This window comes from Crinia signifera, chromosome 6 (assembly GCF_055691185.1).
Source record: "Crinia signifera chromosome 6, ASM5569118v1, whole genome shotgun sequence".
Classification (NCBI taxonomy): domain Eukaryota; kingdom Metazoa; phylum Chordata; class Amphibia; order Anura; family Myobatrachidae; genus Crinia; species Crinia signifera.
In genome coordinates, this window is record NC_139222.1 from 215,134,040 (window position 1) to 215,278,218 (window position 144,179).

Sequence of the window (144,179 nt, forward strand, 5' to 3'; positions counted from 1 at the left end):
ATCAAGTCAATGTAATAGCAGCACTGTTCCAATAGGTAGGGCTTTTCCAACGGAGATCCTCTGAGGTGAAGGGGGTGAGTCCCCTGCTTAGATGGGACCAACGTGAGTCCCCACGGGGCTGCAGGTGCCCAGGGGCTAACCTCACCCTGTTCAGGTGCCCCTAGGTGTCTAATACTCCTGGGGCTCCGCTGCGCTGGTAGCCCTACCCCCACTGGGGCTTCCTAGTGGGGTGCTGATATCTGTAAGGTAGTCACTGGCCAGTTAAGGGGCTAGAGGTTTCCTGGGTAGGTAAGCAGGTGGTGCCCGTGTAGGGGTGTTGTGTTGGTGGCAGGGAGTGGGCACTGGGAGGCAGGCCTGGGGCTAACCACATGACATGCGATACCTGGAGTCAGGAGCAAGGTGCAGGCTCCTGCCCTTCGCGGTGGGGTCCCCCTGGCGTCTTGACGGCTGGTGCTGGGCCCCTCTTCTGCAGGAGGGCATGCTAGTGTGGGCGCTGCGACTGCTGCGTTGCCACACTCAACTGCGCCTCTCCTGACACGCTGCACTCCGCGTCAGGCTTCTCTCTTCAGGCGTTGGGGGATTCCTCCCTCTTCAGCCCCCTAAGTGCGTGGCCGGCCCGGCTGACAGGCAGGGAGGTCAGCGGGGGTTACCAGCCTCTCCGCGCTCCCTCCTCGGCTGTGTGCGGCAGTCTCTCCCGGCGTCTGGCTGGGGGTCAGCGGGGGTCGCGCGCTTCATGCGCCGCGTCACTGCTCCCGGCGTGTGGCTGGGGATCAGCGGGGGTCACCCTGACATCACCGCTCCGCCGCTCAGTCTCCCCCTGCGGCTTGCGGTATTCTCTCCACCCTCCGTTTCCCCCTCCTGCGCCGTCCTCTCACTTCCGCACCCGCTCTCCTTCTCATTGGCTCCTGCCTCCTGTCCCTCAAACCGAGGGCTCCTTTTCGCGCCCTCCGCTGCCCCTGTCATTAACCCCTTGAGTGCTGCGTCGGGGTTTCTTCTGCGCTGCGGTTGCCTAGCAACCCAGCGTACACTGCGGGTGCCCCATCACCATTAACTTCGGCAGGACCGGGTCTCCCCACACTTCAGCAGCGCTGGGACTTCCCGCAGGTCAGTGGGGCAGGGTCTCCCGGCACTTCAGCACAGCAGCGCCAGGACTTCCTGCAGGTCAGTGGCACCTGGATATTCCAGAGCAGCATGGCAGCACCAGAAAGCATTAGGAGAGGTGGGATCAGCGGGTCCTCCTCTTCCACATTATGTAAACCAGTGCAATATTCATTATTAAAAATGTGGTGGCCGGCGAAGGGGCGCGATAATGGCCTGCCCAATGATTGTATCAATTAAAAGTTTGATTAAACATACAGTGAAATCTAAATATCTCATCAGCACTGGATTTAGAAGGATTCACTGGGCCTAATTTTAAGGGTGCAAAAGCTACAAATTGTACTTTTACATTTATTCAATGCACAGGGTTTTTTTTTGTCTTACCAATAGATACATATAAACTGAAGGAATGTAAAAACAAGATGCAAGTTTAATGTCACATATTAGATTAGTGGATGAGAACCCCACCCATAAAAATTTAGAAATATTTTTGGATGGAGTTCAAAGAGTTAAAAGAAAACATAATTGTACCTTACATGCAAGCACCGTTCTCCAAAACACCCAGTGTCCCTGAGGGCTGTTATGTTCCCTCTCTTCTCTCCTCTTACCACATTTATACCACATTTGTCACCGACCAGATTAGATGTCATCAGTTTATTAAGATTATGGTTGGCAAGGTTATAATTGTCAGATATCATACTTGCCAACTGCCCTCTGGGAATTTCCGGGTGCCAATGGGAACTACCAGCAATTGTTGTCCCCCAGACACATGAGGGCAGTGGATAAGTATGTAATAAATACTGAATAAGCAATTCCAACTTTCCTAGGACAGGCCCAATTTTTGGCTATTAATAAAATGTGTTTAATGAGGACCAACTTTATTTTGCATTAAAAAGCAATGCTTTCCATGTAGCTAAGTCTGCACGCTTACTTATGTGAAGCTATTACAGTTAGCTGATTTTGGGGGAGCCATAGAGTGGGTACTTTTTACCCAGGCCCGGGTGCTGCTCCCCCCTCCCCCGTTGCAGGGAGCAGGGCAACGGGGAGAGAGAGAGGACAGGCTGCTGCCACAGCCTCTCTCCCTAGCCCAGCACACACTGCTCAGTGCTGAGCTGGGGAGAGAGAGGCAGGTGTGCGATCACACTTTTTTTTTCTCACGGGCGTGGCCACACCCCCTTCCAGTAGCTATACACCTCCGGATAGAAACGCCCCCTATATTTTGGCCCGGCCAATCTATCAGCGCCCCTGGCTATTGGGCCTGCCTGATTCGCTTTGTTAACATAGCAATATAGTACTAATATGGGCAAAACCATGCAATGAAGGTGGGGCAGATCTAAAATGTGCAGATAGGTTTGGGTTGGGGTGTGTTCAAACTCAAAGCTAAACTGCAGTTAAAAAAAACCCTAACATCTGTTAGCTGCATTCAAAAGCAGACAGCATTTACCCTGCAGAGAACAAATATAAATGGGTTTGCTCCACTTGCAGAACAACATGGTTTGTTCCAGACACAAAATACTTGCTTTTTTTACTTTACTGAAGGTGGCCCATAGTTAGCAACTGTTGGGACTATCGGCCATTACAGCTGGTGTGATGCGGTGTCCTGGTTGCCTAGGAATGACTGGGACCTGCTGGGCCTCCTACAACATTGTAAAGAGTTCTCAAGTAAGATTTAAGTGTGTGTAAATTGCATTGCTTGCATGGTAAGCATTTTTGGTTATTTTTTTAAATGCAATAACAAAATGTGGGTGTAAAACAATGCATACTGGCTCCTACACAGGGTCGTATTAAGAAGGGAGAGGGCCTGTGTGCGGACTCCGTTTGGGCCCCCTCCTCTCTAGCCAGTACTGCAGTAGATTTTGGGGTATTCAATTCCAGACTAATTTTTCACCAGCACTATTTTGCATTGGCGGAAACCACATGAATTGGGGAATTGTAATAGAGCCCAGGGCAGGCCGCGAGGTGAGGGAGAGCATCAGTGTGATAGAGCCAAGGCCACGGGGTGAGGGAGTGCGTCAGTGTAATAGAGCGCAGACCACGAGGTGAGGGAGTGCGTCAGTGTGAAAGAGCCCAGGACACAGAGTGAGGTAGTGCATCAGTGTAATAAAGCCCAGGGCAGGCCGCGAGATGAGGGAGAGCATCAGTGTGATAGAGCCAAGGCCACGGGGTGAGGGAGTGCATCAGTGTGATAGAGCCCAGACCACGGGGTGAGGGAGTGCATCAGTGTAATAGAGCCCAGGGCAGGCCGCGAGGTGAGGGAGAGCATCAGTGTGATAGAGCCCAGGACACGGGGTGAGGTAGTGCGTCAGTGTAATAGAGCCCAGGGCAGGCCGCAAGGTGAGGGAGAGCATCAATGTGATAGAGCCCCGGACAAAACCCCAGAATGGGGGGGGGGGGGTCTTTTCCGGGGGGGATGTGTGTGATGGCTTTCACCAGGGACATGGGGAAGGGGAGACTACAGCCCTTGTGGTCTGGATTGTTCCCGTTTTTATTACATCCCCGGACCATGCAGGGAGGCTGTATTCTCCCCTTCTCCTCTCCCTGGTGACAGGTGTCACAGCAACCCCACCGGGCAGGCACCCTCTGGACCGGACACTACAAGCTCCAGAATTACAGATATTGATGAATGGAGCCTGTCCTGTCCGGCGTTCCGACGTCCGGTCTGGTTTTTACCCATACCCGGCAGGCCGCAGGGTGAGGGTCAGTGTGACAGAGTGCAGGCCACAGGGTGGGGGAGTGCGTCCAGTTTATCTTCCAGCATGGGAAGTGGTTGATAGTGTTGGATGGGGTGGAGGGCCCCGAGATAACAGTGCATGGGGCACCAAGATTTCTGTGCTGATCCTGTCTGCATAGATGCCTCTGGCTGTATTACAGAACAGTGCTATGTAGCAAATCCAACCACAGCTGAATGACCGTATGCCAGCAGTATGGCTTTACCTGCAGGGAACGTGTTTGTAATGCTTTAGAAATAAATGAAAATACTTCATAATCCTGTTGCCATTGTTATTGACTTGATAAATGTGTGTGTAATATGCCCATTTCAGCACACTGATGTATTGTGCCCCTCTCTGGAGCAGCAGAGGACAGCAGAAACATAAAGCTGGAACCACGCATTTCATTAGTAGACGGCGACAGTTTTAGTACCAGGACTGAATTGTATAAAAGTAGACAGACTGGGACATGCCATGCATTACATGATGAGATTGTCCTTTTTAAGTACCAGGATGGGGCAAAAGGAGCCCAGATCTTGTCATGCACTATGGGACAAGATAGTCTCAGGTTCTCACGCCCTTTCTATGGAATATAAAACCCTCTGAGAGCCTTTCTCTGCATTGCCCCACTGCACTGTGCTCCTTCACCCACTAAAACTGATGTGCTACATTAATCACACTGCCTTTGATCTCTAATTGGCTTATCTGTGTAAACAGGAGGGGACAGGAATCTTTTAACTTATTAACCCTTCCATAATCACGTAGGAGAAACTTCTCAACAATCTGCGACTATGAAAGATTAACCTGTCATATAAAAGTGTATCTGCTTCAATGAGTGAGATTATGAGGACTCCAGTAGTTGTATAGTGCTTAGCTTCCATGAAGAGGTACTCTGCTATGTCAGCCAAACCCAAGGTTCCCTTTAAACAACATATTGCCATTTATGTTAAATTAATCTGGATTGAATTAAAGGAGAGTTCCAGCAAGGAGGTTTATTTAGTAAATAACACCCCCCACCCCCACCCCCAACAAAAATGTGTACATGCAGGGAAAAAAAGTTTTGGGAGAAGAAATGCATATTTTTCATGAATGTATCCACAGCTCATCTTGATGGCAGTGTGTGGTACATACAATTTTACCCGAACCAGAGGCATCAAATTAGCTTCATATTACTCAATTTTATTATTGTTACAGCCTTGGATAGAAGAAGGGCAGAACCTTTGGCCAGACCTGATGTAATCATGGAATCAGGGGCTGGCTGGCAGCATTTAGCCTGGGGTGGGGGTAAATGCTATCAATTGCCCCAGCATATATCCCTGATTGCCCCTCCATAGCTGTCTCTCACTGCCATTTCCTTTTGATTAAATACTAAGTAATTATGGACGCAGGGGGCAGATTGCGTTGCGCAGTACCGGCAATGGCAGCCCAATTCACACCCTTCACCTTGCTACAGAATACTCAATTCACCTATAGAGCTCAGCATTAACTAAGGCCTAAGCACCTCGAGGCACACATTTACCACCCTGCCCCCTCGGAGTGCTTACTGACCCCCTCAGAGAACTCACTACCCCTTGCAATCACCTCACAGCACCCCCAGATCCTTCAATAACCACCTCATCGCACAACCCATCTTCAATAACCACCTCACTATACTTCCCAACCTCTACCCCATCAATGTGCACTTTCCAGCACTTCACTAGCCCCTTCAATTCTACCTCTCACACCAATTCATCTCTCAATCCATTTCAAGCAGCACTCCCCCTTCAATATCATCTTCTGCAGCACTCTTTCCCATTCAATGTCCATCTCCCACAGCACTGCCCCCATTCCATGTCCACCTCCCACAGCACCCCCTATTTAATGGCTACCTCTCACAGCACCCCCTCTTTTCACCTCTCACAGCACTACCCCACTTCAATGTCCCCCTCACCTCCCCCCTCCCCCTACATTTCCCATAAAATCACCCCCCCCCCCAGCCTTTAGTAAACACTTCACAGCACCCCTGGCATTTTCATTAATTCCCCCCTCTCCTTTCAATAAACACTTCACAGCACACAAACTCTTTCCCATGGAATCTTTAATTACCACCCCACAGATTTCCCCTTGGCCCAGACAAAACGAGAAGAAGACCCTTGCTAAATTGTGAGAAAATTGCAAATGGATCCCTTACTTATTTATTTAGTAACAGTTTCTTATATAGCACACACATATTCCGCAGCACTTTACAGAGAATATTTGAACATTCACATCAGTCCCTGCCCCAGTGGAGCTTACAATCTATATTCCCTACCACATGTACACGCACACACAGACATTATAGGGTTAATTTGATGGGAGCCAATTAGCCTACCAGTATATTTTTGGATTGTGGGAGGAAACCGGAGTACCCGGAGGAAACCCACACAAGTACGGGGAGAATATGCAAACTCCGCACAGTTAGAGCCATGGTGGGAATCAAACCCATGACCTCAGTTGTATGAGGCAGTAATGCTAACCATTACACCATCCATACTGCCCATCCACTCGAAAATCCATACACAATTCCCGAACCATCACATAGTATTTGCCGTTTGAGCAATTGTGAGTTATAGGGCCTACACCAATGCTGATATTATGGCAATTTCTAAGCGACTTTGCTTAGTTTGGCAAAGTTGCTTAGAAAATGCCCCTACATCGGTGTGTGTGTGTGTAGGGGCTATAGCGACAGCAATGTGCGTCCCCGCAGAGTCCATCAATCTCACAGACCGCCAGTGTTCTCCACCGGAGCTTCCCACACTCCCAATGACCAGGCCCGTCTCCATTTTTCACCAGCACTCCCAGAAATGCTGGGGTGCTGCCCACAAACACCGGCCAGCTGTCTATCAGTCTGTGTATGGTCTGCTGTTGCTGGCTGTGACTGCATAAAGGGCTCATGCATGCGCACTGTGAAACATGCGCATGCGTGAGCCTCCAATAATTGTCAGGGCTACACATTTGCATTAGGTCGACATGGTCAAGGTCAACGGTCAAAAGGTCGACATGGTTTTTTCTTTACAGTTTTTTTACCCGAATGTCGTCACTGTCGAAATGGACACAGTTTCAAGAACTTCATGTCGACCTTTTGACTGTCGACCTTGCCCATGTCAACCTACTGCTTGTGTCGACCTAATGTCCTGTCAACCTAGACCCATGTTGACCTAAACCCATGTCGACCTTACTGCCTGTCGACCTAGTGGTGTCAACCCAATGCTTGTTGTCCTAGTTGCTGTAGACCCAATGACCGTCCCCAGGCCCAGCCCTTAAGGGAAGCACAGAGGCTGTGATATGCATTCACAATAATCAGTGCACTGTCTACCAAACTGGACTTATCTGGAAATGTAGAAACAGTGACTAGGCTATGGATCAATGTACACACTTGTGAATCATCCCAAATTAAACAAGGCCCCGATTTACATATCACTTTGCATCACTTACGGTATAAGAGTTCAAAGATGGCAATTTACTCTCCAAACTGGCAAGATTTAACCTGTTTACTAATTAAGGAGTCAAACCATTAAGGAAGTGATTTCACACAGCCTGCAGCATTGACACATCAGCATAGAACGCTATGATGTTAAGAAATAATATGAATATCCACCCTAGTGACCTGCATATATGGTAATACTTTTCTGCAATTAAAATCAGCCATAGTGCTTGTCAAATGTAAACAGCTACACATGTGAATACCTATGTTTTACTGGGCCTGCAGTACACTAACAACTCGGCCAAATCAGTATTTAGGGCCTTATTCTAGTATTTGGGGCCTTATTCTAGTTCACTCTTTCTGACAAAATCCTTCTTATGGACAAAACCATGTACACTGCAGGGGGGCAGATGTAAAATGTGCAGAGAGAATTAGATTTGGGTGAGTTATTTTGTTTCTGTGCAGGGTAAATACTGGCTGCTTTATTTTTACACTGCAATATAGATCTTACTTTGAAGTAAAACCCCACCCAAATCTAATTCTCTCTGCACAAGTTACATCTGCCCCACCTGCAGTGCACATGGTTTTGTCCATCTAAGAAGGATTTTGTCAGAAAGAGTGAACTAGAATAAGGCCCTTGACCATAGCAACTAGTCATCTTGGCCCTTATTCTGATCGGTGCGGTCGGAACCGATTATGCGGCCAGGACCGTGCGTGCGAAACCCCGCCTTCCATACGGATCGCCAACTCCGTCCGTATGCGGTAAGAAGCTGTCCGAACGGACCGCACATGTATTTTTCACGGAATTCGCCTCCTCCATCTAAGGGAACCTCCCCCATCATTCGATGGTCGCAGACCATCGAATGCAGGACCGAGTGCTCCACCAGCACCCGCAACCTCAGACCACACGGACATTTTTCCGTGCAAAAGCAGAGATCTGGGCGGGCAGCTGACATCCGGCGATGTCATATGTCCGCCCCCTACACGTGCGTCACGGCCGCATTACCATACGTACGCCCAGCGTTTTCATGGGAACTCCCATGAAACGCGGGGCGTATGCATATGGTAATGAGCCCAAATAGCCCTTCACACCCCTCTCCACCCCCTGTTCGGAGTGTTCACATATCATGCGGAATTTCGCCGTACGCCCCGCTCGCACATGCGCAGAGACGCCTCTGCACATGCGCAGACACAAAACATCGGCGGGCCGAACGCACGCGGATATATCCGCACCGATCAGAATAAGGGCCCTTGTGCCAATCATTTTATAGATTGTACTTGATATATGCTACCTGGAAGCTGATTGGGCACCATCTACATTGGTCCATATCTCTTTTTTTCACTGCTTGATTCATGAACCCCATAGCCATAGACCCTGATCCTTCAAGTCCAGGGGGTCTATTTATCATTTATTCATTAACATTTTTACCTACTTTTGTAGAAATGAAGCTCAAGGTTCCATTCATTATAAAGGCAATGAGATTTGTATATTTAGAACTTGATTAATTTAGGTCCCCTTATATACAACCTGTCAACCTTGATATAAGTCTCAATCGGTGTTCCAACATCGGTATCTGTCATCATCAGTTGACCTCCCCTTGCCTGTGTAAAGTCCCCATACACTACTATGATTTGTCCCGATTCGGTTCAAATCCATACCTCCCAACATGACCCACAATGCTCTGTTTCTGGACTCCCCTTTCTTATCAATGACCTAGCTCACCACAAGTGATGGCAATCATACATTAAGAGGAAGGTCCAGGAACAGAGCATTTTGTCCCTCCTGGAGAGGGTCATGTTGGGAGGTATGCAAATCGGGTTCATGTGATGTCCCATCAGGTCCAATGCGCGGTCCTGTGGGCATCGGACCTGAGACAGAGGTCGGACTAGCATGTAGGTAAGACCTCTGATCTTGGCACCTCCTCCCAGTGGCGGGGAACAGGGGTCACATGCGATCCAACACATGTGAACGGACCGTATGTGATGTATTGCATGCGACCCTGCCACCCGGGAAGGTCCCAGGCAGCTTGCAGGGGATTGGCTGGCCATACAATGCTACAAGAGATTGCAGTAGTGTATGGCCAGCTTTAGTGATATCAGCCTGAGCTATTCATACTTAACCTGCAGTGCTCCTTTGTTGTCTCTGACACACAATCGATGGTCATCATCAGTCAGATCTAACCGCATCTCCTTGGTTCCAGCCGACTTGTTTCTCCTGCTCCAGTTGTCTCCAGTGTCCTCTGTTTCCAGTCCGGTACGTCTACTTTTGATAAATATTCCACACAGCCTGTAACATTAGTTAGGAACTGATTGACATGTACTTTATTTTCTTAAACTTTATCTCTCTCCAAGGCTTAGTAAAAAGACCCCTGTGTTTGTATTATGAAAGGAGCTGATTTGGTATTTTATCTCCACCTTATCTCTTTGATACATCTCCCCTCGGTAAAATCCTTTTTAGTCGCCTTGCTACCTAATTTATCATTATGGACCATTAATGCCAGTACGTTCATGATGGCTGTGACTGAGACCTGCGCTCTATCTCACATCGGGGCCCAGATAGGGACACATATCCATGGGACGTCAGAGCTTGGACAGCAGGTGGCCGAATTTTCTTCTTTTGTACCAACGGGTATTAGCTAAAATGTATGACCTGAAGAAAAGCTCTTTCCTAATAATTATCGACTGTTTGGCCTTCATCAATTCTACAAGATTCCCGCTTTTTGGAGCTGATTCAGACCTGATTGCTGGGCTGCGAGCCATGTCTGTGATTGCAAGACAGCTTGTGCATGTGCACTGCGTACTGGGTGCATGCGTGGCCGTTTGATAATCGCTCGGCCTGACATCGATTGTATGTGAATCATGCCCTTTGTACTTTTACAGTATCTGACTAACCTGTTGTTTGATCAGTGGCGTAACAATAGCTCTGCAGACCCCGTGGTTGCTTGGTGGTGCAAGGTAACTTTGGGCGCTAAAGGGTCTGCGGAAGCTATTGTTAATGGGGCCGTCGCCGCATCTCTGCCGAGTCCCGGTGCTTCTGCTGCTCCTCCTGTAATCTGTAAAATGGCCGCCCCTTCTAAGCAGACAGTTATTAAGGATGCTAGAGGAGACGGAGACCTCCTCTTGCATCCTAAAGAATGGTCTGCTGTAAGGTGGCGTACATTTTGTGTGGGACATTCTGACAAGAGGAGCAGGAGCCCTGGGACTGACAGCAGGTCCAGGTAGCCGGGATCGTCAGCGCGGTGGAAGAAGAGGCAGCAGTGAGGGGGTGAGTAGGTTGAAGGTGGGGAGTGGGGGAGTGGGAGGAGGAAGGGCGGGAGGGGGGTGTGGAGGTGGGGACGCAGAATTTTTAGTGGCGGGGCGGCGCCCCAATTCTAGTTACGCCATTGTGTTGGATGTTTTGATGGTGCTGAAGCACCTAGAAAGAGAACGGGTGGGTACTCCTTATACACCTAACAGTATGAAACCACGGATGTTAATAGAGCTAGAATAAACCTACCACCATCTACTTGTAACAGGTGCCGGCTGCATTGCTTTATCTGACCTGGTTACGTTTCTTTAAAAGGATGTTACCCCGGCATTTGATGGCAAAGCAAATCTCCAAGAAGAACCATAGAGGGTGGCTAATTTACCATAAAGAAGAACCCCTTCTCTCTCTTTATAAATGTACCTGAGATTTCTCCTACCACTTTTCCTGCTCTTTTGATCATATTTATTTAGATCTCCTGACTGCACTCATTGTGGATTCCTATGTTACACTGTTGTCTTGTTATACCCCACACTGATGTTCTAGGCTTTACATAAATATCTTTTTGTATTTTTATAGTTTGCCTTAAATTGATGACACAGTTATAGTTTAATTGTCCTGCCATTATTAGTGATGACTAGAGACAGGATTATATGCAACAAAAAAAGCTTGAAATATGCATGCAAATATGCATGAAACATACTTAAAACATGCATGAAAAGTGTTAAAATATGCTACATTAAATAATAAAAAACAGTCATTTTGAACTTATTTGTTTAAAAATCAGCATACAATTAGTTGCAAATAAACCTCAAAAATAGGCCCACAGCATCTGCAGATGTCAGTATGCTGGCTGCTACAGCATACTGAAGCATCCAAAGCTCTTCTTGCATCAACTGCACAGACCCTCATCTCCAGCACAGATGGATCAAATGTCAGCATAGCGTGTGAGGGCGGCGCGGTGGAAGGCTTCCTCCCTGCACCGCATACTCACTGTGACAGCATTTCTTCTGCGTCGTGTGATGTCACAACCCTTCTGCCCTCCTCCTCTGCTGCAGAAGTCTGTCTTTTGGTGTAAAGTCACAGGCCAGGGGCAGGCAAAGCTTCGTGAGCTTCGTAATGGCATCCGCCCTGACTGACTTTTATCAACATGGATTGGCAGCCTAGAGCAGTGTCAGACATAGCGTACATCCAAGGTTCCCTACTCTGCGCACATATTGCCCCAGGCTGCACACTCTACCACTACCTGGCTAGCAGCAACAGGGCAAAGCAGTGCTGTGACTCACGGGTGGGAAGAGGGCGGGGCCTAAAATATGCACCATCACTAGATTTTAGGTAAAATATGCAATAACCAGTGAGAATGGGCAAAATATGCAAATGCATATGCAAATATGCAAAGGCATATAATCCTGTCTCTAGTGATAAACAACCAGCCAATCAACTCCTACCTGTCATGTCACAAACTGTATTTGAAAAATGTCAGGCAGGAGCTGATTGGTTGTTTATCACTCTCCATTTTATCACTTTTTGAAGCTTAGTGCTTATGGCCTCATTCTTCATTCATAAAATTTAGCAGAGATCATAGATATTTCCTGGTTACAGTTCCCCCCTGTATAATTTCCACAGTCCAGACACGGCAAACAGCATCCGTTCACAGCATCCGTTCACAGCATCCGTTCACCCGCCTCCTCTGCTGCTGTGTTCTCTCTGACTCCAGAAGGCAAGGGAGGCAGTAACTCTGAACAGGTTGGTGGGATTGTTGGCAGTGGTGATGACTGTAGGTGTATGAGTGTAGAACAATGCTCCAGCTTTCTGACTGCTGCTACTTCCCAAGGGTTGGGATCATTTGGTCTACAGCAAGTTGGTCGACAAGCATCTGGTTGTCATCGTTAGGTCGACATGGGGAAAGGTTGCCAGGTCAATAGGTCGACACAAGCAATAAGTCGACAGTCAAAAGGTCGACATGGGGATTTTCACAGTTTTTTTTACCCGAATGTCGACACAGTCCACATGTACACAGTTTCCAGTGCACCGCATTCACTTGCGATGCTTTGGGCACGGTGCCTCGCTGTGCTCGACACACTATTTTGTTCTCCCACCACCCTATAGTGGACGGTAGGGCATGAAATGTCGGCTCAAAAAACAGTGAAAAACCCCATGTCAACCTTTTGACTGTCGACCTAGACCCTGTCGACCTAATGCTTGTGTTGACCTAATGTCCTGTCGACCTAAACCCATGTCGACCTAGACTCATGTCAACCTTGAACCATGTTGACCTATCCCCATGTTGACCTATCCCCATGTCGACCTAACGGTGTCGACCCAATGCTTGTCGACTAACTTGCTGTAGACCGAGTGATGGTATTCCCTTCCCAACAGAGCAGTCTTTTCCATTTGGCTCAATGGGCAGTTGCCCAAGGGTCCATTGTTAGTAAGGTGCACTCAGCACCTGTCTCCTATGGCCAGTAGCAGCATCAGCCTCCACAACTGTGTCCCCTTGCACTCCCCATCCCTGCATGTGGGCATCCCCCTTGTCCTGTGAGTAACAACGTGCCCAGTGGGTAATGCAGCACCGCTGCTGTGTGTGCACAATACTAAGCGTTGCTGCTGCTGGGATGTGCCAGGCTGCTGGTGACTGAGCGCTCCCCACGGCTGCCATCTCCTTCTCCACGGCAGGTTGTGCTACTGCTTCGGGACCATTCAGGGTTGCATCTTCCTGTCCATCCCCGCTCTGCCGCTCTGTAAGTACCTCTGTCCTGGCGCTGCGCTGCTTCTGCTCCTCCCGCTGTCCCAGACTCCTGGCACTGTGCTGCTTCCAGCTAATGCTGGGTACACACCAGGACGACTAGGGCCCGATTCTGTCAATTTAGATCCAATTCCGACCGGTTGTATGCAGATTGTATGTACTATCGTGTGTTTTTGACATTTATTTGATCTGATTCCGATCCAATGCGCGTACACGCCACTCGTTTGGTCGCATCTTTGGTCCTACGTGCTGCAGGTAGGATCCGTCAATCCCAGGCCGACCGACCGTCAATCGTATGCAGATCGTGAGTGTTTTTTGCCGCCTCCGTCGTCCGTCCGTCCGTCCGTCGGTGCGTCCGTCGTTTGATCCAGCCTATTTGAGTGGCATTTCCTAAACACTCCCCAGGCGCCATGTTTTTCCACATAGCAAACAGTGCTGGCGCAGCAGTTGGACTCTCCTTCTTGTCTCATCTCCCAGAACAACAACCTGGTATGTTTGCACTCCCAATGCTCTCCTATGCATGCCCACTGTTGCCACCAATGTATATAGTGTGTATAGAGCACTGGTTTGTCAACCGTGCACCCGACCATGTCACTGTTTGCTCGGGTGGGCCCCATGTGTGTATATATACATATAACCATTGTCCACCATTGCAGTATTCCATGCACTCCTCTCTGCTAGGCCCCATTCACCTGTGTGTGTGTTTGTTTGTTTATATATACATATAACCATTGTCCACCATTGCAGTATTCCATGCACTCCTCTCTGCTAGGCCCCATTCACCTGTGTGTGTGTGTGTGTGTGTGTGTGTGTGTGTTTGTGTATATATAGATATATACATATAACCATTGTCCACCATTGCAGTTTTCCATGCACTCCTCTCTGCTAGGCCCCATTCACCTGTGTGTGTGAATAGCAATCTGCACAATAAAATGTATAGTGGTTTTCATAAAAGTTTATTAACATTTTAAATACTTAAAACATAAGAACTAGGTAAACTGGTAACTATAACTATAAAAATTTAAATATGAAACAAAACATGGATATAACTATAACAACTAAAATGGTTTTATCTTTTTACAGTCCCAATGTCCAACGCAAAGGAACAAGAGTTTTTAGAAGGGTTTATTGAGAAATATCGTTCCCATGAATGCCTGTGGCGAACAAAATCAAAAGAGTTTTCGAACAAAATGAAAAGAAACCAAGCCTTGGAGGACTTGGCTCGCTACAGTCTCCCATTTCACCCAGAGGCCAATGTTGAATGGGTGCGGAAACGCATCCAGAATCTGCGCACGGTGTTCTTAAAGGAACACAAGAAGGTGGAGGCTGCAAAGAAGTCTGGTGCTGGAGTCGACGAGATGTATCAAACATCTCTCTGGTACTATGATAGGTTGACGTTCACCCTCAGCCAGGAGTCGATGAGGACAGGAGTAGTCCTGATGGTCGAACAGGAAAACCAAGAAGTCACGGCGCAGGAGGAGGAGAATTCGCAGTCTGCATCGGTGAGTCTATTTTTTTGGCTATCTAATTGATTCCTCCTGCCAATCCACAGCCCCCTCCCCATTAAAGTAGGCCATGTACTCTTCCCTCACCTGTTTGGCTCGTGCACTCCCTGTGTAGTGTTGTGTTGGGGTTTGCAAGGAGAATATCTGCACTACCTCCTCTGGCAGATCTTGGTCTTCTTGGAGTGCTGTGCCTGTAGCCCTTTGCTGTGTGGCTTTTCTGCGGAGCAAATTGTGCAGGACACAGCACGCCGTGACAACCCAGTCAATTTTGTCCACCCTCAGGTTAATGGCAGTGTGGAAAATGCGAAACCGGCTAGCCAGGATGCCAAAAGCATTTTCCACAACACGCCGTGCCCTGGATAGCCTGTAGTTAAAGATCCTTTTGTCATGAGTCAGACCCCTTTGCGCATATGGCTTCATGACATGCTTGTGCAGGCCAAAAGCCTCGTCTGCCACAAACACAAAGTTAAGCCCCTGTTTAGTTTCCTGGACAGATGGCAAGTGAAGGGTGTTCGCTATGAGTCTTTCGTAGAACTTTGTGTCCTTGAAAGTGCCACCATCCGATGCACGGCCATTCCTTCCTACATCCAGGAAGATAAACTCATAGTTCGCATTCACCACAGCCATTAGTACAATGCTAAAATAGCCCTTGTAATTAAAGTAGTATGAACCACTATTGATAGGCTGGGCTATGCGGACATGTTTGCCATCAATGGCTCCACCGCAATTTGGAAAGTTCCATCGCTGTTCAAACTCCTCTGCGATGACTTTCCATTCATTCACGCTGGTAGGGAACTGAAATTAGAAGTAAATAGAATTGATTAGTAAACATGTTCAATTTTTTTACAGCTTGGTGACTACCCACCTGCAACCCCAGACCTATCTGTCCTATCTGATAATGCATGCACATCGAGCGAAGCTCCTACTCCGGCACGCACTCCGCCACCCACCCTGGAACCCACTCCACCACTCCCCCGTGCCAAAAAAATGCGTGGCAAAGGAAAAAAAGGAGAAGCAGCAGCACATGAAGAATTTATGATGCGGGCACAGCGAGTCCCGCAAAGAAACCCGGACAAACATGACAACTACTTCACTTATGTGGCAGTGTGTGTTTGCAACATGGCTCCGGACCAGCAACTTTCTTTTGAAAAGTTATGCATGGAGTTGGTGTATAATGGCAGTTTAGGGTATCTCAACAGTGGCACTAAAATAGTTGGCAAGGGTAGTGCACCAGACACACCACTGTCATTAGAATCACCAGTGCCTACTCCGCCTGCCACCGTACCAGGCCAGTCGAGCACAATTCCAACACATACCCAGTCAACACCTACACAGCCTTCTCAACCCCCCCAGTACCGTCAATTTTACAGTTCTTTACTGATAGAAGATCCAGAGTCTCCTGTTTTTGAGGATCTGTCTTAAAAAATAGGCTATTTTATCATTTACCATCGACATGGTTTCAGCTGCAGGTATGTGATGGCCACTGCTCACATGGCGTATGGCGCACATCAATGGGACCGGGACCATTGCATCTGCGCCATGCGCCATGTGGGCCGCAGCCTTTACATATCTGCAGCAGACATCCTCTGCCACACAGTACCTTATCCCTACTGTTGTAAGGGCCTGTTTCAGAAGTTACCAGAGTGTCTTTTTTTTTCTTTTTATATGCTGCTACCTGTACCTGCATTACCAGAGGGAGAACAGGATTCTCCTCAATCTGGAGAGCAAACTCCATTTATTGCCCTTTTGTCTTTGCCAATAGTATGGGGTACTGTGCGGCAGACATGGTCTCAGCTGCAGGTATGTGATGGCCACTGCTCACATGTCGTATGGCGCACATCAATGGGGCCGGGGCCATTGCATCTGCGCCATGCGCCATGTGGGCCGCAGCCTTTACATATCTGCAGCAGACATCCTCTGCCACACAGTACCTTATCCCTACTGTTGTAAGGGCCTGTTTCAGAAGTTACCAGAGTGTTTTTTTCTTGGTTTTCTACGTATATGCTGCTACCTGTACCTGCATTACCAGAGGGAGAACAGGATTCTCCTCAATCTGGAGAGCAAACTCCATTTATTGCCCTTTTTTCTTTGCCAATAGTATGGGGTACTGTGCGGCAGACATGGTCTCAGCTGCAGGTATGTGATGGCCACTGCTCACATGTCGTATGGCGCACATCAATGGGGCCGGGACCATTGCATCTGCGCCATGCGCCATGTGGGCCGCAGCCTTTACATATCTGCAGCAGACATCCTCTGCCACACAGTACCTTATCCCTACTGTTGTAAGGGCCTGTTTCAGAAGTTACCAGAGTGTCTTTTTTTTTCTTTTTATATGCTGCTACCTGTACCTGCATTACCAGAGGGAGAACAGGATTCTCCTCAATCTGGAGAGCAAACTCCATTTATTGCCCTTTTTTCTTTGCCAATAGTATGGGGTACTGTGCGTCAGACATGGTCTCAGCTGCAGGTATGTGATGGCCACTGCTCACATGTCGTATGGCGCACATCAATGGGGCCGGGACCATTGCATCTGCGCCATGCACCATGTGGGCCGCAGCCTTTACATATCTGCGGCAGACATCCTCTGCCACACAGTAGCCCATACTTATTGGGAAAGTTTAAACTGGGTCATACATACTTAAATGTTTATATATAGTGTGTGTTTTTGTACGATATCTTTTATATATGGTATTATAATATATTTGTGTTGACACAATAAATCTATTTACTATTTTACATGTTTTACCTATGAAAGGCCTATTTCTGTTTCTGTCCTAGGCCTAAATTATAAATAAAAATATTTTGTTTGCACAATAAAATGTACGGTGTATATTTCATCCTTAGCTTGCAATACTGGTACTGCAGCACCTTCACAATGGCTTTGCAGGTCTCCGGGATGATGAGGCCCAAAGCTTGCGGGGAGATGAGGGATCCAAACTTTAGGTCAGCAAGAGACCGTCCTGTCGCCAGAAACCTCAGGGTCACCACCAGCCGTTCCTCAGCAGGGATAGCCATGCGATACTTGGTATCCTGCTTCTCGATGTGGGGAGTCACCAGACGCAGCAATTCCTGGAATGTGGCATCATCCATCCTCAAGAAGTTACGAAAATCGTCTGGGTTATTTTCCCTGATGTCCCTGAGCAGTGGCATGTGCGAACGAGTCTGACGCTGAAGTAGCCACTGCTTTGTCCAGCATGATCTTTCTCTCCTGCGCTGGGCTCTCTGACGTCTGAGCTTCAACACTGCATAATAGAGCAGGTACTGTTGCTGGTGACTACCCATCACTGCATTCTCCATAGTGCAGGGTTAAAAGACACTTTGTAATGGCAGGCAAAACAAAGTAATGTGTAAATAGCTATGTCCAGCGTTCAGCAGGTATAACCAAGCCTCACTAGTAACAAAGCAGAAATACACTGGTTTAAAATGGCTGCTGCTATTCCTATCCCCCTCTGCTAGTCCAGCCCCTTCATTCAAATTTCAAAGGCCAATCTGACGACGGTCGCATGTGTTCTTGCAAAAAAACAAAAACCAGCGATCCGACCGTCTTAACGACCTTAGCAGGCGCATCGGGATCGGATCTAGATCGTTCCGCAAAAAAACCACAATTTTTGCTAATCGTTTGCTGGGGACTGCCTGGGAGCTCCCGGGAAGTCCAAGGGAAATCTATCCATGGTCGTCTATCGGTCGTATACGACGGTGGTCGTCCTGGTGTGTACCCTACATAAGTTTATCAGGAATTTTGTGCACTTTCCAGACTCTTTAAAGGCATGGTGCATAGGAGGAGGAAACTTTTCTCCTAGTGGACCCTATTATCACAGTTCCCTATATTCTCCGCCTGCCCCCTCCTGCATGTAATGCTGTAGGCTGCCACTATGCAGCTCCACATGTATCTATAATATGTACAGTTTACATACTAATACATAGTGGGGTGGGGGGGAAGTGAATTGTTTTGCCCAGGGGCCTGCGCCGCTGTTATGACGGCCCTGCTCCCAGCATCCTGCAGTTCCTGTGTGTATCACACTTCTGAGAAGCTGGCTCTGTAAAAGGAGCAGATTTTCGTAAGTGATTTTTTTTGTTGTGACAGGTGATGAATTACATATTTTTTTAAAGTCAAATTGCAGATGTTTATTAACCCTTTGAGTGCCAAGTGAATTTGTCAAAATAGGTGTGAAAATGCCAAGCAAACCTTTGTATTCCTCATAATGACCTGTAATGTTCACCTTATATAGGAAACATAATCCTTTTTTGACACAACATTTTGTATGGCTGGATAATTTGAACATCTCTCATAGATGTTGGCACTCAGAGCGTTATTTAACTGGTAGAATGTTTCTTTATAGTTAGAGATGGTAATAATTTAGTGTATGTTTTCCATGCAAACATCTTCACTAGACCTACTAGAATTAGTCATTACTACTGGGTATGCACCACAGTCTCCAATGTGCTCTATTGATACTCCCAGCACCAGTCTTTATTACTGGGTGCTACCCACAGTTTCCAATGTGCTTCATGTCATCAGTCACCTTTGGTGGACACTAACCACAGACTCCAGTCACTTATTGCTGTCTCCTCTGTGCAAACTCCATTGTGTACAATAGTGTTTTTGATTCCTTTGCATTTCTGCATTCCTCACTGTGGTCAGTGCTTCCTGGCTGCACCAGAGTACCTCATATATTGATCTGCAGTGTAAGCTACATACACACAATGTACACATCAGCCTGCACTTTACCTATAGCTTACTTAGCGCACCCTTTTGTAAATGTATGAAGCAGTGAAGTAACATTTATAATTTGCATAATTATAGACAGCGGTGGCCCTTTCCTCTGCGGAGAAGGGGGCTGCCACCTTGCGAGCTTCCTCCTCCGCTGCTGCCGCTGTGCTCATCCCTGCCGTCGTCAAACGCGGTCAAAGGGTCCCAGCCACAGCCGTCGGTCCCACATGCACAGTAGCTTCTTCGGTACTGCACATGCGCCGCCCCCCAGTCTCTATGGGCTGTTTTTGCAGCATCTCCCAGAGGCATATTCCGGTTCCTTGGTCCGGCGCATGCACAGTATCGTCCTTGTACTGCACATGCGCGGAATCCAGTTTTAATGGGCTGCCAATCAGCAGCCCATGTAGAGGCATCCCAAAGGGAGGGAACACCTCCCAATGGGACTGCCTTGGGTGACTGACAGGTCGGACTTCCAATAGGAAGTCACTGTCAGTCACAGTGAAGCCAGTGCAGTCTCAGAGACTGCATATGGGTTCACTTAGGCAGGGAACAGTGGTGGATTTTACCTGGGGGGGGGGGGGGGCCATAGGTAAAAACCGCCACTGCTTATAGAACTATACAGAGCAGCTGAGTGGTTGCCATTCGTAAATTCTCCACTGGCACTTGGATACTTTTCAGTAATTCTCAATAAATACCCGATGTACAGTATACAGGAATAAAACCTAAGATTTACTTATAACAATGTTCAGTACAAACAATAATAAAACATATATTCAGAGTGGGCTAAAAACCAATAAAAAGATTTTTTCACCATGGATAAAGCTGCAAGTTGGCTACTGCTAATGAACATACATGGTCGCGGGCTGAACAGCTGGGCACTACCGCAGAAAGCATGTTGTCCAATATGGGTGAGTAATGGCATCAATGGTATACCCAGTGCAGGCAGTGGGTTCTAAATGTCTGTGCAGTGATTTTACTGCTAATTCACCCCATATTGCTGTATTGTTTGACAGCATATGTCCTTGTTAGTTGGGCATACAGATGTGTCCTCTTATATCTGGGCTTGCAGCAGGGCACTGCATGCAAATTTCCATGTAAGTGTCTGACACTGTGCTCCATTCTGCAGCACCATTCGCACCACACTCTCCTTTTGTTTTCTGTCCCATTTGGAGATGACATATTGCAATGTATTCCTGCATATGTAGAGATTATACAGATGTGTCCTTTTATATATTTGCTTTCACTGTGAAAGGCTGCAGCATGTACATGCCAAAAATGACCCACCGGTGGGCGGGTGCGGAAATTTGGAGCTTACAGCAATGACAAAAGTGGACACATCTAAATTACCAATACAATTATCTTCCCAATGTAAAAAAGTCAAATTGTGTTCACCAATAATCTGTCTCAGCCCCTCCCCTCTCTAGGCTGCTGCTGGCAAAAGAGAACATTGCTAGGTTTGATTGGCTTTCTCACTTTCTCATGGTGCCAATCAGAGCACAGCCATTACCCCTGTGACAGCAACCAGCTATGGAACCACACAGAGACATGTCGCAGTCCCGCACTCAGTCATCTAACTGCATAAGCACTGGCCAAAACAATACGGTACTTGTTTCCTAGCACGGCCACAATCGCGGGCATCGTGTACCTTTAGGTTAAGGTACACAATGCCCGCGATGGACCCGATTTCCTTTGAAATCAGGTCCATTTTGCCGGCAAAGGGAAAATCGCGGGCATCGCGTCGGTCGCGACCATTAACATTGGCCCCGACGCGACCGACGCGATGCCCGCGATTTTGCCATAGGCTTCAATGTTAAAATATTTTTTAACATTGAAATCGGGAGCATCGCGTCGGTCTTGTGCCATTATAATGGCACAAGATGAGATGGACTTGATTAAGTCCATCTCACATAGTAAAAAATGTGAAATGGGCCAATATGACCCATTTCACATTATATATGTCCCCGTCATCACCCCACAATTGACGTGAACCCAAAGCGTGGCGAGCGGCGGCGGTGCGCGTCCTCTGACCTTTTCATTCCCCTACTATCCACGTCAGCGTGGAGTTGAGAATATAAAGTGTGGCGAGTGCAGCGAGCCACCGAGCCCGAAGCGTGGCGAGGGGACGCGTATACCTGTGAAGTTATACCAGTGGCGTAAGTTCGTCCATGTTGCCCGGAGGCAAGAAAAAATTTGGGCCCCCCTATTGATAGATAGCTAGAGAGAGGGAGAATGAGAGTTAAGGGGAGTGAGGGAGAGAAAGAGAATAATGGAGAAAGAGAGAAGGGCAGGGTGTTTTCAGTGGTTTTACGGCATTTTCAAATGTAATAAAATCTGGCTGCCCGTCTTCGCTGGGCAGGGTATCTTCACCTTTGAGTGATAATACCCTATAGAAACCTATGGGCTTCTATCGCCACCCGCCGCAGATGCCGACCCCCATCCCCCCTGGCATACCTTTTTTAGGGTCCAGGAAGCCTAGCAACGCCCCCCAAGGGATGTGACGGAGACCCCACCGCAATGCAAAGCTAGCCGCATATGTTAGTACATATGTGCTAGCATCGCTGCGTTGAGGCGGAGAGAGGCGCCAATGTATTTTAATACATCCCCCCCAAAGAAAGAAATAATGTCAGGGAGAGGGGGGTGTCAGCATAAAGTGAGGAAATTAGAGGTTAGAGCGAGATAGTGTCAGGGAAAGAGAGTGTCAAGTAAAGAAAGAGAGGGGAGAGTGAGAGAGTGTCAAGAGGATGTCAGGGATAGAGAGAGAAGAGGGTGAGTTTATTTAAAGGATAGAAGAGAGGGGGTAAGAGAGAGTTCAGGTACAAAGTGAGAGGGGGTTAGAGGGGAAGTCAGGCAGAGAGAGGGATGGGATGACAGGGGTGTCAGGCATAGAGAGGGGGGTGTCAGGCAGAGAAAGAAAAAAGACAGTGTGGTGGGCACACTGGACCATGCATACAAATCAGGGGCCGCCTGGGTGGGAGGTGATGGGGAGGGATGAGGGGGGGAACAGGTACAGTACCTTCTTCATGTCCTCAGGCTCGCTGACCGGCTGCTGCTTCAAGGGCTTCTCCTGATGGTGCTTGCTGTGCAGGCTTCGATTTGGGCTGTATTCTCGGCCCTCCTCCCCGCAGGCGGTGGCAGATGTACTGCTGGGGGGGGGAGCGGAGGAGGCCGGCGGCAGGCTGCGCAAATTCAATGCCTGCTGGAGGAAGGCGCGGCGGGATGCTTCTCCCTGGAAGCCCTCAACGGCTGCCGGTGACTGGAAGCTGGCTTGAGGGCTGGCTGACACCCAGCCGGTGACGCTTCCCGCGCGGGGCTGTGCTGCCGGGAGCTTGTACAGTGTGTGGCACCTGTAGTGTCCTGCACTGACTGGATGCGAGTCTCCCGGCCGACTCACAGCGCGTACAGCTGCAGCAGCAATCAGCTGACAAGGGGGAGGGGGCGCCGCATGGCACCGATGCCTAAATTCAGGGTACCTTACAAATGAGCGGAACATCAGGGGGCAATGGAGTCATTGCCCCCTTTAAGGCTGGCGCCCGGCGGCAGATGACTCCATTGCCTCCGGGAGTTCCGCCACTGAGTTATACGCGTCCCCTCGCGGGGCTCGCTATGCTCGCCACGCTTCGGGCTCGGTGGCTCGCTGCGCTCGCCACACTTTATATTCTCAACTCCACGCCGACGTGGATAGTAGGGGAATGAAAAGGTCGAAAGACGTGCACCGCCGCCCCTCGCGGGCTCGCTGCGCTCGCTATGCTTCGGGTTGGCGTCAATCGTGGGGTGGGGTTTACGGTGTAAAATTGGGGGTCTAGAGAATATTTTACATTGAATCCAATGTAAAATCGGGTCCCAGGGACCCTATTCACATTTGATTCAATAAAAAAATCGGGTCGGTCGCGTCGGTCGCATCGTATGCGACCAAATCGCATGCGATGCGACCGACGCAATTTTTCCGACACAACCACCCCAATGGAAATCGGTGTGGCCGTGCTAGGAAACAAGTACCAACAATACATATAGAATATACAGTGACCCAAAAATACCCATGAACACTGAATGTCCACAAATGTGTATGCTTACTATTTACGTTGAATTGCATAGACACAATGCAAAAAAAATTAGATGAATATAATCAAAATTCCTACAATTATCTAGAGTATCTGTTTCTTTATTGCCCCAAATTTGTATTATATTATGGTGAAAAAATACACTACTGTTAAAAATTGTTGTTGAATATTTGTCATGTGTGGCAATCAAATGCTCAGAAATTATAAATGTATTGTCTGTAAATAAATTTTAAATTTTGATTATATTGATCAATATAGTTTTAAATATATAAATATATATTCAAACTTTAAAAAGCTTTGCAATTGAGTAACCATTATTTTACTCAAATTAAAGATACACATATGTGCCAATATGTCTGAAGAGGTTAAAGATCTTGAAAAGTTCATTCGTAAACAAAGTATAAATAATAATAATTATCTTTCTCCAATAGGACTCAAGACAATTAACAGATAGAATGAACACAAAACAATACAGGAACAAGGACGTAATAATAATAATAATAATTAGATGGATTACATCAACATTGAAAATTTAAACACCCCAACCAATTATACAATCCATAAACACTGTACTCAACCACCTGGAAGACCCACTATTGCTGGTACAAACAGTAGTACTTTTAAATTATCAGCCATGACAGATTTTTATCTCCAGTCTCTTGTGAATAAAAATGCTTCATATTTAAAAGACACTGGGAGCACAATAAGAAAAATAGAAAAATATTAAATGGAATTCGATTGTATCCTCACAAGTGCCAATGTTAGTTTCCTCTATACAATAATTGAGTGGTCCAAAAAGGTCTATTTTTGATCAAACAGATTCCACTGACCTCAAAGATTTTATTCTAGAAGATATTTATTTTATTTTGAAAAAAAATTATATTTATTTTAATGGTTCCTATTGTATTTCAATTTTAGGTGCAGCTATGGGTACCAGGTTTGCCGCCAGCTACTCCAATTTGTTCATGACTTATTGAGAAAGTCAAATATTAGAACAAACTTGGTTGGATGGTGGTGTTATATCAATGATATAGTTTTTATTTAGAAAGGGAATCTTAAATCATAAGAAGCTTTTTGTCAATTTTTAAACACTAATCTTTTTAACATACATCTAGCTTTTAGCACTAGCACTTTGTGTTTCTATAATTTGTGGATAATATTAATAATGATATAATTTGCACTATGACACATAAAGAGACCTACAGACTCCAATTCTTATATTGACATACCTCCCAACATGATCCTCTCGAGGAGGGACACAAAGCTCTGTTCCTGGACTTCTCTCTTAATTAATGATTGCCATCACCTGTTTTAAGCAGGTTCATTGATGAGAAAGGTGTATCACCACAGGTGATGGTAATCATAAAATAAGAGGAAAGGCCAGGAGCAGAGCATTGTCTCCCTCCTGGAGAGGGTCATGTTGGGAGGTATGTATTGATTTGATTGATTTAGTTTACATCACAGGAGATGGTTGGAGAACATACCACAGGAAAATTTAGAAAAGACTAAAAAGAAACTGTTCTGACAAAAACACTTTTAATAAATGAAATAGTAAATAAATAGTATAATGAATAGAAAATGAAATTTGCAAAAGGTTTGAAACCAACATCTGTCCAAATGAACTGATTTAAGACTACTAATGAAAACGTTAAGAATATCAAAAGGAAAGTTTTACAAGAAGGCAAGGAAAAAAGTAAAAAAACAAACGAAAAAAGTATCAGAGGAGAATTTTCCACAAGGCAACCTAGTCATCTGTCTAGGGCCCAGCAGATCCCAAGGGACCCCATAAAGATATCTTGGCCATCCAAAACATTTCCAGTGGAGCACTGAGCGATTATCGCATGGCATTGAGACATCACATGGACCTGCCTACACTCTCAAAGTCCCTTTAACCCCTTCCTGCCGCAGCCTGTTTTTGCCTTCCTGACAGAGCCCTTTTTTTCAAATCTGACATGTATCACTTAAGTGGGGATAACTTTTTTTTTGCTTTTACTTATCCCAGTGATTTTGAGAATGTTTTCTCGTGACACATTGTACTTCAAATTAGTGGTAAATTTGGGTCGATACAGTCTGTGTTTTTTTGTGAAAAATACCAAAATGTCGTAACAAAATGGAAAATTTAGCAATTTTCAAAATGTTAAATTTTCTGCTTGTGAGACAAATAATCATACCACTCAAAATAGTTAATAACTAAAATAGACCATATGTCTACTTTATGTTTCCATCATTATTTCAACCTCCTTTTAATTTTTTTGGACACTAGGAGGCTTAAAATATGAATAGCAAATTCTCAAATTTTCAAGAAAATTTCAAACACTGATTTTTTTTAGGGACCAGTTCAGTTCTGATGTGACTTTGAGGGACTTGTATGTGAGACACCCCCATAAACTATGCCATTTCAAAAACGGCACCCCTTACAGTATTCAAAACAGCATTTTGGAAGTTTGTTAACCCTTTAGGTGTTTCACAGGAATTAAAACAAAGTGTAGGTGAAATTTCAAAATTTCATTTTTTTTGCAGATTTTCAATTTTTAATACATTTTTCTAAGGAACACAGTAGATTTTACTAGAGAAATGTGATGAAAAATTGATTCCCCCAATTCTTTTGTTTTCATAAATATCCTATATGTGGCCCTAGTGTGCACGTTGATTAAACCACAGGCTTCATAATAGAAGGAGCACCTACTTGATTTTGGAGCCTCCTTTTTATGAGATTATTTTTTAGGCACCATGTAGGTTTCTAGGCACCATAAGATGCTAAAATTTAGGAACCCCCCCACAAGTGATCCCATTTTGCAAACTACACCCCTCAGGGAATTCATCTAGGGGTATAGTGTACATTTCAAACCCCCAGGGGTTTCACCAATTGTGGTACAACTGGGCTGTGAAAATGAAAAATTACATTTTTTACACAAAAATGCAGTTCTGGCTCAAAATTTTTCATTTTCACAAGGAATGAAGGAGACAAAGCACCACAAAATCTGTGCCCCAATTTCTCCCGAGTACGGCAATGCCTCACATGTGACCAAAAAATACCATTTGGGTGCATGGCAGATTCTGGTGGAATGTTGGTGGGTGCTATGTCGCATTAGCAAGACCCCCGAAGCACCAATACAGTGGAACCCCCCCACAAGGGATCCCATTTTGCAAACTACACCCCTCAGGGAATTCATCTAGGGGTATAGTGTACATTTCAAACCCCCAGGGATTTCACCAATTGTGATACAACTGGGCTGTGCAAATGAAAAATTACATTTTTTTACACAAAAATGCAGTTCTGGCTCAAAATTTTTCATTTTCATAAGGTATGAAGGAGAAAAAGCACCCCAAAATCTGTGCCCTAATTTCTTTCGAGTACGGCAATGCCTCACATGTGACCAAAAAATACCATTTGGGTGCATGGCAGGACTCAGAAGGGAAGGAGTGATTTTTGGATTTTGCAGCTCAGATTCTGGTGGAATGTTGGTGGGTGCTATGTCGCATTAGCAAGACCCCCGAAGCACCAATACAGTGGAACCCCCCCACAAGTGACCCCATTTTGCAAACTACACCCCTCAGGGAATTCATCTAGGGGTATAGTGTACATTTCAAACCCCCAGGGGTTTCACCAATTGTGGTACAACTGGGCAGTGAAAATGAAAAATTACATTTTTTACACAAAAATGCAGTTCTGGCTCAAAATTTTTCATTTTCATAAGGTATGAAGGAGAAAAAGCACCCCAAAATCTGTGCCCCATTTTCTCCCGAGTACGGCAATGCCTCACATGTGACCAAAAAATACCATTTGGGTGCATGGCAGGACTCAGAGGGGAAGGAGTGATATTTGGATTTTGCAGCACAGATTCTGGTGGAATGAATGGTGGGTGCTATGTCGCATTAGCAAGACCCCCGAAGCACCAATACAGTGGAACCCCCCCCACAAGTGATCCCATTTTGCAAACTACACCCCTCAGGGAATTCATCTAGGGGTATAGTGTACATTTCAAACCCCCAGGGGTTTCACCAATTGTGGTACAACTGGGCAGTGAAAATGAAAAATTACATTTTTTACACAAAAATGCAGTTCTGGCTCAAAATTTTTCATTTTCACAAGGAATGAAGGAGACAAAGCACCCCAAAATCTGTGCCCCAATTTCTCCCGAGTACGGCAATGCCTCATGTGTGACCAAAAAATGGCAGGACTCAGAAGGGAAGGAGTGATATTTGGATTTTGCAGCACAGATTCTGGTGGAATGTTGGTGGGTGCTATGTCGCATTAGCAAGACCCCCAAAGCACCAATACAGTGGAACCCCCCCACAAGTGACCCCATTTTGCAAACTACACCCCTCAGGGAATTCATCTAGGGGTATAGTGTACATTTCAAACCCCCAGGGGTTTCACCAATTTTGATACAACTGGGCTGTGCAAATGAAAAATTACATTTTTTTACGCAAAAATGCAGTTCTGGCTTCAAATTTTTCATTTTCATAAGGTATGAAGGAGAAAAAGCACCCCAAAATCTGTGCCCCAATTTCTCCCGAGTATGGCAATGCCTCATATGTGACCAAAAAATACCAGTTGGGAGCATGGCAGGACTCAGAAGGGAAGGAGTGATTTTTGGATTTTGCAGCTCAGATTCTGGTGGAATGAATGGTGGGTGCTATGTGGCATTAGCAAGACCCCCGATGCACGGTGAAATGATGAACCTAATAATCCATAGATGTGTGGTATATTTTAAAACACTCCTTTATACATAGGCCGGGTTTGTCGGGGCAAGTTTCACAGTGGAAAATAGTATCCTTTCTTATTCCCTTTTTATTGCAAACTTTGCACCTTTTTTGTGTCCTGCCCTTTTTTGCAGTGGAGGGGATTTCGTTAGGAAAATGCTGACCTGGTACAATACGGGGGCCAGTACTAGAAGTACTGGGGCCCTCTGCCTGCTGGTTCCCAAATATTAGCCCCTTTATGACTTCCTCTTGAAAGTGCATAAATGTCCCCCTCTGGCTGGTAGAACGGAATAGCACGTAAGCGTTATACAGTGCCATCTGGATGATATACACGGCCAGCTTCTTGTACCAGATTTTTGTTTTCCACAGGGGACTGTACGGCTTCAGTACCTGATCTGAAAGATCCACTCCGCCCATGTACTTATTGTAATCTAGGATACAATTAGGTTTTGAGGTGTGGGTACTGGTACCTCGTACAGGGACGGAGGTGGTACTGTCTCCATGAATTGTTGTCAGTATAAGGACATCCCTCTTGTCCTTATATTTGACCAACAACATATTTTCGGTGCATATTCCCCTGCTTTCACCCCTTCTCAGTAATTGGGCAACGTGCGTTTTTGGGAGGCCTCTTTGGTTCTTGCGCACAGTACCGCAAGCTGCTGTACCTCTTGAACCAAGGGCCTTAAACAGGGGGATGCTAGTGTAAAAGTTATCCACATAGAGGTGATAACCTTTATCCAGGAAGGGGTGCACTAAATCCCAGACAATTTTTCCACTAACACCTACGAGGGAGGGGGGGCATTCTGGCGGTTCAATTCTTGAGTCCTTCCCTTCATATACCCTAAACCTGTGGGTGTACCCTGAGGTGCTTTCACACAGCTTATACATTTTTATGCCATACCTTGCCCTCTTATTGGGAAGGTACTGGCGGAATTTAACCCTTCCTTTAAAATGTATAAGGGACTCGTCGATACAAATAAATTTTTCAGGGATGTACATCTCTGCAAATTTGGCACTGAAATGATCAATGACCGGCCTGACTTTGAATAGCCGGTCAAAGGTGGGATCATCTCTGGGTGGGCACTGTGCATTATCGGTGTAATGTAAAAATTTAAGGATTGTCTCAAAACGAGTCCGAGCCATGGCCATACGGTAAAGTGGGGTGCTGTACAGAACATCTGTATTCCAATATTGCCTAATTTCTGGCTTTTTTACTATGCCCATATGTAACACCAGACCCCAAAACGTCATCATCTCTACTGCATCTACAGGGGTCCACCTAGCAAATGATGACGTGGGGTTTTGAGCAATAAACTGCTGGGCATATAAATTACTTTGGTCCACCATTAAATTTATAAAATCATCAGAGAAAAATAATTTGAAAAAGTCAATTTCTCTGAGACCTGTTGAATCAAATTGGATTCCTGGGATGGCCAAAAACTCAGGAACCTGGGGCTCAAAATTGTCTGGTGGTGGGGTCCATACGGGATCAATCATTTTGGGGGGGGGTCTCAGCTGCTCTACGGGGGCGTCTTTGAGGGGGTCCCTCATCACTAGAGGAGGAAGAGGAGCTTAAGACGAATCCTTCAAATTCCCCGCTTGCATCACTGGCTGTGTCAGAGTCAGAGGCAAGCATGGCATATGCCTCCTCCGCTGAATACATTCTTCTGGATGACTGGGATGACATTTGGGATGACATTTGGGATGACATTTGGGATGCCATTTTTATTTTTGTGTTTCTGTAAGTGTAATGTTTCAACACGTGTATAGTGTAGGGGGGGTACAAACTTTATTTCAACACGGGGGTATGTAGTGTGTCGTGTGTATGTAGTGCAGAAAAAAAATACTTTATACAGGAATTTGATCCCAATAAAAAAAAAAAAATTGAAGGGGTTAAAAAATAAAAAATAAAAAAGGTCCTGCGCCAAAAATTGAGCACAGATGTTGGTCAGTAACGTCCGTCACTGAACAGCGCTCAAAGGCAACAGGAATTTGATCCCAAAAAAAAAAAAAAATTATATTTATTTATTTATTTATTAACAGTTTCTTATATAGCGCAGCATATTCCGTTGCGCTTTACAATAGCAGACAGTGAAACAAAACAGGGTATTTACAGACAGTCAAAATGTAGGAGGGCCCTGCTCGCAAGCTTACAATCTATATCAACCCTGTGCCAAAAATGCTGTTCAGTGATGTACGTCACTGATCAGCGCTCAGCGGCCACAGGACACCAACAAAAGCAACGTGGGTGTAAAAACAATTTAAAAAAAAAAAAACTACAGCGCTCTCCAAAAAAGAAACAATTTAAAAAAACTGCAGAAAAAAAATTATATCAACCCTGTGCCAAAAATGCTGTTCAGTGATGTACGTCACTGATCAGCGCTCAGCGGCCACAGGACACCCACAAAAGCAACGTGGGTGTAAAAACAAAACCCCACTGCACTCTCCAAAAAAAACCTGCAGATCAGTGATGCAGTGATGCAACACTGATTAGCAGTGAGGGGCAGCAGGCACACAACTGTGGGTGCAACCTGACAGGGTATATATATAAAAAAAAAAAACCTGGACCCCCAAAAAGTTGCTGATCAGTTAATTTATACTGATCAGCACAAAAGGGGGGGCAGCAGGGGGGCAGCAGTCAGTTGCACAGGCAGCACAAGCTTTGGTGCAACTGACAGGTATATATATAAAAAAAATAACCCCTGCACCCCCAAAAAGTTGCTGATCAGCACAGATATACTGATCAGCACAAAAGGGGGTGCAGCAGACACAAAATATAGCACTCTCTATCCCTCTCTGTCACTATCTCTGACTATCTCTGACTATCTCTCACTATCTGTCACTCTATGACACTGCAGCAGCAGCACACAGGAAGTGACAAGATCCAGTAAGCATCCAGCTGCTGGCAGCACGCTACCAGCGGTGATCAGGTAAGTATCAGGCAAGTATCAGGCAAGGATCAGGTATGTATATCATGACAGATTGGCCGGTGACCGCTCTGCACGCAATTCCAGACCGGAATGGCGTCTGCAGCGCAGTCACCGTTAGTTTAAATAACGCGCTATGGCTGTGATTGGTCCGTCGGTCCGACGGACCAATCACAGCCTTGGGGGCAGGTGGGGTGAGGTGTGGTCATCACCGGTGACCCCCTCACGCCCCCTCCCACCCGGCGGTGATTGACACCTGTGTTACCGAGCGTCATATTCGCCGGTAACACAGGAAAACGCTGCGATTGGCTGTTCACATTGAACAGCCAATCACAGCGATCGCCGACGGGGGGGAGGCATCGTCGCCCCCCCTGGACATGCTGGGACATGTCTGCTGTCAGGGACAGCAGACATGTTTAAACTGTCCCCGCGTCTATAGACGCGGGGACAGTTTAAAGTCATGACGTATATATACGTCATGTGTCGGGAAGTACATCCCGGCCATGACGTATATATACGTCAAATGTCGGGAAGGGGTTAATAATAAAAATGTTTGGCCACACAAAATGCTCTCATCCACTGTATGTGGGCAGTCACTTTAATTTAAATGTGACACAGATATAAAGTCTACTTCAAAAAGACCTAGGATGAAATTTAATAGGAGGAGAGATTTAGAAAGTGAGAGATTTGGTAAGAAATCTCCAGTTGTTTTAAAGCGGCAATCATTGACAATTTCAAATCATACTGGTTTTGCAGTGTAAATGATTGCCACTTTTAAAAAAACAAGAGATTTCTTATGAAATCTCTGACTTTCTGAATCTCTTATCCTATTAATTTTTACCCCTAGAGCCTGATTCAAATTTTTACTCAGATGTTCAAACAGCTGAGCATTTATCGGTAGACTGTGAGTGCATTAACCCCTTCAGTGGTGGCTTTTTTTTTGGGAGCGCTCCCCACTGGGCGAGTTTTTTATGGGGAGCACTCCCTTAAAAAAAAAAACACCACTACCTCCCCAGGTACGGGCAGTGCCACTGCACTGTCAATCAGCGGCTACCCGGACCTGCGTCTCCTGAGCTGCATCACTGTCCCCGGCAGCCGGCTTGTCATAAGCCGGCGCCGGGGACTTCAATAAGAAACCCGGAGGGGAGGGGGGGGGGGGGAAGAGGAGGTGGCGCCGCAGAGGGGAGGGAGCCCGGCTCCAAACAGTGGCAATCCCAAGAATTTTCCGGGCTTGACAGACTGGGCATTGAGGCACAGCGCGGAAAATTCTCGGGATTGCAACTGTTAAAGTATTCTAGTGATCCACCTGCAATCAGCAACAAAAGTATATTCCTAAGGATAGGAGGGAGGAGGGCCCCCAAAGCAGTATCTTGCCTAGGGCCCCATGAGGTCAAAATCCACCTCTGCTAAGTATAAGTTTGCATTTATCACTAAGGATGATGCTCATAGGTAAAACCCATTATAAAAAATTAAAACTTGAACATCCTTAGAGATAACCTAATTTTTTAGAAAACTTTACTAAACAAACATACCTTTATTTACAAAAGGGCAGATTCATTTAAAACATAAGTTGGTGAAAAGTTCACTGGGGATACTATTGAGGACATCACTCAACTGTACCATCACCAGCACCAAAGGCTTTTATCAATGTAGTGATTGTATTATGTGCAAAAGCATGACATCAAAGAAAAATATCAATAAAGAGTGATTTTGAAATCCAGTTCATGGCCACTCAAGAAATGTCATCTATCTGATGAATGTGAATGAAATCTCACTTTTATGGGAAAAACATCTAGAAACTTAAAAGTCCAAATGGCCGAAATATATTTACAATATTATAAATGGACCATGCACTCAGAACCCCCCCCCCCCCCCCCCCCCCCCAAATAAATTGTTATACAAGGAAAATGGAAAAAATAAGAACATGGAAAAACATATTGCACGGTATGGAATTAAATGGACAATTAAACACTTTAATACCCCTTTGGTCTAAATTGTGACTTCACACTATAATAGTTTCTAGATTGATTGTTTATTAATTATTTGCAATGATATGTTCTTTAGCTTTTATTTCACATATCCATGGTATCCACCATAAACTAAGACTCAATAAGAAACTTTGTTAAACAAGAGTGGTGATTTCTCCATTTCTGGTTTGATAGGGACGGGATGCAATACAAAGTATAGTATAGTTATATTTCAAATGGAGGCAATTATCCACTTCAGGAAAAGTTTCTGTTTTAAGTCATTCAAGATAAGAAATCACATGTATATAAGTATTCACAGCCTTTGCCAGGAAGCTCAAAATTGAGCTCAGGTGCATCCGGTTTCCACTGACCATCCTTGAGATGTTCCTACAGCTTAATTGGAGTCCACCTGTGGTAAATTCAGTTGATTGGACATGATCTGAAAAGAAACACACCTGTCTATATAAGGTCCAACACTGCAGTGCATGTCAGAGCACAAACCAAGCATGAAGTCAAAGGAATCATCTGTAGACCTCCGAGACCGGATTGTTTTGAGGCACAAATCTGGGAAAGGGTACAGAAATATCGGCCTAATTCAATAGTGATTGGAATGGGGGAAATTCGGCCCCGTTCCAATGGTTTGGGAGTCTGCACATGGGCACGCGTGTATTATGGAGTGAATAAGGGGGCAGACATCAGGCCGGTCCAGGGAACGCCCAGCATTTTATGGGTGTCCCCATGAAAACTCTGGGTATCTCCCTGGGAATGAGGGGGGCTGATGCAGACACCGAAGGAAATAAGATTCAGTTCTGACTGACATTTAAGGGGAGAGAAATCATTCAATGGTCGGTGACCATCAAATGATTTCTCTGTCCTTCGGCCGCATGTGAGGGGATGTGTTTGTGTAAATCCCCTTGCATGGTACCAAGGTGATTTGGCAGCAGGGGGGCAGATGATTGGCAGGGCTGCTGGTGGCATTTTGGAGCTCGCTAAGCAGAGAATGACCATGGCTCAGTGAACCTTGCTGAATTAGGTCCTATGACTGCTGCTTTAAAGGTCTCAATGAGCAAATGGAAGATGTTTAGAACAACCAGGAACGATCCTTCCAGATGGACAACCATCTTTTCAGCAATCCACAAATCAGGCCTGTATGTTAGAGTGGCCAGACAGAAGCCATTCCTTAGTAAATAGCACATGGCAGCCCGCCGGGAGTTTGACAAAATGCACCTGAAAGACTTTCATCCCATGAGAAAAAAAATTCTCTGATCTGATGAAACAAAGAATGGACTCTGTGACGTGAATGCCGGGCATCATGTTTAAAGGCCACCAGACACTGCTCATCACCAGGCCAATACCAACCCTAGAGTGAACGAGGAGGTCCATATTCACAGTGCAGTGGTTCCCAAACTGTGTGCTTTGGCCCACTGGGGTGCCTTGGGACACTTGGAAGGGTGCCTCGGGTTGACGGTCCAGAAGTGATTTAAATTTAAACTAGTCAGTATAATAGGCAAAACTAGTGATTTGCTTCTGGACAAACATAAGCAAATACTGTCTCTCACCACATAACTAGTCCTAAGAATGACACAATTTACTTAATTTAATGTTTTTCTAAATTTCTCAATAAGAAACTTTTGGCCTTGGTGTGCTGTGAAAACAATTCTGATACTCCAGCTGGAAGCAGGCAGAGCATCAGATGTGGGAAGCACAGCACAGGACAATAAAGGTGGGACCCCGGCGAGCGCGCCTTTACCTTGCTGCCTGCTGCAGTGAGGAGGTGCCGGCAGTCACAGTGAGATGTGTTTGGCGTCCTACCCCTGCTGCTGCAATTGTATATCACCCTGCTCCACAATCACAGTGACTGCAGTGTGTGGGGAGGGGGGCAGCAAGGGGGAAGTTTGCTCCCATAACATGCAGCAGCGGGAGCCCAAGCATCTCTTGTCCTTGCAGTGCCTGCTTTGCCTCTCCTTCCTCTGGCTCACACAAGGGGCTGGGAAACATACAGAGAAGGGAGGGGGCAGAGTGGGGGACATACAGTGAATGGAGGCAGTGATGGCCATTCAGAGAAGGGGGAGCAGGGGCAGGCTGGGGGACATACAGTGAATGGGGGTAGAGTGGGGTACATAGTGAATGGGGGGTCATACAGTGAATGGGAGTCCTACAGTGAAGGAGGTTTAGGCTTGGGGACATACAATGAATGGAGGCATTGATGGACATTTAAGAGAAGGGGAGCAGGCTGTGGAACAGAGTGAATGGGTGCAGAGTGGGGAACATACAGTGAATGGGGGACATACAGTGAAGGAGGGGCAGGCTGGGGGACATACAGTGAATGGGGGCAGGCTGGGGGAAATACAGTGAAGGGGCAGTTTGGGGGATATAGAGTGAATGGGAGCCGAGTGAGGGACCATTCTGATGTGGTTAATGATTCAACGAATGTCAGGCTGAATGGTCGGCCCCCCACATTTTCACCTCACCAAATCTGGCCCTCGTCGCAAAACGTTTGGACACCCCTGCTCTAGGGTGCTGAAATTCAAAAAAGTTTGGGAACCACTGCCCTAGTGTGTATTGGCTGCCTGTATTCCTTCATTTTTGCATCATGACATGTCACCTATTCACTAAAGTTTTAACCAGACCTGCACAGTGAATCAAAACAAATCCATGACCTGACAGACAGTTGGGCAGCATCAGCAAAACCCAAGGGGGGAATTAAACTTGAAAGGAGGCATTGATTTGGACAGGTGAGGTGTCTTAGACGGACTGTAGCTATGAGACTGCCACTCCTCCAGGTGCATTAGGCACAAACAAGCATCACTGTACTGGATATACTGGTGACATGTAACGTAAGTTTGAGTATGACGCGTAAGTCTTTATAAAACCACTTAAAATATAGTAATTCATTGCTGGATATTTGTCAAGTAGTGTCAGATCTCAGAACAAAAACAATGTCAGCCTTACGTAATTCACTGCATGTCAGTTACATTGGTTACCTTGGCACTCTCTAATGCCTACAGGTGTTACAGGTGCTAACATTCATTTCATTCATGCAGCCTGGGATGGGCTGATTGACTCATTGGGATTGGTCTCAGGTGTATTTATAAGACTGTCAGCATTAATTGGTTGCTGGTGATATCCTTTTTTTCCCCTTCAGTTCGTATTTTATTGTACAACACAAAAATAATACAATAAAATACAATGGTAAATCGTAAATTTTTGTACATGAATAACACATTACAAAATTAAGCTCTTAATCAGAAGACGGTCTAAAGGAGAATAAACATCAGATGAAATTGTCAACGATATGCATACCTCCCAACATGACCCTCTCCATGAGGGACACATTGCTCTGCTCCTGGACTTTCCTCTTAATCTATGATTACCCTCATCTGTGTTGAAACAGGTAAATTGCTAAGAAAGGTGCTTCAACACATGTGATGGTAATTATAAATTAAGAGGAAAGTGTCCCTCCTGGAGAGGGTCATGTTGGGAGGTATGCGATCTGCACAATATCGTGTATATTGTCTAGCATGCACAAAGTATTTGCTGTTCATATCTGTTGTCTGTACATGTAGCTCTATCCTGACTATATCGCAAAGGACAGGTTTACTATACCTCCCAACATGACCCTCTCCAGGATTGACACAATGCTCTGTTTCTGGCCTTTCCTCTTAATTTATGATTACCATCACCTGTGCTGGAACACCTTTCTTATCAATTAACCTGTTTAAAACAAATGATGGCAATTATAAGTTAAGATGGAAATCCAGAAACAGAGCATTCTGTCCCTCCTGGAGAGGGTCATGTTGGGAACATACTTGCTCATCTGACCTCTCCTTCAAGGAGAAAATGCTCTGCTCCTGGACTTCCCTGGTAATGTATGATTGCCATCACCTGTGCTGAAACACCTTTCTTATCAATTGCCTAGCTCACAGGTGATGGCAATCATACATTACCCTCCTTCCACTCCCTCATGGAGAGGGTAAGGTAGGCAAGTATGGTTAGGATGTATGGTCTACTGGCTGCTAAAGATATCTTTGAAGATAGCTTTTGTTTAATCTTTCAGTTTTCACAAAACATAAGGCGCATACACATTACCTGGTTTTTTGAAGCTACTGCTCAGAAGGGCCCTGCTGAGAAATATCTTTTTAACTATTTGAGTGCCAACATCTTTATGAGAGATGTGCAAAAATATCCCATAAAAATGCCAACACCTCTGTGAGAGATTTGCAAAATATCAGTTAAAAATTTCAGTGTCGCTTCCATTTGTTATATCATTTTTAAAAAAAAAATTGTATAAAAAAATGATTATATCTCCTATATAAGGTAAACATTACAGGTTATTATGATGAATAAAAATGTTTGCTTGGCAATTTTCCCACCTATTTTGACAAATTCACTTGTTACATAGTTACATAGTAGTTAAGGCTGAATAAAGACTTGCATTCACCAAGTTCAGCCTTCTTTATTAATGTGCATGATCTATTTGCTTCATCCCATATATAACCTGAAATCTGATTTAATTATGTACAGATGATGATTGTTATTTGTACCCCTGGATGTTTTTCCCCAATAGATGATTGTCCAACCTAATTTAAAATGTATTTATTGTCTCTGCCGACACCACTTCTCCAGGACGAGAGTTCTACAGTAAAAAAAGGGGGTAAGAAATCTTCTCGCCTCTAGTCTAAACTCATGCCCACATGTCGTAGAGTCCTTTCTCAAAGTAAAACAGTTGCCTGACGATTCGTTATATTGGCCCCTGATATATTTGTACATGTTAAGCATGTTTCCCCTTGAACATCTCTTTTTTAGCGTAAACAACCCAAATTTTTCCAATTTGGAACTCAAAGGGTTTATAAAAAATTCAATATCATTAACAATGTCCCCTCACTTTATTCTATTCATAATCCGAGGATGGATTTCTGGCAAAGCTTTAGAGGGGAGAATTGTCAAAACCATATCCAATTTAAAAAGGAGTTAGAGGCGTCCAATGGTATAGGCAAGTCTGCATACAAAGTCCTCACAACACTTGAGCAAATAGTGAAATGGTCAAATGAAATTCACATAAGGACTGCAAATTCTGAACCCAAACAAGATGCAACTTTACAGGAGGGTTAATGGAGTTGGTGTTATCTAATGGTGAGTTGAAGGAACATAAATAAATGGGCTATATTTGTTTGTCAACTGTCTAAATTTATTTATTTAGTTACAGTTTCTTATATAGCGCATCAGATTCCGTTGCTCTTTACAATTGTAGACAGTGATAAAACAAACTGGGTAACAACAGACAGACTTGGCGGTAAGAGGGCCCTGCTGCAAGCGTACAATATATAGGGACATAGGAGGGAAACAAAAGGACAGGCACCAGTAATAGCATAGCGGTCCCACCAAGTTGCAAGCCCAGAAGAAATGCTATATAATAAGACATTGCGGAATGGAGGGAAGACATTTATTAAGGGAGGAATGTAAAAGGGCTGAGGGAGCAAAAGGGGAGAAAAGCTCATCCAATTCCTTATTAGTAAAATGGGTATTCTCTACACCAGTAACGAGCATCAGGCAAAAGCTAAATCATGAGTCAATTCAAACCTGCTACATTTATTAAAAAGAAAGGTTGTCCTGCACATCCGGTGGTCTCAACCTGCACCATTCAAAATGCTATTGCCTTTTAGAGACTTGAATGCTCTTCCAGGCAGTGCCACACGAGATCTGAAAGCTTCCCAGCCATTCCGAGAGAGTAGGCAAGTACAGTATGTAATAGATATCCCTGTTGCGTAAGCAAGTTCTATACAAAAGGGGGAGAACCTAGGTTCAGGGTGTCACAAACCATGTCTGCAAACCCCATTTCATGCATCGGTAATGAATCAAGTAACTGATTCATCACTTATTTGTCCCACACATCAGGTTTTCTAGTTGTACTTGTATTGTGAAGCTAGTGCATGGAGGCCACCATTTTGGATCTTGTCAGCTGATCACTTCCATACCTCAGCTGACAGTCTGGCAGCGAATCAGAGAAATGCAGCTCTTATATAAACCATTCCAGTACACTGGCAGATCAATAAGTCACTTTGCTGAATTTCTGTCTTCTAGTCTGCAGCAATTCTGCAGTTTCTACTTGTGATTCCTGTGTTACAGTATTGCTGGGATTCATTTCTGCAACTACCAGCCTCATCTTTACTCTCAAATATCGGGTTACGGTCATAAGGTCAACCCTATAAAGGTCGGCATGCATTGTGTCAACCACTGAAGGTCGACAGTCCTTAGGTCGACACCTGAAATAGGTGGACAGGGTTGGAAGGTCGACACAAGCATCAGAACAACAATGGCAAGGTTGACATGAGTTTATCACGTTTTTCTGAGCCGACGTGCCAGCAAGCAGTATTTCATGCCGTGCCATCCTCTAGGGCAGGCATGTCCAACGTTGGCCCTCCAGATGTTTTGAAACTACACATCCCAGCATGCTTTGCAATAGTTTTAGCATTCTCTAGTAGCAAAACTGTGGCAAAGCATGCTGGGATGTGTAGTTTCACAACATCTGGAGGGCCAACGTTGGGCATGCCTGCTCTAGGGGGTGGAGGGAGAACATAATAGTGTGCCGAGCGCAGCAAGGCACCGTGATCGAAGCAGCGAGCCATGCAAGGGGACGCGGTACACTTTGATGGCATCTATTTAGACAAAAAAAAGTGAAAACTCATGTTGTATTTTTTGACTGTCGACCTTTCCATTGTTGACCTAGTGCTTGTTTCACCTTCCAATCCTGTTGACCTTAGCCATGTGAACCGATTTGAGGTGTTTACCTAAAGCCTGTCGACCCAATGCATGTCAACATAAATTTGGTCGACCTCAAATATCAGCTCTGCTGAGCATTAGCTTTCCATGCTGCAGATTATTTATGATTCCTATGATTTGACATTAGAACTACTGTCAGCTTCGCTGGGGGAAGGGGGGCGTGAGTCCACTCACCCCGGTGGGCGGCGTCTAACCGCTCAGTGAGCAGCGAATGTGCGCTGCATACCGAGCCAATGTGAATCACCCAAAAAAGTTTGGTAAAATGTCTGGGAGCACTATCTCTCCACTCTGAAATGATTGGAAAGGAGCTGACATGTTTGTGGCATTTAATAATAATAATAATAATAATAATAATTTAGTATCGAGCAGAGTAACCACCTAGTCATAATATTCGAACTGATTAACAGGGAAAGAGAGGTCTAAAAAAGCAAACGAAAGGGCATGTTGCATCTCATTATAGCAGGGCTGGGCAACACCGGCCCTCCAGATGTTTATGAACTACACATCCCAGCATGCCTTGCATCAGTTTCAGCATGGCCACATAGCAAAACTAATGCAAAGCATCCTGGGATGTGTAGTTCACTAACATCTGGAGGGCCGGTGTTGCCCAGCCCTGCATTGTAGAGTGCATTCTGATTTTGTGTTTGTTTGAAGCAAGATACATAGGGGAAATTTACTAAGATGTGTATTCTACTTCACATGTGATGTTGCTATGGGCAACCAATCAGATCCTGTCTACTATCTTCTCGAGGGTGCAATGTAAATAAGAAATAGTTTCTGATTGGTTGTCCATAGCAACATCACATGTGAAGTAGAATACACATCTTAGTAAATTTCCCCCATAATGTCACTATGGCCTTTACTGTTGGCCAGAACAAACAAGGGTTATCTATAGTTTCCAAGTTATTGCGGCAAAGGTTTATCCAGGCTGACGCCATTATGGATGTAAATTTTATGGAGGATGCAAATTTAGAAGGGAATTGCCACAGTGAGTGATCCCCTAAGTATAACAACCCCAGAAAACCATTCACAGTGGGGAGTTATCACAAATTGTTATAGGTTATAGTGATACAATGTAAACATTTTGGGGACAAAACATTTTTGGGAGGTATTCAATTAGCGCAGAATACCCTGTGCACCCCCATAGTGGTACTGAACCTTGCAATTCATGGAGCTGCGAGGTACAGTCTGTGTAACAAACACAAAAGCAGGAATCAGTGGTATTCTGCACTTGAATACTGATTTCTTTTTTTGGGTGCGGTAAAAAGGCTATTTAATTGAAAAAACTTTTTCATACGCTGTCAGGATTCTTGCGGGCAATAAGTCACGGGGTAAACAGATTAGTTACTGTATCCATGATTAAGTCTGGGGGTGAAATGTAATAGCGTGAGAAATGTAATTGCCTGCGAGAAGCAGGAAGTGTGGGATTTTGGGCGGGATCTATTAATATACATCGCCGCCCTTCGCCTGTCAGCCGCCGTGATGCTGCCGCATATGTACTAACATATGCGGCTAGCATCGGGTTGCGGTGACGGAGACCCCCGTGACAGCTGTGATGTGGTGTGCGGGGGTCTCCGTCACATCCCGGCGGCTGGCAGTGTCCCGCTGCGTCTTCTCCTCCCCCCTGCAGCCGGATGTCCTCCCGGCTGTGACACCTGCTGGGGGAGGAGGAGATCAAAGGAGGACGGAAGGGGGGGGGGCGCGCAGACGGCGGGCGTCGATAGAAGCCCATAGGCTTCTATAGGTTATTGCCACCCTCTGGGTGGCGATACCCTGCCAGGAGAAAAAGGGGCGGACGGGTAATGGTAAATAGGAAAATGCGGTAAAACCCCGTTTTACCGCATTTTCCCTTTAGTACATCCGAGTCTGGTTTGATTTTTAATGCGGCAATCATTTACATGGCATAACCAGGTTGACTGTGAAACCAGTCAATAGGATTCTAGGGGACAGACATAGAAAAGGTCAAGCCTGCCCTGTGTCCCAAATGCAGCAGCGGCAGCTATGAAACACAGAGTGGCGTGGCTGATCCCTGTGAACAGACCTGAAAGTATGTCTGTCATAGAAATAGGGGGAGGAGATGGTGTCAGAGAACTAGAGAAAGGAGACAGCGCCAGCGAAAGAGGTGGGAGGAGATGTGCCAGAGAAAAAGGGGGGGAGGAGACAGCATCAAAGAAAGAGAGGGAGGAGACAGCGTCCGGGACAGGGAAGAAACAGTCAGAGATGGGAGGAGACAGCATCAAATTGAGGGGGAGGGTACAGCATTAGAAAAAGAGAGAGTGGGGTGTTAGACAGAGGAATCATGCAGCAGCCGGGGGGGCGTGGGGGGGGGGGGTGCCGCCTGCTGATGTAATGGGGGGGGGGGTGTGCCTGTAATGCAGGGGGGGGATCTCACCTGCTGCTATCTGCCGGCTCCGAGTCCACTTGTAGGCCAATTGGGAGGTGCTGTGCTCTTTCACGCATGAGCAGCATCCCGCCCCAATGTCCTCGAATTGCAGGATTGCTGGAAGCCGGCCAGGAGAGCGAGAGGGTGGGGGAGCGCAGCTTCATCCTCTGTGGATGCGCTGCAGCTTGCGGGGGGCCGGACCAAGCTGAGTGGGCTGTAGTAAGGCGGAGCAGGAAGCGCTGACTGCCGCTGATCTTTGGTGCAGTCAGGACTGGGTGCAAGGGGAGCAGTGGGCCCTAGAAACAGCTCGGGCCCCATAGCAGCTGCACCCCCGGCAGCTATGCCACTGATGTGTATGATTAAACATCCATTTTCAGCTGTGCCAAAATGTCCAAAACCCATAGTAACAGGTTCACCATCTAATGATTTTTACACTGACCACAACTCGTCAGACACCGCGTAGCCCAGGTTACTTGGCGGTGCAATGGAAAATGTCATATCCAGGCTGGCACCGACTAGAGATGAGTGCCAGGGCTGAAGATTTGGATTTGAATTCATCTCCAGGATTTGGATTTGGCTTTGTCAAACAGCAGAGAAAGGCTTTGGATTTGTTTTTAAAATGGTCAAAAAATGCCCAATTCGCGTAAATTTTTTTTTTTTGCGGTTTTCTTTTTGTCCCTACAGTAATATTAACCTCAACAACATTAATTTCCAGCCCTTACCAGACAATTTTGTCCACTTTACAGCTCACAATGTTGTTGTTCATTCAATTTAGGCCAAGGTCTGCAGCAAGCTGCCTGGTTATTAGCACACGGAACTTCTGACAGTATCAGTATGGTGTATTGGGGTGCAGTACACACAAACAATAAAGAAGCAAAACATTTTTTTTAATGTGCAGCTTGTATAACACTTGTTGGAGGCCGAACAATCACACACAGACCTTCTGATAGTATACTATGGGTGCAGTACACACAAACAATGAATAAAGAAGAGAAAAATTGATTTGGATTATTAACTTTAATTAATTTGTTTTTAATGCGCAGCTTGTGTAATGCTGCGTGAAGGCCGAACAATCACACACAGACCTTCTGACAGTATACAATTGGTGTGCAGTATACACCAAAAAACAGCAACATTTATTTTAATATTGTATTTTTTTGTATTGATGGGGCCTGTATAACACTGTGTGGACCGTGGAGGCAGAACAATCACACACGAAACTTGTTCTGCTTCTGACAGTAGTATATGGTGTATTGGAATGCAGTGCAGCACACCACAGTGACCATACACCACAATGAAAAATGAACAATGAAAAGCTGACTGACAGCCTGCCTGTGTACTACACTTACTGACAGCCTGCCTAACACACGACTAGTAGTTACTACAATATAATTAAGTATAATATATATATTTATATATTTATATATATATATTATAGGGGTAGAGATCAGCCCGGCACTCTCCCTGAAAGGGTTCAGCTACCCCGGTGCCCTCTCGATATATTTGTAGTCGTCGATCCAAAGAACAGGCAGAGGCACTCGGGGGGAACTTTCAAAGTGGCAAACTTTAGTGAAAATAGATCCCTATGTTTTGGGGTTAGCAAACCCCTTTATCAAGGTGTGAACAGTCAAACATAACAACAGGTATGCGTGACCACACCCCTTCCCCCATGCAATGCATGTGGTCCTTTGTGCATCAGATCGGAGTCGGGAGGTCGGACGGGCTGCACATAAGATTTGCTAAACCTTTATGTGCTGCCCTGAGCCCTGCGGGGAACTGCAGCTGGTGGGGGATGCTTGCTACCAGAACCAGGTGGAGGGGGCAGGGGGGGCAATGTAGGGAGCCGGGCAGGGGAGGAAGACGCTGCCCCAGAGCAGGGGGGGGGCAGCGCAGGGAACCGGGCAGAACAAGATGCTGCAGCAGCAGGCTGGGAGCACTTAAAAAAAAAAAAAATTGATTGGCATTCATTTGTATGGGCTTTTTTTTTTAAAGTGCTCTCTGCTCCCGCTGCTGCCCAGCAGCATCTTCTCCTGCCCGGTTCCCTGCGCCATCCCCCCTGTTCCAGCTGATGGCAGCAGCTTCCTCCCCTGCCCTGGCTCCCTGCACCACCCACCCTGCTCCATCCGCCTGGCTCTCTGGTTGCGGGCATACCGCCGCTAATGTCCCGCGCTCCCTTGTTCCCTCACAGGCGTCGCGTCCGCCACCTGCAGCTCCCCGGGAATTGCATGTGATAAATGGCATGCAAATCTTGCTGGAGTGTAGTGTAACCCAAATGGAATTACTGTATAATAGTATAGTCCAGTGGTTCCCAAACTGTGTGCCATGGCTCCCTGGTGTGCCTCGTGACACATGCAGGGGTGCCCTGGGTTGGTGGTCCAGAATCAACTTAAATTATTCATGGTTAATTATTTATGAGCAAAATCAATGCTTGTGGCTGACAATCATAAAATGTGTACAAACAGAAGCAAATCCTTCTCTTTACCACATAACTGACTCCAAGAATCTTATATAAACCCAATCGAAAAAAAATTCAGGCCTAAGGGTTCTTTGAAAAAATTCAGATACTCTAGGGTGCAATCAAAAAATATTGGGAACCCCTGGTATAGTCTAAAGGAAGGTCTACAGCAGAGTAGACAACCAGGTCTTCAAGGGTCCCTAACAGTTCATGTTTTCTAGACAACCTAGCACAGGTTTTAGTCATTATAACAATCAGATTTTAAAGATGTGGTGTGTGTATAGTACCTAACTGACACATTCTACAGATCCACAGGTGGCCTGGAATATGTAAACTAATAGGGATTATTGAGTATTATTTGGCCACTTCTGTGCTAAAAGATGTCTGCCCCAGCTGCTTACATAAGATGAAAGCTCTTTTGTTAAATCTTAGGTGGTGAAATAATTGCTGTTGGTTAGGTTGTAAACTAGTTCGTAAACCCTAGACAATGGGATATGTGTCAAAGAGTGAAATCCTATTCAAGAATTTGAAGTCATTGGAAAAAGTTATGTGTTTACAGATATTACTTTAACATACTGGGTTCATTATAGTTTCTAGTTTACAACCAGACCCCAAGTCACCAATATTTTAAGTTGGTGATTTGGGGACATAACAAAAGACATTTCCATTGCGGCATACTACTGCATTTTCCACAGAAATGGACTACTGCCATACATCCCAACTTTGGAATCATTCAAGGAGTGACCCTTGCATGTGTGCAACCAAAATTTGGGGCGTGACCTGGTGACAACGGGTGTGGCATAAAAACTGCATCACTCCCGCAAGACTGCTCCGTTGTTTTGGTGCTGTGGGGCCATGGCCAGCATTGTGGGAGCTGATGGCCATGCCTCCAGCCCCGCTATCTGCGGGATTAGATGCTATTCACTACTGCTCTGCCAAGCAGAGAAGCGGGTGACAGGGGGGACTCCCAACTGCCCCCGCCATGGGACACTGACGGCAGTGGCATAACAATAGCCAGCAAAATCCGTGGGCGAGGGAAGGTGCTGAGTAAGTGTGGATGCCGGGGGTCTGCTGGGATATCGATGCGCTGCACTGCTGCCGGGACCAGCCTGCCTTACCTCTCTGCTTGTCGCTGCCGCCGGGACCCACAGATCTACTTGTCTGTGGTCATGGTGTTCCTCCTGGCACCTGCTAATGAAAAATAGCCCACACAAAATGTCCACCCCCTTACAGCAGACACTTTTTGAGGATGCGAGAGGAGGCGGTGGTCTGGTCTAGGGGCAGCCATTTTGTGATGGTCATTTTTATTAGCAGGCGCAAGCCAAGAGGAGCGCTAAGAAGAGAAGATGGGCTTGGTTAAGCTGTCTGAATAGTTACACACTCCGAACGTGTAATGAGAGTTAGAACAACTTTTGAGTCCCCAGTTTCCATGCCCCTTTTTATACATGCTAGAATTCTGTTGGCCTTTTTTGTTTCTATGTGACATTGAGCACTACACCCCAGTTTGTTATCTATTTGGACTCCTAGATCCTTTTCAAGTACTGAATTACCCAATGCCTCCCCGCTTAGGTTATAACTAGCACAATGGTTATGTCTCCCAAGGTGCATGACCTTGCATTTATCCACGTTGAACCTCATTTTCCACTTTTTTGCACACTCATCTAGTTTGTTAAGATCGTTGTGAAGCCCGGAGACATCCTCGGTTGAATTAATAACTCTACTCAGTTTTGTGTCATCAGCAAAGATGGAGACATTGCTGAGGATTCCCAGCCCAATATCGTTAATAAATATGTTAAATAATATGGGCTCTAGTACCAAACCCTGTGACACCCCACTTAGTACAGGTATCATATTTGAAACTGCACTTTTCACAACCACTCTCTGTTCTCTATTACACAACCGGTTCCCTACCCATCTACAAATTCTTACCCCTAATCCCAGGTCTTCAATTTTATTTATCAACCTCTTGTGTGGCACTAAAACAAGACAAATATATTGGCGCTAGACCTCGAACCGTACTATGTCCTTATTTTAACTAGTAGGGTGTAGACCATATACACTACCGTGTGCTAAATCCTTTTTAAAATATATGGGAGTAACACACACAGTAGGTTCCTGCAGCGTAGTTATAGGAAATGCCAATTTCCCGATAGTAAAAGGTACAAAGAAAAAACATATAACGCGCTGGAAACAATATATATCTGAATTAATGCAAATATTTAATAAACACATATAGTATATAACACTGGCCAGTGATAAAAAACACAATTCCATAAAAACACAATTAGTTGCAGACAAAATCCAGTGTGGTGGATTCAACACAAGTTGGGTATAGCTGTTCTTTTTGTCCCATATATAGGTGGGGAGGGTTAGTGGCTCCCTTATATTTTAGGTTTTGCCTGGCCAAACACAATAAAAATGTAGAGAACAAATATAAAAATAAATAAAAATATATATTGTGTGGCACTGTATCAAAAGCTTTAGCAAAATCTAGGAAGACCACATCTTCAGCATTTCCATTATCAAGGTTTTCGTTGACATCCTCATAGAAGCCTAGTAAATTTGTTTGGCATGATCGATTTTTCACGAACCCATGCTGGTTAACACTAAGTAGGCTGTGAAGGTCTAAATCAGGCTGGTCCAACCTGCGGCCCTCCAGATGTGCTAAAACTACACATCCCAGCATGCCTTGCCACAATTTGGCTATTAGGGAATGATGGCAATGCATGCTGGGATGTGTAGTTTTAGCACATCTGGAGGGCCGCAGGTTGGACAAGCCTGGTCTAAATATTCCTGGCTACCATCCCTTAAAAACCTTCAAATATTTTACCCACTATAGATGTTAAGCTCACCAGTCTGTAATTAGCTGGGTCGTTCCTTTTTCCTTTTTTTGAATATTAGCACTACCTCTGCTATTCCCCAGTCTTTTGGTACCTTACCTGATGAAAGAGAGTTATCAAAAATTTAGTGCAGAGGGGTCGCTAATTCCTCCCTTAATTCCATTAGTACCTTAGGATGAATCCCATCTGGCCCTGGTGATTTGTTTGTTTTGATTTTGCTGAGCCGTAGTATTATCTCATCGGTCATGAAAGCAATATTAAGATCTGGCTTGTTGTCCCATTTGAGGTACCTGAGCATTCCACTATCTGTTCTCCCCTAGTAAACACTGATGAGAAGAACTCTTTTAACAGTTCTGCTTTTCCCTTATCCTCTGTAAAACTTTTACCATTGGTATTGGTTAATGAGCCTATGTTCTCTTTAATTATTCGTTTACTATTGATGTACTTGAAAAACTTCTTGGGATTTGTTTTTGCTCTCGGTGGCTATGCGCTCTTCATTTTGCCTTTTAGCTATTTTGATTACCACTTTACAATTTTTGTTTGACTCTTTGTACTTGCTAAACGCCTCCTCATTCACGTTTTCTTTATAGAATTGAAATGCTCTTGTTTTATTGATGATTGCTGTCCCTACTTTTTTGTCCAACCATGATGGCTTTTTTAAATTGAATTTACCCTTATTGACTTTTTGACTATTTTTTTAGTGTTTCCCACATTTCCTCTGCATTCTTCCCCTCAAATACCGCATCTCACTCTAATTCTTTTAGAGATTCCCTTAATAAGTTAGCTTTTCTGATGTTTAGTATTTTAGCTGGTCCTGTATGTTGTAGTTTACAGAACTTGATTTCCAGTGAAACCATGTAGTGGTTACTGTTCCCTAGGTGTTTGAAACTAAATCTATGTTATTTGTTAATACTAGATCCAATAATGCCTCGTTACTAGTTGGGGCTTCTACCATTTGTGTGATAAACTGATCTTTGTGTAAGTTTAGGAACCCACTGCTTTTTGCTGATTTTACATGTCTCATTTATCCAAACAATGTCTGGAAAGTTAAAATCCCCCATAATTAGTACTTGCCCCTGATCTGATGATTTTTTAAGAGTAGAGCCTCATCCCTATCATTCGAGTTCAGCGGTCCATAGCATACCTCTATTAAAATGTTATTATTTTATTTTTGTTATTGTCAGTTATCTCTGTCCACACGGCCTCCATGTTATCTTCATCTGTACCTGAGCTCATTTCCTTCTCACACGGTGTTAAGTTATTTTTTAGATAAATGCACCCCCCCGCCCCTTTTATTATCCCTTTCTTTTCTGTAAAAAGTATATCCCTCCATGTTTAATGCCCAATTGTGTGACTCATTACACCATGTTTCTGTTATACCAATAATATCATAATTGTCCCTTGTGACTACAGTTTCCAGTTCCCCCATTGTTCCTGCTAAGCTTCTTGCATTAGCCAGCAAGCATTTCAGTTTATGTTTATTTTTTTCCGTTAAGGATTGGTTGTGATCTCGATGCTCTATTGATTTCTTACTGACTCTAGTTTTGCTCCCCAACCCCCCTTCTCCAACCTCCAATCTCTTGCTTGTCCGCACCTTACTATTCTGTCTTACATGCCCATAGTTTATATCTGTATACCCCCCTATACCTAGTTTAAAGACTCCTCCAACCTTCTAACAATCCTGCCTCCCAGCACTGTCGCCCCCTTTCCATTCAGGTGCAATCCGTCTCTGCCATATAGATGGCGCCTGTCAGAAAAGTCCTACCAGTGCTCTAGGAACCCAAACACTTGTTTCGTACACCATCCCTTTAGCCACGCATTAAGCTCCATGAGTTCCCTCTGTCTCCATAGACTAGCACATGGCACACGTAATATTTCCGAGAAAATTACCTTGGATGTCCTTGCTTTTAGTTTACGTCCTAAGTCCCTGAAATCGTTTTTAAGGTGTGTGGGGGGGGTACCTGTCCTGCGGCGCTGTGTAGTTAAAGCTGGCAGCGGCGGCAGCGGGGGGTCCCTGCCGTCAATAAGAAAAAATAACCAGCGCTATCCGCCGGGCTATGCGGAAGCGCTTCTGTTGTGAAAACACTGCCCGCACAGCCAATCAGCGTGCGGACAGGGTTTTCACAACAGAAGCGCTTCCGCATAGCCCGGCGGATATCGCTGGTTATTTCTTCTTATTGACGGCAGGGACCCCCCGCTGCCGCCGCCTCCAGCTTTAACTACACAGCGCCGCAGGACAGGTACCCCTGCGGCACGGGGGGGCAAAATGCCTAGTGGTGGCGCCGGCCCTGTTTACAGATGATAGAATCCCCTACCACCACCATCTGTCTTGTGGACCCTGATTCCCTAGCCCCCACTAAACCTGATGTGCCAGTCCTCTGGATGCTAGAGGTGACGGTCACAACCGGCCCCACCAGTATTGAAGTAATATCCACAGTAGTTTCGTCCAGTCTGGGGAATCTACTGGGATTTGTTAAGTCAGCACTGGCCTGCCTCTTCCTCCCCCTACTGCCCCTTCTGACTGTGACCCAGCTGGCTGGCTCACCCTCCTCATCTAATGCTATTACCCCCAGTTCTACAAATAAATAGAAATACAGTGCTGATGCACACTCCACAATAATTATAATAAGCTCTGTAATGCAAAATTGAGCAATATCAAGGTTCCTGGTATATTGGCCAAGAAATACTATTTATTTATTTTATTTATTATTAGTTTCTTATATAGCGCAGCATATTCCATTGCGCTTTACAATAGGATACAATGATACAACAAACTAGGTATTTACAGACAGTAAAAAGGTATGAGGGCCTGCTCGCAAGCTTACAATCTATAGATAGTATACTAGCCCACCAACCAGCGCTAGTTTCTCACTAGTGTGACTGGCTTTTGCCAGCTTTTTTGGGTCCCACACCCTGGATACAAACTTAGTATTAGGGACCCATCGGAGGGATAAGTCCACCTAGATGCCGGTTGGTGGGCTAGTATTTCCTGGCCAATAAATACACAAGAACCTCAATATTGCTCAAAATTAGATAGGCGTGTGCACTGGCCACTTTTCGTGTTGTATGCTTTGGGTCTGTATCTCCGGCTGTATTTTGGATCTGGTTCTGTTCCAAAACACCACCCTTCCATGTTTCGTGTTTTGGATCTGTAATTTTTTTTTTAAACAAAACATAAAAATCACTAAAATCGCAGAATTATTATTTGTTTTGCATCCTACGCTACTATTAACCTCAATAGCATTAATTTGCACTCATTTCCAGTCTATCCTGAATACCTCACAATGTTGTTTTTAGGCCACAAGATTGCATTAAGGTAGCTGCATGACTATACTAAGCGACACAAGTAGAAGGAACAAACACATGGCCCATCTAGGAGTGGCACTGCAGCGGCAGATAGGATGGCAGTTTGAAAAACTAGAGCACATAATGCCCCAAAAAATGAGGTGCAAAATGTAATTGTCCCTGGGACCTCCCACCCACCCTTATGTTGCGTAAATAGGGCATGCACACTTTAACAAACCAATCATTTCAGTGACAGGGTCTGCCACAGGACTGTGGCTGAAAAGATTGGTTTGTTTTGGCCCCCACAAAAAATAAGCAAATCATCTCCCATTTTACAAACTGTTTCTACATAGGGAAGATGTCGTCCTCATCCTCTGATTCCTCACCCCCTTAAGTGTGTACATCCTCATCCTCACAGAATATCAATTCGACCCTGCTGGAATCCATTACAGGTCCCTACTTATTCTCTGAAGGCAATTGCTGGTCTTAAAAGACCAACATACTTTGAGGAATCTCTTTAGCTCCTCCTTCACTTTCTCCAGTTGCTTTTGCAACAGCCTGATCAGATGAATGACCTGACTCAAGCTGGCAGTGTCGGAACTGACTTCAAGTGTGGCAAGTTCAAATGGCTGGAGAACCGTGCGCAACACGGAAATCAATCTCCACTGTGTGTCAGGTGCATCCTACCTCGTTTGCCTAAGTCATAAGTGGCTGTGTAGGATTGAATGGCCTACTGCTTCTCCATCCTCTGCAGCATAAAGGGGGTGGAGTTCCACTGTGTCACAACCTCTTGTTTGAGGTGATGGCAGGGCAGGTTCAGGAGGGATTGATATCACTTCACACTTCAGCAAGCAGTGGCAGAATGGCGAAAGTGTCCCGCAATTTTGCGGGCCACCACAAGCATCTCCTGCACACCCCTGTCACTTTTAAGAAAATGCTGCACCATCAAATTTATTGTGTGGGCAAAACATGGCACAATATTACTGGCGTTGTCCGATATCACAAATCCCCAGTAGAGTCTAAATCACAATGATTTCCCTCTGGTTCTCTAAGAGGTTGTTGGTTTTGTGCCTCTTAGTGAAACCAGTGATACACATCATTGCCTGCCTTGGAATGAGCTGGGATTTCGGAGATGCTGCTACTGGCGCTGCTATGGAAGGTGATGCATCTACCCAGTGGTCTGTCACAGTCATATAGTCCTTAGTTTGCCCTGTACCACTTGTCCACATGTCCGTGGGGCTTTCCTTCTGCCCACTGCACTGCCTATTTGAGCGTTGCCAGACAGTGGGCAGCAGGCAACCCACGGCCTGGCGCTAAGTGAGAAATGAGGCTCCGACACTGGTGGGCTGTGTGTGGTGGGCTGCGAATGGCCTGCAGTTGTTAGTCTAGGGGGCATGTCCAAAGTCCGGCCTGCGGGCCAATTGCGGCCCGTGATGTCACTTTAAGTGGCCCGCAGCCTCCAGCCAGAAGCAGGCAGAGCATTATATGCAGGACGCACAGCGTGGGACTATAGAGGTGGGGCCTCTGGCAAGTGCACATTACCTTGTGTTACTATGCAGTGGTGAGAGGGTGTCGGCAGCCCCTGTTCGGCATCTTCTAGTTAGTAAGTGTCCAACCCCAGTCCCCTGCCCAGGCTCCACTCCATCCTCGGTCTGCAATCTGTAGCGATCACAGTGACAGCAGTATGTCGGGAGGGAGGAGGAGGGATGGCAGCAGCATGCAGAGCAGACTCTGCGGAGGAGGGTGACGGTGGGAGTGGGGAGCTCAGGCATCTGTCTCTTCTCCTTGTGGTATCTGCTTGGCCTCTCCATCATCTGGCTTACAGAAAGGACCATACAGAGGAGGGTCAGGCAGGGGAATATACTGTGAAGGAGCAGGCTGGGGGAAATAGAGTGGGGGACATACAGAGAAGGGGGGAGCAGGTTGGGGAAAATACACTGAATGGGGGCAGAGAGGGGGGCATATAGAGAAGGGAGGAGCAGGCTGGGGGAAATACAGTGAATGGGGGCAGAGTGGGGGACATACAGAGAAGGGGGGAGCAGGTTGGGGGAAATACACTGAATGGGGGCACAGAGGGGGACATGCAGAGAAGCAGTGTGCAGGCTGGAGGAAATAAACTGAATGGGGCAGAGTGGGGGACATACAGTGAAGGAGGGTAAGGCTGGTGGGACAGACAGTGAAGGAGGGTTAGGCTGGGGGAAATACACTGAATGGGAGCAGAGTGGGGGACATACAGTGAAGGGGATTTAGAATCACCCCTATAGTGGCTTCACAGCTCTACTTTCCTAATGTGTCGGCCCCCCACACATTTTCACCACAAATCTGGCCCTCTTTGCAAAAAGTTTGGACACCCCTGATGTACACACTCCCTACATCCATCCTGTTTATTTTTACACCCTCACAGCTCATTACTCCCACTCTCCCTCACTGCTCCCTACACTCAGCCTCACTTGGGCCCTTATTCTGATCTGTGCGGAAATTCCCGCATTCTTACGGAGCGGTCCGCACGCCACGGTGTTTTTCCGCATGCGGCCATCGTCCGTAGAAACGCCCACGTGTCCTCCGCATTCGGACGGACTCACTCTTTAAGAACAGGGCGTGTTTACGGACGACATACAAACCATGCGTGTGCGGGAGAAACACTCCGATTCTGCACGGTATTACAGAGTATTACAGAGTATGCTCGGGAATACCGCATCCGAACGGGAGCCAAGCGGTGCTACCGCACGTAAGCGGAGGATTTCCGCCAAACAACCCACTATGAAGTATCTTCTGCAATACATCACATGACCCACTTATTCAATTACCTACCCTCATAAAAAACAGCTTATTTGGAATTGGAATCAATTAGATTCCAATATATCCTTACAAGCATGCCTAACACATGCATAGCACACATTAACCCTTACAGCAATGTAAGTGCAATGGTTTCTATTAAAGCACTGACAAGCGGCCTATTAGTGAGTAATGAGTAAAGGAGTAGATTCTATTGGGTTCAGGTGTTAATGGTTGTAGTCATTAGGCGTACGTTCGCCTACCGCATGAACGAGTGGTGTCCGCAAAGCAATAGTACACTTGTGGACACCGCACATTTCAGCCCTTTTTGCTCGCGTGCATTCGGAGTGGTTTCCGAATGTACGCCCCCCAACATAAGTGTACTCCCCCGTGTCCGCCCATGTTTCCGCCCCGTTTTGCCCACTTTGAAACTACGCCCATGTGTCATTCCGCATGACGCCCATAATACGCCCCTATTTCCCGACTGATAGCGGTGACCAGTTTTGGACGGTCTTTGTCCGAACTGGTACCGAGTCAAGGCGTGGCACATGCGCGTAGCGTTCTCCACGCATGCGCAGACGCCGTAAAGACGCAATCCGTAAGAACGCGGTAAAGTCCGCATCAATCAGAATAAGGGCCTTGATGCCTCATCTTCTGGACTCCAGCAATGACAAAAACGGGGCTCGGGCCATGAGATCACGCCCACTCCCAATAAGACCACACCCCTCCTGGAAAGGCCACATCCCCTTGTTTTGATGCATTTACTAGTTCCTGCTGCTGCACCAGGTGTCACAGAGGCTAGTGACTCCTTTGGCAGGTGGCCCACTTGTTGTTAGTAGATTTAACATCACACTGCATTATTCCACTGCTTTAAGATGCCTAATGGTAGCCTTGGTATATCCAGAATAGAAACTGTTATTGGGAGGTTTAGGGAGATGGGGTCCATTTTTAATATATAAACATGTTTGCCAACATTTTTCACTAGTACTCATTGTTATTACTATCCTGTGTCTTTCCTTACTGCCTTCGGGTGAGTATAGTTACAATAACGTATGCTCTTCTGAGGCAGGTGCAGATATTTCAGTTAAAGCTGGGAAATAATCTAAATATAATGCTGAGATCTATGAAAAAAATGCAATTATATTCTTAAAAAAATACTTCATGTTGATTTAATGTAATGCAGCTATGATGATAACTTTTTAACTTCAGCATTAGTGATAAGGGGAGATTCTTTCAGCAAATCTAGATGTGTTTGATTTACAACATAAAAATAAACATCTACCCACAATACACCTCTCAGGAATGCTCTCATCTACCCTCTTATGTGGTATTCCATAAACCAGCTACAGCAGTGGTGTTAACACATTGCTGGAAATTTTATCTGCAAATGTCACATCCTTTTGATTTAAGACTACCAGTATGATTCTGATTATAATAGCAGGCTTGTATTCATCCAATTCTCTTTCAGGGTGCTGTCAGTACACTGAGCAATTTATAACATGGTGATGAGGATGGTGCATAAAACAAAGAACATTTGTGGGGAATATTGCCTATATTCAGAACTAAAGCCCTAGCTTCCCCAGGCATTTTCAGTCTGCTCATCCATGCTGTTGATCCTCCATACTACAGACCCTCTCTCCCAAGGGGGGATTCTAGTTTAATCGGACAGGGGGACCCATTCCTTTGTTTGGGGGTCTGCTCATGATGAGCAATTCGCAAGGATCGGGGTGGGCCTGGGGCACATGGCGGCGGTGGTCGCTCATGGGAACACCCAGCATTTTATGTACATCCCCATGAAACCGCTGGGTGTTTCCATTTATATGCAGGCGGCAGTAGCGCAAGCAGGGGGGTTTCTGAGTACCCAAAAACCCCCCAAGGAGTCTAAGGGCCCTAAAAAGCAGAGGGTCCCCTCTTTCCATGGGTACAAGAAATTTAAAAATCGGCCCTTGGGAACCGGAGATATCTGACTTCAAAGCAGTGGTCCCCATCCAAGCTTGTTAATTGCTCTTCCCAGTCAGATCTTTCAGGTTCTGTCTGACTTAGAGTTTTTCTGAGGGTATATTCCAAAATCTGGGACTCTCCCCCTTTGAAGGACACTAGAAGCTTGTCTCTACTTTTACCAGAACCAGAGTTATCAGCCTTCCAGCAGCTGGTTACTGCTCCAGCTCCACACACCTGGTATGTAGTTTTATATTCTCATTGGCGGATTGCTCTGCCTCCTGAACTCTGATCCCCTAGTCCCCAATACCATTTGGTAGGTGGGATTCTCCAGTTTTTAATTCCATTAAAATCTAAGAGATCTATTCCCGGGAACTGGAGATATCTGCAATCAAGTAAGCTGTCCTCCCACCAGAAAGTTATGAATAAAAAGCTCACTCCACTATACACCCCTCCTCTGCATATTAAACATCCTCTACCACCCTGGAAGTTATGTATCAGGGCCCCTTCATTCAGCCCAATGCCCCCTTCTCCCACCCCATCTCCCACCATCTGTACAGTAAAGGGGTAATAAGCTGAAATTACTGATCCAGGCCCTACATGCTGAGCGGTTGATATAATACCCCCTGCCCCCTACCACCCACTTCCCCCACCCCTACCATTGGAGGATCGGTTTGGGGCCACAATACATTGCTTTGCCCAGGGGTCTACACTGCTGTTGACGCCCCTGTATGTATATGTGTGTGTGTGTATATATATATATATATATATATATATATATATATGTTATTGTTATTATTATTTATATATATTTGGTCTATCTATAATACTTTTACTGACCCAGCGTGTACTGGGTCACCTAAGTGTCCATCTCTGTGCTTTGCTCTGCCCGTCTGGAAACCCCCTTCTGAAAATCCTGCGTTTGCCCCTGGCGGGCGGGGGACAATGAGTGCTGCCCAGGACATCAGCCGCCCACCGTGTCTTCGTCCCGGCGCTTGCTAATCAAAGTCAGTTTCCGCTGACTTTTGTTTGCAAAGCTAGGAGAAATCATTTGATGGTCGGCGACTGATTGATTTCTCCTGCAGCGGAGACATGTGCGGGGGTGTGTTTCTTCGTTACACATCCCCTTGCATGTTAATGTGGGGATGCGGCAGTGGGGGGGCAGGTTTTCAGCAGGGCATCAGGCGGTGGCTCTGGTGCTCGGCAAGCTGCGAGCTTCCCAGCTTACAGTGCTAACCAGAAACAGGCCTCTGCTTCATTATTTTATATGGTTAGTTTATACTTTGCCTCAATAATTAATTTATACTCAATAATAATTAGAATTCCGGTACTTGTTTCCTAGCACGGCCACAATCGGGAGTAATCGTGTACCTTAACTTAAGGTACACGATTACCCCCGATGGACCCGATTTCCTTTGAAATCAGGTCCATTTAGCCGGCTAGGCACAATATCGGGGGCATCGCGTCGGTCGGGACCATTAACAATGGTCCCGACGCGACCGACGCGATGCCCCCGATTTCCCCATAGGCTTCAATGTTAAAAAATATTTTAACATTGAAATCGTGTCGGGAAAGGTAAAATATCGGGGGCATCGCGTCGGTCGGGACCATTAACAATGGTCCCGACGCGATGCCCCCGATTTTTCCATAGGCTTCAATGTTAAAACATTTTTTAACATTGAAATCGTGAAAAAATGTGAAAAATGTGAAATGGGCCAATATGACCCATTTCACATTATAGATGTCCCCGTCGTCACCCCACGATAGACGCCAACCCGAAGCGTGGCGAGCGCAGCGAGCCCGCGAGGGGCGGCGGTGCGCGTCCTCCGACCTTTTCATTCCCCTACTATCCACTAGGGCGTGGAGTGAGAATAGAATAGTGTGGCGAGCGCAGCGAGCCACCGAGCCCGAAGCGTGGCGAGCGCAGCGAGCCCCGCGAGGGGACACGGATACCTTCACAGGTAAACGCGTCCCTTCGCGGGCTTCACAGGTATCCGCGTGCGCTCGCCACGCTTCGGGCTCGGTGGCTCGCTGTGCTCGCCACACTATTCTATTCTCACTCCACGCCCTAGTGGATAGTAGGGGAATGAAAAGGTCGGAGGACGCGCACCGCCGCCCCTCGCGGGCTCACTGCGCTCACCACGCTTCGGGTTGGCGTCTATCGTGGGGTGGGGTGTACGACGTTAAATTTGGGGGGGTTGGCAATATTTTACATTGAATTCAATGTAAAATCGGGTCCCAGGGACCCGATTTACATTTCATTAAAAAAAAAAAATCGGGTCCAAAATCGGTCGGTCGCGTCGATCGCATCGCATGCAACCAAATCGCATGCGATGCGATCGACCCGATTTTTCCGACACGACCACCCCGATGTAAATCGGTGTGGCCGTGCTAGGAAACAAGTACCAGAATTCCTTATCACTGCATATTGCGGTGATGCCTTCAGATTTCTTTCTAAACAATATGCCTATTTGTAGTTATTCGTATCCATATATGGTCGTAAATTTGTATTTTTTATTTACAAAGGCTGGTATACAGGCATTCGTATTAAAATCTAGGTGTATTTGTATTCGTATTTCGGAATACGATTTCATACGCCATCGAAAGAATACGTATTCCAAATGTACTAATCTGAAAATACGTCTGTAAAATAGTCCTCCTTTTCCAGGCATATTTGACTGTAGCCTGCACTGATCAGTCAGATTCGTGCAGGCTTCATTGTGTAAAAACAATTTTTTTTTTAAATGGGCATGAGCCATGCGGTCCCCCCCCTATGGCTATAACCAGCCCCGGGCTCAAAGAACCAGTACTGGTGTTAGAGGCCAAAGAGAATTGGGTTTCCCCTTATTTCTTAAACCAGCACCAGGCACAAGGGCCGGTACTGGGTCCCAAAATATGGGAGACTAATGGGGGCTGTCCCCAGTGCCCCAGGGCAGTTGGCACCGGATTGAAGATTTAAGTGTAAAATAAAAGGAAAAAACTATTGTGCCCTGTGCAGGAAGCGGGTGGTAGCTGACATCTGCTGCCCCCCGCCCTCACTGTTGTGTGCGATCTTGTGGCGAATAATCTATTCACCCTATCCCTCTCTCACACAGCGGCTGCACATGTGCATAAATGACTATGCAGTTGCGAAAAAAACGTTCCCCTGCGTGTACATGTAGGGAAGCATGGAAATTAGAATAACCCTCATAGTCTCAGGCAATTGAGCGGCAATTTGAGAAAACTCCTGAGAAGTTAAGGAGAGTTGGATCAAACTTAATTTAATCTTGCATATATCCCAATAATCGGATTGGTTATACAGTAGGAGCAAGTTTCATCTTTGCTCCTTTGGCCATGGCTAGCCATGGCCAGCCATGGCTATACTATTGTTCTCAGCTGCAATACGTATTGTATTGCAGCTGAGAACAATAGAATAGCCATGGCTAGCCATGGCTAGCCACGCCCAAAGGAGCAAAGATGAAACTTGCTCCTACTGTATGATGGTCATTTTTTGTATTTTATATAAATATTTTCCAGTGTAATTTTCACAAATTCTCTATTGAGTTTAAGGTGATTTATTTATATTTTCGTAGTCTGTTTCATTTATTTCATGTTACAGAAGTATTATAAATATTTTAGAGTACATTATTAAGTTAATAAATAGCCACAGTGCAATACTTTTTCTGGGACATAAGAGTGCCCCCAACAGAGTCCTTTTTCACTCTACAATACAGGCCTGATTGGTGGATTGCTTCAGAGATGGTTGTCCTTCTGGAAGGTTCTCCTCTCTCCACAGAGGAATGCTGTAGCTCTGACATAGTGACCATCCGGTTCTCGGTCACCATCCTGACATGGACCCTTCTCCCCAATTGCAAATTTTAGACAGTTTGTTGATTTAGACTGGTTGTTGTGAACTTCTTCCATATACAGATGATGGAGGCCACTGTGCTCATTGGGACCTTCAAAGCAGCAGATATTTTTCTTTACCCTTCCCCAGATTTGGCCGCGAGACAATCCTGTCTCAGAGGTCTATAGACAATTCCTTTGACTTCATGCTTGGTTTGTGCTCTCACATGCACTGTCAAGTGTGGAAACTAATACCCCTTTTACAACAAAAATTCCAGATCCGACCTGGCATTTGGAACAAGGATCCAAGCCGGCATTTACACTGCGGTGCCTACCCGCAGTGTAGTTGGAGGCGGCGCTTGGAGATGACATCATCTCCAAGCGCCAGGACCATGGTCATACCCACCAGGACTGCTGATCGCCTTGCTGGGGGGCAGCGCAGCACCAAGGTGCGCTGCTGGGCTGCCCCCAGCCCCAGTGCACCCCCCCAGCCGTTGTCCATGAGGTGAATGGATGCCACACACAGGCATCCATTCACCTCCTCTGCTGCCGCCGCTACTTTCTGCAGGTTGGACATCCCCCAATCATGTAAACGGGAGCCGGGTCGGATGACCCGGCCTACGCGTCTACACTGCAACTAACACATATGTACAACACAAAATTCTATTTACCCATTACATACCCAGCATGTACTTTTATCCAGCACACCATTACATCACCTCTGTCTACTTTTATCCATAATTTAAACGTTTATCTTAAATTATTATTAATTTATGTATTTTAACTTCATTCATCGAGATTTACGTACAAGAAGTATTTATTACACAATACGTAATAACCTAAATGTCAACTTTTCAAAACTCAGCCAAGTTTCCTTGCACCTCTTAGCATTTTTCACCATTATTTCTAAGTTTATGTACACCACTTCTCTGACTATCCAGAACATTTCTTTCTAGATTTACTTAGCATTGGTCCCTATATTTGTAGTAATACACACACACACACACACACCCACAAGTGAATAAAAAAGAAAAAGGAAAAGGGTGAAGTAGGAAAGATTGAGAGAATAAGTAGAAGAGAGTAAAGAGAGTGAAGAGACAACAATAAAAAAGAAGAGAAATTAAATAGAAAGGTAGAGCTCTTTTGTTGTTACTGAATTGGACATATTTGTACCCATAAAACAGCCTATTGTTATGTCCCATGGCAGTATAAATCTCAGCCAGGTCATATGTAAGACAGCTAAAAAGCGCAAGAGGAAGCTACAACCAGAAGCACAATTTATAAAGTAAATGTTTCCATGGATCATAAGCAACCGAATCAAAAACATCTGAAGGTGCAAACCACAGTTTAATACAGTACATCTAACCCTATACAGCTAACACTGTACATTTTAAATTTTACCTATGAATTCTCCAAATATTAAAAAATAAGTATAATAAGTATAAAAATAATCCTATGGTATTAATCGTTTTAAATAATAGTAACTGCAATACAGAACTTACTGCTCTGTACTTTACAATTATGGTGAGAAAGTATTTTTACCAGAAAGAAATACATTGAGATTCACCTCTAGTCTTTAGATATGGCGTAATATTCAGGTTTTTTTGCTATTTGGTGTAATTTGCTCATTTCTAGAATGAAATAAAGAGCTACATGTTCCCTCTTACAACTTATACAAATAACACACTGAATTGGTATCGCACTGGCACAGACAAAGCATGAACATTGTACCGTATGAACTCTTTATTGGGACTTAATTTACTACCATTTAACCCAGCATGGGATCCCACTTGGATGGCTTTTTTCAGCTTGCTTTTTAGTAACATTTATTAGAAGGTAGAAATTAGGAGCTAGAACTAGTATAAAATAAAGTCTCATATAATTAAAGCCTTGCTGTGTCTTACATGGATTCTCTAACGGGCATATTTATCAAAATGATTTTTACTAAAATAATGTGAAAAGGGTTTACTTTACACCCTTTACACATTCTGTTAGTGTCACCTAATTTTATTGAAGGGCAATTGGGGGAGAACTCTCAACATTCTCCTCCAAGCTTTTAAATAGACATTTAAAAAAAAAAATACTTGCAATGGCAAATGCAATTTGCCTAAATTTACAAAAACAACCAAAAAAAACAATGCAGGAGGAGCCCTGTGATAATAACACTATCCAGGCTTTGCACTTATTTCCCTGCTCCTGCAGAGCGTTCTCTTCTCTGCTCTGATCTGACCCCATCTGTACCCATTAACCAGAGATAGGCAATCTGGTGAGGGCAGCTAGTCATCTGACTGCTGTGTTCCTGGTGTGTTCCTGGTGTGCCTCCTGGTGCACTAAAGTGACGCTGTGTCAGAACAATCTCAGGGTATTTCATGGTAAGAATTGTTGTAAGTGAATTTTGGAGCTCCATTCCTGCATGCAATAATTGAAAAATCCTTGCAATGTTTTAAATTATCGCAATTTGATTTTGTGATGCTGAATTTATCACAACCAATCTGCATCTGTGATAAATAAGCCCATAATAGTGAAAACTTTACAGATTTATTTGCATTTGTGAATCACAGTTCTACTATAGTAAAGGCTTAAATGCTGTGATAAATATGATTTTGTATTATTGGGGTAGATGTATTAAGCCTTAACAAGAGATAAATGCAGGTGTGATAAGGAGAGATAAACGTCCAGCCAATCACCTCCTAACTGCCATGTTGCAGGCTGTGTTTGAAAAAGTCAGTAAGGAGCTGATTGGCTGGACGTTTATCTCTCCTTATCACCCTTGCATTTATCTCTTGTTAAAGCTTAATACATCTGCCCCATTGTTTTATTTTCTCTCTCCAAGATAGGAATGTATCTACAGACACTGATGAGTAGCTGCATATTTCACCCATCTGGGTTGAATAACTCTTTATAATTTCCAGATTTATTTATGTATAATAGTAGCTCATATTGCTATAAGATCATCAACACATCAGTCTTGGGTTTTTACGTAATCTAATCATGGCTAGTTTTATTGTACAGTATATAAAACATAAATATGAATCCAAGCCCATTTGGGCACTAACTAAATATAATAGATTCCCTTTCTCTTGGTGGTAGGGACTAAAGCCCCTACCTCAAACACAGGCATATGCACAGTACATACATTGCCTCATAACAGGCCTGCTGTCTGCATCCATAGGTAGTGAGTCTCTGAGCCAGTCACTGACACAGCTTATAACTCCACAGCCTCCTACAGATGCAGGCACTTATTAGCCTGCTTTTGGCTATAGCCCTCTCTTCTCTCACACTTCCGCACCCCAGGAACTCTTATCCAGCTTTAACAAAAAGACCCAAATATCTTAGCAAAGGAACCACATCTTTCTGGGGTTTTAAAATACACAGTGCATAAACCTGAATCAAACATATCTCACATTTATCACTTTACCAGTGTATATATATATATATATATATATATATATATATATATATATATATATATATATATATATATATAGTACAGAAGATCCCGGCACTCAAACCCTAACGGACAGCGACTTGGGTTGCCTCTCCAATCCAAAAGAGGATGAATGTAGCAAACGGGCAGGATGGCACTCCCAAGATTGAGCAATCAGGTTACAAATAAACAGTCAAACACCAATAACTTGTGTCAACGTTTCGGGCAAAGCCCTTTATCAAGACATGGCAAGTGAACAATACAGTCCTTACATTTATAGGGAAGTGGGGGGTCAGGAGGAACTCGTGCAGCCAACACCAGCGCAGCCCTGGCGGGTAGTCAGTGACGTCAGGAGGCGCACAGGACTGCTAATCGGGGTCACCGGGGGGTGTGTCTGGAACACCCGGAGTGAGGGAGCCATGGCAACGCAGACGCTAAGAGACGCGTCTGGATGTAGCCGGGGAGCAGGCAAGGGTTATATATATATATATATATATATAATCCAAATCACATACAAATGGGACAGTAAACGGCACTCAGAGACATATGATAATTCAAATAGTGTATTGAGGAATAAAGGTAACGTTTCAGGGGACCAACCCCATCCTCAGACCATTTCTACAGCACGTGCGCACCCCATCACCCCACACATTTATACATACTTGACCCCACCAGCTCCCCGGTCTCATTGCGCCGTCCCGCCGCTACCAGAAGTCGCTGCCATCTACTTCCGGTCATAGACACTGCTGGCGTTACTAGGCAATGCTCAGCATGCGTTCCAAAGACCAGGAAGAGATCCTGCATTGACACACTAGCTGCGGGGGAAGCCTGCAGATAAGACTACAGGGAGCTACAGCGGCCAAATAGTACAATATCCCTGGTGGTCCTTACGCAAAACACCATGCCAGAATGGCATGCAGTGATGCACTGCAGTTTAGAGTGCCCACACATAAAGACATAAAAAAACTGTCCACATATACGGGCAATCACCACCGCGTATCACCACTGCTGCCACTGTCTTGGGTAACCTAGTGCGGATCATGGGAAAATTTATTTAAAAACATTAACATAGTTATGAAAACATACAAACATGAAATTCTGCAGACATGAATGCATACTAGATAGGAAAATATGACCATATGCAATTATTATATACCAAGTATCAAAGGATAAATATTACATAAGACTATTCCAGTTTAATTTCTCATTGAGTCCACCTGGATATATGGTGCCCAATTGAAATATCCATCTCGAATCAATGGTTGTTTGTCCCTATTCCCCCCACACATGTACTCTGGTATGTGATCAATCATATAGTATTTCATTGAACCCAAATGGTGGCCCTTCACTTTAAAATGATGAGCCACCGGCTGATCCACTTCTCTGCCACCAATGGACAGATTAATGGCAGACAGGTACAACCCCATTCTTTCGCGAAATTACCTTGTGGTCTGTCCAACATAATGCAATCCACATGGACAAACTATAATGTAGATCAGATGTGTAGATCTACAGTTAAGAACATGTCTAATGTCAAATTGCTTGTCTGAGTGAGGATATTTAAAGGAACAACAGGTCATCATATGGGTACATGTGGTACATGAAAAACAGCTATAACACCATGGGGGTTTGTAACAGGTACTAATTGGTCCTGGTACACCTCTGCCGGTGATATCCGTTTTCATTAGCCTATACTTCAAGTTAGAACCTCTTTTGAAGGCAGCCAAAGGTCTCAAAGACCGCAACCCAGGGAGATCATAGTATGTTTTAATAATGGGCCATAAAGCATTGGCGGCATGACAAATTACCGGACTAGCGGTTGAAAAAGTGCTGGTCCATGGTAAAATGGTTGAGGCCTCCTTACTTTTGGTAGTAAATAATTGTGCCCAAGGTAGATTAAGTACATGCTGCATATTCAAGGTATGAAGGTCATAGCCCCTTTGTTTGAATTTAACAATAAGCTGATCCAGGCGAAGTTCCAACACCTTACAATCACTCATGATATGAGCAATGCGCATCATTTGCGACATTGGGAGTCTGCACTTAAGTGCGGGTGGGTGGTGGCTGGTAGCCATCAAGAAGGTGTTTCGTTCAATATCCTTACAATAAACATAAGTATAGATTCTACCCGCATCAATTGTGATGGACACATCTAATTAGTGTGATACTTCAGAGCTCCATGTGGCCGTGTACCTGATTGTTGATTCTGCTGAATTAATGTAACAATGATTTTCTGAAATTTCTTAACACCACCCGTCCATAGAATAAAAATATCGGCTATGGATTGGGTGTATGCCAGAAGATGTCGGCTCACCTCAGTACAATTCAAAAACATCCTTTCCTCCTCGGCGTACATAAAAATATTTGCAAATGAAAAATATTTGCCACAGCGGACCCCATGGCACACCCCCCGTAATTGCAAATAATATGCTCTGTCGAAGAGGAAATAGTTTCATTTTAATATCAAATTAAGCAATTCACAAAAGAGATTATGATCAAAAAGCAATGGGTCCAAGTATTGTCTAATGAAATTGGATACAGCCTCCAGCCCTCCATCATGGGGAATGGAGGTATAGAGGCTGCAAACGTCCATGCACACCATGAGGGTCCAATCGGGGACAGTCCCTATTTTGTCCACCAATAGCAAAAAGCTAGTTGTATCTTTAAAAAAATATTTCTTTAAAGGTAATAATGGTTTCAAAAGAAAATCGAGAAGTTGAGCAACAGGCTGGTATAGAGAGTCACAAGCCGCGATGATTGGCCTCCCGGGCGGTTATGGACCTTTGGTAGTCAATAGCGTACCGGGACCTTGGGCCATTCAGTACTCATCGCTTTAGAATTTTTCACTGTGATCTTATCATTCTTGACCGCTTCGGATAATAAATTCTTTAGCTCAGTTGATATTGTTTAGTTGGATCCTTTCTCAGTTTACAATAGACATCTGTGTCTGCCAATTGAGAGTAAAAGGATTACTCAAACCCTGTGGAGGATGAAATTTAAAATATTCTTTCAGTCTAATTTTCCGGAGAAGTTTATGTTGATCCAACTTCCACGAAAAAGGATCATAAAAATTCGTGGGCACATATGACAGTCCCTTATTTAGGACTTGGATTTCCGAATCAGTTAGAGTACGGTGAGACAAATATATAAATACATTTTATTTTTTGTAGCTAGTCGCTGCAGATTTTTGAGGTTTTGTTTTGCCTGGCGGGTGACCGGCCTCTGCCTGCCACAATGGTATAGGGTCTGGCCTGGTCTAAAGGGACATCTTGTGAGCTAGAAGCTTAATCTGATTCTGATACTACAAAATCACTGTCACTCGTCACAGCCACAGTATCCTTATGCACCCGTTGTTTGGTGCCTCGTGGCTGCCACGGACATCTCTTTTTATCACCATTATAATATATTTGGTTCCCACCGGATAACCAATTGTACACACGATTCTCATCATAGTCTAAGTCGACCATCCTACGTTTGTTACACTTGAACTTTATTCAATCTTCCTTATATACTTTATATTGTTGCTCTAGTTTTTCAAGCCAATCTGCATTTGATACATCATTCAATAAAACATTGTTCTCTTGCACAAAGGAGCTGATCTTTGTTTTGGTCGTTTGCAATTCACTGCCAGCCTCCTCGATCACGAGAGCCATTAAATCCAATGCACATTGGTTCAATATATATGGAGCTGTCCAGCACTCGTGGATAATAAATGCTCAACTAGATCTGGTGCCCACCTTCCTTTAGCTTTGGTGCCACTCAAAGAGACTTTCATCCAATAAGACATCATACAAGTGTAAGTTTGTAGTCAACGTTTTGGGCTGTTATGCCTTTTGATTTGTCTTGATAAAGGGCATAACAGCAGCCGGAAACATTGACTACAAACTTACACTTGTATAGTGTCTTATTGGATGAAAGTCTCTTTGAGTGCCAGCCAGCAACAACTATATACATAGGTTTTCGGGGCCAGAGCCCCTTCATCAAGACAACTGACAAAACAGTGTAAAGTGCGAAACAAACAGAGAGCTTATCAGAACATACCTTATATAGGAAGTGCACGTGCATTGTGTAAGGGAATGCTGTTTGCCGGGCAGGAAGTCCGTGGGCGGCGCAGGTTGGCCCGGTGATGACATCACCTCATTGCTCCGCAACCCAGTGGCATCTCGCCGGACAGGGGCGAGACTTCCGTGGGAGGCGGTGGTTGGTCTAGTGTCAGCGTCGTGCCGTTATCAGGCAACCCAACGGCATGTGGGCAGGCAATTCAGGGCTCTCTAACAAAGTGAAACAACGAGGAGATACCGTAGTATCAATATGTAAAAGGTGCATAAGTTATAATAAATGGTACAAACAGGAATAGAATAATGACAATTATAGTCTCCTATAGCTTCTTATGAACTTTACTGGAAAAATGCACTCATATTAAAATGCAAATATTATCTATTTTATGCTGCTCTTAGGTATAGATTGTGCTTTCAACATTTTAAATAAACTATGAGGTTACTCTATCACACTTGCAATATACCTATGGTTTTTGTGTAGTATCTAAAAATTTTGATTGACAGTAATTTTACGAGATAAACAAGAAGAGAAGTATAAAACATAACAAATAGCAGTGTCACAGAAAGATGTTCCACAGTGATTTTTTGTTTAAACCTCTAAGTGACACTGTTTCGAGGGTGTAGGTCTAGTACAACTCTCTGTGTAACAGAGTATTTTTCTGCAATCTTTCCCTCTTGCAGGCATGGGTATATGTTCAATGATTTGATACCTAAGGCTAGGTAGTGTATGGTTGTGACTTTTGAAATGGCATGTCACAGGTTGGTTAATTTCTTTGCCAGCAAGGCTGGTCTTTATGGCCAACCTGTGGAGCACCATTTGCTCTCCAAATTGTCTGGATGTTTGGCCCACATAGTATAAGCCGCATGGGCATTTGATGATATAAATAACAAAAGAGGTGGTGCAAGAAACCACCTGTCGGATTTAAACTTAAAGCCCATGCGGGGATGTGTAAAATGGGAGCCAGTAATTAATAAGCTACATGTTGTGCAAGAGGGGCATTTATAACACCCGTCTGGTTTTACTTTTGTCCCCGGTGGTAAAGAAATAGGTAAATTAGTCCTGACTACTAGATCACAGATGTCTTTTCCTCATTTGTTACTGGGCATGATGGTCCTGTTGGTGAAACAAGGTAAATCCTGATCACTTGTTACAATGGGCCAGACAGCTGTTAATGCTCTGGGCATCACTCCACTGGTTGGGGTGAAATCAGTGACAAACTGTATTTTGTTGAACAGTTTTGTCAGTTTAGGTGTTAAGAGGTGTTGCACTTGTTGTTTAAAGTTTGATAACAAACGATAATAATAACCTCGTTAAACAAATTTTAAAACAATGGTAAGCAAAAGATTGTCTTTGGCGCTAGAGACTGAGGTGGTGTAACTTGCCACCCTGCAGCCACCACGTGAGAGGATTGCTAGCCTCTACAAAAACACAAGAAACAGGAAAGAAAACGTGGGGCGCTCAAAGGTAAACAAGATGAATGTACAATTTATTAAAATAGACAAACAACACAAATAACATATACCTAAAACCACATTACATCGATATAAATAAATTCATAAACACTGGATATGTGAGTATATGCACAATTGGCCTTGTATCCTTTGGATTTGAATATGATGATAATGGTGAACAAATTCAAGTCCAATTGCTTTATAACTGTAGATTCACTCTTCTCTTTGAACCATACAGCGTTCAGTTAGATAGCCGGTATGCACACGTACCTCACGGCTGACCCTTCTGACCCTTCTATGTGGATCCAGCTGGCTGTGATGTCCCGACAGTAGCCATCTCCTCACCGCAGCTTGTTAGTGAGCTCCGTACGACGCTCTGCCACAGCGTCTGCAGTGTCGATGTGAATTCCAGCTGGGGGAGACAATGCGGTTTGGGCTCTATGGACAATGGGTCACCAGGTTACGTGCTTTGATAGTCCTTTGGAACACATGACACGGCGGCCTTCACAGTGATGGACAGGGAGGCAGCCAGGCGGGCACAGGTGCCGTATGACTGCAGCTAAAGTTCTGCAAAAAATCGGCCCACAAGGCCATCGGCCCTTCTGGCATTTGCCAGAATTGCCAGATGACCAGTCCGGCCCTGGTTGCTTGTGATTCTTGCCACACATAAGGGGCATACTAGATGGGGCAAGTGGTTCTTATCTGCCATCAAATTCTATGTTTCTATGTTTCTATTTGTGACTTCGGAAGTCCACTTTTGAGAGAGGGAGCATGACAGCTACTGTGATGAAGCAGGGTGTTATGGTCAGTGCTCTTTTGAAACACCATTGTATTAATGAATCTCTCATTGATCCCCATGGTCACATCTAAATACTTAATGGTGGTTGGGTGCCAACTATATGTGAAATTAATGGGATTATTCAATTGGTTGATCTTGTTCAACAATGAATGTAGTTCATCCTCGGTCCCAATCAAGAGCATCAGCAAGTCGTCGATGTAGCAAACATAAAAGCTGATGCTCCTGGTTGTTGATGGGTTCGAGAAGAACAAATAATGTTCTTTTAAGAACATGTAGACATTAGCTAGCGATAAGGCCACATTTAACCCCATCGCACTGCCGGTTAATTGTAGGTAGAACTCCCCTTTCTGGATGAAGTAATTTTTAGTGAGAGTGAGATTTAACAATGTCACAAATAAATCAATGTCAAGTTGATCAAAATTGACAGACAGCAAAAAAAACATTTCATTGCCATAATGGCTGCTTGATGTGGAATAACAAGATATAGGTTGCAAATGTCAAGGGTACATAATACAGTGTCACAAGTGGAGTACCCATTGAAAACCCACGAGGAGAATATGCAAACTCCGCACAGTTAGGCCACGGTGGGAATTGAACCCATGACCTCAGTGCTGTGAGGCAGTAATGCTAGCCATTACACCATCTGTATTGCCACATTTGTTATATAAATTCAAATAAAAAATGTTGTGTAAAAAAAGAATATATTTCCTATATAAGTGAAACATTTCAGGTCATTATAATAAATAAAAATGTTTGCTTAGCAGTTTTCACACCGATTTTGATAAATTCACTTGGCACTCAAAGGGTTAAGGGACAACAATATAGGAAAAGATATCTCAGGTACTATAAAACATTTTCTTCTACAGTTTAAGAACTTGAACAACGTGAGATCTGTGACTGGATAGTTTTCTTATCCATAAACCTCTATAAACACTGGCCAAAAGTATGCTTAGATTGGGAGAAAAGACTCATATTTATAGACCTATTTTTGTTGGCACTTGCCATATGTATTAGTGCGTCAATCTCTACAGAGCGGTTTTTGTAAGTAAAGCTTGCAAGCTAATCACAGATGTCACAATTTGTCCTTAAATTCACAATACACGATCAGAAAGGTGAAACTTCTTTAGTACATTTTTAAAGATGTCACCTCTTAGCAAATATTCCCTGCTGGGTTTAGTAGCCTTTTAGCAGAGAAATTTAAGCAATGCAAATAACACTACCACACAGAACCAGTTACAGAAAGGTTAATCTTTTACAGATTGAGTGTATGCACGTTTGGCTCTGAAAGAGTTAATCGGGTGTGTAATGAGGGATTTGTCAATAACTAATGCATTCATTACTATAGCCCAATAATGCAGAAATTCATCCAAACTGACAGTGGGAATAACAGAGCAGCAGCTCACACTGTGACTTATCCACGTGAATGCCCTGAGGCTGAGTGAGGCTATCTACAGACAAAGGGGCTTTTACTCAATCCTGTCCCATTTTAGTTTAAATTAAATGCCCTTCCCCAAAGGCTGGGTTTATCAGATGGTAAACAAACGCTTTTCTTTATAGTGAAATCCAACAGTGTCAAGACTCCAAAAATGCAAATAAGTGTATTCTATACATCTTCTGTTACTGATTTTTAATCAGACGCCTTTGCAAAGGTAGATCTTTCAAACTTGTTTGGTAAATCTTTCTGAATTGTTCAGTGATTATTTCCAAATCTCTTTTCAACTTATTACTAAATGATGGCACTCCTTATGGCATTGCTTTATGTGACTCAAGGCAGAGCATAGAACAAAACACACTAGATTTATAACCTTATTTATTTAATTTTAAATCAATTAATTTTGTTATTTAGTCAGCTATGAAAAGGCTTGGTGAAGTCACACACATTGTGAGAATCTGTTTGCCGAGTACCTGTTGACAGATTGGTGAACAAAGGATAGAAGTTTTGTACCAGGTAAAACAGAGCTCCAAGATGACAAGAAGCACAGCACGACAAGAAACTAGGAGAGGAAAAAACTAAAAATAAAAAATGAGTTTTACTGTAAATAATTGTGCAGTATTTACTATAATAAGTAATAGGTGGTAGGGTCTCAAACAAAATGTTAAGATGGCCAAGTTATTTATCTGAGAAACTATATTTAACTGGTCTCAAATTGAAATTTAAATAGATATGTAATTAAAACAGATTGTGAAATCAAAACAAATAGTCCATATAAATTCCAATTTACATTTTTTCTAAAGCTGACCGTACAGAACAATTCTAGGGCTGAATGCACAATTTCGACGGATTGTGCGATCGATTGTGTGCACATCTTGAGGTATTTTGGTGCGATGCGTAGTCCAGAGGTTGCTTGCGGTCATAAGCAAGAAGGCTTGCGGTCATAAGCAGATCGTATATGTGTTTTAAAGCACATACAATCGATCACTAGATCAATCATACGACCAGCATATGATCTACATCGTATGCAGGATATTGTAATGTATGACCAGTTTAAGAATGATATGTAGATTATATACAACAAACACTGGTGAATTTAAAGCTTTGTGTAGATCAATGGTTTTTAACCTCCCAAGTTTTCCATGCTTTCCCAACAGATTATGTATTATGAGGAGTTGTTTCTGTCTTAGCAGGTGGAAAATTACCCAGCAAAATAGACTTGCATGCATGATGAAAGAAATGTACCTACTTTACCCCCGTCACACTACTTTTAAAATCCCAGCTTTCTGCTCATGAACATGATGCACCAAACTGGTATTTCAGTAGGTCTGAATGCAAACTACCATGGTACCATGACCTGCTCTTCACCACTATCGGGGCTGAGACACAATAATTTATCCATCAAATTTCCAAATTGCATACACTAGGGCAGATTGACAGAGTGATGTAGTGTGGTGTATAGGGTACATGTAGTCTAGGAATGTAGTTCAGCTAATAGGTGGTATGTAGTGTATCGATGTAATGCGGATTATAGGGGGATGTAGTGTAAGTGATGTAGAGTGGCGTATGGGGTACATGTAGTCTAGGGATGTACTGGCGGTGTACTGTAGCGATTTAGTGGGATGTTGTGTAGTGATGCATATAGGGGTATATACTATAGTAATGTACTGTGGCATAGAAAAAGGAATGCAGTGTATTGATATAGTGCTGCATAGGAGAAGTGCAGCATATAGGGGAGATATAGTGCAGTGATGATCTGGGCTCCTGGGTGATGGGTGCTTTGCTGGGAAAGGGGTGCTGGGCAGAGGCAGTGCTAAGGGGCACCAGCCAAAAACTTGCTTAGAGTGTCAAATTGGTTAGTGCCGGCTCTGGTCACAACAAGAGCACAGAAGCACAGGATTAAATTCCTGTGTGCAGGTAAGTGGGGGTTATAGTGTTTTCTTGCTGAGCTAGACTAGGAAAAGTTTAACGAAGATGGCAATATTATTACATTGCTTCCACCATTTTCTGTTACATTTGGATTCAGTGGCAAACACAGGATTTTTAGAAGGGGGTTTCCAAATGTAATCCAAAATCTCCCACTCTGCAGCACATTGGAGTAAGTACAGAAGTCTGGGGAGCAGTAACAGTCCTGAATTTTTTTTTTATATACACTGGAATACAGTTTTAATATTTAACAGTACAATTGGTCTATAATATAGGCTGTTTCAAACATTGAAATAACATAAGTGGTCAGGAAAAGGTTAAACATATAATAAATAAATAAATACATAAACATAATAGAACCAGTACTGCACTTTATAAGGTCACAATCTCCCACTTCATGGTAAGGCTCCTGTCTCTTCCTCCTGGCAGCTTCTCTCTGGTCCAGTACGATGTTTGAGGGCTCAGATCCACACATACAGTAAATGTGGTAGAAGAAGCTGGTACACTGGGCATGTGCAGCAGCTCTGCTCTGTCCCTTACACTGATGTGGTGGCAGCTGTATTGATCATATTATATACATACCAGTGCTATTGTCATAATTTATGGCACTTGCCAAGTGGGGGGGGATTTCCAGACAACCAGAAACCCCCCTGCGTTTGAATACGGGATTTTAGTAAATCTGAAATAGATTACATTTTAAAATACAGGTATGGAAAAAGATTTTCTTACTAAACAAATGTGATATTAAATGCTTAGAGGATAATTTTTTTAGCTCATTAGTATATTTAGATGATAATTTTCATGGGGCACTGTGAAAAAAAATGATTTCCAGCTGGCTAGTGATATGGAAGGCGAACGCCTAACTTCTGAAACATACCAGCATCATTTTTAGATGTCCCCTATGCTGAAATTTGCGTACAGCATCGGGCTGGGAGATTATTATTGTATCTTGCGAAAATTGCATCAAAGTCCCTCATACTTCACTAGAGAAGAGATGTATGAGGCTTGAAATTTCTGGACATTACACAAGAGTAGGTATGTCCTTAAAGCTCCAAGATTCATGCCTGGCCTTCTATATAAAATGATTTGAAAGTATGTTTCAATGATGGAAGTCTTACATGATGTGAATCAGACATTGAAATTATCCATGTCCTACGTATCTGAATCTATACTGTTATGTAATTTTGATTGTTGTAGATCATTCCTGCCTCCCACAAAAAATATTGATAAACTTTTGGGTTAGTGAATGAATGGAGTAGAAATGGTAATGCACCATTACTTGGCGTTTACCATAGCAGGGTTATTTTCTGTTACGGTAGCTCCCGTACCTTTGTGTGGTTTGCTGTGCCTTTTGTGTGGTGTAGTATTGTGCTTAATTGAGGTATCTTTTTCTCATGCTTACGACTAGGTTGCTCTTGTTCTGCGATGAGGTCACTTGTACGGTTGGAATCTTCACCTCCCTGATATTGGCCCAGGAGCCGTTATATGTTTTTCCAGTCAGGCCCCTGTTAGCCAGTTTCCACCTTTTTAATGCTCCTAAAGGGTCTCCGGTACTTTGTCCCACCTTAAGACCTGGTGGCACTGGAGTTGGGGTGGACTTAAGTCGCCCCTTCAAACTTAGCTATTAAAGTTGGAGCCTTAGCATCAGAAGGTACTAGCCACCATTTAGGACAGATCAAAAGAAGCAATTAGGGTTTGCTGTGGCCATCCTAAACAGTGGTCACAGCTGTGAGGTAACACCCAGATTCATAACAGTTTTACCAGTCCAACAGATAGTAAAATATATACATTTTTGTTTCTTGTTTTGGGTGTTGCTATCTGTGTGTCAGCATGAATCTAGCTGCTCAGACCTTTGCCAATCAGATCCAGAGCCTTACTCAGATGGTACAGGATCTCCGGCTATGGGTAACTACTCGGGAGGACAGTTCCCATTCCCCAGCTATGGTGGTTCCAGAGCATAAGATAAATCTCCCCGATTGGTTCTCTGGTAACCGTAAACAGATCTTTAACTTTTAGGAGGATTGTAAACTATATTTTCGTCTCAGGCCCATGTATTCTGATTCAAAGGGTCAATGTGTAGGTCTGATCATTTCTATCCTTCAAGGGGATCCCCAGACTTGGGTGTTTGGTGTCAAGTCCCATAGTCCAGCTTTAAGTTCAGTAGATTACTTTTTTAATTCTCTTGGGCTACTATATGATGACCCAGGTAGAGAGGCTTCGGCAGTGAGTCATTTACATGCCTTCAAACAGGGTAAAGACCCAGTCGAGGCTTAATGTACGGAATTCCATCGTTAGTCTAGTGATGATTGTGGCTGGAATGATCCAGCATTAAGAAGTCAGTTCCAGTTCGGGCTGACTGATGCAACTCGGTGCATTCAGAATCTCCTCTGAGGAGAGGGCTCATAGGATCAGCTCTGGTTTGTGTCTTTACTTTAGTGGTAAGGGTCATGTCCTCTGCAACTGTCCCAATAAACCAGTAAAAGTCATCGGTGAGAAGGTTCACCTTTCCTCTCACAATTCTTAACTAGTTCTGGTAAATCTGTCTTTTCATCAGATTCATTTTTCCTGTTTATTGATAGTGGTGCAGTTGGGAATTTTATGTACATCACTCTGGCTAATAAACTTGGCATATCCCCGTGTAAACTCGAGAAGTGCATTATTATGCAAGGTCTTGATGGGAACCCTTTGTCTAATGGTTCGATCTCTTACTAGTCTCATCAAGTACAGTTGAGAGTAGGTTTGTTTTATTTATTTACATTTGACCACTCATCCCACTGTTCCTTTGGTTCTAGGCCATCCCTAGTTAGTTGACCAAAATCCGATCATTGATTGGAAATCAGGTGAGATTTCTCAGTTGAGTTCCGCCTGTACTGGCCTCTGTCTCAGTGGTGGGGATTCCTACTTGTTATGCAGATTTTCCTGATGTTTTTTTCAAAGGGTAAAGCAGACAGTCCTCCCCCTCATTAGCCATATAACTGTGCTATTGATTTGGTTCCTGTCGCTCAACTGCCAGGGCAGACTTTATGCACTTTCTGCTCCTGAGACTAAGGCCATGGACGAGTAGATTCAGGAGAGACTTAAAAAGTCTCTCTTAGGCCTTGCATTGATTTTAGAGCACTTAATAAGATTACTATTAAGAATACCTACCTGTTACCTTTGATTTCTGTTATTTTTGATCAACTCTGCTCCACCACAGTTTTTTTTCCATGATTGATCTTAAAGGTGCATACAGCCTCACTTGGTTCAAATTGGCGGATAAATGGAAGATGGCTTTCAGTACTCAATCTGGCCATTATGAGTACTTGGTCATGACATTTGGACTTTCCAATGCCTCAGCCATCTTTCAGGATTTGATCAATGATGTTTTGTGAGAGTTTTTAGGAAAATTTGTTAATGTTTACCTAGGAGATATTTTGATTTTTTCAGAAAACTTGCAGTCACACGGGTCTTAAGTTTGTCAAGTTCTCCAGAAGCTAAGAGAGAATCATCTTTTTGCCAAATTGAAGAAATGTAAATTTTAGGTGGCTCAGGTGTCCTTTATAGGATCAAAAGTAAAAACCAGGGGGCGCCGTATGTACACAAAAACAATTTAATTAAATAAATAGCAATAAATATAATTAATTTCAGCGGATACGTACTCCGTATGGGGGTGAGAGCGCACTCCTGTTGTAGCGGTGCCCGGATTGCAGGGCTGTGCGTTCACTCCTCCTAGTTGGCGGCGAGTGATAGAGACCCACTCTGTGCCATGCTGCACCAACTGAGCCGGGACCGTGATGAATGGGATATGCAAGTTGGTAACTGCAAATAGAAATATGTCCCTCCGGTCCTCGGTATGTGGTCCTCAGGAACTCCTCAAAAGACGCGTTTCGCCACGCTCAGGGCGGCTTTTTCAATTCTGCGTCCTTTATAGGATATATTATTTCTCATAAATGGTCATCTTGGATTGGGGTTGGCCTATCAATCTTAAGGCAATCCAAAGATTTTTGGGTTCGCAAATTATTATAGGCGTTTCAATCATTCTTTTTTTAACTTAGTGGCTCCCATAGCGGCCTTAACTAGTTCTGGTCATCACTGATCATGAAAACCTTCAGAATATTGAGGCAGCCAAACTTCTGAATGCTCGTCAGGCTTGCTTGGCTCTGTTTTTTACTCCCTTCAACTTTCTTATTACTTACAGACCTGGCTCCAAGAACGTGAGGACAGATGCACTTTCACGGTGATTCTTACCCCAACATGAGGGTCAGGTGTCTGTGGGCCCTATTTTGCTTACCCAGACATTAGAGGATCTTATCCACAATGCTCAGGATCATGCTCCTGCTCATACTCCTACTGGTCGTCTGTTTGTTCCAGACAGTCTCACAAGTAGAGTTCTCGCAGCTTTTCATGATAGTAGGATTGCAGACCTTGAAACTTTTTTCTTGTGTCGTTTTGTGGCCTAGTATTTCTCATGATACTAAAGAATTTGTTCTCTCTTGCCCAGATTGTGCCAGACATAAGGTGCCTCCTTCTCGGCCCATGGAGCAACTCATGCTGTTGGCCATCCCTAATAGACCCTGGTCCCACAATGCTATAGACTTTGTGGTAGGTCTGTCTTCTGGCTTTTAAACAATCTTGGTGGTCATTGACAGATTTAGCAAGATGTCTCCCTTTGTGGTATTCGGCCAATTGCCATCTGCTAAAGTCTCAGCCAATCTGTTTCTTTGGCATATCTTCAGACTGCATGGTCTACCCACGGATATTGTGTCAGACCGACATCCACAGTTCATGGCACAATTCTGGAGACTTTTTTGTTAATCACTCAAAGTTAAACTCAGTTTATCCTCGGCTTTTTATCCACAATTGGATGGTCAGACATAACAGTTGAATCAGTCTTTAAAACAGTATTTGCATTGTTTTGTATGCAAGCTGCAAAATGTCTGGACTGATTTTCTTCCATTCACTGAGTTTGCTTACAACGCCTTTCATTCATCCACAAAAGTTTCACCTTTCTACTCTGAGTTTGGGTATCATCCCTGAGCCAATTCTTTGGGCCCGGAAGCTCAGGTGGTTTCCTCTTCTGGGACATCCTGTCTTAGGGCTATTTGGAAAAAGGTACATAATGCTTTGAAGGAAGCTGCTTTTCGTGAGAAGATCTTCTCTAAAACATTCAGGCATCCTTGTTCATTTAAAGTTGTGAGAATCAGAAAGTGAGAGGTTTTTGTTTTTTTTTTAAAGTAAAATAAGCAAAATGTTGAATCAGAGAAGTTCTCTTCCCTTCCCAATCTAACTTCAAGGTTACTTACAGGCTGAGTTAAAAGAAACAAACTAAACTTTTGGCAGGTAGAATGAAACCCTTGCTCCCTGGCGTTATCCATCTGTAGCAGATAGGATTTATTGTGGGTAGACACTCCTTGGCCAACCTTTTTAAGGTTATTGCAGCATCCAATTGGCTACAATCCACATCAGACTTGAACGCATCTTTTTTCTTATCACTCGACACAGAGAAAGCTTTCGATATGGTCTTGCGGGACCATTTATTTCATAACCTTTCCAAATTCGGATTCCCATTTAATTAATACATTTCTTATGTAGTCTTTATGTGAATTCATCCTCCAGAATTATTTGTAATGGGTATTTGTCTCAACCTATATCCTCCTATCCAAAGGCGCTAGGAAAGGATGCCCCCTATCCCCGCTTTTATCTGCCCTGGCGTTTGAGCCCCTATGATAGCACCCTGCAATCTCCCAGAAATCCAAGGTGTGAATATTGTTCAGCATTCCCTTAAGGTTGTGTTTTTATGAAACCTAAATAAATACATAAAAAAATAAATAATAAAAAAGGAAACAGATGCCCTTTCAAGGGATTTGTTCAACAGCATACAGGGCCAAATGTAACAGGGTGTGAGCATCAGAAAGCGGGAGATTTTGAGAGAGTTTTTCCGTGTATAAGTGACAATATTTTATATTAAATATTGTAGAAGACAGCTAACATTGGAGGGACTCACAGAACAAATCAGCAGATGATGAACATTTACTAAGAAAGATTAGCCTCACAGCTGCATTCAAAATTAAATATAATGGTGAGAGTCTGATTATGGCACAACCAGTAAATTGACAATTGTAATAATCAATCCGAGAGAAGATGAGAGAATGGATTTGAGTGCTTGCAGTTTCTTGTGTATGGTCATATTTCATATATGATTTGTAGACCTATGGAACATAGACAGAATGAATGTGGGGAACAAAGACAAAGTAAGAGTCAAGGATGACACCTAGGCAGCAAGCTTATGGGGTAGGGTTCATTATCAAATTATCAACAGTGAGAGCGATATTAGGTTGGTTGGTAACTACTCTTGATCAGTGGTCAGTGATGATTCAGCCTTGATGAAGTCTCCCTATTACTAAGGAGACAAAACGCAATGCCGCCCACTTCCGCGAGCTCAGCAGCCCATTTCCTGTTCGAACTTCCAGCCGGCCATGCAGCAGCCTCTGCACCGCAGCTAACCTCAGCCGTACGGAGTGTGACAGGATTTACACCACTCCCAGTCGTGCAAGTAGAAAAAAATGTCTTAGTTGTACTGTGCTGCGTGGGCGTGGTCAGGGCATGGTCATATGACACAAGGGGGGGTGGCTACATGACAAAACGATATGCCCCCAGTGCCAGATATGCCCCCTACAGTGCTAGGTATGCCTCCAGTGCCACACATATGCCCCACAGTGCCAGATATGCCCCTACAGTGCCACACATATGCCCCCACAGTGCTAAGCATGCCCCCAATGCCAGATATGCCCCCACAATGCCACACATATGCCCCCCACAGTGCTAGTTATGCCCCCAGTGCCAGATATGCCCCACATATGCCCCCAGTGCCAGATACGCCCCCATAATGCCACACATGCCCCCACAGTGCTAAGCATGCCCCCAATGCCAGATATGCCCCCACAATGCCACACATATGCCCCCCACAGTGCTAGTTATGCCCCCAGTGCCAGATATGCCCCCACAATGCAGCACATATGCCCCCACAGTGCTAAGCATGCCCCCAATGCCAGATATGCCCCCACAATGCCACACATATGCCCCCCACAGTGCTAGTTATGCCCCCAGTGCCAGATATGCCCCACATATGCCCCCAGTGCCAGATACGCCCCCATAATGCCACACATGCCCCCACAGTTCCACACATATGCCCCCACAGCCCACAGTGCCAATAGCAGTACTGGGAAATTCACTTTGCCATAACTCTTGCTAGGTTAGAGTTGTAGCGAGTAGCGGCCGAGGGGACAGACCACTTACATTTTTAGGTTGTAGAAGTAGAGCCCTATATCAGGTTGCTTATCCCAGACTCTGGAAACAAATAAACACTGCTAGCTATATCGGATGGGGCTCCTTAATGTCCATAAATACAGAGACACAGTAAGGGTGGTGCCAGTAATAATGGATGGGAGGCACAAATGAGCTTCCAAAGCAGGGACAACCCTGCAAGATGAATAGATGAAAGTAGGGACCCCAGCTATAGCATGCCCCAGGAGCACAGGCTGCTGCTTATCAGTAGCTTCCACTAACGCTGAAAGGAGCTGGAGCTGTGGGGGCTCGCACAGTGACCACACCGGTAGGCTGTGTATGGGGATAAAGAGCACCTTAAGCTGTAAATATGGTGGCCAGAGTTCACCGCTGCCCAGGAGAGGGAGAGAGAGGACCCTCCACCTGATCGCTGCAGGAGCACACAATTTGTTAGATGGGCATCTGTGGGCTATATGATGCTGGGCAGCCCAAAGGGGACAGCTCACCTCCAGATGGTATCTGCGGCGATTCCGGCTCCGGGTGTTGCGGCGGATCGGGTCACTCCAAAGGGGCCGTATATGAGGTGGGCAGGAGGGCCCCGGCTCGCCCAGGCACTCGTCTTGCGGCAGATCCGTCCTGAAATTGAGTCCCGAGCTTCGGCCTAGGAAGCGGGCCGCAACCTGCAGGAGCTCAGTGAGATGCTCCCCGGCTTTGCAGCACCGCCTCACCATATCTGGGGCAGAGAAGGGCAAGGGGGATTGGGTGGTGGAGGGCAGAAAACGCAAAAAGTGCTGGATGCCTGGCACTGGAGCTTTCAGCAGACACATCCGACCCTTCACTGTGTCCGGGCCGCCAGCCAATCATACCTCGTGGGCTGGCTCCTGATTGGCTGCCGGCCCGCGAGCTATGATTGGCTGAGAGCCTAGTCACAGTGACACAGGGAGGGGAAGGAGAGATGCGCGATGCGCTCCCCTCCCCTCGGCTCCCTTCCCCTGGCGAGGAATCAGCTGTGGCGGGGCGGCGGAGGCCACGCCCCCACCACTTAGATATGCGCACATGCGCATTAAGCATTTTGCAGGGCATTTGTTATGGCGGTACGGGGTACCTGCACAATACGTTTTACCGGTACGCCGTACCACCCCGTACCGCCATACTTACAGCCCTGATGTCCACTCCACAGCATTGCGGCCTCTCTCCGCACCAGCCGGTTACCAATCAGTTGGGCAGCCCTGACCAGCACGCGGACCGTGGCGATACACAGAGATTTCCATCTGACGGCACAAGTGAGATCGCATCCCCCCTCTCTCTCTCCCCCTCTGCCTGCCTCTGCATGCCTCTTGCTTGCTGCTTGCTACTGCAACTAACTGCTTATCTATGGACCTTTATGCATGTGACCCTACATGCTAATTCACACCTGCAGTTTGCTTATACTAACAATTCGGTGCACAATATCTCCATATTAACCCCTGCTGTGCTAAATGGCTTTATTAATGGACTTTTATTATTATAAGGACCTCTTCAACCTTTAACACAGCTGGGACGCCAGCACAGGTTACTAGGTTATTCATTTTAGGTCCCATACACATGGTTGGACAACAGGATTCAGGCTGTAGAGACCTTTGCCGTGTATAAATAGCAAAGTGCTGTATGTTTATTTGTTTTAAAAAAATTATTTATAAAGATTTATACTTTCATACTATAAGTGTGTCCTGCTCAATTGTACTCCATGTGGATTCCTCCAAATATTATCTTATTGCTTTAACAGCGCAGTGTAAACCACTTTTTCTTTTTTCTTTCTAATATCACACAATGACACAATTCGTATTAAGAGATAGGAAATGGGGGAGGGGGACCAGTGCACAAGCTACTTAGAGTAAACAAAAACAATATCATATAGTCCACAATCTGGAAAGAATGATATTCAGTAGTAGAATCTCCCCAGAGAGTCAAGAGGTTGCAAGAAACAGAAAGGAATAAAAAACTGGGAGACCTGGAGGTTCCAGATATAAAGACATACCACCACGCATGTTTAATTGCTCAAATAAGTGATTGGTCAGTACCTACAGGTGTGGAACTATGGGTGGATTTGGAGAAGGATCTCAATCCTCTCTCTAACCTTATGTATCTCCTTTGGATTCCGACACAATGCAGATCCCCTTTACAGACTTTTTCACAAACTGTGTCAGACTCCCTCAAGTCTGTCACGCTCGGTTGGTGTGGATCCACCAGTGATGGCTGTTCAGGTACGGAAAGACTGGGCAGAGAGAGTGTAGCTGGCCGAATATACTGCCTTTGTATAGATGGACACCTCAGGGAGGTTAGCTGAATTCCCGATTGGAGGCGCAGAGTCTATCTGGGCAGCAGGTTTCACCAGGGATTCCCGCAAGGGAATATGGATTTAGCTGCTTCTACCCAGCAGGTCGTGGCCCTCCAATGGTAGTCTCCCTGAGATCTCAGGCTGCTGGAGAGGGAGTCAGTCAGAGACCAACTCATAAGCTCACTGGAGCCGAATACCTGGAGACAGGGAATGACTGGAGGGTTGCCTCCGCAGCAACTCTAGATGTCCCCTCTGATGTGTAATGGGCAGCTGGAGAATAGTGGTAACTTAGTATGGCCTACTTGGCGTATAATGGATAACAGAAGAAAACGGCAACTCAGGATGGCCCACTTGGCATGTAATAAATAACTGAGGAAAATGACAACTCAGAATGGCCCACTTGGCATATAATGGATAACTGAGGAGAACGACAACTCAAAATGGCCCACTTGGCATATAATGGATAACTGAGGAGAATGACAACTCAGAATGGCCCACTTGGCATATAATTGATAACTGAAGGAAACTGCAACTCAGGTTAAACACCGGAACTTGATGGATAGGAACCGGAGCAGAGATAGGACTCTTTGCGCACTGAACCGGGAATGCTGAACCAGACAGACAAGCAGAGCTTCTGGGAGCTGAACACTGCGGAATCTAGCAGGGACTCCCAGAAGTAGCACTAGCATATGGGAATGGCAGTCTCTGCCCTTTATTCCCCAGGGGCTGTGAGGATTTGCTGGGATCTCTTAAGAGAGGTTATATATATGTCCAAAACCAGAAGTGCCCCAACCAAGATGTTGGCGCCCATACCAGGGGCCAGTGACAGGGTTCACCCAGAGATGCCTGGGAGGAGAGGAAGTCCACCAGCGCCCGCCTAGGTGAGTAACAGAAGCGGTGCATGTCCAGGCAGTACTGACAGCTGCAACGGGACGTGAGGTGGCAAAGGCATGGGATACTATTGTGATCTCTCCAAAAGCCGTTTCATTGCCTTCCCGGAAAATGTCTTTAGAAGCTCTTGCTAGATTGATCCCAGATTTGAATGTATCAAAGTGGGTCTCCTGCTGTATTTCTACTGTTGCTGACCTAGCTGACGGTTCCAGAATTGTTCAATTCTCTGCATTGTAATCCCAATTTAACCGACTCTATAAGGAAATGTTTACATATTTACGTATTTCACATTGGCTAGCCAGTTCAATTAGATCCTCAGGTCCACTATCTTTACCTCCTCCTACCATACTTTCTAAATGATCTACCAGTAACAGTAGGGGCTCCATCAGATTTTGGTTTCTATATTTAAAGACAACTTGATACTGATGAAATCCTCAGCTCAACTGCAGTGGACTGCAACGTACATTTACACAGCAGCAATGGGAGTCTATCTATTCATCCTCTCGTACTATGTCCAAATGCAATAATCATAAAGAAATAAAACTCCTACATAGGCTGTATATTACACCAACCAAATTACATAAAATTTGGCCTCATCAATCCAAATTTTGCTGGTGCAATTGCTCTGAGGTAGTAGACATCTTCCATATATTCTGGTCATGCCCTAGTATTTGGCCCCTTTGGAATGCTGTCTTTGCATTTGCCTCTAAAGTACTCAATACTACTCTCCAAGAGAGTAGCCTTTCGCAAGCGGATTGCTATGTATTAGGTCATATCTGCATAGGCACTAGGGCTGCAATAGCTCAACACTGGAGGGACCCATCTCCTCCTTTGTTACTCAAAGTTATTCATAAAACTAACCTGGCTTTTGAAATGGAGACTCAAGGCTTACCCTATTCATTTCATGCAAAATCCCCTTTAGGCGAGTGGTATAGCTGGCATGCCTATTTTACTTCTTGAGAAGGAGCTGCTATCCTGCTTGATGTGGAGTATTGATTTCTTACTAGAGAATATCTCACCACTTGTTGGCCTCCACTGTTGTTCCAGCTTATTACCTTTGTCTGTGAAATGTATCCTGTTTTTGAGACACTTATGGTATGCATTTATCTATTTTTGTTTTTGCTTATGTCAGATGACTCCTTGTTCCCCCTCCCTCCCTTTTCCTTTTCTGTATCCCTTACTTTTCCATGGAAATGGTACAAAATTGTAATAAAAATTATTGATGTAAAAAAAAGAAACAGAAAGGTAATGCACTCTTTTTGTTGTTGGGGGCATTCCTGAGTTAAGATTGTTTGGGTAAACCTACCATGGTTATCACCATGAAATAACACAAGACTGTTGTCAAGATTTTTTTGTACATTTGGACACTACTACATACGTTCCTGTCATACTGTATGCTGATTTCTGCAAGTGGTTGAACTCTGACAAATTGACATTACATTAGGCTTCTACATTCCGGAAGGGGCCGGGGATGGTCGCATGCTGTGGAGCTCCGTCACCATCCACGGAGCTTCCACCATCCCCGGCCTCAGGAGCAGCTTGCGGCGGAGGGGACGGAGACAGAGGAGGCGGGCAGGCAGGCAGCGGTGGAGGAGGGGGGAAGCGTGCACCGCGATCCCCCGAGGACGATGCGGCCGGAGCGGGGGAGAAGGCTGACCCCACGCGCTCGCCGCAGCTCAGCAGCTTACCCGCACGGGGCGGGTGTGCAATCAGCCCAGGCGCCCGCCACAGCTCACCCGCATGGTGCGGGTGTGAAATCAGCCCAGGCGTCACCCCCTCACTTCCCCCGGGACCCGCCAGCATCCCGACGCGGCCTCCGGAAATCGAGGCCTGGACCAAGCAGTGCAGCCGCGGCCTCTCCTGCCGGCTCTGACGCGGCCCCTGCATCCCGGGTGACGCGGCCGGCTCACAGTGGCTGAGAAGTGAACGGATGCCCCCGGCAACACCACCGGCCGGGGGGGACACCCAGGACCACCTCCACTGCCCTTTGGACGCAGTGCCGGGCTAAAGGAAGAAAAAGAAGACCAGCAGACCCGGTGAGAAGGGACCCATCCCCCCCCCCCCAGGAGGCAGATCAGCCAGGGGGACCCCCGGCAATTCACCGCAGTGGCCGGTAGGATCCCCCCCTCCAACAGGCCGCACCAGCCCCGGGTGAACTCTGTGGCAGCTCCGCGCCCCCCCCCCCCCCCCCTTCCGCTGACTCTCCCCCGGCCTCACTGACTTTGCCCCCTCCTCCCCCCACCACCCACGGCTCTCCCCCAGGAAGATTCAAGATGGCGCCGCAAATGGCTGCCTAGGAACTGTGCAAATGTATCATGTGTTAACTGTACTGTCCCTGCTTAACTGTACTGTCCCTGCTTATATTGCTACCTGCCTGGCTGCTGCAACGACCAGTGGCGCCGCTGATGGCTGCCTAGGCGCTGTGCAGCTCGGCAGGTATGTGTTTCCTGTGTGATAACTGTACTGTCCCTGCTTATGTTGCTACCTACCTGGCTGCTGCAGCGACCAGTGGCGCCGCTGATGGCTGCCTAGGCGCTGTGCAGCTTGGCGGGTATGTGTCCCCTGTGTGATAAATGTACTGTCCCTGCTTATGTTGCTACCTACCTGGCTCCGCAACGACCAGTGGCGCCGACGATGGCTGCCTAGGCGCTGTTCAGCTCGGCGGGTTCATGTCCCTTATGTGATAAATGTACTGTCCTGCTTGTATTGCTACCTACCTGGCTGCTGCAGCGACCAGTGGCGCCGCTGATGGCTGCCTAGGCGCTGTGCAGCTTGGCGAGTATGTGTCCCCTGTGTGATAAATGTGCTGTCCCTGCTTATGTTGCTACCTACCTGGCTGCCGCAGCGACCAGTGGCGCCGCCGATGGCTGCCTAGGCGCTGTTCAGCTCGGCGGGTTCATGTCCCCTATGTGATAAATGTACTGTCCTGCTTATATTGCTACCTACCTGGCTGCTGCAACGACCAGTGGCGCCGCTGATGGCTGCCTAGGCGCTGTGCGGCGTGGCAGGCATGTGATCCCCGCAAGTGATGTCTTAATGCTCTCAATGTAATGCGTTTAATGTCTCAATGGAATGTGTAAAATGTCTCAATGGTATGCATGTAACGTGTCGTCGTTCCCCCCCCCCCCCCCCCCATTTCATCCCTGCTGATGCTGCACTGTAATCCACAAAAAATTCCTAGTGTGCGCAAGCACACATGGCCAATAAAGTTGATTCTGATTCTGATTCTGATTCTGATACATTGGTCTTCTAGTGCTGCCCAGGGTCTATAAAGTATACAATGCGCTATCAGGCCATAGTGAGAATTTGATCTCCAATACATAAGACTGTAAATGTTGAATAATAATTATTATTTTTCAAAATTATTATTTTTCCTGATAAACAAACCAATCAGCTATACTAGTTTGTTATTAACCATGATATTTTATTACCTTACTGTATATTCTACTGACTCTTTCAACTTTTCAGGTGTTTTTGATGTACTTACAATAATACTGACAATTCATATTGTGTCACATTATAGTTCCCCCTGTTTACATTATGCCACATCAACCCTAGTTCACATTTACAGACTCCTGATTATTTAACAACTAAAAACATGGTCCATCAAGTATTCAACAGAACTTGGGAGAAATGAATGGCCAAGATGTGGAGGGAGAGTGGATCATTTTATTAGCTCTACTAGGGACTAGTAGACATTAATATTAATGCTTAATAAGCATATGGTCGATAAATGAGCTAGCATATCTGATGTATTTGGATGTACACAGTCTAGAAGCTTCTTGTAACTTGAAATTATTGACAGACATAGGAAGTTGGCTCCAGGGCCTACACTTTCAAAGATACATAGGACTGTGGCAAGTCGTGAGTTACAGGCTTACTGCATTGAGGGTAGGCTGGCACATTGCTGCAAGAAGTGGTGAGGCCATAACATAACATGGTAATGTGAGCTATGTTCAGGGGAGGCACCAGGACCCATAGCAATGGAATTCAACTATGCCCATGAGGACCAGAACTGAAGGGGCTCCAGTGTGGCTGCTACCCATGCTCTAACAATGACAGCAAGGGATTACAATGGGGATGAACACTTATTTTAATCCATAAAGCTTCAGTGGGTCCAGTTATTATGTTTTACCCTTAGGCTCTAAAGTATCTTCAATGGAACATGTCCCTGCAAATCCCATATGAATTGACCTTATGAGAACCACACTGTGGTACTGACTTGGTTACAAACACAAGACTGATATATTCTCTACAGCCATTTACATTTTCCAGGAATTATTTTACTTTGTCTACCAGCAATATATATATATATATATATATATATATATATATATATATATATATATATATATATATATATATATATGGAGGAGAGAGGTGCGGCACTCAGGAACAATGATGTCAAATAAAGTCAGACGACAATATAATAGTTTGACAACGTTTCAGTTGTATTAGACAACTTTTTCATAAAAATAGAACAGTGCGTACATACCTTTATACTATAAACAATCACCCGAGCAAAGTGAAGCTCCGGCTGAGAGGGCGGGAAATTTCCCCGGACTCGTCGCCGTGCAACGACATCATCACGTGGAATACGCGATGCGGCAGTGTGTGTACCATCCCCATAGCAACTATCAAGCACTGTGGAAGACGGAAACATAATCAAGAACAGCGCAATGAAAGATTCAGTGGCATAATGTTCACACCTTGAAGAAGGGGCCTAGAGCCTCGAAACGTCGGGACGTCGGGACACCAATGTGACACGTTTGTTATGTATTTTTAATACACATCTACTTTTTGCAAAATCTGCCTCTAAGGATATATATATATATATATATATATATATATATATGCACTCATGCAGGATTAGCCAATTCCTCTTTCTAGCTGATTCTTGCTGTCGTCGATGGGTTGTCCTGTGCACTCCCATTGGTCTTATCTACTATAATTTTTTTGTGGACATAAGCCCTTATTCAGATCTGATCCCAGTACAAATTTGTTCTCAAAATGGGCAAAACCATGTGCACTACAGGTGGGGCAGATGTGAAGAGAGAGTTACATTAGGGTGAGTTATTTTGTTTCTGTGCAGGGTAAATACTGGCTGTATTATTTTCACACTGCAATTTAGATTTCAGTTTCAACACACTCCACCCAAATTTAACTCTCTGCACATGTTACATCTGCCCCACCTGCAGTGCACATGGTTTTGCCCATTTTGAGAAAAAAAATTGTACTGCGATCAGATCTGAATAAGGGCCATAATGTAGTAACTGACTGATTGTTATTCATTTGTAATAATTGTGAAAATATGATCTATTTTACTGTCATGTTTTCGTCTACAAAGTGAATGTATGTCATTTTATATATTTTGAACCGATGCTTCAAATAAAGCTGTTTACTAAAATATATATATACAAAATAATTTCAACCTCTGAATACCTTTCCATTAACACAGTGGGGGTTTTCTCATTGACAACCTGGAACTGCAGCTGTATTTACTCAGTTTAGTAGCTATTAAATACCCCTGTACCTTCTATGTCACTTGAAAAAAAAATCCATTGAGCTCCCTTTGTGTTTTTCCAAACGTAATTGACAAAGGTTTATAATAACAATGCAAATGGCAGTTCTGTGTCCAGCACAGAGACAGTTGAAGCAGGATGTTGAATTAAGTTTAACCAGCAATTGAATGTCCACACTTTGCATTGTACTTGAGGCTATGTACAGACACAGAGCATGATGATAGATAAACTTTTGTCTCTCATTACCTTCCTGGTGCATTCAGGCTTACATCACTACATGGTGAAAATAACCACAAATAAATGATGTAACTCAGATCAGATATGAGCTTTGATCATAGAGCATATGTAAGAGTTACAGCGCACTGATGTCAATGATACCATGTTAGTAGATAGTACAATCTTCTTATTTATGCAGCACATACATTTATGTGTACAGTCATAAGGTACACAGACTGTTACATTTTATGATATTGACATGGTTAAAATGTTGACATCTAATATACCAACATCTGCATAATGTTGATATTCCAAAAATAATGGTATATAACATATCCAAATAGTCAAAATGTTGACAATATTCATCAACATTTTGAACATTTTTTTGGTAACATGTTGAAACTCGACATTGTGCATGTTGATATCATGAACATATCAACATGTACTCTGTCATCATTATGTAGTTGACATACTTTGGACATTTCAACCATTGGTAAAACATACTGAAGTGCTTGTTGATGTTAGAGAGACAGCATGGGATGGAGCTCACCACATTCCCCATATCTGTGATGCCTTGCCATATAACCTCCTTCCAGGTTAGAGGATTATGGTGAAACGGTTCTCCAAGGATGCGGACAAGCGCTAGCACCATTGTGCAGTGTACAGTTCTCCTACACATTCCTGCCAGTATGCATTTTCCTAGGCAGTGGACAAGCAGGCTCTTCATCCTTCTCCTGCAACGTCTCCTCTTCCTCCTCCTGCACCTTACTCCTCATCACTCTCAGGCGGGTCTCAAATACCTCCTCTTCCCCTTGCCTCTGCTCTACAGCTGCTCTCAGCCTGAATGACATTATGATAAAATGCTGGTTCATAAAAAAATTGGCAAACACCCTCTTTCTCAGTAACACAACCTCCTTTCCTTCACTCCCCCCAATCAACGCGCAAACTGGCAAGGTGGGGCTTTCACAGGGCCTGTGAGGTATAACAAAGGTGACATTTGGGTGCCAGTTGGTGACTTTCTTTTAAATTGTGCAACTCAAATAATGTAATTTGCATTCCGGTTTGCGAGTTATTTACAAGCTTCCTTATGAGAAATCTAGCGTGTGAGTTACATAGGACCCAGAAATCTCTCACCCTGGGGGCAATTCAAATGTGATTGGAGTAGTGCTATTTGTAGCAAAGTACCATTGCCCATGTGCAGGACTCGTTCTGCACATGGACAAATGGGTCCCATGACGGTGAATGCCAATCTGTCTCAGACTGTCAGTGATTGACAACCTGATGCCAAAGTGGGAAGGGGGTGACAGTGGCCTCTGTCTCTCCAAATGGAGGAGTGTACCATTGCAGGGGAAGGAGGATGCCAGGTTCACTGTCAGAGGACAGTGAATTCCCTGCATTACCATGTTAGTTCTATCCCTGCTGCTCTTATGTAAGCAGCAGCAATAGTATCCGAATTAGACCCTCTAACTGTAAGTAATGTGAGTTTGAAATCACACTTTTACTCCCCACCAGAAGCTGATTTGCCACAATACAACCTAGGCTCAACGGGTCCCATAAAGATATTCTAGCTATCCAAAACATTCCTAGAGGAGCCTATAGACTTTATTCTGGTACACATGCAACACTGCTAAATTTGCAGTGTTGCGTGTGGATAACACACTGCTCACACAGCTGATCACCCCCCCTCTCGCTCGATGAGTTCACCGCACTGCTGCAAATGGATGTTTTGCATAAAAATCAATTCGCAGCCAGTGGCGTAACAATAGTGCCGCAGACCCCGTGACTGGGTCTGGGGTATTTAAGGTCTGTTTAAGCAATTTGCCTGTGTGACCGATGCTGGTACAGCTGGAGAGGCCTATGTTAGCTGGTGACAGGGCCTGCTATCATCTTAAAAAAAATAAAACTTTGGTGAGGAAGTAAAGAGTCAGTGAGTGCTTCACTGAACAACTACTTTATCACTGTATATATCAGTAGCGTAACTATAAATATTGCTCCCCCCTGCCAAAAAGTTTGTGCCCCCCCAGCTCCTCTCCAGCATGTTTCCCCAGTGTGTGGAGGCAGAGAGACCAGCAGACACTTCTGATTCCCTGGCTCAGATGCGTCCCAGGTCGCCCTAGTACGCCCATCCTGTACACAGTGGCCAAAAGCCGTCTCTGTGTACAGTCAATTGAATCAGTGGGGGGATTTGTTGTCACTGTCATGGCTGACTCGCCTCCGGTGCTCAGCCAGCAGGCAGAGGCAGGCAGCAGCATGTCAGTGCATCGAGCAGGTGCTGGCGCCCACACAGACCCTGCTGCTTGCTCCCCCAAGCGGCTGCTGGGGCTGCCTTACAGTAGTTACGCCACTGGTATATATAGATATATATATATATAACAACAACAACACACAAACGGGTGGCACTCCAGAAAAAATGACAATAATCAAACGGTCAGGTGATCCAACGTTTCAAATGTTATTACAACATTTTTCATCAGGGTGTTGTAATAACATTTGAAACGTTGGATCACCTGACCGTTTGATTATTGTCATTTTTTCTGGAGTGCCACCCGTTTGTGTGTTGTTATATATTGGAGTGGGTCTCATCCCCCTCTCCTGGGAGGGCACCCGACCCGTTTGTCTGCTGCTGCATGGAGTGCCGGCCACCCTCTGGACCCACTAGATATATATATAGATATCTATGGTGTATACTGTATATATATATGGTATACGGGACGCAGTCTAATAGATCTGTGCATCCACTCCTGACTCACTCCACTCACAGAGCCTCTGGGTCATGCCCCCATAGCTCAGAACGAAATTTTCGCGCGCGCATCACTCTGTCCTTCCTCCATCTCCCTGGAAGTTGGGAGGTATGCATAGCAACATTACATCTTCAATAGAATTTCCATCTTAGTAAATAAACCCCTTCATGACCAAATGCATACCACAAAAATTAGTATGGTGGAAGTTAAACAATGGACTGGACCTTTTTTCATACTGTGACCTGGGCCTCTCAGTGTTAATAAAGGAGATCTCTGTGCTACAGCATACAGTGAAATTCAAGAAAATGGTGTTTTCCAACCTGGTTGCTACAGTTTAGGGATTTACAACAAGCACATATGGGACTGATGTTTGGGGGCTATGTAGCATGATTAATTAGAAGATAAGATCCACAGGAGATTTTTTATCAGAGCTTTGAAATATATTTATTATTTATTTATTTATTTACAGTTTCTTATATAGCGCAGCAGATTCCGTTGCGCTTTACAATAGTAGACAGTGATAAAACAAACTGGGTAACAACAGACAGACTTGGAGGTAGGAGGGCCCTGCTGCAAGCTTACAAATATATAAACAAATCAGCTACTAACTGTCATTTTTCAAACACAGCCTGAATCATGACAGAAGCTCGAATTTCTCTCTCCAAGCTTTTATAAATATCCTACATAGGAAGGCTCTATAAAAAAAAATGTGCCAAAGAGAACCATGTGTAATTTTGAACAGAGATTATAGAGGATATTTAGCACTGAGAGAATGGGCAAGCAGCACAAAAGGCTGCATAGTAAAAATGTTATTTCATTCTCATGAGTGCATATAGTAGCGGATTCAGGGGAAGAAGGCACTTGGGCCAGTGTCCTCCCTGTCTGAACTGAAGTTCTAGTCTCATTAGGTATTACAATGCTGGACAAAACATTAGTAGCGACACAGCCAGACGTTTCCTGCTGCTTTTTCCTGCTACTGAGGTGAGGCTTTGTTGACTTGTAATAGGGGTGCAGTGGCAGAGCTAACAGAGCCGGTGGGTACTAGGGCAGTGGTCCCAGATGACCTGCAGCTACTCACTGCAGGAGTGCTAATGTAGAAGGCTGGGACAGCTTGGTGCAGTTGTGAGCAGCGACCCTCTGCCAGAACTAAGGGTGTCGGTAGTGAGCTCAGCGCTGGGCAAGAATTATTCTCTGCTTTCCTGAGCCACTACTGTGGTTTTGTTCGTGCCAGAAGGAGCTGCCCGTGTTGATGCGTGAGGCAGTGATGTGTATGTGTGGTGTGTGTTCTATTACTACATGATGTCAGACTTTTTATTTTGGGTACAAAATGAAAACTTTTTTTTTCTAAGTGTGCCTCTTTCCTTCCAATCATATATGTGTGTCATATGGACCCATATCACACTGATTCATATGTCACCCTCTCCCTGTCCCCCACTGCCAGCCAGTCTCCCTGTCACCCACTACTAGCCACTAAAAACACAAAAAAAAACCCATAAAAAATGCTAAAATCGCAGATTTTTTTTGTTGCTATTATTAACCTCAATAACATTCATTTCCACTAATTTCCAGTCTATCCTGAACACCTCACACCTCGCAATGTTGTTTTTAGGCCAATAGGTTGGACCGAGATAGCTGCTTGACTATGCCAAGCGACACAAGTGGGTTGCACACTTAGCAGCACCCCTGGACTGACACGGCACACTTAGCAGCACCCCTGGACTGATACGGCACATTTAGCATCATCCCTGGACTAAAACGGCACACGTTGCATCACCCCTGGACTGATACAGCACACCTAGCAGCACCCCTGGACTGATATAGCACAGGTAGCATCACCCCTGGACTGATACAGCACACCTAGCATCACCCCTGGACTGATATAGCACAGGTAGCATCACCCCTGGACTGATACGGCACACGTAGCATCACCCCTGGACTGATACAGCACCCCTGGTATGATATGGCACACTTAACAGCCCTTGCAATAAAAAAAAAAAAACACCTTTTTAGTCTTATTTAAAAAAGGGAGGCAGCTCCCCTGGACTGATACAGGACACTGGGCAGCACATCTGGACTGCTATGGGACATTGGGCAGCAAATTGTCTCCCATTGCAACTTTTTAAAACTATGCTCCCTAACCTGCAACTTTATACCAATTCCTTTGCCACAAAAATACTAACCCAAAATATTTAGTACACTATAAGTAAATTAAAATACAAAATTCAGAAAAAATTACGCAAGCTTTTTAAAAACGCAAATTACAAAGCCCCCATGTCCTACCTTATGGAGTACATTGTTAACCCATTGACTGCCAGGGAAATGTGTCAAGTTATTTGTGATAATTGGCAAGCAAACATTTTTAATCATCATAATGACCTGTCATGTTTACCTTATATAAGAAATATAATCTTTTTGTATTATTTGAATTTATATAACACATGTGAGTGGCGCTGGCATTTTTAGCAGATATTATGCACATATCTCACAGAGATGTTGGCACCCAAAGGGTTAAGGGATTATTCTTTTGGATTATATAGTAGCAGAATTGCATGATATATGTGGTAATACCACAATGGGAGTGACCAACATGAAAGAGGCAACATGCTACTGTATGTTCATGAAACCTGCCAAGTGTAGGAAAATATCTTCCCCACATGATCAAAATGATCTTTCATCAATTGGCTTCAGTTCTGATAAGCACCTAATATTTATTTGTTTTATTAGTAGTACATTTGTATAAACCGATTTCTATTTTTGATTTGATAGTCCTTTTTAGACACAAATGTGGTCTTACATGGAGATGAGCAGTTGTGGTTCCCATGGTTTTAATATATAAGCGCGCACATATTACAAATGACTACATTGGAACAACACTGTAAAAGTCTATGACATAATAGTTGCTACAAATGGTTCTACAGTGCCATAAATAATGCACAATTATGTGTTCTGGTCATTCCTCATTCCTGAAAAATGCATCACTTGTATTCTGTTGAACTATTTAGGGATAGGTCATACTGCTGACTTGCTGACAATGATGCTATTGCGTCAGCATCACTAGACTTGTTGTGTGTTCATATTTCAGTGACTTTGGGTTGAAAAGGAACCTTTGTTCGATGTCCAAGGCACAACCAATTGCTATAGAATCGCTGAATCTGTGACACTAGTTAAGATTGTTCATTGTTGAAGTCATTACAACTAGAACTACTCCATGATATAAGACACGCAAGAATGAAAATGGGCTCTTATTGGTTGAATGCCAGCAATTGCCATTTACTGCTTTCATATAAAGCAAACTCATTTTTTATAGGTTTATAGATTGTCTGCTCTTCAAGGGCGTCACTTTGGCATCTGTGTCTGCAAATACTGCTACAATACCTTTGCCGATGTACAGCCGTGTATCTGAATGTGCAGAGTCTAAGGGTGAGATTTAATGGGATGAGAGATTCAGAAAATGAGAGACTTGGTGAGAAATCTCCAGTTTTTTAAAAGCGGCAATCATTTACACTGCAAAATCAAACTGGATTAGCAGTGTAAATGATTGCTGCTTTAAAAAAACTGGATAATTCTCACCAAATCTCTCACTTTTTGAATCTCTCATCCAGTGGTGCAAGTAGAATTTTTTTCTTGGGGGTACTGATAGCCTCCACCAAAAATGGGCATGGTCATTTGTCATTAGGGGGCGTGGTCACACAAAGCTAGAGGAGTGACTAAATGACAATAGAGGCGTGGACACAGGAGACAGGGAATGAGAAACAGGGAATGACTGGGGGTGGGTTGGCTCTTGCTTGGGGGAGAGCCAGGCAGCTTGTGCTTACAATAGTGGAGCCTGCTCTTCATGCTGTCGGCGCTGCTGATGCCTGTCAGTGTGACAGGCTAAATCAGCAGTAGCCGGGAGCTGCATACAGCACCAATCATAACGCTGGGTGGGCGGGCTGCGGATGCATTATATTTAGACTTAAAATGAAAATAGAAATGACAGTGGATCAGGGGTAAGTGGTACTGCATACCTGCAACATATTTCTTACAGGTACTCCGTACCACGCAGTACCCCCTTACTTGCAACACTGCTCTCATCCCATTAAATCTCACCCTGAGTGTCTCCAGGCTCTGCAAACATACTTGCTGCATCTTTAGACACAACCATTGGTTGCACCACCAAAACGTGCTCCAGTCTCGATTTGAGGTGCAGTTTGTCTGTCACAGTATGGGCTCCATTTTGAGCAATTATACAAAAAGTGACAAGACCACAACACTCTCATACTATAGACCATCAAAGACATTTTCATGACATTTGAGGATGTGTACCTCAATGGTAACTGTGACTGTTACTTACACCACGCGCAGTAGAAAAATATCTCAACTGTGTCTAACTAACAATAAGGTCCCAGTTGTGCTTACACCAGGGGTTAAAGTGAGGGGCAACTGGGTAGAACTGAGTTCCACCACCTCTAATGGTGAAGTGGAACATTTTAACCTCCACTTTTGCCCTGCACAGTGATTCTCACAGAGCAGCATTCTAGTTTGCAGGGGGGTGCCAAAAACACTACAACTAGTCTATGCCTAATAGGGGGAGGGGAGTGGAGATAATTAGGTGGCATAGAGAAATTAGTTCCTCCATCTCTGCATGACCACTCCACAGAAACCAAATGCCCCCTATGTCTCTCCAGCAGCATCATCCCCATTCTGGCTTCCCAGTGATCTTCTCCTCATTGTGGCTCACCAGTGATCTTCTCCTCATTGTGGTTTACCAGTGATCTTCTCCTCATTGTGGCTCACCGGTGATCTTCTCCTCTTTGTGGCTCACCACTGATCTTCTCCTCATTGTGGTTTACCAGTGATCTTCTCCTCATTGTGGCTCACCGGTGATCTTCTCCACTTTGTGGCTCACCAGTGATCTTCTCCTCATTGTGGCTCACCAGTGATCTTCTCCTCATTGTGGCTCTCCAGTACACTCATTCCACCTCTACTGAGTTTCTTCAGAAGGATTCATCATCTTACCTGTGTCTCTCTGACTCCAGCTCCCCCATGACACTCCAGCTCCAGAACCTACCTTCTTGGGCTACTAGCTGCTCTGTAGCCCTACAGCAATGGTACAGCTGTGTTACCCAGGGAGATGTGGAGAAAGGACTGCTCTCCATGCATGAGCCCTGCTGTAACTTACGGAGGTGGCCCAGGAGGATGGACAAACTATACTTCTAAATACAGATATAAAGGCAGCAGTGTAAAAAAAAGCAACTTACAAATAGTAAATACTGCATTGGATAAAGTGGACACATTAAGAAGATCACCCAAGTCTCCTCTGCATCTCAGAACAGAAGCATAGATTACTGGTAATAGTAGGTAACATGCTAGCAGGCACTGGCTGACTATTGCAGCACAATAACATTAATAACTTGTATGCAAGAGTCAAATAAAGTTTAAAGTGTATGTGTAAATAAAAATACAATAGCAATTTAAATAAAGCTGTTTGTATCACATGATAACTGAAACAGTTAAGTACCAATAAATGACATTCTAAGGGAAATTCAATGGGGCACAAGGTGTAGCACAGTAACATTTTTAAAAATGTACCCAATTTTTAAAAACATAAATGTGATGGAAACCCTGTGACGTGTAAATTAAAAAGAAAGATACCTCTCCTGTGCTCTCTGTGGTTCCATGTGGTCTCCCATCTATCTTCCCACTGGGCTGCTGGGAGATGTAGTTCTCTCAGCGGCTGTCTCCGGGGGGAAAAAACTCAGACTAAAATCTGGGGTAAAATGAGGCAAATGTAATTGCATGGAATTAACAAAATATGTAGGTGTTTCTTTTGTTTTGTCTGTTCTCTATATGATAAATAAAATCGAATTTATTCCAATATGCTTCCAATAGCTATCACTATTGGCCTTATTCTGGTTCACTCCTTCTGTCAAAATCCTTCTTAGATGGACAAAACCAGGTGTACTGCAGGTGGGGTATATGTTATTTGTGCAGAGAGAGTTATATTTGGGTGGGGTTTTACTTCACAGTGAGATCTATATTGCAGTGTAAAAATAAAGCAGTCAGTATTTTCCCTGTATTTTCCCAACTCATCCAAATCTAATTCTCTCTGCACATTTTGGGGGAAATTTACTAAAGGAAATGTGTAAAAAATAGGTGTAAAAATAGGTGTATTTGTATCCAGAAATACACTTATTTTTGAAATTTTCTTTCCCGAAAATACGGCAATTCGTATTGATAGCACATCAATACGAATTGCCGTATTTTTGGGATAGAAAATGTCAAAAATAAGTGTATTTCTGGATACAAATACACCTATTTTTACACCTATTTTTTACACATTTCCTTTAGTAAACTTCCCCCTTTACATCTGCCCCGCTGCAGTGCACATGGTTTTGTCCATCTAAGAAGGATTTTGTCAGAAGGAGTGAACCTGAATAAGGCCCTATGTGTTTTGTATGCAGTTTGTTCCTATATCCCCTCATGTACACTAGGGCCCTTATTCTGGTTCACTTGCAAAGGCAAATTCCACCCAAATCTAAAGCTGTGTACACACGGTGCAATATATTGCTCAGTGTCCAGTTTTCATTAGCGACCAGAGATGGTCCCTGATGAACAGGAGACTCTACCGGGAGAGCCGCAGAGGGTAACAGCTGACCAGAGACCATTAGGGGTCTGAACACAGGAGCGCGCACCCGGCGATATATCGCTGCAGCACAAACAAATCACTGGCAATATGGTTGCTCAGTGACCATATTTCCAGTGATATTGCACCGTGTGTACACAGCTTAATTCTCTCTGCACAAGTTACATCTGCCCCACCTGCAGAGCACATGGTTTTGTTTATTTGAGAAGGAATCTGCCTCTGCGAGTGAACCAGAATAAGGGCCTAGGTGCAGTGTGACAGAAGACTGGGGTCAGTAAACACAATGCTGTTTATGTCTGCACACCTGCTAGTGGAGCATATGTTGCGTGTTTTCGTACTGCACATGTTTTGGAACCATAGTAGCACAAACTTTCTATGCAGGAATTGCATTAATTTATATTAAATCTCATATATGATCTAAGAACATTCAGAACTGTGTACACTATGCAGACATGGACACATGTAAATGCTTTCAAGTGTATCTTCGGCACCCAGAGCAAGTGTGCACTGTTGATGATTACTATAAGTAAGCGCACACAGGCAATGAGTCCAACCATACAGGCGAATGTGTGCAGTCTTTCCATGCATAGTCTGAGAGCATGCTAATCCACTTTATATACAATTGCACTTCAGGTCCTATGTGTTCAGTTTGATAAATTCTGTATAATTTGGAATAGCTAAAAAAAACAGTGACAAATAATACAGCAAATATTATGTAGAATATGTTTAAAAATACATTTCTGGGTCCAGTCTTCACAGGGGATGCGGTCAAAATCCTGGCGGTCGAAATCCCGACGGTCGGAATCCTGACGGTCGAAATACCGACACCGGAATCCCGACCGCCGCAATGCCGGCACTTTGTCCATCTATGGGTGTCCACAACACCCATAGGGGGAGAATAAAATAGTGTGCCGAGCGCAGCGAGGCACCGGGACCATTGCATGGCGAGCACAGCGTGCCCGCAAGGAGGGGGGGGGGGGGATCCACGCGCCCCCCCTCCTGTCATCAATGATTCCGACCGCCGGGATTTCATACTCCTTCACAGATGTGTAAAATCAGTTTTCACTGTTTGTAGATGCATTCATTTCCAACTGATGGGCTATCAGACATGATTCTTCAGTGGTGTATTGTCAGCATTGTGCAAAACAGAAGCAGCATCAGCAGACAAATACACCACACTTCAGCAGAGCTACTTTCCAATCCATATGGCTGCTTGTCATTGCACACTATAGCAGTACAGGCAGTAACGCAGTATGCAAGCGAGCTGTTGTTTACAGCATGCAGCACATATAGCAATGTGAGAGATCACATGCCTAGTTTTCAATATAAAGGATTATTGAGCAGACTCAATATAAAGATCCACGTATCTGGCAGAACACATTAATATTTCCCTTTGTTAAGGAAGGACACAATGGGCTGAGACTGTGAGCTAATGGAGTAGTTCCACCTTAATAGGAGGCGTGTCCTGCAGTGCATTAGCGAGGCTGGCAGGCTGACAAGAGCTGCCGCTCCAGTGCCCTTTCCCCCCTCCCTCCCAGACAAGCATCCACCCAGCAGCACCGGACAAGCAGAGCAGCAGCAGCAGCAGCCGGGGTGGCTCTGCCGCCACTGGGGAAGCCGTGCAGCAGGATGGGGCACTGAACGCGGAACCTGGCCACCACTGCAAGCTCACTTTAGTCCTCTCTTCCTACACAGACCCGCAGGACATCATCGGGACATTTGCTGTACCCAGGAACACCAGGAGCCATCTGCAAGCTGTGCCCATGCTTCCTGGCAATTTGCACTGGGGGTGGGAAGAGCAGGAGGTTTTGGCCACATAAGGAAAGAGCCCCGGGCCTCACCGAATCTGGGGGTTTCTCTGAGATTCAGGGGAGGGGACACAGCAAGGAGCAATTTGCAAGAACAATAAGAGCTTCCTCAGCATGGTGTAGGGGAAGGAGAAAGAGAGGAGGTGGGGGTTGGAGTGGTGGATTATCCCCTCCCCCATCTACTTTCTGTATTATTCATAGAAAGAAACCTTATTGAGATGGATTCCTGGGGCTTCTTATTTGGGGTTGTATCAGAGGATTATGAAGTGCTACCATCCACTTCATGCACAGGTCACCAATGCAGGTAGGTGTCTCCCCCTATACATTTGTGAAGTCACACAATTATATATGAATAGCCTTTTTTTAATGATTACATTTGAACCATTACATTTATTTTCAACTAGAAAAAACTTGATAGATCCATAAATATACATTCTTAAAAGGTTGCGTTTTTTAAAAATCTGACCCTACCACAATCACAGCTGTTTGCTGGTCCTGCTAATGTGCAGCTGAGTGATCACTCACCCCTAGGGCTTTGTCCTGGTGGCATTAATGCTGTAACCAGAGCTATCCAACTTCTAATGGTTGTATGTGGAGAAAATAAACACCCTAGCCCAACTGCATGCAGGAAACTCCACTGTAACACCAATTAATAATACATAGGCAGATCTCCTTAGGTCTAGTCTTCATACATGGTCAGATCTCCATAGGTCTAGTCTTCATACATGGTCAGATCCCCATAGGTCTAGTCTTCATACATGGTCAGATCTCCATAGGTCTAGTCCTCATACATGGTCAGATGGATCTCCTTAGGTCTAGTCCTCATACATGAGCAGATCGCTGTAGGGCTTGTCCGCTTACATGGGCAGATCTCTGTAGGGCTTGTCCGCTTACATGGGCAGATCTCTATAAGGCTTGTCCTCCTCATACATGTGCAGATCTCTGTAGGGCTTGTCCTCATACATGTGCAGATCTCTGTAGGGCTTGTCCTCATACATGTGCAGATCTCTATAAGGCTTGTCCTCCTCATACATGTGCAGATCTCTGTAGGGCTTGTCCTCATACATGTGCAGATCTCTGTAGGGCTTGCCCTCCTACATGGGCAGATCTATATAGGGCATTCAGTTGCTTATTATAAATGGCAAGATACAACTTTTATATAATTTGTGATGAATTTTTACACAATGTTTCTAATAGTGGATTATTACACGAATTATAGCCTTTATGCTCTTGTTTGTAGCATTAGTGCCGTTCTTGGGAAAACTCATTATTAGCCCAAGTTGCCTCCATCCCAGAAAACATAGCAGTGCCCATAGGGATACACAGTATGTCGACAAAAGTAATTGGACACCGATGGCAAATAGATCAAGATTTTATTGACGTCAGTACTTTGTAGGTCCACCACGTGCAGTGTTTACTGCAGACATAGTTCTTGCCAAACTGTCCATAAGTTTTTAGACAATAGCAGACAGTATTTTTTGTCATTCCGCCTTAAGTAGAGTGACCAACTGTGACTCTGAAGAGTCAGTCTAGAATGCACCATTGCTCCAATTCGTGCCAAAAGTTTTCAATGGGGTTAAGATCTGTACTTTGAGCTGGTCAGTCCATCTGTCTGTTTACAGGGAGCCTGGACTTCTTATTGTTAACGACACATTCATAGCCATTTGAAACTCATGTGCAATGGTATGAATGGGACGAACCCTGTTTAGCACTCTCCGGTCCCTGGTTTGTAGTTCCAGAGGTCTTCCAAGTGGAGGTGTATCCCTGCAATGAGCATTGTTCCTTCAAGCATTAATGACAATAAACTGGATATAGGGACCGTCCAAATATCTGCAATGCTTCTCTCACTCGTACCTCTGATTGAGCAGCCTACGATGATCCCTTTTTCAAACTCCGCTCCTTCCGGCAAGCCATTTAAATTGGCAAATGATCTAATCAGTGCCCCTCTAGCCGTTTTATACCTTCGCAAATATGTGTCTGCTGCAGGAGCACACCATTTCGCTTGCGCAGGGGTATCCAATCCCTTTTGTCTACATAGTGTATTTTTTTTTTTTAAGTCAGGTTTCCTCATATAGTTCTCTCAGACATGACTTTCCTCCAGAAATGTCTAATCTGTACCGTGCTTAAATAAAATCCAAGTTTTTGGGGGATGGGGCTGGCCCAAATCAACACTGATTGTTTAATAAAGTATTCTCGCAGCTGGCCCTAGTTATACTGTACCTTTAATTGAATTGATAAAAGTAGATGGGCGTTAACCTTTCCACTCAGTCACGTCCATGTTGGATCACTTTGCAAACAAACAAATTAATCAAACCTCAAAACTTATTTTAGCTGGTTGCTCAAATACTTTTTATAGGGCACCAGGACCTGAAAGAACTTCTGAAAACTTTCAGTAGCAAAAACACACAGATTCGGGAAATACAAAAAGGAGGATGTATGGGAGGGGGGATGGAGGATTAATAATTGCACAAAGCTGTAGCAGATATCAGATTAACCCATATTCCACCAACATTCGGTTTTTATTATATAATTTACATACTTAAAAAAGACTAACCTCAAAAAGATAACAAGCAAACATAATTGTTAAAAATAATACCTATTGTTTAAAGAATGTACAGCTTTGTCACATTTTTACTTTTAATTCAAATTTTAACTCCATCTTAAATTCTTTTAGTTTCGCCATTTTCACAATTTCTGAACATTTACGTATATATAGGGCCAGCCTATTTCATTGTGCTTAACAATACATTTAAAATAGAAAAAAATAAAATAATTTTCACAAATCAAAAGCTTTAAATTTATTTTTTATTAACAGTTTCTTATATATTGCAGCAAATTCTGCTGTGCTTTACAATTGGATACAGTGATAAAACAAACTGGACAGTTAAAGACAGTCAGAGGTAGGAAGACCCTGCTAACAATCTTTCAATCTTTATTTATACCCCAAATTGTCTTCAGAGGGTGTAACATATTGATGAAAATTTTTTACAGATGTATATATTAAGCATTGGGTATTCAAAACCCTCGGTTTTTGCAGATTTTTCATTCCAGATTTAAAAGGACAGTACTATTTAATGCTAAAGAAACCTGGTTTGCATTTACTAATATTTCCCTTTTAAATATGGAAACAAAACCTAAACATTCTGGATTTTGAAAATCAATTGCTTACTACATATAACCCTTAGTTTTAATTAAACAAGGTAAAAAAGAGCCAGGGCAATTTTAAAATACGTGATTGGCATTTGTTCTGTGGCAGTAACCCGTATAATTTAGCTTTTCAGATCCAGCCAATAAATTGTTAAACAATATAGTAAAACAGCCTCCATTTTAATTATGCCTCTAAACAATCCCATGTAACTGGATAGGATTTTATTTCATTATTTATTCCCAGGTGCAGAAAGAATTGTTTAATAAACAGAAAGATTAACTTTCTGGATTTCTTTAAACTCTCTGCTCTGTATGTGTCCCCACAATATGTCTTGGTGTTCAAATTTTAGTAAATGACTATTATTTTAAATTCTGCAGTTTAATATTTTAACTTAAAATATCCTATATGGTTTTCTACTTTTTAAAAATGTAGATAAAAAAAATATAGGAATACTACATTTATGACGAATTTTTTTTTTTCAAAGAAATTTTCTGTTCCAAAATGATGTAATGTTTATCTTTGTTTTATTTTTTTATTTGAACTAGCTACATTTTAAAATGATTTTGTATTTTTTTTTGTGTTTTTTTTCTATTAAAAAATGAATTACGTGCAGAAGTCTTATTTTTGTTCTAGGTTTGTGTGGAGTACAGTACTTATTTAGGACAGTATAATGCATTGTATTTTCTGCGTAATAAAATATAACAGACTAACCAATATGTGTACGCATAATGTATAAACATGATAATTGCTAAATATACATGCAATAAGCTATATGCAAAACATTGTACATGCATTATAGTGTTTCTTATGAAATTTGGAAAGAAAACATTGAAAAATGTGAATATGGATGATATCCAATTGCATTAATAGATATCGCTATGCATAGTCAAATCCTTTGTTCACCTAAGACAGCTACCATACTTTTATAAAGATTGATTGCTATTATTAATAAAAATAAATGTCTGAATCACAATTTTCATGCTGACTGGGTTGCCCAGAAATGCTCCTGTTACGTATTCTATTTCTTGAACCTTCATAATTTCAGCAGAAGTAAATTGGCGGAATGACAGGGAAATGTGAAAAAAAAATAACTGGTGCATAGTGCCTCAGGAAAGATTAAACTAGTATATAAAAATATACTTTCTATTTTTTTTCCCCCTATCCCAGTACTTTGTGATTTGGCTGATGTTAGATCTGTCCCAGATTTATGGATTCCCTTATTCCCAGCCCTGTGCTCCCTTGTATTCTGGGCTTATTTATAGATGTCATGGATATTTTAAAGTTATTATTATTTTTTTTATATTCCCACCCAGTTTAATGCATCGAGCTCTTTGATGCACACAAATAAGTGACAAGCTGTTGCAGTGCAGGTAGACTAGCAGTAAAATAAGACACACCTAAATATCACATGTGCGTGGAATATTTGGGGGGTAAATAAGACATTTAACACTTCAATTGCCAGAACTCTGCAATAGAATGTATTTCTTTGATAGGGGATGTGTATTGATTTCTTTGTTTCCAGGCTTTTCCGTTCTGTAGGCTGCATTCCTATGTTAATAAGATGCAATAAAAACTATTTTGTGACCAAATAAGTGGTGTGTGGTTTTATTTAAAAAATAAAAGGGCTTTGATGAGTGCACAATTCCCATCTGTAGCAATTATTTATACAATTTGTGAAGAATATCCTATGTTTTGCAGATCACATTTATCAGTTATAAGATATCTGTTAAGATGTTAGTCAGGCCTAATGTAAATGAACAAATGTTAATTGAGACATTCACGGTTGATCTTTTATATTGTTAGCACTTTGTTTGCTGATAAACATGTAGGTAATTGCTGTAGAGACTTTTGATGCTGTAAATGTTACCCAAAAAATCAGTTTAATACAAAGAAGTCATATATTTGTTTTTTTTTTAAAGAATATTTGTCCATTCAACAAAAGATATACAATTGTTAGAAATAAAGAACCAAAATCAGCTGCTGTCATTTTTCCAAAAGAGACTGTAAAAAAGAAGCTGAATAGCTAGTACTTTACCTCTCATAATGTTACCAATCTCCAAGATTTGATAAATACCCTTAAGAGCAATATATACAGTACATCAAATTTACAAATGCACAAAACTAGTTTCCAATACAATGCTTAAGAATAGCTAGTGAGTGCTGCACCACATAAATAGTCTCCAACTACAAATAAGGGTTTGTTCCCACCAACACTTTATTTGTTGCATATTTCACACATTAATAATTGCCTGAAATGTACATAACCGGAATGGATCAAATTACAGCTGGTGACGCTGCTCCCTGTATTGCATTGTATTAGCAAAGACAGTACAAATGTATTGGTTAAAGCGCAATGCATTGGAAAAGAATCACTAAAGAGTGCAATGTTTTCTTGAATTTCGACCTATTTTCCCAGTACAATATTGTGATCACAAAATAATACTATGAAGCCGTAACTAAAAACAATGCTATCGCAGTGCAAACATTTTTCATGCCTTATTATAGATCTCAGCCAAGGGTGGACATGGTTCGATGTCGAGTGGAGCAGCCATTACACATCTTTAGAGCCAGTCCCCCTGCCTGCCATCTTGTAATTTAATTATTTCAATGAAGCTGAAATGTACAGAGGTGATAATATGCAGGGCATTCCTTTAGCTGTAAATAAAAATCAGCTAAGCTGTAATCCTATTTATTTTATGTTTTCTTTGCCACATTATCTAAAAAAAAAAAAAAATATGGGGTTCTCCAAAGAAATGAATTGTGTAATAGGTGTGATAGCAACTATCACATACTCAAAAAGGTTTGGAAGCACTCGTATAAACCAACACATTTTTTTATTTTTTTTATCTATAGTCTGCAGAACATCTATTTTTATTTAAAACCTTTATTCTTCAAGGGTGCACATTAAGAAGCAGATGTTCTGAGAAAATGTACAACATTTAATTCTAGTTGTCATTGTTCCAATGAGGTCTGAAAAATAGAAACGCTTTAAGTAGTATCAGAACTGGGCCATGCAATCAGTGAAAGGGTGCATGCACGGGTGTCCAGCCCACGCTGCCCCCTGCTTGAGCTGCATTCCATTCAAATCAAAATGCTGCTCAAGCTGAACATCTTAGATCCCTATGGTGATTGCAAGGGCTGTTGACATGGCCACAGGGGCCAACGCATTGCGAATGCCCGATGGAGCATGGACACATATGCCAGTATCTCTGTTCTCTTGTGCATTGACCTTGCATTGCAGAAGAGGCTGTGTGACTGGCCCCTGCGTTTGCCAGAGAGATCTGTGATCATTTTTAAAGTCCATATGAGCTGTATTTAGTTTAGTTAACATGAAAACATGAGATAGTGGATCAGCATGGGATGGATACCTGTCTGTTAAGTAAACAACCGGTAGTGTAACAAGTTCGACCATGGCATATTTGTGGTCCAGCAACATCTTGAGAAGAGCAGGTTTAAGATTCAAGATTCTCTATGTAGTTGTATATACTGCGGAATTTAAAAAATAACAAATAGTATATATGCATAAAATCCATGAAAATGGTGCATGTTAGCAGCCAGAGATATGTTATAAACTGGTATACAGTATGTTACATATGTGTTCTCTGCTATGATTTACTTTTAATTGGTCTCCTGTACATAAATAACTTGCACGTTCATTATCTGTAGTAAGGGTGATGGTAACATCGCAGAAGGGAAGTTGAGTTGAGTAATTTGATAAGGGAAATAATAAAAAAATAAAAATTAGAGGGGGATTGAAGTTGATTAGGCCTCGCGTACTACAGAGTGCCTTACAATGCGAGCGTTGTCCTTGTGCATAGAAAAGCCGAATTTCCACATATTAATTCGCATGCATGGGATCACTTAGAAGGCTCCAAATGATTTGATTACTGCCGAGCCAAATTGGATGTTTGTGAACTTAACAAAAACAATAGTGTCTTGAAGATGAATCGCTTCCAAAAGGGATGTGTCACAGGCCCCAGCCTTGTTTATCTCACAAGTCGCTTTTAGGAACAAATGTAGATTTGCTGTAATTATGTCTGTGAACTTTTCATGTCCACATTTACACCCTGGCCGCTAAAATAAAGTTACCATCAATTGTCACCGGACTTTGTGTACTTCTTCCAGTTGGTGGTTGTGTGTGAAGAGTTTTTACTTCTTTTCCTTTAAATGATCCAGACAAGGAGAAGTTTAAAATGCTGCCTTTAATTATGTTTAAATCTGTTAACTGTTCCAATTTTTCCAACCAGCTTTAAAACAGGATTTTAGAGAGGAGTTTGTGTGTCAGGATTAATTTGAAGGAACATGAGTGGGTCAAACCTTTTCCTACAGCAATTTATGGAAAGCAAAATATATAGAGGAAGGGGCGAGGGAGGGGGGATTCGCTTTTGTTGGCCACCTGTCTAGTTTTTCTATGTTTCGTTTGCTAAATATAAAGCAAAGTTGTTCCAGTCGGATAAAAGGACCAGGATGCCGAGCTCCCATCAAGCCGGGTTTACTGTATCCCTATACAATCTGGAGGGTAAGGGATGTCCCTTCAAATGTGTGAATCCAGCAATGATTTTTATAATGCATGCACCATGTCATAAATATATATTTATTATACACAGAGAAATTCCTTCACGCGTGCAACTTGCCTGATTGTATGATTAGGTAGGGTAATGTGGCCATAAAATATTTATGGGGCGATATCTCGTTCATTGTGTACAGCCGATGCTTTGCTACATTGGTCATGCCGCGTCAGCCAGATACACACATAGTTTAGTGTATGCCCGGTTTAAGATTAAGTACAAATTCTACCATTGTAGCGTATTACGGACACATACATAATTGTGTATCTGTAGTAGTATAACCCTTATGCTCAGTGTTCTATAGATATTATTGAACTGTGCCACTGGAAACTCGTACACTGTATATATTGTATGAAATGTATATATCATGTCTAATGTCTTGTATGCTCTAGTATAGCCCCCATTCACTCAAACACACAATATGTAACACAAACTCTCAGATTAAAACACTTGGCATTATAAGGAGTATAATAATAATAATTATTCTTGTATAATACAGGATACAAATAAAATGGGGATATACTGTACAAATGGGTAGACAAAATAAATGCTGACAGAGGGCCATGGTCATGTAAGCATTTAGTGTGACGGTAAAATATATAGAATATGCACATTTCAAACATTTGTAAAACAAAAATACTGGAATGATCATAATATATATATATATATATATATATATATATATATATATATATATATATACACACAAACACACACTAATGCATATAACCAAATTTATATAAGAATGTAATTACCTTAGAAGCAAACATTAGTCAAAGTTTACATTTGTTAGAGGATATAAAAACTAAATGTGATCACATATAGACAATGCACAATCATTGTACTGTTTATTTACACAGCACCAGTGCTGCACAATAGGATTTGGAAAGAGAGCATGAAGGTCAAGGAGCCTTGAGGGTCCCTAGGTCTGCCCTCCCGAGATTGCAATCAGACGGTCAGTCTCCAGGTCACTTGAGAACTAAACATTCATATGTTTCATGCCTTGGGTCTCATAGTAGTTTCTGTTTTAAATACATACTGCTGTACGTGGAATAATCCAGCCAATGCAGAACAGAGACACACTATATAAGGGCATTGTTATTATTTATGTGTAAGACCATGCTGCCCCACCCATTGGTTAGAAAGAGAGCCAAGATGAGGAGATAAAACTACACAAATGCAGTGTAGTCTGTTTATCAAGCTACTCCAGGTTCTCTCACCTGCTTTGGCTACCAGCCGGGACAGAGGAGGGGTGACCTGTCCCCATTTCAGCAGCTTTCAACCAAAGCCAAGATTTTAACCCCCTAAATGCTGTAGAAAATTTGCTGCGCTGCTCTTTCACCATTTAATATTTTGAAGAGGATAAGCTTCTAAGTAACTCTTTACAGCCCATGTACCAGTCCTTGTTTTGTTGTTTCATTACCATATATGCTTTTACTTAAGGCATATAAAGACATTTCCAACCTGCAAATAATGTACTCAATTATACCAGTATAAGCAAGGGCTGTTTCAGTGTTTCGGGTTAACCCCAGGATCACAGTTAGAGAATTCCCACACAAAGATATAATAGATATTGATTTGTATAATAGTGGAATAGGAAACCAAACCTATATGTGCATGTATGCCATAAATGTAGTGTTAGGTGCTACCCAATGGTCCAAATTTATAACATAATTCAAAAAGAAAAGAAAGCTAGTGTGTGGTTAGGACTGTTCTGAAAATGCAGCCAGTAACATCACTGAAGCTTAGTTACGTCTCATTCCATATATATATATATATATATATATATATATATATATATAGTCTTGAAGGGCAGCACGTCCCAAATGTCAAATGTAACTTGCTCCGGTGCCAAGCCAAAACGTTACCGCAGTAACCTAAATGCAATGGAAGACCGGCGGCACCCGGAGTCTGTTCAAATAAAGTATGACAACGCTGTTGTTGCAGTGATCAAACGTTTTCGATGCTATTTATTGCATCTTCATCCTGATGAAGATGCAATAAATAGCATCGAAAACGTTTGATCACTGCAACAACAGCGTTGTCATACATTATTTGAACAGACTCCGGGTGCCGCCGGTCTTCCATTGTATGTATATATATATAGCATATTACCCAATGGCAGCCCCCGATGTACTAGTGTGCTTTCTGAACAATTAACCAGGAAACAAACTGAAATGGGACGTAGACACAGTTCGATTTTGTCTATGTGTCCATTTGATTTTGCTTACATAAGCTAAATCGAATAAAAATCCAACGCATATGATTTTGATTTGATCCCAATGTACATTAATGCAGCATTGAAATTGAATAGAAAAATAGACTGCAGGCAAGACTATATAGTACAGATGTGTACTATATAGTCTAAATCGGATATGTACACAGCGCCTTGCGATTTGATCGCATCGTGTGTACACCCCTTAAGTTGATCATCTATTTTATATATAACTCTCCCCCCCCCCCCCCTCAGGGGAGCCTTAACTGTTGTCTAATGGGACATGCACAGTAATACGAATATTATAACAAATACATTTTAACAAGCAATTTTTACTTTTTAGAATTGTGTCACCAGATTTGCTGTGCTTATTTTGCAATATTCATGTTATATCTTACTTTACAGGACACATTTGGAATAGAATAATGTTGGCTAGAGGCAAACACTTTAAAAGGCCATAGAAAGCATAAGCAACAGTGCCACCCCCAGGCCACAGGCAGTAAGAATGGAATGTGACAGATGCACCCAAGAACATTTTTACGTGTATAGTTATTATTATTTTATTTATAAGGCGCCACAAGTGTTTTGCAGCTCCGTACAAAGGAACAGTACAGGGAGACAAAACTTATCATGACAGTAAATAAATAACAAAAATAGAGTACAGGTAAAAAGAGCGCCCCAATTCAATACACATTACAGCTTAAATGTAAGTGAGGACTTCATCAACGTACTACTAGAGGCTTGTGGCCAAAGATGGAGATGAGTATGCGGACGAAAATGGTGGCTGAGTATGGGAGAGCTGTGAGTGACATGTGAAGAGAAGAGGGCTTTGACAACAGGAGGAAAAAGGGCTCCTGTTGATAAAACCTGGATCTCCACTCCAATGTTTTTGACAGAAAAAAAGTCACATTTCGTCATGGTATTCTTCATAGTGCATAGGAGACTGCCTCTCCAACTGCTGGGAGTAATAGTTCTGAAAAAAAAAACGATGAGCCATAACGGGATTAGCTGTACCATATGCTATTAATGATTAAATTCCTGAATAATTTAAATACTTTACTTAAAATCCAAATAAATAATAAAATAATAATAAGCAATTGCAATGCACTATATATATATATATATATATATATATATATATATATATATATATATATATATATATATATACATTGTTATAAGTAAAATGATACATTTCAATATAATTTATATTAAAATCTCAGGTCAATATGAAAATTACGATACAATTCTTAATTACATTGTTTAAAATATTAACAATTGTAGTAGCTGCCTACTGCTTGCTTGGAGTGGTACTTACCCCTTTGAGTGTCAAAATTTATGTGAGAGATGCACACTGAGGGGTGTATTCAATGTCGGGGGCGAGCTGTGACAGCAAAGCAGTGCTGATTGCTCGCTGTCACAGCTCGCCCGGTTAGTATTCAACTTACCCCCTGCATATGCCGATTCCCCCTTGTTCCGTTTTTGGAGCTAGGGGGAATCGGCGTAGGCAGCCGCTGAAACAGCGAGACTCGCGGCTAAATGCAGAGGGCTCCCTGCATTAGCCGCGAGCCTCGCTGTTTGGGGGAATCCTTGCCGCGTCCTGTGAATGATGAATACAGTGAGCGGCCGGCAAGGGTGTTAAACAGCGAGGATCGCTTGTTTTCTGCGAACCCAGCCGTTTAACCCCCTCACCGGCCGTATTGAATTTTGGCCAATATCCAATAAAAATGCCAGTGTCGCTCACATTTTTTATATGCAGTCCAATAAAAAACATTAAATAAAAAAAGATTTCCTACATATAGTAAACATTATAGGTCATTATAATTAACTCTTTGAGTGCCAACATCTCTGAGAGATGCGCAAAAATATACGCTAAAAAGGTCCACATCTCTGTGAGAGAAATATATAAATTCAATAAAATACATACTCTTCTCATACAAACACTGCACTCCCTAGGTCTTAATGATACAGCCCTTTCCTGGTTCTCATCTTACCTATCTGATCGCTCTTTCAGTGTTCGCTTCTCTGACTCAACCTCCTCTTCACTACCTCTGTCAGTTGGAGTTCCGCAAGGCTCAGTCTTGGGTCCTCTGCTTTTCTCAATCTATACCTCATCTCTTGGCAAACTCATCAACTCTTTCGGATTTCAGAATCATTTATATGCGGATGATACTCAAATCTATCTATCAACCCCAGAGTTGTCACCAGTGGTTTTGGTCCGAGTCTCTGAATGCCTCTCTGCCATCTTATCTTGAATGTCTTTTCACACCTCAAACTCAATATTTCCAAAACGGAATTACTTATTTTCCCACCAGTTAAGAACAGTTACCATCCTGATATCTCCATCACTGTTGACAACTCGACAATCTACCCTACCCCACAAGCTCATTGCCTAGGGGTCATCTTTGACTCTGAACTGTCCTTTGTTCCCCACATTCATTCTGTCACCAAATCATGTTACATGCATCTAAAAAACACATCCAAAATACGACCCTATCTCACACAAGACACTACTAAATCTCTTATCCATGCACTCATTATATCCCGCATTGACTACTGCAATAGTCTCCTAACTGGTCTTCCCAAGAACAGATTCTCACCACTGCAATCCATTCTAAATGCCACTGCTAGGCTGATCTTCCTAGCAAGACGCTCATCATCTGCTGATCCGCTCTGCCAGTCCCTCCATTGGTTACCTGTGTTTTACCTTATTCAATATAAAACCCTTCTGCTAGCATATAAAGCTATTAACCATACTGCACCAGCTTATATCTCTTTACTTATCTCAAAATATCTCCCATCTCGACCACTCCGCTCTGCACAAGATTTGCTTCTCTCTTCTGCACAGATCACTAGCTCCCATTCACTATTACAGGACTTTAATTGTGCTGCTCCCACCCTATGGAATGCCCTACACACACAATTAGACTCTCCACTAGCCTCCAAACTTTCAAGCATTCCCTGAAAACTCACCTCTTCAGGCAAGCCTATCATATTTAAGTTCCATACGCATAACCCTCTGAGGTAGTTTGTATTATATAGCTTCCCTTCTGGACCTACAAGCTATGCTTTCACTGGTGCCTGTCCTTGTGTTTCCCTCCTATGTCCCTTGCTTGCAGCAGGGCCCTTACCTCCAAGTCTGTCTGTTGTTACCCAGTTTGTTTTATCTCTGTTTACAATTGTAAAGCGCAACAGAATCTGCTGCGCTATATAAGAAACTGTAAATAAATAATAAAATAAAAAATGTTGTGTATAAAAAAAGATTACATTTCCTATATAAGGTAAACATTTACTGGTCATTATCATGAATAAAAATGTTTGTTTGGCAATTTTCACATCTATTTTGACAAATTCTCTTGGCACTCAAAGGGTTAAATCACAACTACATTTTCCACCTCTGTAACTCTGATAATAAAGTTACAGCACCCCAAAAAAACACCAGCAGTTTGGATGTGCTACAATGGCGACAATGACCTAATGGGTGTGACCATATGACTTTCCTTGCAATGTTAAACTACTATTCAACAATAAAATGCAAGTATAGCTGCTGAAAACTAGTGTTCATTGTATCTCTCTGTCATTCAGAGCCCCTTTAGTAAGTTTTATTTATATAATGCGCTTTCTCCAAGGGGCTTTACTGACTATTAGACATGGTGCACACCAGCAGTATGCTTCCAAGCCTATTTCCCTTTATTTTTGTTTCAAGCACAATTGCATTTTCCTTACCAAAACTCAGTATTGGGAGGGCTTATCTAAATTCAGCCCTGACTCAAGTTGAATACACACCAGTAGATATATCTACAGAGAGGGATCGGGCAGTGTGTTCTCCATACACACTGCCCGATCTGTCGTGATTGACATCAAAACTGTGCAGTTGCATTTGCATGCACCTGCCCAGTGAGCTATCAATCACTGGCGGCTCCTGCAGCGGCTGTACTGTCGGTCAGCCAATCAACCGCACATACAGAACGACGCTTGTTGCGTGCAGCATCGCGAGATAGTTCACCGGGTGCACCCAAGCAACCTTGCTGGCGGGGGGCGGAGAGGTGCGTGGGGTGGCAGGCTGTCCCATTACCATATGGGAATGCCCAGCTTTTCATGGGCTTTCCCATGAGAACGCTGAGTGTTCTCATACTAATGAGGCATGACGGACAGGCAGGGGCATGTTACACTGTAACATCCATATTATCCATGTTATACTGCGTGTGAATTTGCCTTGCGAATGGGTGGCAGCCAGCCACCATTCGCAAGGCAGGGTTTGGTGGAATCGCAAGGCTACGAATTTGCAGCCCTGCGAATCAACCAGAATCAACCAGAATAACCCCTTATATTTGTAAACAATGATGCTCACAGATATATCGATGGTTCACACTGGCCGATGGTACGTCGCTATATCAATCACTTAAATGATCGGCATATATACACACACACACACACATATATATATATATATATTGGGCTTTGTGTACACACCTACAGATTTCTTTGTCCAATCTGTGGTGGGATCAAAAGTCTGTCAATGTATGGGAGCAAATGACAATAATCTAATTGCTCCCAAATGTGGGAAGACAGACAATGATTATTCAGACAAATTAGTTAAATCAGTTTGATTTAGCAGATTTATCTGTACAATATTTTTTTCCAGCATTTGGAAACAAATGGTTGATTGTCATTTATTCCCATACATTACCAGATTTTTGTTTCCCCCAAACAGATTGGACAGATACATGTTTTGGTGTGTACCCATCTTTACACAGAACTTTGGACCAATATGATCTTTATTTTATTTTAAAATGTATTTTTAAATGCACTCTGTAGGGCCTAATGCAGTAGGAATCGCATATAATAAGCTACTTGCAGCAGCTGTGACCCGTAAGCAATGCAAATGCAGGAGAAGGTTCATACCACCCGCTGCCTGTATTTACTATTGCATCAAGCTACATTGCGATCGCTGTTTGCGACCATCACGGTGTTCCTCTGCAACTACAGCCTGAGTAAGTGAATCCTAAAGCTGGCAATACACTAGTCCCATTTGGTCACTTTTCCTGTTCTGACGGTTTGGGCCGAGAAATCGGGTAAAAAAAAGTGTCCAAATCGGATGCGTTTGACATCAGATGCGCAGTACCGATCTCATCAGTATCGGAGATCAGCTTTGGTGTCGGAGGTGCCTGCTGCACGTCCGACCCCGCCAGCCTCCCATCAGCGGGGGATTGGAGTCGCATGCAATATATCACATGCAAAAGAACCTCACGGGCGGCTCAAAGGTTATCGGCTGTGACTTCTGCGATGGGAGAAGTCGCAGTAATGAATTGGGAGCTTTACTCAGGCTGCCTGTTGCTGCCCGGCTTGTGAGGCCAGAAAAACTGTGCCTCAAGGAACAGTCCTTGGCCTGGTCACTCGTGTAAAATGGTGATGACATGCCCCTGTTTCCGGGAGCACTGGCCATCTCTCACCGAGAGCGCCCTTGGCTGTCACTCAAGCAGTGGTGTTTGAAGTTCGACCACTAGGAACTGCTCTGTGGATTGCAGAAGTGACCCACGCTGAATTAGGCCCATAGTTTGCATAGTCATTGGAAAGCAACCCCAAGTGCACATTACTGACATTCACATGCAGGGGGCAATGCAGTGAATACAGGCATCCCATTATATTACATTAATAAGTGATCATATTACACAATCAGTTCAGTTAGATTTAATGTGGTAGGTTCTGCATGAATGTGCATAAACATTTTTTCTTCTACCAATAAAATTTGGTAAGACACATCCAAAGTTATGTCACCATCCTGATGATGTAGCTCAAACATCCCAGATGCCATTACATCAGCAGCTACAGGTTCTGCTGTAAACATGGGCTGCTGAAATCAGAAGAATTAGCACTGAGATGTGAAATCTAATGAAATGCAATGTGTGGGATGCACTGGGAATTGACTAATCAATGCATTTTTTCACAATGAGCTATTTATTTTAACTCTTCTGTTCCTGACTGCAGGCTATGTAGACAGAGTGGTATGAGATGTCAGCGTGGATGTGATCAGCATTTACAATTAAAAGCAGTAGAGATGTGTATCAGTTGCCTTCTAGGTAATTATATCTATCAGCAAATGTAAATAAAGTAATAATTCCACACCAAACTTTGTGTTTAGTATTGAGCTATACATGCCCAGGCCCTATGGGAAAATGCTGCAGGTACAGTATTATACCCCTTTCATACCAGAAGCAAATTCCTGGGTTAAAGACTTTCACCCCGGTAATTTGCTGAAAAACCTGGGTTTTTCTTTGGTGTGAAAGGTTCAACACGGGTCTTAAATCCCAGCATTCCGACCCTGGTCAAGAGCGGGTCAGAGTGCTGGGGTTTAAGACCCGCGTTGACCCTTTCACACCACAGACAAACCCGGGGTTTTCAGCAAATTCCCAGACTGAAAAGTTTCAACCCAGGAATTTTCTACTGGTGCGAATTGGGGCCAGGCTTCACCCGGCAAAATGACCCGGCAATCAAAAATGCTGGGTAATTGCCGGGTGGCCGGTGTATTAGTTGCAGGGTTGTAGTGTTGTGAATGACATCATCACAGCCCTATCTACTGATGGATAATTATGATCAGTGCACCTATGGTCTAGTTCCTAGGTTACAAACTTATCTTGGGAAGTGGTTTCCTTCATAGGAGCTTGAAAGAAATCCCCGAAAAAAAAAATGAATCTCCCAGACTTTCCAGGACATTAGCCTGACACCCCACTCTGCCAGATCATATTTGCTCTTACTGCTAGCATGCTGTGCCCTACAATGTCTGCAGCAGTGTGTGACTTCTGCTGAACCAAACTTCTTCTCAGATAGCACCTTGTCTACTGTTGCCCACTGACAACACAATGCCAGCAGGTACGACACAATAAAGACATGGGTAAACCTGTGGCATGAGGATGAGTGGATTCTGCCTGTAATGTTCCAACTAACACTAAACATTCAGTGTTGATTTGAATTCTAATTTAAATTTAGGCATAGTCTGATGGTAATGCAAGTTCATTAAGTGACTGATTTAACTACATTCAGTTGTACCAAGTTATTTAAAGACAGATATAGAAATCCTAGTAGCCTGTAGTTCAACAACTGCTGTAGCTTCCATGATGTAATACTACTTAGGGAGTACTGATTTCCAAATGTTCCATCATAGGCTACAACATAGTAATGATCTATTGATCAGTTCTGAAGTGGTTATTAATGTATGTAAATGGTTATGAGTCAGGATATGTAATCTATAACTATAGCAGGATAATAGTAATTATTCATGGATGGAATTGCACTCCCCCCCCCCCAGTCACTAAGTGATAATACTTCAAGGGCAATAACAACAAAAAAACACACACACACAAAAAAGAAAAGGATGTGTATACATTGCCTAATATAACTTTATTATATGGGAAGAGGAAAGGATTCTTTGTAAACAATATAACTGGTTGTTAAGCCAATAGTAATAGTTAATTTATTTATATATATATATATATTAATCAATTAACTATTGAAGTCCGTATCAACTATTGAAGTCCATATCAACATTTTTCTCTTTATTAGAAGTAATTTTCAGTTAGATAAAAGTGTTCAAGATGTTTTTGTTGTACATTCATAAAAACATGTTTTATCACCCAACGCGTTTCGTCCCCTAAGAGACTTCTTTAGGGGTTAACTTCAAAATGTATACAGAAGATAATTAACGCACTGGTATGTGTATAAAACATAAATCATAAAATATAGATTCATAAAAACATACAGGACTTCAGCAATTCAATTTTATACATATTCACAAAGAATGATGATACGAGGAAACAGATGATGAAAATGGTGGAACAGAGAGCAACAAGGTGTACAAATTTCCCTTAGTAAATTTCCCCCATAATGTCCACTATATATAGCAATAAGTGATCTGGAAATAATACAATATATTACTTATAACTAAAGCGTGAACTTGAAATCTACATTGGTTGCACGATGTAATATATATATATATATATATATATATATATATATATATACACCTCGGTAATTGCCGGCACTCTAGGACGTCTTAGTCGACAGGAATCACAGCTGACACGCTATCTTAAAGCAACGTTTCAATGATTTAATTCATTGTCATCAGGCTTCATACAACAAGTGCAATACAAGTACATACCTTAAATAGCTGACATCATCCCACTGTGAACGCTGCGACTTCCGGACGTGGGACCACGCACCCGGCTGGGACGCACCCAAATGACGTCATCTCTAACTTCCTGTAGTCATCCTGTATGCCATCAGCATAACAACATAGCGTGATCAAAAAACAATAAGCACCGGACAAATATATATATATACACACACATACTGTATATTCCCATAAAAAAAGAATTAGGAAATAGACAACTAAATTAGCACTTATATTAGTGACATACTTGCAGTGTGAGGTATGGGAAGTGACACTCCAAGGCTTTCACGATCTGCCTAAAATGCTTTTCAGAAGAAGGCAAGTATGATCTGCAAGGATAGTTGTTCTCATCACAGTGTGTGGTCCCAAAACAATCTCCATGCTTGATTATCCCATTGAAAATTGATGAGCTCATAATGGGACATATTAGTCAATGAGGTGAGAATATAACAGCTGCCAGTGGATTTGATCTGTATCTACCAGGCCATACCAGAAGAAATCAGACTTTCCAGCACAAATTTTAAATGGCGCAATCTCACAAATGATGGTTGCATTTACATTAGACTGTTCATAATGCAGGTGGGCCGAGCTGCAGAGTTGAACCCAGAATTACTCTACAACATAACATCTGTGAAAGCTGGAGACACTACATACTATTGAACAAAATATTCAGTGATTCGAACCTTTGGGGAAATTAACCTAAACAAAAATTACTAGATAGAACCCTACAATAAATACATTTTATAGACCAAAAAAAACAAAACACTTTTGAATATCTTACAAAAAAATGTTTGGTTCCTTAATGAAACCCATGCAAGTGTCATACCTGCAGCTTCAATGTTTTCACTTAGACAATCCCTTACTAGCCTACAGTACTTGACAATATAGGTTTGTTTAAAAGGTATTTTTCTGCCTCCATTCCCTCACATCATGCTACTAGCCAGTGTGAAATCCTTTCCATCTTTCTGAGATCATTTCTGCCTGGCTACATACGGAAGGCCAAGCTAGTAACCCTTTCTGGGCACTATGTATTAATAAAGCATAAACTTAGGCACATAAGGAGAGGTCAAATGAGTATTGACTAAAATGTGTAACCATGAAGCCAAACAAAAAAAAAAAAGTTGTTTTTTTTTGGTTAAATTTTTAAAAAGACATTTCTTTAAAAAAACAAACAAACAGGAAAACTCTATAGCTATAAATAAAGAAAAAATATATAATAACATAATACAAAAAAAACATAAAAAACTAAATGCCACCCATAGTTAAGAGTTAACTGCAAGAAAAACATCAAGATGCATTGCCCTCTTTGTTACTTCTATCCAGGTGTTTGCAACAGGAAGACAGCCTAAACACTGTAACTGTTTGTTGGTGCAATAAAAAGTGTCAGACCCAAATATATTTCTGTTATTTATTTTTGACACTAAATAACAGCCAACGCTTTCCTCCAAAGTAAGAATAACTTTAACAACTACAGTACAGGCTGTAACTTCTGAGGTTAGACAGGATGAGGAGGTTCTGCAGATGTGACAGCTGGCTAAGCTGTGCTACCAGGTAAAAATGCCATGAAATGACAATTCACATTGCAGCTATGTGTTAAATCGCCTTTCAGAATTTACTAGCACTTTACACCCCATATAGAAACACTGAATTATATTATAAAATTAGGTAATTGGCTGTAACAAATAATTATTATTTTCTTATTATTGGTGGTACTAACCACCAGAAACATATATTGACAGTAAAATCGATGGCAATTTTCATGCATTCATAAGAAATAAAATACATTCTTCTACTCCAATGGTAGTGTGTAGGACTGTGGACCACTATCCCAAGGGCTATTTATATTACCGCTGTATTTAGAAAGAATGCTATTTTTGCAAAATAGCATGTTAGTAAAATATGTCAGTAAATTGCAATATCATTTTCAGAAGAAAAAAAAAAGAATGCCACTCTTTTTGTTTATTCTTACTTTGATTTCCATTTGTGCTTTTGAAATGTTGTGGAGAATTTGTTTAATGACTCAGAGTGTATAAAATGTAACAACCTTTTCATAGAACTCCCAAAATTTAGTGGCAGAGTCCAGAGTCTACACATGTTGTAACACAAAACTGCTTACTTGTTATCCACTACTGGCATTAAAGAGTCGGGTGCGGGACGATTCACCGACAGTCAGGATTCCGACAGTCATTACCCCAATGTCGGAATCCCGACTGCTCCCTCATGGGGGTCCACGACCCCCATAGAGGGAGAATAAAATAGGTGGCCAGTGCGGCAAGCCACTGAGCCCACAGCGTGGCGAGCGTTCCCCCGCTGTGCAGTCGGGATTCTAATGTTGGGCTAATGACTGTCGGAATCCCGACTGTCGGTGTGTTATACCACACCTAAAGAGTCATACACTTCTCTTTATCAGCAGAAATGAATATATTAAAATTAATAAAGAAGTCAACTATTATTAAAGCAGGCAGTACCCCAACAAACACAGTAAAGGTAGCCTTTTTATGGTCTGAACAACAATATTAATGCTGTTTATGAATCCACTGAGGCATGAGGTTTGGTGGTGTCATGTACTTTCACATACATAAGTGCACCTAGATTTCTAACAAAGTCTTGTTTTTGTAAAACATATTGCCAGTGTCTGCAGAGAGTCAGAAGGTTGGACTAGCCAATAATATGCCAGCTTAGAGAAGGGGGGTACTAGATGCTTATGTTTAAAGGGCCCCATAAACCAGAACGGGATTGGATCCAACCATGCAATCTCGACTGTTCATGCAACTGTTCACACTCCCACGGGCCATGAGGTTGGCCTTCAGATGAGACATGCTGCATTACGAGTGATCATATATGCTTTTAACCACATACGATTGCTCGTTCGACCGCTCCACGAAATGCAAATGATCAGGTCGCAAGCAGGTCATCCTGATGTATGGCGGCCTTTAGGCTACACACAACTCAGTGGGTAAAAGGAATCATACATAAAATCATAGTTGAAACCAGGGCAAGTGCATGATTTTAATGTGACTTATTTGACACCCTACAAATGCACCTCAGTGAAAAGCACTCAGCAGGCTGGGGTGATACAAATGGTCATGGCCAAATCAGAAAAAAAGTGAATAGGAAACTCTATATAAGAAATCAGTGTTCAGGGGTGCAGGCCTCAGAAGTGCATGAGCAGGGTCCTCTCACCTTTACACTCTCTGCATGTGTACTCCAACCAACTCTATGTTTTGTTTTCCATTGCAATCTGAATCACCCACTTCATGCTACATTTCTATGAATTAGTCATCCTGATCACTGTAACCCAGCGGTTCTTAAACTTTGGGTCCTGACCCCAAAGTGGGTCTCGACTTTCTCGGCAGGGGGTCACGACTCCATGTTACTGACCATCAGGCTGAGGACTTTTCTAATCTCAGTCAGCGATTCAAGGAATCTGAAAAAAATCAGTTGAATTGTCTGTTATTTTAGACTCCTCCCATCATTTTGTACCTCCACAATGCAACCATGTATGTGCTGTCTGCTGACTATATATGTGATGTGATGACCTTCTGCAGGACCTTGCTGGGGTCCTGTAATTATTTTTATTGTCTGATGGGGTCCCAGGGCAAAATAGTTTGAGGACCCCTGCTGTAACCTACATAGTGCATTTCAGGTGTCTGCCTCACCTGTTACTTTCAAGGACAAAATGAACAATGCTTGGAACTAAATATATTTGTCACTTTCCTTTGGTACATTTGTATGTCTCAAATGCTTGTATTGCTTATCTGGTACAATGCAACCTCAGTAGTCCAGCCAAAATGGCTACTTCATGCAGGATGAACAGGATGAACAATAGTGTATCTTGCATAGTATTATCATCCTCATTATGTGCTCTCTCTTCCAGACATTGCCTATTCTTCTAAAACAGTTTAATGACAAGGACAAGAACCTGGTTGCAGGATAGGAAACAGAGTAAATGGAGTGTATTCTATGGAGGGAAATGTTACCAATGAAGTACCACAGGGATCTGTATTTGGACCAGTGCTCTTTGATATATTTGTTAGTGACATTGCAAATGGTATTTAATGGAAAGTATGCCTTTTTGCAGATGACACAAAGATATGAAACAGGGTAGATACACTGAAATGGATTAAACCTGGGGTAGCCAACCCTAGTCCTCGAGAGCTACCAACAGTGCATGTTTTGCAGGTCTCCTCATTAGCTGATTAGCTCCATCTGTGTATCTTTTCAAATGTGTCAGTGATTAATGAGTGCAGCTGTGCAGCAGCTAGGTTGTCTGGAAAATGTGAACTGTTGGTAGCTCTCGAGGGCTGGGGTTGGCTACCACTGGATTAAACAAATGACTGAGGATCTAGGTAGAATTTATGAATGGTCAAGAGCATGGAAACTACAGTTTAATGCTCAAAAATGCTAAATCATGCACTTGGGTCTTAAACAACCAAATGCTAAATATAGTATCAAGGGTACAATACTGTAAACTACTGAGGAAGAAAGGTATTTAGAAGTTATTATTTCAAATAACTTAAAGGCAGGGAAGCAATGCAACAAAGCAATGAGAAAGGCTAGTCAGATGCTTGGTTGCATAGAAAGAGGACTCAGCAACAGAAAGAAAAAAAGTCAAAATGCCACTGTATAGGTCAATGGTACTGTATGGCCTCATCTGGAATACTGTGTCCAGTTCTGACCATATCTCCAGACGGATTTAAATACATTAGAGAGCGTACAAAGAAAGATAACTAAAATTGTGTATGGCCTACATCACAAAACTTACCCGGAAAGACTATGGCTAGGTACACATTAGCCAACATGTGTATTCAGTGATATTGTTACCGACAGGGACCCAGCAGGATGCTGACATTGCAAGCACTACACAATACTGGTGCTGCGTGCCATGAGTGACCGCATGGGGGTGGAGTGCAGGGGCCATGCTGCACCCATCCCCTTGTGCAGTCACTCTATGGGCCAGATTCTCTAAGCTTCAAAAGTGATAAAATGGAGAGTGATAAACAGCCAGCCAATCAGCTCCTGCCTGACATTTTTCAAACACAGTCTGTGACATGGCAAGTAGGAGCTGATTGGCTGGCTGGTTATCACTCTCCATGTTATCACTTTTGAAGCTTAGAGAATCTGGCCCTATGTGCCCAGCATCAGTTAATGTGTATGTGCTTGTAATGTCAGCTGGGTCTCTGTCGGTAACAATATCACTGGGTAAACATATTGGCTATCAGCAAAAGAATTGTCTGCAGACCTTTGAGACAGGATTGTCTCAAGGCTCAAATCTGGGGATGGGTACCAAAAAATATCTACTAATTTGAAGGTCCCAATAAGCACAGTGGTCTCTATCATCCGTAAACAGAAGAAGTTTAGAACCACCACGACTTCCTAGAGCTGGCCGGCTGTCTAAACTGAATGATCCGGGGAGAAGGGGCCTAGTCGGAGAAGTGACCAAGAACTCTGTCAGTGCTACAGCATTCCTCTGTGGAGAGAGGAGAACCTTCAACAAAGACAACCACCTCTGCAGCAATCCATCAATCAAGCCTGTATGGTAGAGTAGCCAGACAGAAGCCACTCCTTAGTAAAAAGCACATGCCAGCCATGAGAAATAAAATTCTCTGGTATAATGAGACAAAGATTGAACTCTTTGGCATGAATGCCAGGAGTCTTGTTTGGAGAAAACCAGGCATCGCTCATCACCAGGTTAATACCATCCCTACAGTGAAGCATGGTGGTAGAAGCATCGTGCTTTGGGGATGTTTCTCAGTGGCAGGAAAATATGGGAGGGGGGGGGTATTAAAATGAACACCCTAATAAAATATAGTATCATAAGATGCTATCAAGCTGGGACTTGTAGTTCTACAAAGAAGGACATGCGGTGCTGATGCTCACTCCATATTATTAAGCTCTGCTACTTAATATAGAGCAATAAATCGTTTCTTGGTATATTTGTTGGTCAATAAATATTAGCCCACTCACCGCGTCTAGGTGGCCTTGTATATTTTCTGGTGGGTCCCTAACACTGAATTTAAACCTGGGGCACAGCAACCCCCCAAAAAAAACAAGCAAAAGCCAGTCACAACAGGGCAGCACACAAGTAAAAATAAATAAATGTCTTAGTGAGTAAAGGTGCCCATAGACAGAACAATGAGCTCTGTGCTTTTAGTACTAGATTGCATTGTATCTAGTACATAAAGCATACAATGTGCTTTTTGTTCTAGATACAATGTAATCTAGTACGAAAAGCACGGGCTGCACAGACTTTCTGTGCTGTGCAATGTGATTTGCGTGGGAGCGCGCATTCCATCGCATCGTGTATAGCACCTTTAATAAGAAAGAATCAATAGCTAGTCAGGATCGAGGGAAATGCAGCAATGTACAGAGACCTCCTGGATGAAAACCTGCTCCAGAGCACTCTTGACCTCAGACTGGGGCAACAGTAGGACAACGATCCTAAGCACACAGCCAAGATATCAAAGGAGTCGTTTTAAGACAACTCTGTGAATGTCCTTGAGTGGCTCATCCAGAAGGCAGACTTGAATCCGATTGGAGAGATCTGAAAATGGCTGTGCACCGATGCTTCCCTTCCAACTTTATGGAGCTTGAGAGGTGCTGCAGAGCGAAGGCTGTGAATACTTATGTACATGTGATATCTTTGTTTTTTATTTTTAATAAATTTGCAAAACATCTCCCAAAAACTTTTTTTCATGTTGTCATTATGGGTATTGTGTGTAGAATTCTGAGGGGAAAAATATGTATTTATTCCATTTTGGAATAAGGCTGTAACTGGTTCCCCACCCCTTCTGTAACATAACAGAATGTGGAAAAAGTGAAACACTGTGAATACTTTATGGATGTACTGTATGGTGAAGGTGTGCCCTGAAAAAAATTCTGATACTATAAGACACCATGGTTCAAAAAAGTTTGGGAACCACTGGCATATGTATATCCTTAAAAAGAACTAAACATAGAAACATAAAATTTGACGGCAGATAAGAACCATTTGGCCCATCTAGTCTGCCCCTTTTTTTACCCTTCAGGTAATCTCAACCCTTTTTGATCCTTATTTCTTTGTAAGGATATTCCTATGCCTATCCCAAGCATGTTTAAATTGTTCTACTGTCTTAGCCTCTACCACCTCTGATGGGAGGCTATTCCACTTATACACTACCCTTTCTGTGAAGTAATTCTTTCTAACATTTCCCCTGAACCTACCTCCCTCCAGTTTCAGTGCATGTCCTCGTGTTTTATTACTTCCTTTCCTTTGAAGAAAATTTCCCTCCTGTACTATGTTAAAACCCTTGATATATTTGAAGATTTCTATCATGTCCCCCCTTTCCCTTCTCTGCTCCAAACTATACATGTTAAGATCTTTTAGTCTATCCAGGTAAGTTTTGTGATGTAGGCCATGCACCATTTTAGTTGCCCTTCTTTGTACACTCTCCAATGTATTTATATCCTTCTGAAGATATGGTCTCCAGAACTGGACACAGTATTCCAGATGAGGCCGTACCAATGACCTATAAAGTGGCATTATTACGTCTTTTTTTCTGCTACTGATTCCTCTCCCTATGCAACCAAGCATCTGACTAGCCTTCCTCATTGCTTTGCTACATTGCTTTCCTGCCTTTAAGTCACTTGAAATAGTGACTCCTAGATCTCTTTCCTCCTCAGTAGTTTCCATTATAGTACCCTTGATACTATATTGAGCCTTTGGGTTTTTGAGTCCCAAGTGCATAATTTTGCATTTTTTAGCATTAGACTGTAGTTGCCATGCTCTTGACCAATTCTCAAGTTTACTTAGATCATCAGTCATTTGATTTACCCCTCTGGTGTGTCTACTCTGTTGCATATCTTTGTGTCATCTGCAAAAAAGCATACTTTCCCTTCAATACCATTTGCAATGTCACTAACAAAGATATTAAAGAGCACTGGTCCAAGTACAGATCCCTGGGGTTCTCCACTGGTAACATGTCCCTCCATAGAATGCACTCCATTTACTACAACTGTCTGTTTCCTATCCTGCAACCAGGTTCTTATCCATTTAATTGTTTTATAATCCAGTCCCACACTTTCAAGTTTATTTAGCAGCCTGCGATGTGGGACAGTGTCAAATGCCTTACTAAAGTCTAGATATGCCACATCTACAGCCCCCCATTCATCTAGAATTTTGGTCACGGAGTCAAAAAAAGTCAATGAGACTTGTTTGGCATGATCTCCCTGCAGTAAAACCATGCTGTTTTGGATCCTGTAAGTTGTTTAATTTAAGATATTCCACTATTCTTTCTTTTAATATTGTTTCCATTAATTTCCCTACTACTGATGTAAGGCTCACTGGTCTGTAGTTACTTGCTTCTTCTTTGCTTCCGCTTTTGTGAAGTGGAACTACATTTGCTCTTCTCCAGTCCTCTGGAACTGCACCTGTATCTAGTGACTGGTTGAATAAATCTGTTAATGGTGCTACCAACACATCTTTTAGTTCTTTTAGTATCCTTGGATGCACTCCGTCTGGCCCCATTGATTTATCCACTTTCGGTCTTGAAAGTTCTGTTAGGACTTTCTCCCTAGTAAATGTACTGGTACTTGTGAGTTATCTGGGCGTCCGATTTGGGTACTTACGATTTGCATGCGATTTGCATTCGATATCGCATACGATATCGCATGCGATATCGCATGCGATTTACGATTTGCATGCGATTTAGCATGCGATTTGCATAAGATTTGCTATTCATTTCATTACCCCACTATCCCCAAAGTGTGTCTATCAACGTGAACCCGAAGCGTGGCGAGCGCAGCGAGCCCGCGAGGGGCGGCGGTACGCGTCCTCCGACCTTTTCATGCCCTACTATCCACTAGGGCGTGGAGTGAGAATAGAATAGTGTGGCGAGCGCAGCGAGCCACCGAGCCCGAAGCGTGGCGAGCGCAGCGAGCCCCGCGAGGGGACGCGGACACCTGTGAAGCCCGCAAGGGCACGCGGATATCTGTGAAGGTGTCCGCGTCCCCTCGCGGGGCTCGCTGCGCTCGCCACGCTTCGGGCTCGGTGGCTCGCTGCGCTCGCCACACTATTCTATTCTCACTCCACGCCCTAGTGGATAGTAGGGCATGAAAAGGTCGGAGGACGCGTACCGCCGCCCCTCGCGGGCTCGCTGCGCTCGCCACGCTTCGGGTTCACGTTGATAGACACACTTTGGGGATAGTGGGGTAATGAAATTAATAGCAAATCTTATGCAAATCGCATGCTAAATCGCATGCAAATCGCAAATCGCATGCGATATCGCATGCGATATCGTATGCGATCTAGTACCAAAATCGGACGCCCAGATAACTCACAAGTACCAATGTACTTCCATCTACCTTATTTTTATGACTGTCCTTTCAACTTAACTGTGGTCCCTTCAAATAGTGTTGAGATTATACTTAAAGGATAAAAAAAAGGGGCAGACTAGATCGGCCAAGTGGTTCTTATCTGCCACCAAATTGTATATTTCTATGGTTTCAACAAAGTGCCTTTTCTGTATCTATTCTTATGTATTAATTTTGATCCTACAAACTTCTTCAGAAGTTTCTACCTCCCAGTAAAATAGGCAGTGGCGTAACTATGGAGGGTGCAGGAGATGCAATTGCTATGGGGCCCGGCAGCTTGGGGGGCCCCAAGGCAATCCCCTGCTCCCTTTTGATTATTTTTGCCCCAGCTGTACATTTAACATGACTGCACTGCAGCCCTGGTGAGCAGCGGAGCTATAATGTGTCGCGATGGTGAGAGGAAGTCCCAGTGTGGTGAGCCACCACAGCACCAGGTGACTGCGGCTGCTCTGTGGAGAGGGAGGTGCTGTGAGCTGGATGGAGCAGGAGACAACATGCCGGGGACGGGAGAGCAAACCCCGGCGCATGAGCAGCATCACGAAATGGACACTGCACTAGGGAGGAGGTGTGGCGTGCGGAGCAGGAAAAGCCATGCCGGGGAAAGGAACGGTGAGCAAAAGCAGGAGACACTGCGTCCGGGAGAGGAATACCCGGTGCATGAGCAGCACACTGCACTGGGGCGTAGGAGGCATGGTGAGTGGAATCCCCCCACCGTATTTGGGGGAGGTGGGGGGATTAGGAGGGACAAAGTTATGCCTGTTACAAGCTTTCAATCCCCTGTCCTCCCTTCTCCCATCCTCTCCTATAACCTCCCTGGCATCCTCTACTACCTCCCCCCGTCTTGTCCTCTACTTCCTTCTGCCTCTTGTCCTCTACTTCCATCCCCCCTCTCTTCCTCTACTTCCCCCCTTCTTGCTCTCTATTCCCCCCTCTCATCCTATACTCCCCCTCTCATCCTTTACCCAACCCTCTTCTCCTTCAACCCTTCTCTTTCTGTCTCTTCCCCCTGCCCACTTTCTCACCCCTCTCTCACTCCACCTCCATCCTATCTTTCTCTTCTATCTCTCTCCTCCCCACCTCTTTTCCCACATTTCCCCCTCTCTTTCCTCCCTCTCTCAGAAAGTTTCCAACTCTCGCTGTCTATCTCACACTCCTCGTCTCTTCTCCATTCTCTCCCTGGCACACTTTCTCACTCCGTGTCTCTCCCACTTTCTCTCCCCTATACCCTCTCTCACTCTATCTCTCCCCCTTTCCTTGGCACCCTTTGTCTGTTTGACACTGTCTCTCCCTATTTCTCTCCATGGCACCCCTTTCACCATCTGCCACCCTCTCTAACTTCCTCTCTCTCCCTCTATCTCCCCAACACGCTCTCTCTCTCCAACACCCTCTCACTCCGCCTTTCCCCCTTTCTCACTCTGACACTCTCTCTTTCTCCCCTCTTTCTCTTTCCCTCCTTCCGACGTTCTCTCTCACTCCAGCACGCATCTCTCTATATCTTGCTCCTCCCCCTTTCTCTTACACCCTCTTTCTATCCCTTTTTTTCCATGAAGGCCCCCTTCTTTTTTTGGCCACCTCTCTCTCTCTCTCTCTCTCTCTCTCTCTCTTTCTCTCTCACTCTCTCTTACTTGCTCCTCTCTCTGACACTCTTTGGGGTCGTTTCAATTTATCACACTGTGAGTAGCACCATGAGAGAGCTCCCTGGGGCAATTCAAAAAGTCCATTGCCAGGAGGGGTGCAAACAAAAACCCCTCAAAACTATTGTATCTCGGTAATGCTGTTTTGTGCCCTACTGCGGCACATACAGCATCGCAGCAGAGCACTTTAGTCGGACAATACCGGTACTTGTGACCAAAAACACCTGCAAGTACTGGAACTGTCCGATTTAACAGTGCACTGATTTGAATAGCCCCAGGAGCTTATTCCCATCGTTATTCACAGTGCGCTGAATTACATGGAGCCATTTATCGCTCATTCCCCTCACTCTCCTGCCCCTCTAAGGGGTATTGTAGTGACAATGGGGGAGGGGGCACTTTCAAGATTTTGCTATGGGGCCCACAAGGTACTAGTTACGCCCCTGAAAATAGGTCCATGTCTAGTTTGCTGCCATTTCTCCGGAGAACACACAGTAGACAACTTATAAAGGCACTGTGACAAACCTACTGTCAGGGGCGTAACTAGATATTCGTAGGCCCCATAGCAAAAGTTTGTAAGGGCCCCCTATTTAGTAACTGATGGTGATAAATGTATATAAATCATATTACTTAGACAGCAAAGATGGGCCCCCTTCAGCTCTGGGCCCCATAGCAGCTGCACCCTTTGAACCTATGGTAGTTACGCACTTGCCTACTGTGCTTTCCAAAATGATTTGCAAAACATTATGGTTTAGTTTTTCATGCTGAGTATTCCAGTATGGCCTGCCAGTATCCAAAGCTCCTTCATATTTTATTCTATGCGTATCAATGTCGATTTTATAATTTCTTGGCTAGTTTCCATGTTTGTTATGACAAGATAAATAAAGATAATTGTCCATTGTTGCAGAACAATTTGTATACTGGATCTATTTATTTATATGTTAATTCTATTATAATATATAAAAAAAATTCAAATTGAGTTTTTATTACATTTTGGCAGAAATTGAAAATTAAAAACGTAAAAGCAGGTATGCAAATAGTCTCTCTAAAGAAGTGGAGTAACACAACTTCTGCTAATTAGTAGCCTAAAAAGACGTGATACTGCATTTTATAGCTACTGTAATCACTGTCTGGCAAATGGTATACAACCATATTAAAAAAATATATATATATATATGTTTGGATGCTATATATGTTTGGATGCTGGCACTCTATTCCTCTAAGGTCTTTTTTCCCAGTGCCTTCACAGGGTGTCCAGAAGCGGCACTTGGGACTCAAATGAATAAATCAACATGTAGCATACGCTATGTGTTGATTTATTCATTTGAGTCCCGAGTGCCGTGCTATAGCCTGTCTGTATGTATATATATATATATATATATATATATATATATATATATATATATATATATATATATATATATATATATATATATATATATAGTCCGAGTTCCCTCACATCAATCAGTGGGGGAAATTGAACACTCTCCAATTAATATCATCAGAAGACTCATGTAGGTAGTAATCCAACTTAAGTGCTTTATTCCTAAAGGCCCCTATACATTAGTCCGACTTGTCCTAGGGACAAGTCGGACTTGATTTCCCCTGCAGCTCCCCGGGAGGGGGACACACGATTAGGCACTTGATGTGCCAAATTTTGCATATGATAAATCTCATGGATTTATCATATGCAGTCCCCGGGGAGCTGCAGGGGGAGAGCCGGGTGGGGGACGCTGGGGAGCAGCAGGAAACAGCTGGGCAGGGTGAGCTGACAAATAGTCAGCTGGCCGGGGACACTGTTGATCCCGGCATGGGGAGAGGCTGGCAGCGGCAGTGTACACATAGGCAGCGGGCGGGGGGACGCCGGTGAACCGGCGAGAGGAACAGCTCACGTGCTGGGTAGGACCAGGCAGACGCAGCTTCAAGGAAGAAAAAAACCAATACAAAGAATGGGAAACCAGTGATTGGCTGAGAGCTCTCTCAGCCAATTGCTGATTGGCTGAGAGAGCTCTCTCAGCCAATCACTGCCTCCCCATTCGTTTGTATTGAAGCTGCGTCTCCTTGGTCCTCCTGTCCAGCAGTGAGCTACTCCCCTCGCCGGTTCACCGGCATCCCCCCGCCCGCTGTCTATAGTGTCAGCTGCCCCTGCCAGCCTCTCCCCATGCCCGGCGTCCCCCGCCTGCTGACTATTTGTCAGCTCACCTTCCCCGGCGTCCCCGGCCCGCTGACCCTGCCCGGAGACTGCACATAAGATTTAGGAAATCTTATGTGCAGCCGGTGCGACTGCCCGACTCCGATCCGATGCGCACGGGACCGCGCATCGGGTCGGATAGGGTGTCAAAACATGCGATTTGGGACGATTTCACAGCCCGATTCATCCGAATCGGGTGAAATCGGGCCCAAATCGCATAATGTATGGGGGCCTTTAGATATACATGTCTCCATTTTATGCTCCGACGTTTCGGTCCAACATATGGACCTTTATCAAGGAGCCTATTATACATGATGAAAAAGATGAACAGTGTACTTAATGTCAGATGCATAAGACTGATTGATGTGAGGAAACTCGGACTGTGTTTGACACACACACTTTTGTGTGCCTTAATTGAACACCCCATGGTTGCATCTGTTGGGTGAGAGTGCAGGTTTTTCCTTTGTTTATATATATATATATATATATATATATATAGAGAGAGAACGTAGGGATTGGCACTCAGGACCGATGGGAAGATGCCGGGGTGCCTTCCACAAAGGAGTATACAATGCAGGTATCCACCGAGATTCCTTTACAGGTCCCAAAGCAGAAAGAAGAGGCGGCACTCAAAACGGACTTTTCAAATCAAGTAAATCTTTGTATTAAATCATGAAATAAAGGTGCAGTTCGACGACGTTTCAAGACCAAAACAACGGTCTTTTCATCAGGTCCATACAATAATTACATTGTGCAATATGTGGTCACCACCACATATTGCACAATGTAATTATTGTATGGACCTGATGAAAAGACCGTTGTTTTGGTCTTGAAACGTCGTCGAACTGCACCTTTATTTCATGATGTAATACAAAGATTTACTTGATTTGAAAAGTCCGTTTTGAGTGCCGCCTCTTCTTTCTGCTTTGGGACCTGTAAAGGAATCTCGGTGGATACCTGCATTATATATATATATATATATATATATATATATATATACCAAGTAAGAGGGAAGCAGCACTCCTGGCGACTTTCATTAAGAAACACTCAGAAACCGTTATCCATGCAATGTTTCAATTCTTTTCATATGGCATTTTCATCATGCTAAACGTTGCATGGATAACTGTTTCTGAGTTTTTCTTAAAAAAAGTCACCAGGAGTGCTGCTTCCCTCTTACTTGCTGTTCAAACCTTATATGCAGGCACCCGGTGCTGCTGTATGCAAGGACGGAGAGACGGACCGCACAGGAATCTGTCTTTCACTAAACAGAAATGTGAAATACATGAATAATCTTGAGATTTAAAAAAGACTATTTACAAGTAACAAGGGTGTAGGTTCACATCAGGTGAATAGAATTGCCTGCTCCCAGCAGCCTTTGCTTATTGAATTTACTTATGAATTTCTATCAATCATTTTGTAACAAACCAAATACCAAAGGGATCAGATTGCATCTAACAATTTGTTATCAAGAAACTTGTTATTCAGAAAGCTCCATGAATTTCATGTCCTACCATCCACTAGGGCCGTGGAGGGTGAATAAAATAGTGTGCCGACCGCAGCGAGGCACCGTGCCCGAAGCATGGCGAGTGCAGTGAGCCATGCGAGGGGACGCGATACACTCATACAGGTTTTATGTCGACCTATGTCAACATACAGACCAACAAAATATGAATAACTTGTGTATACTTTTGTGTATACTACCAGACAATTTTCGCCGCTGTGAACAGCTTTCCATAGTAGGATGCATAATGGCGGCCACCAGCGATGATGCCCATACACACTAGGTGGATTTTGAGCTGAAAACAGCTAAAACGGTAATACAGCTGCTTTCAGCTCAAAATCGCCCAGTGTAAATGGGCCTTTAGTCATGATCCCTCCAGTGTTTCAAACTATCACTAATATCAAGATACGTAGTAGAGGGGGGGCTTTATGGTGGGGGTGATGATGTTCTCTCTTGTCCGGGGAACCAAAATGTCAAGTTATGACTCTGGTTGGAGGGATTATGTTGCAGAAATGCCAACCTGACAAGGACGATGTTTATCTGCTTAAAAATTTAGTATTGTCTTTCTGATTAAATGAATGTGGGTTCATTAATTTACATAACATGTCTGATGTATGACTATAGACAATTAATGTATAAGTATCAGCTCCCCCCCCACATAGAAATTCAAAATAAATTTCAAACCGCCCATGAGCCACTCAATCTGCTGACATGACACCCACTTAGGCCCAAAACAACTGTCGTTACTGACAATATATTTTTCCACTCACATGTATGTTACCACAAATGGGGAAGAGTGTAGACCAGTGGTTCCCAAACGCAGCAGATCCCTGGAGTGCCACAGCGCTGTCACCAGGGTGCTGCTGCTCATAACCTAACCTTTTGTTTTTTTTCTTCATAGAAACAATACTATATTTTAGCAATGTCAAAGGTCAGAATGAGTATACATAGCTCAATAAAAAGACAATGGGCCAGATGTATCAAGCTTCAAAAAGTGATAAAGTGGAGAGTGATGAACAACCAGCCAATCAGCTCATACCTGTCATTTTTCAAACCCAGCCTATGACATGACAGGTAGGAGCTGATTGGCTGCTTGTTTATTACTCTCCATTTTATCACTTTTTGAAGATTGATACATCTGGCCCTAACGGAGATATCCTATGACCTGCTGATCACGGGTAATAGGCTCACTCTGGGCTATGAAATTAGCCCAGATAAGCCGGCAGGTGCAACCGCTTACCAGGGATCAAGGCGAATCCTCAAAATGCCACCCTTGTTTCAGCGGAAACGGGGCTGCTTCAAGCGAAAACACACAGGTTTCACAGGGTCTGCTTATGTTCAGGCAAAAACTGGTCTCTTATCTGGCAGTCCAATAGGCTAGCTTAATAAAAAAAAAAACATCGGCAAAAACATTGAAAATGTCCGTTTTTTGCTCCCGTTGTTTTACTGCAGATAATAGAATATCCCCTGGGAATATTTATTGGAGGAATATCTCCAGTTCTCCTTGGCTGACTTTTTATATTCACTGTGCTTGTCAGTGTTTGCATATGTTTAAAGACACCAATCTACATATTTATTTTCCCCTCCAAAGCCTCCCAAATACTTTATAGCTTAATAATAGGTTTTGCCAAATGTATGAATCCCTGTCTGCCATCACTGCAGAACATGACAGCTTTCTGTTTTTAAATGGCAATAATGAAAATCAATAAACAATAGATATTTTATCAAGGAGAATAAGAAAAGCAGTTATGATCGCAGAATACCATCTAGCGGGGCTAGTCTAAGCTCACATAGAGGAATGGAGATATTTGCTGCACATTAATACATTGTCCTAAGTTTCTCTGAGACTTTTAAACTAAAGCTGGCCATACATCTACAGATCGATTGTCAGATTGGGTCGGTTGGAACAAAAACCTGGTAATATCTGAATGACAGTTTGGCAGTTTTCCAGCATTTCAAAGCAAATGGTCAACTGTCATTTGCTCTCATCCATTACCAGGATTTTGTTCCAACCAGCCCAATCTGACAATCGATCTGTAGATGTATGGCCAGCTTTAGTCCATTTCATTACAGTTCCCGGGTTTTCATTTGATGATACATGAATACCCATATATCCATCAATTATATATCTTAATGCCATAACTTCCCTCCAATATCTTTATCTCTAGCAGTTTGGCTAGTCTTTCCTAACCAGACCCTGCAATACAGCACAAAGGACAGATGGAAACTATTAGGAGGCTATAAGGAGGGGGGTTAAAAGCACAGTGAGTGAATATAATGCAAACATTTGTACGATCCTTATAAACAGACCTCCATCCTAAGACCAATACAAATTGTTCAAGTGTCCCAAACATAAGACTAAAAGGTGCATTCACATTTACAAGCATATGCTACAAATCACTTTTTACAAGTGTTTTCAACCTTTTACGCTTCCTTGCTAACATGAGGGCCAGCCCCCTTACCTTAGCATTGGGAAATAGACATAAAGTACTGCAGTGTAAAAAGGTCAGAAGGGATCTTTTGGTAAGGTGTAAACTGAGGGTGCTTGTTAATCTGCAATGAAGTCCCAAACAGACACCTATACTGTACATATTGGTGTCTTGTCTACCTACACTCAGGATGAGTCATTGCTTTTACTGCTGTATCCAGAACACTAACCAACCTACCAGACATATATAACTGCCACATACATTATCCTCGCATCTCACTGCTGCTGCCTATAAATGGAAAATCTTTTTATAAGATTGTCTTGTTGATATTCAAAGCTCTCTGCAGGACTCCGTTGTAAATCCAAATCCGCTCATCGCTTTGCATCTTTATCATTACTGATCGTACAGAGACTTCCCTTATATGTCCTTGTCCTAAAATGTTCTTATCATTATCTTATCATCATCTTAATGATAATTGTGAAATATATTCCCTGTGCAAAATGCTGCCCAATGCAGTTATTTTATGGACTCAAATGGAGTTATTTGGCACTCTGGTTTTTATCTTCTGAAAGCACCGGCATACCCTCCCACGTCTGAAGGGAAGAACCCGGTACAAATTTGGAAAGACGTTGTGACCACTGGTAAAGGAGAATTTTTAGATATTTTCAATGGAGAGGTGGAGACCAAGAAAACCTGTACAAAGCCCATTTGGCTGGTACAGGCCATAAAAAAATGGTAGAGTACCAGCCAAAACGTACAGTTGGAGGGTATGCACTGGGGCCTTGTTAGATGACCACACATAGGCCAATATATGAGTAGTCATCTGAACACAGTTACAAACATGTCTGAAAGCGAATAGAATTACCTGGTTTATTATGGTACATGGGGGGTTTTTATGGTACCACACAGCCTGTCACATCAGGCAAGTTGCCCAAGAACGCAACATTACAATGATATTTAGAAACTCTTGTGACTCCAGTTTGACTCCCAGAGCCAGGCCCTTGAGACCCTGTATACATTTTTATATCTCCCTATGCTCCAGGCACCAAGACATTAGCGCACAATGGGAAACAAATAATGACAATATTTGTAAAAAAATTTAAAAAATGATTCACAGCACAGGGACAAAACAGGTTTCAGGGATTAGGCATTAGGGATTTCCACTGCTCTTCACAAACAGAAGAGCAGCTGAAATATCACGGGGAAGATCTAGTATTTTCATTATACTATTAATGCCTACAAATCATGGACATGTAGTCAGGGTAAACAAAGCCCATCTGTTAGACTCCAGTATTTCTCCAGAATTTTGATTCTAAAAATGATTAAAATAATAGATGAAGATATTTCTAACATATCAAACTTGTCTTTCATAACTTATATTTAACTATAAATATTGTGTTTAATCTAATCATTTTTATAGTCAAAACTCATCAAATTTGTAATGTCAAATAGAAACGAGAGAATAGGATCATGCCTCCAATCTGTCCCACAGGTCAGAAAGTTGGGTTACATTTTGTTAATATGGTAGCGATACTGCAGGCATTGAAAGAGGTGTACCGCACTGGGCTCCATAGGACTACGTTGCCTGTCATCACAACACAGACAGGAAGCTACCAGTAAGCTCAGTTATCTGCCCTACAAATACAGACTGGGAAAGCCTGCATGTAGGAGCCAATAACTATCACAGACAGAGGGGCAGGGCGGGATGGGCAATGGGGGGATTGAGAACCATTCTCCAGTACCTACACAACCACTATTTCTGCTTCTGTGGTCACTACTGCATTGCATGTCCCCAAGTTTGTGATGTCAAATACACTATAAGTAGACATGCAGTAAATTACATTGTACAATAATAGATCATTTGAATAACAAAGCAGTCACCAAATGCTTAGTAACCATTGCTATTTTACCCATTATATTTTCTTAGCATTTTCTAAAGTATTCATTCACTTATAGTAGGAGGATTTGCGGGAACCTGAACACTCCCAAGCGCGTGATGATGTAACAGGGTTTCTGAACACACCAGTGGATGCCTTTCAACTACGTACAATCCAATTTCAAGTCAGTAGTCAAGCATGACAGATTTCACCCAGAAGAATACAAGTTGCATCTTCTTTATTTTGGTATGGGCACATAGGCTGTATTTCAAAAGGTTCTGAGATTTTTTACACTTGGTTTTCTCTCTGACCATGCTTCAGGTTCTGTCCTTTATGGAAACTGCTGTGGACACAGCTCCCACTCAAAACTGTTGTCTAGGCCTGCATCCTTTAGCATACGTCTTGCTTTCTCCACCAGTTTACCATTTGCTCATTTGCTTACACAGTTTTTACTCCAGCAATAGTCAATTTATGCTCCGTTCAGTATTTTCTTTAGAATAATTCCACTTCCGCTCCCATAACTCTATGATGCAGTAACTACCTTTTCTCTGCATGGTTATTTTCGATGACATCTTCCCCATATCTTCCTTTAGTGCCAATCTTTGTACTAGTGATGGTCATCAAAGGCTTACCACTTATGGATGATGGTTTTCTTGCCATTGGCCGCTGCCTGTCCATTTGGTTAAATTGGCTAGATTACAAAGTGTCTAGATCCTATGCCTCCTTCTTCATTTGAAATTTAGCTGTGTCCAACTATTGGTCTGTGTTCTCTGTTTTATGTACTAATGCTTTGATACTGGGCCTTTCCACACCTTACCTCCATTAGCTCTGTTGGGTAGATGTATGAAGCGGTGAGAAGGGAGGAGAAGGATAAAATGCCTGGTACTGTATCACCGGCCAATCAGCGCTTAACTGTCCCTTTTTAAACCCAGCCTGTAACTTAACAGTCAGGAGCTGATTGGCCGGGGATAAAGTGCCAAGCACTTGATCACTTCTCCCTTATCACTGCTTCATACATCTACCCCTCAAATCCTAAAGATGCTTAAATGGGTGTGATGATGCACTCAGGCCCTCCCATCTCTTCATAGTTACATAGTTACATAGTAGGTAAGGCTGAAAAAAGACTTGCGTCCATCTAGTTCAACCTGGTATAGATATCCATTGCTGATTTGGTAGGTTCTGGTATTTTACAGACAATTTATATTTCTTATTTGTACCCATGGATGTTTTTCTCCAGTAAATGTTTGTCCAACTTTGCCTTGAACGCATTTAATGAGCCAGCGGTTACCACCTCTCTGGGAAGAGAGTTCCAGAGTTTGACTGTTCTGACCGTAAGGAAATTCTTTCTACTAGCTGAATGAAATCTTTTTTCTTCTAATCTATACTCATGCCCTCGCATCCTAGATTCCTTTCTAGTAGAAAAGAGGGTACGTGACAGTTCCTTATATTGGCCCTTGATATACTTGTACATGTTGAGCATGTCCCCCCTTAAACGTCTCTTTTCTAATGTAAATAGTCCCAAATTGCTTAATCTCTCCCCGTAGCTTAAATTCTCCATTCCCCTAATAAGCTTTGTTGCTCGCCTTTGGACTTTTTCTAATTCTATGATGTCCTTTTTATAGTGTGGGGCCCAGAACTGTACTCCGTACTCTAGGTGAGGTCTCACCAATGCTTTATATAGTGGCATAATTACCCTTGAGTCCCTAGTTTCCATTCCCCTCTTAATACATGCCAGAATTTTGTTGGCCTTTTTTGTAGCTACATTACAATGGGCACTACATCCTAGTTTGCTGTCTATTTGGACTCCTAGATCATTTTCAAGTATGGAATTACCCAGTTCCTCTCCACAAAGGTTGTAACTTGCACAATGGTTGTGTCTCCCAAGGTGCATAACCTTACATTTATCTACATTGAACCTCATCTTCCATTTTTTTGCCCACTCATCTAGAATTGCAAGATCATTTTAAAGCATGGTGACATCTTCTGATGATTTGATGACTTTGCTAAGTTTTGTATCGTCCGCAAAGATGGATACATTGCTGAGTAACCCTATCCCAATATCGTTAATAAAAATGTTAAACAAAATGGGCCCCAAAACCGAACCCTGGGGCACTCCACTTAGTACCGGTATCATATCTGATACGGCACCATTCACAACCACTCTTTGTTTTCTATTACATAGCCAATTCCCTACCCATCTGCAAATATTTTCACCCAATCCTAGGTTCTCCATTTTATTAATCAATCTCTTGTGTGGGACAGTATCAAATGCTTTAGCGAAATCTAGGAAAATCACATCTACAGCATTTTACATTATCGAGGTTTTTGCTAACCTCTTCATAGAACCCTAGTAGATTAGTTTGGCATGAACGATTTTTCACGAACTCATGTTGGTTAGTACTGAGTAGACGGTGATGATCTAAATATTCCTGGATACCATCCCTTAAAAATCCTTCAAATAGTTTACCCACAATTGATGTTAAACTAACGGGTCTGTAATTAGCGGGATCTTCCTTTTTTCCTTTTTTGAATATTGGCACTACCTCTGCTATTCTCCAATCTTTTGATACTATACCTGACGATAGTGACTTGCTATAATGTAGGGGGGTAGCTAGTTCATCCCTTAATTCCATTAATACCCTCGGATGAATCCCATCTGGCCCTGGTGATTTATTTGTTTTGAGTTTGCTTAGCCTCAGTATTATTTCCTTCGGCGTGAAATCCACAATGAGATCTGGCTTATTTGTCCCGTTTGTGGTAAATGTTCATTCCACAGTCTGCTCTCCCTTAGTAAATACTGATGAGAAGAACTCATTTAACAGTTTTGCTTTTCCTTTGTCCTCAGTAACACTTTTTCCACTAGTATCAGTTAGTGGGCCTATGTTTTCCTTAATTAAACGTTTACTATTTATGTATTTAAAAAACTTCTTTGGGTTGGTTTTGCTTTCAGTGGCTATGCACTCTTCATATAATATTTTAGCTGCTTTGATTACCCCTTTACAAGTTTTGTTTGATTCTTTGTATTTTGCGAACGCCTCCTCATTCAAGTTATTTTTATAGAATTTAAAGGCTCTGGTTTTATTGTTGATAGCTGACCTTACTTCTTTGTCCAACCATGGTGGCTTTTTTTTGTTGAATTTACCTTTAGTTACTTTAGGAATGTATTCAATAGTTAGTGAATCAAGCACCTTTTTTAGAGTATCCCACATTTCCTCTGCATTTTTTCCCTCCATAACCGTTTCCCACCCAATTCCTGTTAGGGCTTCCCTGAAAAATTCAAAGTTCGCTTTCCTGAAGTTTAGTATTTTTGCAGATCCTTTTTGGTGTAATTTACTGAAGTTGATTTCCAGTGAAACCATATTGTGATCACTGTTCCCTAATTGTTCAATTACTTTTGTGTTTGAAACTAAGTCTGTGTTATTTGTTAATACTAAGTCCAAGAGTGCCTCATCACGAGTTGGAGTTTCTACCATTTGTGTAATAAACTGGTCTTTAATTAAGCTTAAGAACCCATTGCTTATTGCTGATTTACCTGTTTCGTTTTCCCAATCAATGTCGGGTAAATTAAAATCCCCCATAATTAATACCTGACCCTGATTTGATGCTTGTTTGAAAAAGAAGAGACTCTTCCCTTTCGTTTATATTTGGTGGTCTATAGCATACCCCTATTATAAATTTGTTTTTTGTTTTTTTATTATTGTCGGTTATCTCTGCCCGCACTGTCTCCGAGTTGTCGTCTTCCAGGTCTGTGCTCATATTTTTCTCACATGATGTTAAGTTATTATTTACATATAGGCACACACCCCCGCCCCTTTCTATTTTCCCTGTCTTTCCTGTAGAGTGTATATCCCTCCATGTTTAATGCCCAGTCATGCAACTCATTACACCATGTTTCTGTAATACCAATGATGTCGTAGTCGTCCCTACTGATCACCGTTTCTAGCTCCCCGATTTTACTCACTAAGCTTCTTGCATTAGCCAGTAATCATTTTAATTTATGTTTATTTTTAGATATGGCTCTAATATTGTGATTAGTTTCACCCCAGGACCCATTTGAATTCTTTACTAGCTTCCTCTTTCCCCTCTCCCCTTCAATAGACTCTCTACAGGCCTCCCCACCATGCACACTGCCTGCCCTCTTTATAGTTCTGGGAAATCTTCCTCTGTCATTCCCTCCTTCCCGTATACTAAGATCATCTGTACCTAAGAACTGTAATGGGGTAACGTGACTGTTACAACATAACATTTTATTACATGACATTCCTGATGCACCCTGAGAGTTACCCCCGATTATACCCTTATTATGTCCTAGGACTTTGTCTATGTCTCCGTCCCCCCCCCCCCCCCCCCATCTCCTTCCCCCATATGATTCCTGATCCCAGTCTGGCTTCTCTCCCTGATGGTCCCATAATGTCTTGCTGCCCCCACCCCCCCGTCGCCTAGTTTAAAATCTCCTCCAACCCTCTAACCATCCTTCCCCCCAGCACCGCAGCCCCCTCCTCGTTCAGGTGCAATCCATCACGGCAAAAAAGATGGCGCCTGACCGAGAAGTCCGCCCAGTGTTCCATGAACACAAATCCCTCTTTCCTACACCAATCCTTAAGCCACACATTTACCTCCCTGATCTCCCTCTGCCTCCCTGAGCTAGCGCGTGGCACTGGTAATATTTCCGAGAAAATTACCCTAGATGTCCTCGCCTTTAATTTCTTACCTAATTCCCTATACTCTTTCTTGAGGACATCCCACCTACCATTGACTTTGTCGTTGGTGCCGATGTGCACCAAGACCGCCGGGTTGCTCCAAGACCCTCCCAACAATCTGTCGACTCGGTCAGCGATGTGCCGTACCCGAGCACCCGGGAGGCAACAGACCGTGTGGCGATCGCGGTCCCGATAGCAGATTGCCCTGTCTGTTCTCCTAATGATGGAATCCCCTACCACCACTATCTGCCTTGGTACCTCACTAACTGTCATCCCGTTTGAGCTAGAGGGACCACTCCTCTGGTTGCTAGAGGGAGCCGTCTCCTCCAGCTCCGTCATTTCGTCTCTATCCTCCCCCGAAACTTCGTCCAACCGGGCAAATTTGTTCGGGTGTGATAGATCCGAGATGTCGTTCCTGTCCCTCCTGTCCCTCTTGTTTCCCCTTCTAACCGTGACCCAGCTGGCTGCCTGATCCTCCTCCTCTACCAGTGACCCCATCTGCAACTCCTCCACCGTTCTATTTAGGCTTTGCTCAAGATTGTAAATGTCTCTCAGTCGCTGAACGGCCCACTCTAGATCAGTGACCTGGGCTTCCAGGGCGGACGTTCGCTCACATCTCGTGCAGATGTATTCGCACTGGGACTCTTGCTCCAGGTGCGCATACATCTTGCACAACATGCACTGAGTGAGATTCTCAATCAGGGCCCCACCCATTTTATCTACCTCCCTGCGACTAAGCCCCTAGTATACAATAGAGAGTTAAATTACAATGCAATTACACACTACAAGTTAATTTCTATCAAAATATAAGAAAGTTGATACTTATCTGTTCCTGCAGCTGTGTCACACTCCTGGTGTCCTCACACCTGATGTGTCTGCAGCAGCGACAGTAGGGCTTGTCTATTTTATCCCACTCCGCTCACTTTGCTTTTTCTATCCTTTTCTTTCTTCTGTTTCTTACATTAATGTGTGCAGAAAAGAGTCCTGCTCCTGGTACTAGTTTTCATTATTAGACATGTGCTTTGCTTGTACTTTTTCAAATGTAAGTATTAATTTATTAAAACACTCAAAACAGCATTTAGGTCATAATGCCGGACAGAGTTATGTCGTATTCACCACTGCTTTGTATAGAAATAAATGAATATGCACAGCAATGAAAGGCATTGAAAGGGTGTGTGGAGGTGCCCAGAGGGAAATAGACAGCCTGGCATGGGGCAGGGGAGGGTGGGGTGGAATGGCTATGCCCAATCTATGATGGAAATCCCCAGTCCTAATCATCATGGATTGAGAGATAGATCATAAAATATATAAAATATAGTCTTAGGGGCAGATTTATTAAGCTTGGATAAGAGATAAACTAGAGATAAAGTGGAGAAAAGGTAAAAAGAGATAAAGCATCAGCCAATCAACTCCCAACTGTCTTTTTCAAACACAGCTGATTGGCTGGTGCTTTATCTCCTTTTACCTTTTCTCCACTTTATCTCCAGTTTATCTCTTCTCCAAGCTTAATAAATCTGCCCCTAAGTCTTAACAATACTGCAAGGCTATAATAAAGTAAAAACAGATAAAAAGCCGTATCCAAAACTTTTTCTTGAGTCACTAAATTTAATACAGCTATATATATAAAAAGAAAAAAAAAACACTTGCAGATTGTGGCACATTTTTTAAAGACACCCGCCACATGCCATGTGTGATTATGTAACTAAATTGGAGGGAACAGCCCTACACTAAACAGACGATAATTTTTTGGGTGGATGTCAAGGTTGCTAAAAGGTTGACACATGTATTAGATAAGGCCTGGCTAACCTGTGGCTCTTAAGCTGTTATAAAACTACACATCCCAGCATGTCATGCAGTGGTGTAACTATGAAATGTCCTCCCCCTGCCACAAATATCCTAACCCCTTACCTCTCTGCCCCGGGACCTGCCGCCGGCGCATCAGTCTGCGGTCCGGCTCTCCCTGCTTTCCCGGGAGAGTAGGGAGAGCCAGACCGTAGACTTATGCGCCGGCGGCAGGTCCTAGGCAGACGGCAGTGAGTAAAATTAGCCCCACAGCCCCCCCCCCCCCCCCCCCGACGACCTCACCTTCTAAACGCCTCTCTGCCACCACGGGGGCTTCTGGGCTAGCTATAGGTACAACACTGATGTCATACTATATTTTCAGCACTCCCTAATAGCAAAACTGTGGCAAGGCATGCTGGGACTTGTAGTATCACAACAACTGGAGAACCACAGGTTGACCAGGCCTGCATTAGGTCGACATGCTCAAAAGGTCTACAATCAAAAGGTCAAAATGGGAAAAGGTCAACATGGGTTTGTAACTTTTTTTTTATAGGTCGACATGGCACCATATATGTGTACCATGTCCCAACGCATGGCTTGCTGCATTTGCTATGCTTTGGGCATGGTGGTTTGATGCGCTGGCCACACTTTTATATTCTCTATCTCTATGCCCACAGGGATGATAAAGTATGAACAATTCTGAAAAAAATATGTGAAAAGCCCATGTCGGCCTTTTCCCATGTCAACC

The 144,179-nt window shown here is 43.5% G+C and overlaps 1 protein-coding gene across 1 annotated transcript; it reads left to right on the forward strand.

The window, feature by feature from the left end:
• The first annotated feature begins 14,115 nt into the window (after positions 1–14,115).
• Positions 14,116–78,735, forward strand: LOC146009695 (uncharacterized). The gene is made up of 6 exons (XM_083150152.1): positions 14,116–14,740; positions 15,593–15,847; positions 76,763–76,877; positions 76,969–77,069; positions 78,133–78,224; positions 78,675–78,735. Exons 1-6 carry the CDS (start codon positions 14,327–14,329, stop codon positions 78,733–78,735), a joined length of 1,038 nt encoding a protein of 345 aa, XP_083006278.1. The 5' UTR covers positions 14,116–14,326.
• The last annotated feature ends 65,444 nt before the right edge of the window (positions 78,736–144,179 follow it).

Excerpts from the sequence above, each read along its gene's own strand:
- LOC146009695 (XM_083150152.1), top strand. The coding sequence starts at position 14,327 with ATGTCCAACGCAAAGGAACAAGAGTTTTTAGAAGGGTTTATTGAGAAA. Across the intron at positions 14,741-15,592 it reads AGAATTCGCAGTCTGCATCG|CTTGGTGACTACCCACCTGC; the intron begins GTGAGTCTATTT and ends ATTTTTTTACAG. Across the intron at positions 15,848-76,762 it reads ACTACTTCACTTATGTGGCA|ACATTAGAGGATCTTATCCA; the intron begins GTGTGTGTTTGC and ends TTGCTTACCCAG.